Source organism: Argentina anserina, chromosome 5 (assembly GCF_933775445.1).
Source record: "Argentina anserina chromosome 5, drPotAnse1.1, whole genome shotgun sequence".
Taxonomy (NCBI): Eukaryota; Viridiplantae; Streptophyta; class Magnoliopsida; order Rosales; family Rosaceae; genus Argentina; species Argentina anserina.
The window spans coordinates 11,593,857-11,734,438 of NC_065876.1; the positions used below are offsets into that span (position 1 = coordinate 11,593,857).

At 38.0% G+C, this 140,582-nt stretch overlaps 15 protein-coding genes and 1 non-coding gene across 21 annotated transcripts; 7 read left to right on the forward strand and 9 right to left on the reverse strand.

Moving 5' to 3' along the window:
* Positions 1 to 529: 529 nt before the first annotated feature.
* On the reverse strand, positions 530 to 5,275 carry LOC126793918 (NAD-capped RNA hydrolase DXO1). Its single transcript, XM_050520550.1, has 13 exons — positions 4,819 to 5,275; positions 4,398 to 4,651; positions 3,987 to 4,052; positions 3,797 to 3,875; positions 3,527 to 3,606; positions 3,414 to 3,437; positions 2,879 to 3,003; positions 2,136 to 2,352; positions 1,981 to 2,034; positions 1,676 to 1,722; positions 1,465 to 1,549; positions 1,206 to 1,269; positions 530 to 939 (listed from the first exon to the last, which is right to left on the reverse strand). Exons 1-13 carry the CDS (start codon positions 5,159 to 5,161, stop codon positions 836 to 838), a joined length of 1,542 nt encoding a protein of 513 aa, XP_050376507.1. The 5' UTR covers positions 5,162 to 5,275; the 3' UTR covers positions 530 to 835.
* A 5,444-nt stretch (positions 5,276 to 10,719) lies between these two features.
* Positions 10,720 to 12,171, forward strand: LOC126795516 (uncharacterized). The gene is given in 4 exon segments (XM_050522344.1): positions 10,720 to 10,750; positions 10,810 to 10,823; positions 10,825 to 11,322; positions 11,875 to 12,171. Coding segments are annotated over 4 exon segments (840 nt in total).
* Positions 12,172 to 13,149: 978 nt separating this feature from the next.
* On the forward strand, positions 13,150 to 17,364 carry LOC126796462 (putative casein kinase II subunit beta-4). Of its 2 annotated transcripts, none has more exons than XM_050523288.1 (5): positions 13,150 to 13,684; positions 14,952 to 15,170; positions 15,618 to 15,727; positions 15,808 to 15,973; positions 16,796 to 17,364. In XM_050523288.1, the coding sequence occupies exons 1-5, from the start codon at positions 13,504 to 13,506 to the stop codon at positions 16,924 to 16,926; spliced, it is 807 nt and encodes a 268-aa protein (XP_050379245.1). In that variant the 5' UTR covers positions 13,150 to 13,503; the 3' UTR covers positions 16,927 to 17,364. The 2 variants fall into 2 exon arrangements, with proteins under 2 accessions (XP_050379245.1, XP_050379246.1); XM_050523289.1 differs by having other exon boundaries at positions 13,159 to 13,684; positions 15,808 to 15,970.
* Positions 17,365 to 20,832: 3,468 nt separating this feature from the next.
* Positions 20,833 to 24,811, forward strand: LOC126796461 (uncharacterized). The gene is made up of 3 exons (XM_050523287.1): positions 20,833 to 22,119; positions 23,223 to 23,478; positions 24,146 to 24,811. The coding sequence occupies exons 1-3, from the start codon at positions 21,230 to 21,232 to the stop codon at positions 24,323 to 24,325; spliced, it is 1,326 nt and encodes a 441-aa protein (XP_050379244.1). The 5' UTR covers positions 20,833 to 21,229; the 3' UTR covers positions 24,326 to 24,811.
* Positions 24,812 to 25,496: 685 nt separating this feature from the next.
* On the reverse strand, positions 25,497 to 26,900 carry LOC126796463 (60S ribosomal protein L37a). The gene is made up of 5 exons (XM_050523290.1): positions 26,789 to 26,900; positions 26,553 to 26,592; positions 26,044 to 26,132; positions 25,878 to 25,960; positions 25,497 to 25,783 (listed from the first exon to the last, which is right to left on the reverse strand). The coding sequence occupies exons 1-5, from the start codon at positions 26,789 to 26,791 to the stop codon at positions 25,720 to 25,722; spliced, it is 279 nt and encodes a 92-aa protein (XP_050379247.1). The 5' UTR covers positions 26,792 to 26,900; the 3' UTR covers positions 25,497 to 25,719.
* Positions 26,901 to 27,665: 765 nt separating this feature from the next.
* On the forward strand, positions 27,666 to 27,738 carry TRNAE-CUC (transfer RNA glutamic acid (anticodon CUC)). The gene has a single exon. It is a non-coding gene; the product is annotated as a tRNA-Glu (tRNA).
* Positions 27,739 to 37,374: 9,636 nt separating this feature from the next.
* Positions 37,375 to 42,414, reverse strand: LOC126794617 (SNF2 domain-containing protein CLASSY 3-like). The gene is made up of 4 exons (XM_050521374.1): positions 42,300 to 42,414; positions 40,819 to 42,038; positions 40,259 to 40,414; positions 37,375 to 39,452 (listed from the first exon to the last, which is right to left on the reverse strand). Exons 2-4 carry the CDS (start codon positions 42,016 to 42,018, stop codon positions 37,644 to 37,646), a joined length of 3,165 nt encoding a protein of 1,054 aa, XP_050377331.1. The 5' UTR covers positions 42,019 to 42,038; positions 42,300 to 42,414; the 3' UTR covers positions 37,375 to 37,643.
* A 1,442-nt stretch (positions 42,415 to 43,856) lies between these two features.
* LOC126794623 (novel plant SNARE 11) lies at positions 43,857 to 48,989 on the forward strand. The gene is made up of 10 exons (XM_050521383.1): positions 43,857 to 44,072; positions 44,171 to 44,263; positions 45,553 to 45,646; positions 45,768 to 45,805; positions 46,302 to 46,390; positions 47,296 to 47,375; positions 47,492 to 47,548; positions 47,675 to 47,767; positions 47,872 to 47,946; positions 48,502 to 48,989. Exons 1-10 carry the CDS (start codon positions 43,996 to 43,998, stop codon positions 48,589 to 48,591), a joined length of 786 nt encoding a protein of 261 aa, XP_050377340.1. The 5' UTR covers positions 43,857 to 43,995; the 3' UTR covers positions 48,592 to 48,989.
* A 2,289-nt stretch (positions 48,990 to 51,278) lies between these two features.
* On the forward strand, positions 51,279 to 55,792 carry LOC126794622 (probable serine/threonine-protein kinase PBL19). 2 transcript variants are annotated; one of them, XM_050521382.1, is made up of 5 exons: positions 51,279 to 52,222; positions 53,558 to 53,818; positions 54,591 to 54,713; positions 54,927 to 55,091; positions 55,174 to 55,349. In XM_050521382.1, exons 1-5 carry the CDS (start codon positions 51,884 to 51,886, stop codon positions 55,207 to 55,209), a joined length of 924 nt encoding a protein of 307 aa, XP_050377339.1. In that variant the 5' UTR covers positions 51,279 to 51,883; the 3' UTR covers positions 55,210 to 55,349. The 2 variants fall into 2 exon arrangements, with proteins under 2 accessions (XP_050377339.1, XP_050377338.1); XM_050521381.1 differs by having other exon boundaries at positions 51,284 to 52,222; positions 54,927 to 55,792.
* An 802-nt stretch (positions 55,793 to 56,594) lies between these two features.
* LOC126794618 (receptor-like protein EIX2) lies at positions 56,595 to 64,826 on the reverse strand. 3 transcript variants are annotated; one of them, XM_050521376.1, is made up of 3 exons: positions 64,507 to 64,826; positions 57,040 to 59,471; positions 56,595 to 56,865 (listed from the first exon to the last, which is right to left on the reverse strand). In XM_050521376.1, the coding sequence occupies exons 1-2, from the start codon at positions 64,820 to 64,822 to the stop codon at positions 57,043 to 57,045; spliced, it is 2,745 nt and encodes a 914-aa protein (XP_050377333.1). In that variant the 5' UTR covers positions 64,823 to 64,826; the 3' UTR covers positions 56,595 to 56,865; positions 57,040 to 57,042. The 3 variants fall into 3 exon arrangements, with proteins under 3 accessions (XP_050377333.1, XP_050377332.1, XP_050377334.1); XM_050521377.1 differs by lacking the exons at positions 56,595 to 56,865; positions 57,040 to 59,471 and adding exons at positions 61,173 to 61,666; positions 61,810 to 63,240 and having other exon boundaries at positions 64,585 to 64,826; XM_050521375.1 differs by lacking the exons at positions 56,595 to 56,865; positions 57,040 to 59,471 and adding an exon at positions 61,172 to 61,666 and having other exon boundaries at positions 61,810 to 64,826.
* Positions 64,827 to 70,311: 5,485 nt separating this feature from the next.
* LOC126794624 (uncharacterized) lies at positions 70,312 to 71,599 on the forward strand. The gene is made up of 3 exons (XM_050521385.1): positions 70,312 to 70,379; positions 70,465 to 70,587; positions 71,173 to 71,599. Exons 1-2 carry the CDS (start codon positions 70,312 to 70,314, stop codon positions 70,574 to 70,576), a joined length of 180 nt encoding a protein of 59 aa, XP_050377342.1. The 3' UTR covers positions 70,577 to 70,587; positions 71,173 to 71,599.
* Positions 71,600 to 72,078: 479 nt separating this feature from the next.
* LOC126794620 (beta-amylase 3, chloroplastic) lies at positions 72,079 to 74,588 on the reverse strand. The gene is made up of 4 exons (XM_050521380.1): positions 73,949 to 74,588; positions 73,615 to 73,825; positions 73,326 to 73,436; positions 72,079 to 73,233 (listed from the first exon to the last, which is right to left on the reverse strand). The coding sequence occupies exons 1-4, from the start codon at positions 74,491 to 74,493 to the stop codon at positions 72,442 to 72,444; spliced, it is 1,659 nt and encodes a 552-aa protein (XP_050377337.1). The 5' UTR covers positions 74,494 to 74,588; the 3' UTR covers positions 72,079 to 72,441.
* A 6,026-nt stretch (positions 74,589 to 80,614) lies between these two features.
* On the reverse strand, positions 80,615 to 83,224 carry LOC126795517 (uncharacterized). Its single transcript, XM_050522345.1, has 4 exons — positions 83,156 to 83,224; positions 82,976 to 83,050; positions 82,831 to 82,872; positions 80,615 to 81,534 (listed from the first exon to the last, which is right to left on the reverse strand). Exons 1-4 carry the CDS (start codon positions 83,222 to 83,224, stop codon positions 80,860 to 80,862), a joined length of 861 nt encoding a protein of 286 aa, XP_050378302.1. The 3' UTR covers positions 80,615 to 80,859.
* Positions 83,225 to 87,420: 4,196 nt separating this feature from the next.
* Positions 87,421 to 90,625, reverse strand: LOC126794619 (pentatricopeptide repeat-containing protein At5g39710). Of its 2 annotated transcripts, none has more exons than XM_050521378.1 (3): positions 90,517 to 90,625; positions 89,318 to 90,417; positions 87,421 to 88,789 (listed from the first exon to the last, which is right to left on the reverse strand). In XM_050521378.1, exons 2-3 carry the CDS (start codon positions 90,389 to 90,391, stop codon positions 87,743 to 87,745), a joined length of 2,121 nt encoding a protein of 706 aa, XP_050377335.1. In that variant the 5' UTR covers positions 90,392 to 90,417; positions 90,517 to 90,625; the 3' UTR covers positions 87,421 to 87,742. The 2 variants fall into 2 exon arrangements, with proteins under 2 accessions (XP_050377335.1, XP_050377336.1); XM_050521379.1 differs by having other exon boundaries at positions 90,500 to 90,619.
* A 4,176-nt stretch (positions 90,626 to 94,801) lies between these two features.
* On the reverse strand, positions 94,802 to 128,533 carry LOC126794616 (uncharacterized). Its single transcript, XM_050521373.1, has 63 exons — positions 128,328 to 128,533; positions 126,556 to 126,659; positions 125,671 to 125,805; positions 125,542 to 125,592; positions 124,945 to 125,039; positions 124,748 to 124,865; positions 124,246 to 124,347; positions 123,877 to 124,065; positions 123,571 to 123,731; positions 123,131 to 123,301; positions 121,847 to 121,936; positions 121,417 to 121,741; positions 121,201 to 121,305; positions 120,973 to 121,065; positions 119,548 to 119,615; positions 118,492 to 118,612; positions 118,202 to 118,408; positions 117,907 to 118,110; positions 117,658 to 117,767; positions 116,723 to 116,819; positions 116,546 to 116,644; positions 115,764 to 115,928; positions 115,615 to 115,689; positions 115,119 to 115,535; positions 114,657 to 115,001; positions 114,332 to 114,463; positions 113,659 to 113,772; positions 113,367 to 113,551; positions 113,105 to 113,213; positions 112,731 to 112,874; positions 112,339 to 112,623; positions 111,365 to 112,015; positions 111,079 to 111,270; positions 110,883 to 110,986; positions 110,093 to 110,382; positions 109,908 to 109,992; positions 109,444 to 109,779; positions 107,998 to 108,844; positions 107,335 to 107,498; positions 106,830 to 106,992; positions 106,463 to 106,732; positions 106,106 to 106,300; positions 105,416 to 105,458; positions 104,719 to 104,843; positions 104,086 to 104,583; positions 103,078 to 103,845; positions 102,906 to 102,979; positions 102,468 to 102,816; positions 102,293 to 102,391; positions 102,058 to 102,213; positions 101,311 to 101,492; positions 100,699 to 101,217; positions 100,017 to 100,194; positions 99,775 to 99,911; positions 99,065 to 99,191; positions 98,548 to 98,769; positions 98,108 to 98,467; positions 97,611 to 97,769; positions 97,214 to 97,498; positions 96,925 to 97,140; positions 96,740 to 96,792; positions 96,069 to 96,177; positions 94,802 to 95,465 (listed from the first exon to the last, which is right to left on the reverse strand). The coding sequence occupies exons 1-63, from the start codon at positions 128,422 to 128,424 to the stop codon at positions 95,118 to 95,120; spliced, it is 13,017 nt and encodes a 4,338-aa protein (XP_050377330.1). The 5' UTR covers positions 128,425 to 128,533; the 3' UTR covers positions 94,802 to 95,117.
* An 8,803-nt stretch (positions 128,534 to 137,336) lies between these two features.
* On the reverse strand, positions 137,337 to 140,402 carry LOC126795909 (cation/H(+) antiporter 2-like). Its single transcript, XM_050522635.1, has 4 exons — positions 140,250 to 140,402; positions 139,107 to 140,099; positions 138,081 to 139,015; positions 137,337 to 137,619 (listed from the first exon to the last, which is right to left on the reverse strand). The coding sequence occupies exons 1-4, from the start codon at positions 140,400 to 140,402 to the stop codon at positions 137,337 to 137,339; spliced, it is 2,364 nt and encodes a 787-aa protein (XP_050378592.1).
* Between the last annotated feature and the right edge of the window lie 180 nt (positions 140,403 to 140,582).

Genomic DNA, 140,582 nt, shown 5'->3' on the forward strand with positions numbered 1-140,582 from the left:
TATCAATCAATCTAATATGTGTCAGAAATAAGGGGGAGAGATATCAGGAAAATCTAGATGAGAGAGATATAGAGAGAAGACAGAGAGTTGTGCATGGAGAGATATGAAAAAAAATCTATATGAGAAAGAGAGACAGAGAGAAGACGAACCTTTTTTTTATATTAATTTCATCTAAGTGATGTATCTTTGACTTGCACGTGCTCAACACCTTCACACTATGTTGTACATTATTTTGTTTGAATTTTGAAATGAAGTTTTAATAATGCTATAATTAAATATAATCATGGGTTAGAAAATAAGTCATTAATAGTTATCCAGTTATTTTAATACTAAATAAAATAATTAAAAATAAAATATAAAAATATTATATAATATATATATATTATTCTGACGCTTCCAAAACGCACCCGCTTCCTTAATTTTTGGAAAAAAAACGCTTCCGTGTTTCCAAACGCTTCGCTTTCACGTACCCGCACCCGATTCCATGCAGCCTAGCTCATAACCAGCTTGAAATGATGGTAGCGCATTGGAATGTCATTACACATGCATAATAAATACCGCTCACTTGGTGAAAAACAAGATACAAAAGTACTATGTAAATTTTCTATCAATTGGTAACCTTGGCCTCATTACAATCGACTAACTATTAAGGAAAAAAGGGTTATCAATGTAACAGGCATCTGCAGTTGCTGTTCATAACGATGGATGTTAGTTTTGTGCCTCAAAAGTTACAACTAGTATGAAGAAGCAGAAACGACAGAGAGGAAAGGAGAAACAATCAAATTCCTGTCTGTGCTTCACCCCACTGCGGTCAGTGCTTCGCCATTGCTAAATTCTACAACTGCTCAACGTGGTTAGTGATTGCCTCTGGGCAAGAATGCGCTTGTAGGAGCTCTAGACGGTGGAAAGGAGGAGCAAACTGCAATATGTAATCTTCGTCTGATGCCGCACATGCAAAAAAAGCACATTGAATATCTATCAGAATGCATAAACTCATTGCTGAGGAAACGTTGATACAAGAGATATCTAAATCTTATTACTTCCATGACCAAAAAATATAAGTACTCCTTTGGTGTACCATGTACAACTAAAGAATATTGCAAGAGTTAAAAAAAGTGCTACCGAAGATGCAATTACCATACAATAATACTGTATGTAATCTTAAATCCACTGCTCAACCACAAAAAGGTAAATTGGAAACTTACTCTCTTTAACAGTTCCATACAGCCAGCATAGTACCTCATCAGCAAATGCCAAGCAAACTCCACCCTGCCAATTAGGTTCATAAGACATGTGGGCCAATTTCTTTAAGAGTGAGATACAAAGGATAATACCATAACCACAAGCAATAAACTTTACAACACTTCGTCCTTAAACAGGTAATTTTCATGTTAACCACATGATGTGTAGGAAGCTTGATAACCAAAACCATAACAAACATATAAATTGCAGAAGAAAATTCACCTGCCAGTAGTTTTTCGCTTTTACTCTGTGTGTTATATCTTTAGTTCTTAGTCTCTCTGTTCGAACAAGTCTTCCTGAATCATCCCTGCAGGAGAAATGATTACTTAGACTGACCTATTTTCACTGAGCAGAAATTCAAAATGACCTATTTTCTTTGATGTACAATTAATTAACCATCCAAGTAAAACGAAAAGGGGTCAAATGGGTTTACCTAAATCCAATTACAATATAGGGAACGCCTGCTAGAAATGATTGAATCTGCAGAAAATTCAACAGAGATATTAAGTATTCCAGAAGTAACAGACTGCTTGAACCATAAGGCAATAGCGATAATGACAAAAGCCCAGTTCCATCACACAAAACAGTAAGATAAAGCACAAAATGTTTTGTAAACATTGCATATCCGTCTCTAGCACAGGCTCATGTAGATTCATGTATTTCTAAAAGAGGAAATAGTAGCCAGTAAATAGGGTACAGACTGAAGAAAAACATTATATGTAGTAATAAGAACCGTACCCAAAACTTGAGGAGCTTCTCTCTCTCAAATCTTTCCTCGGTATGATACTCCAACTGTGGAATTTAAAGAGGAAAATTTAAAGGTAGTGAGGTGACAGATATAATAGGATAAAAGACTGCATGATACACAATGGGTAAGAAACAAATATGCCAACCTCACGACTTGTCTTTAACTCCACATAAAATCTCCTTCCATCATCAGTCGAATCGCAGCAATCCATTTCAGCGCCCATCAGAATGCGATGAGCCCCTAATTTGGTTTTAATCACTGAACAGTATTCAATATTGGCATCCACGTGATGTATCAACTCTCCATCACCTCTTCCTGGATCTTCTGTGGCAAGACTCTCAAAACAGTATCCCCAGTAACACCTAATTTGCAAAGACGCGATTGAATATAACACATCCTAAACAGAGAACCATGGAAAGACATATCCACACTTATCTATGATTATTGAAGCATTTCCAAGTCCAGGCACACTGCTAAGGTATTCATAAAAAATAGAAAATTTAACAATTCCCTCAGTGAATTTATGATTTGATTCCAGAGAGAAGTGTTTATATCCCAAGGTCATAGACCTTATGAGATCACTCTGGACCAACTCTCAGTTTCATCCCTGATCTACATAATTTCCAACAAGTAATGTAAAGCTAGTAGACTTCATTACTACGTACTTCCCCTTCTTTCACTGGAAAACTAATTACAGTTGGCTAAGTACCATCTTTCAGACACTAATTGGGTAAAGGTTTCAAAACAACTAATATATATTATCACTTTCTTTCTTGCACCATAGAACCCGACAGCTAAACCATGAAGCTACCAGTTACTTCAAGACACAATCATCATGATGCTAGAAAGGCAGAATACACTTAAGAAAGATGAATAAAATTCCAGTACCTTCGACGATCCATCTCATTTTGTGGCCTTTCAGGAAGTTTATGTACATCAAGATAGACAACCCCATTCCTTTTATGCACACCCATCTCCCAAGGCTCATTCCGAATATAAGCAGTTGCCAATATCTAAAGTAAATAGAAAATCATTTAAAAATGGAACAAAGGGCTCTTTATCACATTGACAAAGATGATAATATCCAATAATAACTAGTGTGTGTCAGTGTTCTACATTATCCAGTGTTTAGTATGGTTTTTTTTAATGATGGATGCCCCATTCTTCATTTAGTACTAATCTGATTCTTATCCAACGTGAGTATGCTTATGGCCAAAAATATTTTGTAGGTAACTTGAAGGTCTCTCGAAAAAGCAATCAGCAATCTGTTCATGAACTGCTTTTTCTGACATGGCAATGATGAGTAATGACACTATCTGATACAAGATTACCACACGTGTACATCTTAAATCATAATCCATCCTAACAAACAAAAGCAATTATAATGAGAAAAAGACAATGCTCAAAGGGGACTAGCTGATACCTTATTGAGATTGTTGCGAAAAGTCTGTAAAAAGAGAAGTGGAAGAAACTTTTAGTTAGTAACCAACATGAGAACAACAAAGATAGGAAACTTTTAGAGTAATTCGTTCTCACCACAAAATGAATATTTTGAAGTGGAATATTCTTGTCTCTAATGCAGGCAAGAAGGTCACCAAAACCATGAGAGCCTAAGTCTGTAACAGAGAGGAAAAGGACAAAGAAAAAGATAAGAATCATAAAGCAGCCTAAAGATCATCCTTGATATGCAATTATGCATAAACCCTAAAGTCTGGAAATATGTAACTCCACGCCGAAATCCCCATATAAATAGCCAATCATTAACTAGATACTAGATAAATGAACTAAATGAAACAAAAAACGCACCTTTCTTTGCTGTGAATGTGTCAAAGCCTTGATTAAGATCAGCACCAATGTCTTCAGTTATAAGGCGCTTGAAAAGCCTCTGAAAATGTGAAACAAATAACACTACGATAATTATAATAATCAGTGCGCACTACAAATTCACACTGACTATAGATATACTCATCTAGAGAGCAAGGCCCAAAAAGCTTACCAGGCTGCTCTCATCAAAGCTGACATCTCCACCTTCTACCCGACTATAGCAAGCAAGTTCAGATGGCTATTGGAGAAGATTACCAAATCAGTAAAGCAACAGAAAAAAAAATTTATGACATGAACCAACATTTCCACAAGATAACAACTTGTTGGTTGAATGGCTGCTCAATCAAAGTAATGGCCACATCAACATATTCACACCATTCTGATACAAAACTATCCACTTTTCCCTACTTCCATCACTAAAGCAATTCCCCAACGCACAACTTAAATAAATTGTTTAATACAGAATAATACTTACAAGTCTGAAGTTTACAACGTCCAGATTTTGCCATTTAAATTGTGCTTCAAAAGTACTTAACTGACGGAAAACAGCGAAAAACATCACAGAAATGATGACTTGACTTACTTCCTGAATCTGAATAACCTTCCTCGACAGCGTCTCTTCACTCTTTGACAGTCTCAGTTCAGATACAAACCGTTCGTCATGACGACCATTCGAGAACTTCCCATAACCTGAATTATGCCCCCTCTGCGGATAAGGCCCCGGTCGGGGAAGGATACCGGCACCCCTGTCATTCTGATGACCAGGTTGCCACCGACCACCACGCCCGAATCCCCCTCTCCCCTGATTATGACTATTATTGCGCACCACCGGCAATACTGCAACAACAATTTGACAATGATCATATCAGAAATGCAAAATGTGCAATCAAAGAATACATATCCTCACTTTGTGGACTCATCAAACAAAACAAAATAAGCAACAATACCACAGTAAACGCAACAAAGCACAGTAAAAGTAAAAAAGGGGGCAATTTTTTTTTTACCAGGAATGAGGAAAGGGCTGGTAGCAGGGGTTCTAGTATAGTCTTCATTATCAGACCCGAACAGATCCTTATCATCGTCACCGAAATCAGCTCTATCGCGATACTCAGAATTAGTAGTGGCCTCTTCGCCGTGCTCGTCCTCCTCCTCACCGGCGCCGCTCCGGGTGTTGTTGGCGCTGCTGGACTCGGCTTTGTCGCTGGCGGAGGAGGAAGCGGCGGAGGATGAGGAAGAAGAGGAGGAGGCGGAGGATGAGGAGGAGGAGGGGGAGGAGGAATGGGAATGGTTGGGTTCGTCGTCTTCGTCCTCGCCGAAGATGTCGGCGTGCTGCTTTGCGAAATCCATTGGGGGAAATCTGGGTGGGGGGGTTTTGGGTTGGATTGATTTGTGGGTGTGTGAGCTGAAATGGAATTTGCGGGAGACTGGAGTCGGTAGAAGAATAAGATTGCAGAGAGTGAAGTTGGGGCACGATGGTCGATGGGTATGTGTTTTTTTAGCTTGATGTTTCGGTGAATAGTTAAATAGTTACTATGGGCCGAGTAAATTCTCACGTTCTTAGCTTGATGTTGGAATTGTTGGTGAATTTTATATGAAATATCCAATATGGATCAAAATGTAATTCAAATAACAAAATTTAAATTGAAGTATAGAACTTGTAGAGAATTGGGGAGTCTAACTTTGTGAGTTTAAGAGAGAGACACAATGCTACATTTTTTACGTTTGAAAGTTATGATCAACAGTCATTATCAACTTTAATATAGAACTTTTGAAGTTTCATATAAAGTTAATCTGATGCTTTGTGTAATTAATCGTGAATAAAATAAAAAATTGTTTCTATTTCTTGATGAGATTGTCCGGATTATAGATTTTGAAATTTGAATCATGGTATAAGTGTGATAATTTGATATTCAAATTGTATTTTATCTTCAAGTTGGTATGATTGTGTCTTATATAGTACTATAACGTAACGTTCTGTACATAAATATGTAAATCAGTTTATGATGTTTCCCAATTGTGATAATGAACAAATTAAAGTATATTTTTAATTTTTTGAGATATTGAAGAAAGCTAAAAAGTTAGCTATAGTGTATGATATTGCCTGGACATTAATTGCATCTATTGAAAAGCAGGTTTGTACTTATTTTTTGACTATAGGCTGGACAATTCAACAGTTTGCACTGTGATCAATGAAAACAAAGGGTACTTGACATCATTTGTGGAAAATAGTGTTGTTGACTTTATAAAGAAAGTTAATCCCATAAGAAAATAAAGTAACTTTATAATACAAAGAGTATATGGTTTTAAGGTAAAGTGATTTGTTTGTCACTGTTAAAATTCTTACCACAATGACACTCTTCATGAAGCTCGTAATCTTAGGTGTTTAATTCTATGTTATAAGATCTTTTTGTTCATACAAATGAATGCTTTCAAGATGTCTACTCCTTCCCGAACGAAGTTTTGAGAATAATAAATATAAACAACATACTGACTTTAGATTAAAAACGGACGAAATTTTTACAGGTTCCCTAAATATATATACTGATCACATCTGCTGGTGTCGATCGACCATATCTCGAACTTGAGTTATCGATCGCCGAAGTATCCACTAATGTATCATAACCTTTATATTAGGTTTATTATAAAATTATCGCATTATGAAGGGAACTTTTTAGGATCGATTGACACTAGCCGATGTGATCGGTATATATATTTAGTGACCTTGTGAAAATTTCATCCAATTCGGATCTCGTTTGACTGTCGGAATTTCCGGTAAATCGAAAACATCACAAATGTGCCCTAAGAGATGACTCATTACAAAGATGCGAACGCCGAAAGCTATTTGCATATCTGAAATCACCTAATTTTTATTACCTATCATACACGGTCGCACTGAGGAAACTCATTTAGCAAAGCCCCGTCAATGAGGTTTCAATATGTCAAAACGCCTCTTTTTTAGTTGACCATTGGTACGAACGGTCAAACCGTGTCCAAAACGAACGAAAATTTTACGGGTTCCCTAAATATATATACCGATCACATCTGTTGGTGTCGATTGACCATATTTCGAACTGGAGTTGTCGATCGTTGAAGTGTCCACTAATATATCATAACCTTTATATTAAATTTATAATAAAACTATCGCATTATGAAACGACTATATGAATGAAACTTCTCAGAATCGATCGACACCATCCGATGTGATCGGTATATATATTTAGTGACCATTTTAAAATTTCATCAAATTCGGACCTCGTTTAACCGTCGGAATTTCCGGTAAACAAAAAGCAACACTAATATACCCTAAGGGTGACCCATTACCAAGATACGAATGCGGAAAGTTGTTTACATATTTGAAATCACCCAATTTTTGTCACCGATCGTGTGTGGTCGTAACGAAGAAACTCATTTGGTAAAGCCCCGGTCAATGAGGTTTTATTATGTCAAAACGCCTCTTTTTTGGTAAACCGTAGGTATAGACGGTCAAACCATGTTCAAAACGGATGAAAATTTTACAGGGTCTCTAAATAAGTAAATATATATATCGATCACATCTACTAGTGTTAATCGACAATATTTCGAAACTAGAATTTATTTGTAACTTTTTTTTATAATGCTTTCTAATAATTTTTTTTATTGTTTCAAACCCTTAAATTAGAGTATTATGTTTGTTTTTTTCCTAATACAAGCCCGCAAAGCCCGCTTTAGGTGGGCGGGCTTAGATTTTCATATTTGTGAAAATACTTGGCCCGACACGTCACTTATATAAATATACTAAGGCCCGTTGACGAGCCCTTTATAAAACTTAAAAACGTAGTTATAGGTCAAAGAATAATTAGTGTATTAAGGCCTCTCTAACCATTAATTTTGCTTAGGATATTGTGTGAATCTAGACCCGAACTTGAAATTGGATCCGGATCCGACACACTCCGTGTGTGTTATATTTAGTTTTTTTTCTTCTTTATTTTCTTCTATTTTTATTTTTTTACTTTAATATTTTCCAAATTACAACCATATATTTCAAATCATAGTCATATAGATTTTGAAGTTTAATAAACTATGGACAATTTAGATAGTTCAAAAATTTAACTAGTAAACATGTTAACCATTCTTCTTGCTTTATCTTTTTTCCGGTAAGGGCTGGTGCGGCTGCCCTTAATACTTCATTAATAAAATGGCTGAATACAATAATACAATAGGGTGACATAAAGCCTAAACCTCCAAAATTAGTAACAAGAGAACAACATGACTAACATGAGCTTCCTCTAATCCTATATACTCAAACATGCACGAACTACCAAAGGCTAACATACCAGACATCTGAGCAACTCCATTTGTTTTACAATAGTGACATTGGAAAGTTATATCTCATAGTGTTTGCACAAGCAACCAAACACATAAAGAGCATTAAAACAAATAATATCACTCTCTCAATATGCTGGTAACAAGACAACCATCTATCGACACTCTGTTTCATCATGCCATAGGAGGCTATGACCATTTGACCATGTCAGGAACTCGCCACCATCCTAAGCCAGACCGAGCACACAAGGTGCATAAACCAGATCAACCTCACATTGACCTACTAACTTAGAGTAGGAAATTATTGACCACCACACATTGGACATGCGGTCCACCATTGCCAGTCCAACAACAATGTTGGGAAGGCGTGCCGCCAGACCAAGCACATGTTCTCAGATGCCGCCACTATTAGGGTTTGGGAGGAGAAGTCGAGAGAACAAAAAAAGGAGACCGACTCAATGGGAGAGCTAGGGTGTGTTCTTTTTCTTGCTTTATTAATATTAGCGTTCCTACGCGTGCTATGTACTTGCGAGATGCCGCGCTCGCGCGTGCGAATTCATGTTTTTATCATTTAACGATATGATTTTCTAATTTATACTTGATTTAGTGTATTATACAATCTTGTTTAATTGAATGAGTTTGGCTTACAATTTACTCCCTCTCCTTTTTTTTCTTTCCTTCTCTTCCCCTGTGATCTCTCTCCCTCGGCCTTTTCTCTTTATTTTGTTCTTTTCGCTCCCTCTTCCTCTCCCTATTTCTTCTACCATCCCCAAAAAGTCCTACATCCTTATTTACTTCTATATGGGACCCTTCTATAGATTCGATTGCAGATTTGAATACTTAAAATTAAAAACACAACAACAATATACAAACAAAAACAACAATTTTGATCTTAATACTCCAAAAGAATTACTTTCCCTGAAATATTGAAAGAAAACCAATACATTTGGGAAAAACTAAATACGAACCCTAAATATTTGATCACAGTTCGACATCCTCACCTTCGTCAAGACTGCTTTTGAATTTGGTTGATCCTTAATTGGGTCTCTCATTTTAAAGGAACACATGTCTATCTTCATAACCTCCAACATTGTGCCTAGTCTCCGTTGATGTAGCCTCTCCCCTTGTATTGAGATCGTGTCTGATAGTTTTTTCTTTTGCAACCCTCACCCGCTCTCTTGAACTTCAGCAATTTGGGACGTGTAGAAGAGTTTTGATCGGTGAGAAGACGTGAGGGAGGGGGGAGTTTGTTTTTTGTGTGAAACTTCTATCTGATATCTTTTACCGTTCTATCCTTTTTATATTTAGTTTTACTTAGGTTAGTATTTATAAGAGAGGCAGAAAAATGAAAAAGGTGCTTGGCAGTTCCATTAGGTTAGTATTATGTTTGAATATTTTAGTGGGAAATTTGGTCTTCACATACATGGAAAAGGCTGTTACTGCGGGGAATATCTCGGTGAAAGTTGTTTTTCCTCACATACTAATGCCCTCACCTTTTCAGTAATTTTTTCTTTCAAATTTTCAGTTAATCAGCCTACTTTTGACTTATAGTGCACGTTTGGTACCCCGTACAATTGTGGAGCTCCTTAAATCTGGTACTAGTCCACCCTTCCCTTGAGTGACTTTAACAAGTACTAATATGAGCTATGTTTGGTGAGACTGGACTAGGGTGGGTATGACTGAATCAAAGAACAAAACAAACCCAATCCAGAAGAAAAAACTCACAAAATTATTAATCCTAATCATACCCAGATTTTATGCAGAAGCTATTAACTTCATGATCCTAGCTACCCAGATTTTTGAGGACTCCACTATAACGAAGAAAAAGAAGACCAAGAACAAATCAATTACATCCTACCATCTTACCCAGATATCCAAATCTTTCCATATCGTAAAATCTCATCAATTTAAATTAGTTTTGCAGTACCCAAATTCCCAATTACCTGAAATTGAATGAGAGAAAGATAGAAGATAACAAGGAAAATAATGAAAATTCCTAATTACTTCTTACCAATTTGAACTACTGTATGAAAAGGATGAGGGAGAAAGAATAGCACAGAGCCACCATGATAAGAACTTGAGTACTACGGGAGAAAGATGAGACTAGAGAAAATGAGTAAGAGAGAAAGAAAAACTCATTGAGAATGATGAATTAGAGAGAAATGAGAGGATGATGGAGGGAGTCTTAGTTAAGGGTCGACTTTTGCTGAACTCTTGTTAACGAGAGTTTAGGAGGTGAGTGAGAGATTTCGGTGTTAGGTTGTGTTATTTAAGTTAGCACCGCCCCCCACCAAACGCCGGACAATTTCCTTATCAGCTCTTATTTAAGGTAGTGGAAGTCAGTCCGGGGAAACAAACGTGCACATAGTATACTAGCATCTTAGGTATAAACCCTAAACCTTCAATTAGATCCCCTACTCCAAAACCCTAACTCCCTCTTCAATGTGGCCGAATCAGGCTTTTTAGTTTGATAGGTTAGGAGCTTAGGATAGCTAGTCTCAAATCATTAATACAAATTCTTCATAATCCACATTGAGATGCAGGCTTAGATAAATTCATTGAAGTTATTGACGACTTATGCTATATTTTTATGAAGAATTGCAATGACGAATTTTGTATTGTTACAGTATATTAGTAATTTTGATCTTGAACTAATTCAATGCGACTACTGCTCTTGTTGTGGTGATGAGCAGAACGTTATGGATCGAAAATTAACGTCTGATGAGTTGCTGGAGTTTGATGCGCTGACAGATGACTATGAGGTCAGCTGGCATGTGAGGCATCTGAGAAGTTCATTGACTCCAACGTCAAATGAACTGAAGTCGAGGGCAGTTCAAGTGAAGAACCGGAGGCGAGCGTATTTGAATAAGTTGATATTTGATGGGCAGTATTTCTCGGAGGATTCGATGAGGGAGAGAGAGCCGTACTTGCATCACGAGTATGTGTGGAAGTTTCAAGACCTGAGTGATAGGAGCATGGCAAGACCTGGGGAGCGGTGGTCGGATACTTTGTTGAGGAGGGCGGAGGAGGCGATTTTGGTTGCAAAGGTTAGAGGGGAGCAGCAGAGGTTGGGTGTTGCTGAGAGTGATTGGGTTGGCGGTGAGGGAATTCAGCAGGTAGAGGAACATGAGGAGGAAGAGGAAGAGGATGAGGAAGAGGAAGAAGAAGAATCTAACAAGGTTAATGGGGGCACACAATCATCAGAGGTAACTTCGTCAAACCCATTCTTGGAAAATTGAAAACCATTTTAGCATGTCTATATTTCCTTTATCAGTATTTGAGCTAACTGCCACACTTTAGGATAAAAATTATAAAAGATGAAAACTGTATGGTTATTGTCTGTGCTTTACTTGAATTAGAGAGTTATTGCTTTACTGCTTCCCACTGTGAGATAAGTGTACTAGCGAATGGAAAGTAGGTTCATGATCACAGTTATGTTAGGCAAAGAAAAGTGTATGGTAGGAAAATCTATGGCTAATGTTCTCCAGTTTTAAGTTCCTTTACTGTGATTTCTTCTGTTCACCCGTCTTGGCAAACTATATTCATTAGTCGTGATTGACTCATGATATTGATGGAACTTATGCTTGAAATGACCACCATTTGTCCTCCGGTTTGCATGTCCTTTGAATAAAACTAAGTTGAATGGGCTTATGTTGTGTTCGTTGTTTCTTGAATGCTTAAATACTGTTATGAAGTTAGTGATTGAGATAAATTGCCTGTTGTTTCTGACATTTGTGATTTTTCCTTTCTGTCAATAGAAGCAGGTGGATCCTCCTTATGTGGCCAATGGTCCTGATACCGCAGACCATCCCGATGCGCCCAATGTTGCACAAGCAACCACAGCAGTGCAGGGTGAGCAAGCAAATGTATCTGCAGAAGAGTTGCAAGATCTGATGGACCAGTTCACCTTCATCATGCATGAGAAATTTTTGTTGGGAGAAGATCTCGAGTACTTAGATTACTCAAAAATTGACAACGACGAGACATTGGATGATCACTGGCAGAGGGAAGCCAACGATGACGCTGAAGAGAAGTACTTTGTGTTCATAATCTAGTGTTCCAGCTTTAACTGTATCCTACTCTGTACATTGTATGTAACCACCAGTTTGTGTTAGTTGTTTGCTGTGTTTTCCAACTTGATCGTCCCTTGAGTATTCCATTCTATTATTCGTCTAGACAATTTATTCCAAGTGACTAGTCTAAATGGAAGATACTTTAAAGCTAAAACATCTTGTCCATTGTTCTCATACAAACAGTGTTCCATCTCTGAGAGCAGAGAAGTGGACTAGAGGTTGCCAACAGAATTAGAATAAGTAGAATTCTGCCCTAGTGGATAGAAAACTAAACTCCGTGAGATTCTACAATGGCTTGCTGGTATAGTGATATATGCGATATTATTGTGATTCCATTTGCAACTCAAAGATGGATTTCGACTATGTTTATCGGGGTTTAGGCTCTTCATCCCTCTGATATGTTTCTCGGGGTTTAGGCTCTTTGTCCCTCCGATATATTCCTGTTCATCTGCGTCTAAATCCCAAGTCGCCTTCTTTATAGCTCACATGTTTGGTACTGCGCGTGCCTCAATTGAGATCTGCTGTCTCCCACCAGCTTCCCAAAGTTGTTTAGTGACTTGGTTCCCAAAACGCACAGCACCATTTGCTTTCATTACCTCTCTTTTTCAGCACGTGACAAAAATGCATCCTCACATTCCCTCCGCGGGGTCAGAAAAGAGAGGGAGAGAGAGGGAGAGAGAGGGAGAGGGGAATGTCAACTCAATTTCTTCTCAGAGCAGCTATTCCAATTCCGGTGGTCCATCGCATTCCTTTTCCCCTACAGTTTACACCAAGTTAATGAACTTCAGAGTTGGTTTTTTTTTCGTTAACTAGTTAACGTTTAATCAATTTCGGATTAGAAGTTTAGAACCATAAACAGCGAAAATATCTCTGGCGACACCTCACCCTCCCCTCGTCGTCCGCCACGTGTCCCTCCCCACAGAATCTCCACCACAGGCGGCTAGATCTCTCCACCCCCCGTCGTAACAAACCAGACTCATTGTCGTTCGCGGCAACCGCACCCCAAAATTACCATCCTGCCCCCTCGTATATAAAACCCACCCTGTTATTCTCTAATTCTCAACCCCACCCTCTCCGATCCGGCACTGTTATTCTCTCTCCGAGCTATACACCAGCTGAAACCAACCCCCCTCAATAACACCGACGAAGAAAGAGGAAGAAGAACCGCCGATATGAGCTAGGCGATCCAGAAGCTCAAGGAAGCCCTAGCCTGACGTCATCATATTCCCCCCCCCCTTGGGCTCTTTGTTTATTCCCGATTTCGATTATTTATGTGCGGCTGAGAATATTTGGAAGCCATCGGAGAAGGGAGAGATGTATAGGGAGAGAGGTTTGGGTGGGTCGAAGATGACGGAGGTGGGGGCGGTTGATCGGAAGCGGATCAACGAGGCGTTGGATAAGCAGCTGGAGCGATCGTCGCCGTCCACTTCTAGGGCTGCAATCAACGGCAAGGATGGCAGTAGTAACAACAACAAGGCGGCTCTTGTCATGGGAGGTGAGCTCAATCTGATCGTCTAGACTCGCTCTGCTTCCGATTGCTCTCATGATTTGCCTTTTATTTATTTATTATTCATTCTAGTTTCTTTTCAATTTAGGCATTTTCATAGGTCTTTTGATTTTTAAAGTTTTCCAATTTCCTAGCTTGATCGAATTTCAGATGGTTTGATTTTATCTGATCTATAACAATGCATGGATTGTGAAGCTCATTCTATCTATGTCAACGTAAAATGTTGGTGGTGTTCATAACCTTCAACAGACTGTTTGTGTTTAATTTTTCGAGTTTATCGGATTTTTAGGGGTCATTGAAACATGCAGTGTTAGTCATAGGGATGAACTTAAATTTCGGTATATAGTTCGTTGTTTTTAACTTTATAGCCTTTTCTCAGCAGAAGTTTTCATTATATAGCTCAGTTGTGTTCTTTGTTCTGTATGCAGCTGCATCCTTTCTTTCGCATGTGTCTATTGGTCACTGAACAACTTGATCTAGAATTCTGAGGTTACTGAGTGTTTTTTCAGTGCGAGTAGAATTCACTAAGAAACATTTAAAAACCTTTTTTTTTCTTTCATTCTTTTACGATTCTGAGGATTCGAAAGCATTTCTATTTCAAATTTATACATTTCGCAAGAGTTGTTGATACAGCTTTGATTGCGAGTAATATTATACAGCTTAGTGTTAGTAACATATCATAAACTGCTATGATTTGGATCCGGTGTATAGATCCCCTCTAGGGGAAGAAAGCATTGTTCTTGAAGTTTCAAGCATGTTTCCTTTAATCAAGAGCAGTATCCATCATAATAGAGTAACTCACTGAATTTCATTCTCTGACAAGTCGATTTGGCAAACCGTTGTGTCAGCCTACATATACTTAAAATCTTATAGATTAATCTGTGTTGACTTTGTATCTACTTACTTTTTTATTCCATGTGGAAATAATATGTATTTACTGTTCATTTCTCTAATAAAGTAAGAATAGGCAATCATATGTTTCTACTATTTCATACCGAGGAGGAGAACAAGTTTTTGCTTTTCTTTTTCCCTTTGAGCAATCATGTACTCAGCTCCATATGGATGAAGCAAGCAACTCCTTTCTCCTACATTGAAAAAAAAAAACCATATACGTGCCTTTTATTTCCTCTAATGTTTTTGTTGTTCTGATATTTCTTTTGCTGGTTTTATTTACACTGTCTTGGGTTCTTGGCTATTGGTAGCTATAGATTTCTAGTTCCAAAATGAACTGATGGTTTATTGATATTGATTGTAGAGGAATCTGAAACAGATAGTGAGGAGTCAGAGGTTAGTGGTTCAGATGGTGATGACACATCGTGGATATCATGGTTTTGCAATTTGAGAGGAAATGAGTTTTTCTGTGAAGTTGATGATGATTATATACAAGATGATTTCAACCTTTGTGGGCTAAGCAGCCAAGTTCCCTATTATGATTATGCACTGGATCTGATCTTGGATGTTGAGTCTTCTCATGGTAAGCTTATGTTCGGTGTATTCAGTATTTCGCATCTTCAATTTTTAATCCTTATTGTGATTTGTAGCTATATTAATTTATGTTCGACCTGTAGGCCTCTAGAACCCGTAGAACTAGGGAGATAGGCACCTCTTACATTACTTGCCTATACCCATAGATGACCTTAATTATTGGATGGAGGAGTATATATAGATTAAAGACCATCAAGCTCTCTAGAAAGCTTCTTTAGCTTTTCAGCTTAAGTTGAATAATGCAACGCTATTAGTTGGAGCTGAGTCATTGGTTTTAGCTATAGCAATCTGAAATTGTATTTGAATCCTAGTATTTATCTTGGGTGGGACTTGGTATCATAACATACTTTTAAGTCCAAGAAGGATGTCAAATTGTTAATCTCTCTCATTTGGTTTGCCATTCTGATGGATACTTTGGATTGTTTGATATGTGCAGGTGATATGTTTACGGAAGAACAAAATGAATTAATTGAATCAGCAGCAGAGATGCTCTATGGTTTGATTCATGTACGGTATATTTTGACAAGCAAAGGCATGGCTGCCATGGTGAGTTTCTTTTCTTCATTGTCTATTTTCTCAACCGTTACATATGGGCAGTTCTATAACTGTGCTATTGGATTGTACAGCTAGACAAATACAAAAACTATGACTTTGGCAGATGCCCAAGGGTATACTGCTGCGGTCAACCCTGCCTCCCAGTTGGCCAATCGGACATCCCACGGTCAAGCACCGTGAAAATATACTGCCCCAAGTGTGAAGATATCTACTACCCTCGATCGAAGTATCAAGGTAGTATCCTTTGTATTTATAATTCTGCCTTTGAATCTGCTGGCTGCATATAAGCAGCTGGTACGGCAAGCTTCTGCTGACTAAATACTGTTAATACTGCTCTGTTTTGTGTTCTGGTCACCATCCATATTTCTGTTAGGATAGGCTATGAGGTTTTTTTTTTCCAATGGAATTTGTTTTAACTTGGACTTGTGTGCATTTATGTTTTCACTTGCACTAGTAGCTGACGCTAAGTTGCCGAAAATTGTTTGAAAGATTGCACTAAGTTGCCCCCTCATTTGATAATTGATGAATAATGGCACCCACCACTGGATCTGACGCACCATCATACTGTGTTATACGTAGGTTTTGTTGTTAAATAGATGTAGATTGAGCCTGGTCCATCATTTAATTTATTTGTATATTTATCTTTTTTAAATGGTAAATAATAAAACTTACACTTTTCATTACGTTCATTCCATCAGTGCATGGATAATCTGATGACTTAAAAAAGACCTGATACTTTTCTGGCTGATATAAAAGCTTGGTTTCATTCTATTGGCAAGTTTCATCAGTTTTTTTCTTTCTTTGATAAAATTTTCTTTCTAAGACTTATGTAATTATTAATTTTTTAAGACGATATATTTTTATTTTTATATGCATTTGATTTTATGATTTTGTTAAGAGCATGAAACTTGATGCATATTTTGGTAGTACCATGCCTTGCCTATACCATGACATGTGCTTTATGATCATAACATCATTGGCTTTGACTCGTTTTTAGGGTCCAACACAATGCTCACTAGTTATACTTGCATTAATTCCTGTACTACTTAACTCTATTAGACATTGATGGAGCCTATTTCGGAAGTACATTTCCTCACCTGTTCCTGATGTCATACGGGCACCTGAAGCCACAGAAGCCATCACAGAGCTATGTTCCAAGAGTGTTCGGCTTTAAGCTTCATAAGCCATGATGCTAAAATTTCAAGCTTCAGCTGGTTTCACACAAGACTTCCTTCCCTCTGTCAGCAGTGCTCTAGAGAATTCAGGGCAGGGTAACTCGGACATAAAGTTTTTCCTTTCATGTGAGAACTATCAATTTGCAGCCATACCGAGCTTCATTTTCCATTTTAGCTGCCTCTTGGTGAGCACTTTTATAAAACTTATCCGGTTGGTTTTAGTATTAATAATTACTTTTCAGTGGTTGTCTGCCGACTCTTTGCTTCATTTCCGTGTTAGCTCAGCTGGGGATTATTGGCACTTTAAGGGCCACCTCATCCTTATCTTATAAATTCAGATTGTATCCTGTAGTCCTTTGATATTCCTGTCCAAATTATTCTAGTTTCATCTGTTAAGTCAGCTGTAGGTTGTATGCACTTATTTATTGGAAATATATATCATCCTTTACACCATCTATGGTTCTACCTGCAGAAATTTTCAATATCTTTTGTATCACCTTTCACAGTTCAGTATATTTCTTACGGTGAAATAGAGTTGTTTTAAAAATTCTTGACTTGAAATATATTCAATCTTAGAAATACCAAGGTTGAACTGTCAAGATGGTAAATTTCTGCCTGGATCTGCATGCCGTTCCACCGAGGACATGGGACGAGTCCAAACCAAAAGCCGCCTACATGTCCAAATGTTATGAGCTTGTAATCTGAATCAGCTTAGAGTTTACATGCTCAGAGGTAGGCAAGTTCGCCGTTGATTTTTGTGATGTGTATAAACCAAGAAGTTTTTGTTTTCCAAATTTTGGGTCCAGGATATTGAGATCAATGTAAGACTTCACCAATGGCGGTGTAGGATGACCTTTTGGCTTTCTAATCACGAGCACAATGCCCAGGGTAGCACCAGCACAACCTTTCAATTCCTCTCGACCGCTGGAGCACGAGGCCGGTTCTTCATTTAGAGTTTGCAAATGGAAGCAATATGACTTCGATAGATGACCTTCGTACACTCAGAAATGAATGAACGACGCTATACGGAGAATCTCCTTAAACAACCAGGTCTATGAAAATCAAAGTCGAAAATAAAATAGAAACGAAGACTGAGTCTGTGATTCCACCTTCATTGAGAAATTAAAATGCAAATGGACTGGAATTCCTACCCTTTCTAGGAAGACGCGCCACGTGTCAAAATTAGTGCGCTCTTAATTTTCCGGTTCCCGGTTCAGAGTTCGATATAAAAGGATCGAGTCTGTTATTAGAGTGCGCTCTTAATTTCCCCCTCCCGAGTCCTCCCCGGACTACAACCTCTGGCACCGCTATGACGATGCTGAGTTTATTGAGTATGCTCTGAGGGGGTTGCCGGAAGAGTATGGGGCGTTTCGGAACTCGATTAGGGCCATAGATGGTCCGCTGTATCTTCATCAGTTCAAGGGTCTGTCGGTGGCCGAGGAGGCCTCTATTTGGGCTCGGAATCAGCACTGACCATATGGTAAAGGAGATTCATGTTTCAATTGTTTTCGTGTTTGATACTTTGGTTAGGTGGTGGTACAATGTAGGTTTGTTTTGTTGATGATCAGTGAAGATTGAACTGCTTATATATAGTTTTAATGAATGAGTTTGATGTTTAAATGTTTGCTATTTGTGCCGATTAATTAGCCATTGATCACTTTAGTCCTGAGTCGATGATCAACCTGATGTATTTAAAGTCGAACTGATACTGTGGGGCAGTATAATTTTACATTTACAGTATAATTATGAGATGAAATGAGGAGAGTGAGTTCCTTTGGGTTTAGTTAGCATTATGCAATATGCAGCTCTTAGGAAGTTGACAATGAGCTCTAATTTGAAAAAGTGAGAGGCAAAACTTGTAGTATAGTGAAGTGAACATGATGAGTTTTAGCCTGATACAGCAGGGTACATTTGCTTTTCGATCTTATTCGTCAACTTGGCTTTTCAAAGTCCATTTTTTGCTAAATGCTATTCTTGCGTAGAACTAAAGTATTTGGTCATTTTCTGTGTTATGCAATCTCACTTCAGCTGCCTTTTTCCCATAGGCCTTTTTCATACTCTGGTTTTGAGCATTTGCTTTGTGATACACCACCATCAATGTTGTCACTTCTGTGCTTTATTTTTATATTTTGGTCTTGTTATGCCAATATGGTGGTCGTGAATTGTGTATCAATTTCATTTTAATTCTTATATGGATTTATGTCATTCTGAAACAAGAGAACTGTTTTTTGCTGACCAAGGTGGGTGATATCATGTTGCTGCGGAATTTTTTTTTATAGAAGGTAAATATTGATACACATGAGCCTGAGGCTTTCTGCTATTGTTAAACCCTTCCCAATTGCCTTTGGTGTATAAAACATATTCCCACAATTGAAGGATGGTAAATGTTGCAGTGGTAAAACTCTCTCCTAGCTATATTAAGGTTACTTCAGAGGTTGCCGCCATTGTAAACTTTCTCCTGACTACTTCCAAGGGTCAGTATCTTACAGTGACTAAAGCTTGGTAAGTACTCCAAAGTCAGTGGAAGCTGTTAGAGGCACTCTACACTCCATAGTTAGCAAAACTAAACAGTTACTTTCCATAAACAAATGATTACCAGCTAATGCACGATGAAACTCATAATTTATCATTATTCAACTACTGTATCAGCAAGTAGCTATGTTGAAGACACTTTACATTTGCCTTCCTCTTACGATATTTTACAACCCACAAAACCTGCACCAGCTCCTCTATGGTGCATGCGCGCTTTAGCTTCTATCTATCAGATTGTTTGGTCTGTACCGGCAAGAACAATTGGTCTGGCTCGTTGAGTCGTTGAGATAAATCTTCTTTCTTGTCATTTTGGTGGATGTAAACCAATATTGTGAAAGATGTTAAAGGTTAAAATCCAGTAGTTAAGATGAAAGGCAATTCGAGAAGTTGCTTCGTTGGGCGGTATTTTCCAATTCCGTCCGTCCCATTCCATTGCTTGCTTGAGTTGTTCACAGTAACTGATAAGAATTAGTGTAAAAGCTGTGGTGCCGATACAAGTGTTTAAGCCCTTATTGGAAGTCAGAATCATAAGATTGCTGGTTCTTTGATGATACCATAGCGCAATCATCTTGAGGAATTTCCTATCTCCACCAATGTAGCAAAGACATTGACGTGAAGGTTGTTTACATTAGAAGTCACATATGCCTGCACAATTGATCAACCTTGATGTTAACGCTTATCCTCTTTCGGCATTGCCGAATATGGTTTGATAACGACAAACCAGCCATAACAGCAAGTGATTTAGACAAATGCAGCACTTACCAATTGATATTTCTACAATAATTGGAGATAACTTATCAAATATTTATCTCGGAATGATCCAAATCATTCGGAGGATCCAAATCAATTCTTTCTTAGAAGGCGACTCTACCACCAATCATTTTGAAATGTCACCATTTTGGGTTTGCAAGGTTAGGGCCTTAGGGTCTTTCAAAAAAAAAAAAGGTTAGGGCCTTAGGGGGCATGAACTCGTCATTAATTAGAAGATCACACCTATCCTAAACACCATATAAAAGACCAAAAACCTATAAGTATATTCCTAAAACATCATAATCACCATATGTTGATTATGTAAAACAATGAATCTCAGAGCTCAATCAATGTTACAATTGTCAGAACCAACATGCGTCATTAGCATTATCCTCCTCCCTCTGTTTTTATAGTAAACTCTACCTAAATATTCAGCACTATCTTTCTTCTCCACACAATCAGCATTTTATCCAATCAGATAAAGTCACGTCCCTTCTTCTTCCTCTCGATCTTTCACCAGTGGCTCTTAAGCAAATACCATAAATTCCAGGGGCTCATATCCAAATAAAGATTAAAATAAATAAATCTGTTTAGATTTTAGTCTCTGCTAAAAACCAGAGCAGTAGGAAGAAACTAGCAACAGAAACAGATATTGATGTGTCTCTCTGATTCTGATCAGACCCAAAAGCCAGTTTTCATCACAGAGCCCATAGATATTTCACATGACCCAAACAGAGTGATAAAGAAAGCAACTTTGTATGTATCTCCATCGGAAGCAATCGTATTTCACAGACTCAGATCGGAGAAGAAGACCGGAAAGCTCAAAAAGATTGGATTTTGATTCCAAATTCGGAAACCCAGTTTCTCCAACACGTCACCTTCACCACCCGCTTTGATTCTTCTCAAAGCTAAGATCACTTTCATCATCACCAAACCCCAAAAATCCAAACTTTCTGCTTCCTATGAGGAACCCTTTTTCAGGACTCCTTTTTAATCCAAGACCTTGTTGTTCTCAGCTCACCATTGAAGTCCTACAATGACCCACTTACCTTCTTCCCTATCCCACTCTGCTACTTTGTCTTCTCTCCACAATCACTTTCACCACAACAACCATAGTCATTTGAATTCAGGCCCTTCTTCTTCTTCTTCTTCTTCTTCATCATCGCCTTCCACTTCACTTCTCTGCTCTGCTTCTCTGGCAATTATTCCCTTTGCCACAAGGTCACTCCTTCTTAAGCTTTTTCGCCATTTCCGGTGTGCCCATTTGCTCAGAGTCCACTGTCGTTTGATTGTTCTGCTTTTAGTGCCGTCTATCTACTTCATCACAAGTCCTCGCCGCTCTTTCGTTCTTGATTACATCTCAGTGATTGCTTTCTCTGCTGCCATTCTCATTTCTATAAACATTGCACTTCCTCGTTTGGTCTCAATTAGGTTGTTTCTTGCCCGGTCCCTGCCGCTTTGTTCATCGTGTTACACATCCAAGCTCAGCAAGCCTCCTCCTCCCCCCGTTCTTTGGTCAATTGGGTCCAAGCCGAGATCGGAGAAGAGGCCAAACTCTGGTTCCTGGGTGCAGGTTTATAGCAATGGGGATGTTTATGAGGGTGAGTTTGATAAGGGGAAGTGTTCAGGTAGCGGGGTTTATTATTATAATATGAGTGGGAGGTATGAGGGTGATTGGGTGGATGAAAAGTATGATGGCCATGGTGTGGAGACTTGGGCAAGAGGGAGCCGGTATCGCGGGCAGTATAGGCAGGGCTTGAGGCATGGTATTGGGGTGTATAGGTTCTTCACTGGCGATGTTTATGCCGGAGAGTGGTCTAATGGGCAGTGTCATGGTTGTGGAATACATACATGTGAGGATGGGAGCCGGTATGTTGGGGAATTCAAGTGGGGTGTCAAGCATGGACTTGGTCATTATCATTTCAGGTAAATTATACTAGTGTCACATATGTTTTACGCATTTCCTTACTATTGTGTATGATATGATATGTACATTTGGAGTGAACTCAATCAGTGGTGGTCATCTTGTTTTATGCATATACAGTTTACTTAAATTAGATTAATGATACATTAGCAATTTCCAGTAGGTTTTTAGGGCCCATTTGATAAACCTGAAAGAGATGTGGAACAGTCGTGGGATTTGAACTGATTGCATACCCTCTCTGAGTTGCTAGGGTGTTAAGAGATTGAGTATTTGAAGTTTTGAACTGGTTGCATACCCTTTTTGAGTTCGTCGACAACTCAGACATCAATATTCTGCTGTGTGGTAAAACCTGGGAACAGATTATTTGGATATAATTCAATACATAAAATAGTAGTGTTATGAGAATATAGTCATATAGATTATAAGTTAGAGATTTCACCTCATGATGATCTAACTTTTCAATTCTGTTATTAGTGCATTCAATACAAGGTCCCTTAAATATCCTGTTTTATGAATGATGAACTGCGTTAAGTTCTATCTGGTTGATTATGCTGCTGATGTTTTTCACTTACTGAATAGACAACTGGTTTGGTAGTTTCTGTGTGTGAGTGAATCCATGTTATACACTCAATAGGTATCTTAGTGCATCCTATACAGGGTCCCTTGAATCTCTTATTTTATAGATTTTAAATGAACTTAATGCAGTTGTATCTGGTTGAGTATGCTGCTGATGTGTTTTCACTTGTTGAATGGACAACTGGTTTTGTAGTTCTGTGTGTGTGTGTGTGAACCCATGTTATACACTCAATAGATAAATCAGTATGTACTTCAACTTTAATCATCATGTACCAATTAATTATATGTGAAAGGATTGTGTGTGATGATCCTTGTGTTAATTAAATCCATGCATACAAGTGAAATTTAATCCACAAGGCCTCTCTTATCAGTGATCATAATAATAATAATAATAATAAGCAGATTTAACATCGATATTTTACATACTTTCATGGTACTGATAGTTTCATTAATGGACATGTAGACAATTTTATTTCTTAATTTTTTTCAATGAGTATATATTAACAGAAGTTGCTGATTGATAATGTAGGAATGGAGACACATATGCTGGTGAATATTTTGCTGACAAGATGCATGGTTTTGGAGTTTATCTGTTTGCAAATGGACATCGTTATGAAGGAGCCTGGCATGAAGGAAGAAAGCAAGGGCTTGGTACATACACCTTCAGAAATGGTGAAACACAATCTGGTCACTGGCAAAATGGGGTTATTGATCCCAACATGCAAAATAGCCATCCTGGATCTCCATATGCTCTCAACCATGCCAGAGTTTTAAATGCAGTTCAGGTAATTCTATGTTATGAGCTCGTGGTAATATATATATATATATATTTTTTTTTTTTCTGAAGAAGTTTGACCTGATATGCGATTAGTTAACTACCCAAAATACATATTCTGTCAAGGTGCTGAGGGTCTGGTGCTCTTGTGGTTGTTGTTTTTGAGTTTGTAATAAGGTGCTGACTACATTTCAGAGTTTACACACCATCATGATTCAAATTGGCATATCTTCTTATTGGGTTTCAGTGGCACACATCATACAAGTCATTTCTTATTATGTGAACATCCATCAGTTGGATCTTTTTGTTGTTTATGCAATATAAGCATTATGTGACAAATCGGCATTGCTTATGATTATCTTTCTCAGTTCACGATAAACTGTTTCTTACTCAGTGAGGTGCATCTTCAATTGGTTTAGATCAGTTTGTCTTGTGGTGGTTCTTCTGCTATTGTAGTGGATGTATTCTTTTGGTTTATGTGGAGCTTTCATGATAGCTTTGTTGTCAGTCTGTTGGAAGTTTGTGGATGGATGGGTTGATCAACTTCCACTACTCATCGTTGATTACTAGAGATTGGCTATTGGCTTTTAACCTTAAGCTCCCTTGGCATATCCTCTGAACGAGGGTTTACTACTTTTGGATTGTTTTCACTGAATCATCTTGTGAATTTTGAACAGGAAGCACGGAGAGCCGCTGAGCGAGCATATGAAGTGGCAAAGGTGGATGAAAGAGTGAAGAGAACTATAGCGACAGCTAATAAAGCAGCAAATGCTGCAAGAGTTGTGGCCGTAAAGGCTGTGCAAAAACAAATACACCAGTATAACAATGACGGCACCTCTCCCTCACGACTCGTCTAATCTTTAACAGATCAACCTAGAACCATTGTCCTGCATTCCCATTAGCCATGAGATATCATCATACTCAGAGGTGCTCGTAATACAGTTGAGTGTCTGGAGTCTGGACAATGAGAAGCAGGCAGCATCAAACTTCTGCAGCGGAATTCTTACAGCACGTTTTACTATTACTGTGAGACAAAGCATGGAAGCACATGGAGATGCATCCACATAATTGGTTCTTCTGTTTTGTTCTCTTTATTTTTGTTCTTTTGCCCGCGAATATTACTATGGGCGCCTCCTGGAACCACATACGGTCATTCATATATATATGGTTGTTTGAGGAGCAGGAGGTTTCCCATTATCTTGGCCTTGAAAGTATGTACATAGGATTGCGAGTAAGAAAGAGTAGCAGTTCTGAACAGAGGTTGGCACTAAAGTGCCAGAATCTTTAGCCCAGATTGCTTTCACATTTTCACTTCCCTGTTATGTAAAATTAACTGGTTATGAAGTTTATGTTGTGTAATTACTCTCGGATGAAGTCTTACCTATGTTATGTGCATGTCTCCCTACAAGAATACTGAGAAAGAAAGTTACTTGACGCCAACATCAGATTAAGCAACTATGCTCTGTTTAGTGAAGTTCCAAACCAAATCGAACTTTTTAGTCGGTATGATCTTGAAACACATTGGCTTAAAGCTATTGGCAGCTGGTTTGAAATTCTTCTATGAACTAAAGAGAATACCTTCTGCTTAATCAAATACGGTCACGGTGACAAAGGGTTCTCATACAAACGCAACTAATGTTACTAAACGTGCGATATGATCTTGTATGTCATGTTGCAAGACACGTTACGAAGCCGGGTATATGTGATCGATCACTTGAAAACATAAAAGCTACCCACCATCGCACAATGTTTGCATTAAATTCCGAGTACAAAAATAAAAAATGCAGGCTGAAATCAGTACACATGGATTAAATTTTTTTTGGCTGTTATCTAATCTCCATAACAAACTCAGCCAAGACCTCTACAGTCGCCTATGAAAGTGCAAACAGAGACTAAACCAGAAGGCCTTGTATTGACAAAATAAGCTGTGGCAGTTTATATCAGCTTTTTGGCAAGTTAGTATCATTGAGCACGAGGGATCAAATAAAAGGGCATGAAGTAATCAAATTAAAGCCACACAAACGGAAATTGAGTCGTTGATTAATAATTTCATTGCACTAGAAATCAAATATCTTCCAAGACAGCAAAATAATAATAATATCTGATTAACATTACTACCACACATAACCAACAACATCCATAGTTCCTGAAAGAAACAGAAGTAAAATAGGAGAAACTATTCTCAAAACTGAAAGCCTCTAAACAATTTGATTGCCTACAAATAGTTGAAACAGATGAATAGACCAACAGCTTAACTCTCAGTTTGCTCTCTCAACCTTCTGATGGTGCTCCTAACTGTGACAGCAGCGGCGGTGCTGGGGAAGAACAACATACATAAAACACAGTTAGTTGACTACTTATAACAGAAAAACAAAAAAGATTGGACGAAAGTAAAGAGAAGAATATTACTTCAAAGTGTAGGCGCCACCAGCCTTCACTTTGCCACAGTCCTTGCATCCCCAGATGCCAACAGCCTTCCTCTTCACAGCATACTGAAACAAAGACAAAAAGCATTACACACCTCCACTTCGGGAGTAAAACAGCAAGGGGTTTCACAAATAGAAAACAGTATTACCTTTCCGCAGAACTCACAGAAGTACTTGCTGTGCTGGCTCACTTCCATCTTCTTGATCTGCTTACGCAGACTGGCACCGTAACGGGTACCTGATAAGGATAAAACATTGTAAGCACTCACACCCGCAAAAAAAACTAAACTAGACAGTCGAAAGCAAAATCACAAACTACAGCATAGAACAAACTTTCTCCAACTAAACATCAATAGAAAATGTGCAAAGACCGATCAGTATTCGTAACCTGGTGTCTCCAATATGTACTCTAGTTTTATTTAAAGCAATTACTTCTCAAGACCTAAGCTTTCTTATTGCTTAAACCTCATCAATTTACACACCAAACCAGATATTTTCAATTACAAACACAACACAACACAGCACACATATTGACCAATAAGAGAAAGTCAAAGCCAACACATTCCACAGAAACAATCACAGAGATTTGAAATAACACAAAAGCCATCAAAACAGAGCAAAAAGCATTTAGATCTCTCTAGAATTCGATAGAACTCACCATACTTCCCGACGATTCCGGCCTTCTTCGTTCTCTTAGTCTGCAACGAAGACACAATCACACCATTTCTTAGAATCAAGCAACTTTTCCAGATATCAAAACAAATTGAGCTAATTTCATCAACACAACCATGTATTTACTAATCGAATCGAATCCTAGCTTCAGCTAACTTAAAGCCGCAGATACTTGCCAAGACTTGAAGAACAATCGCGAGAGAGAGAGAGAGAGAGAGTTACCATGGTTGAGGATTGGAGAAGGGTCGCTGGCTCTGGAAGTGAAGAAGCGGCTGGTACTGAGCAATAGGAGAGAACCCTAATTGGCTTGCTTCGTTTTTATAGAGCACTTAAATAACCGATTGGGTCGACTTTTGGACGACTCAGTTTGTTTCGCGTTCTTTTTATTCAGCCCAGGCCCACTTCTTATGAAGAATTTCATTTTTTTTCTATATATTTTTTGGTTTTGTTAAAACTGAGGAAGAAATGCTACAAATGGACACATGACCCTCTAAAATTAAGATTGATTTAAAAACAAAACAAAGGAGAATCGGACTGTTCTCAAATTGAATCTCGAGCCTTTTGAGGAAATGTATTCACTAGATATCTTATTTCACTATGATACCACATACGTCTCTTTAAAGAGTTGTGAAAGGTGACAAGATAAATCACAAGTATTGTTTATGCAATTATAACTAAATTAAAGCCTAACTAGTTTAAGCTTGCTCTGTAAGGGGGCGGATTGCTCGCAAGAATTCTCGTACTTGAAGATAGATTTGATCCAACAACAAAATGACAACATCATATGAAATAGAGAAGAGAACTCTTGATATTTGATGAAGAAACTAGTTCAAACGTACTATAGTTTAGTTGATATATGTGTTTCAACGTCTCAATGTGATAACGTGAAGCACTAAGTGTTTTTGAAAATCGAACGCAATTCAAACACATAATTCAAATAAAATCAGCTAGTATAGTCACCGCGTTGTGGTCTGATCATAGCCATCATACACGAATTTTGTATTTATCGACTATTTGGAAGGAAAGACCATGGTACTCTACAGTACGCTACAATCGAATACGACGAATAGTACAGTAGAGAAGGGAGTAACGTGCAAGATCCGTTGTAGTCTAGTTGGTCAGGATATTCGGCTCTCACCCGAAAGACCCGGGTTCAAGTCCCGGCAACGGAATTTGTTTTTCTTTATTTCATTTTTTTTTCTCCCTCATTTGCAAGTACACAGTTGACAGTCCTTTGAATTACCAATCTTGAATCTGATAACATCTGTTGGAGTTCAGTCACAGACTCCATGAAAAACTCAATGTTTCTATTCAGCTAGCTAGTTCGTGTTTAGAACTTTAGATACTGTGTACTGGATCTATCTGTAAGTGTTTCCTTGCTACTAATGTTGACAGGAAAGAAAGGATAATAAAACCAATAATCACTTTTGAGCTATAGAATCATCCACAGTTACCATAACATTGTCAAATTTATCTTACAATTGCCAGAATGTGGTCCGAATAGTTCCATAAAACCTAAATGATGGATACGCTAGGTTGCTAGAACATGAAGAAGAGTACAATTAATTAAGACGAGTCAAGCGTAAGTAGCCGAGAGTTTGATCTATATGGGGATGCTGTGATCTTCAACACTGCCTAAAGCCAACTAAGAAATAACACAAGGATGAAGCTGGAAGATAGACACTGATGCTCCTCTTTATGCCTTGCTTCTTTGAACCAGTATCCGATGTGTAGAGGAGGAAACAATTAGAATCTCAGCAAGTTATATGGCCACACAAAAAATAACAATATGACAGTTGCACAACGAATAGTTCTGCATGTGTGGATTAACAGTTTTAGAGGGCTTACTCCGAAAATTGCCGAAGTTTATTTCTTTCTATTTGTGTTGAGGATTGAGTGAATTTTACATTCCATTTGTCATAATACTTGAGGTATAAACTGGTTATGTATTATTTAAGTCGACTGAGTCTACTACGAACTCAGTTTTGATACACTGTTACTATAAGATGATTTCAATATATTTGAGATTGTTTTAGAGTTTCATGGCTTCGATTTCGAGTTTTTATTATTCAATCAGAATTGTGACAACTTAACACCTCTTCATGGCTCCTAAGTCCTGGTCTTGCCGGTGGGTTTGTTGAGGGTAAAATTGGTACTTAACGAGTGGGAAATTATTGCCATATTTTGTAAGTTGCAGCCTCTTGGTTTTCCTCCAAAAACAAGGGCAAAGAGGCATAGGAAATAGGAAATAGGAAACAGGAATCCAAAGAGCGCACACTATCATCATTGCTGTGCTTTCAAATTCAACTCAGTTCCATACCTTCAATTTGATTGGACCTCCTCTTGGGCTTGATGGATTTTTGTTGGCATTTATTGCTTTTAGGTAAGAGAGTTGTTAAATTACTAAGATTAGCAAGTACGTACTTATGAATTCCATTAATCTAAGAGAGTGTATTCAGTGCTTCAGCAATGTGCGGGCACTAGCAGTACGTGACTCAGCACGTGACTCTTTAAATAACAGAGGTTTGTCTCCGTTTATTCAAAAACCCCAAACTGCCCCGAACCCGAACCCTGCACTTCAAATTTAGTGTCGCCGCCCAATTCTGGCGTTTCTAATTGCAGACCGCCACATCGGGCTGCGCCTCCATCTTTCCATTCTTACCATCACTCCAATATTCCCGCGTCTCCTTTAGTCCATTCCCCCGACTGCATCTGATCTAAAGTAAATAACCAAATTGGATCTTGTTATCCAACCATGGAACAGAGAACAATTGTCCTATTTTAAAGCCTGGGTTTTGTTTATTCCCTAACTTCTTCCTTGCTTTCTTTGCTTGGCTGGAGTTTACCTCGGCCTTACCATGGGATTTGTGAAATGGAGGTGGATCCGGCAAAACCACCACGAAGTGCCCGAGAGCCACCACCACACCTCCTATAATTTGACTGGGTTTACAATCCATCCGACACAACAGTGCCGACCCCTCTTCTAAGTTTTATCTCTTTTTTCAGTCAACAGTTGTTGACCGTTAAGGGCTTCTAAAAACAAAACAAATCTGATGGCTGAGAATTTTCTCCACAAATTAAAGGATGAGATTATCTCGATATAACTAAACTATTTGACGGTGGTTGCACACCTTGGTGCATACAATCCGTTTCCTTAATCTAAACTCTTAAAGCCCCTTTTACTCACAATGACATTTATTGAACCAAACTACCCAAGTGAGAGAGTTTAGTCAAGAAGTATCAGTAAACAGATATGAATCGCTGAGTTGAGAGATTTATATGTGCTTGGTCAATAATGCGAAACTCTGGAAGTAAAAGGATGTGGGGATTAGGAAGAAGAAATTCTGACCATATGCTAGCTGAAGAAATTAACATCTTGATTACCAAAGATTTGAGCCATGGTCATAATATAGGTTTAATTACTGAGCCAATCACATCTATAGGGTCACTTTAATATAGAATTTATGATACTATTAATTATTTGGACGGATCGAGTTACTGATATTGCGAAAAAGCTATTTAGATTTTACGAACTTAATAGTTTTACGAGTAGAATTTGACTGAGATAAGATGTCATTCTTGGTTTGCTCTCACTAAGCATTGTCCTTGAACCCCCATAAAAGCTAGTACGACGTAGTCGCGGTCTATAATAGGTGGATATGATAGTACAGCATAAGGGATTCAGAGTTTGTTTACTAAACTATTTGTTACTGTTTAGAGAACCAAGCAATTTTATGTACATCATGAAGTAAATCCTTCGTGTTAGATACTATATACTCTTTTCAACTCATGATCAATGAGCTTATTTGATTAGAAGTAATCTTTGATGGATCAATATTGATTAACTATATCTAGCGTTGCATCATTTTCATTTATCAGCTATGATGCACCAGTACGGATACGGGATACGAATACGGGTACAGCATGATACGCGGATACGTTTTTTCTAGCATGTAGCGTTTTGGATACGTTTTGTAAAATAATATTTAATATATATATATATATAATAATTTCTAAAATTTGATTAAAAACAAGCAATTAAAAAAATTTATAACACTTAAATCCCATCAATTCTACAATAAACATAACTACATAAGTTCATGAATTAACTACTTAATAAGTTCAAGTAAAATAAAAAATAAGAAGTACTAAATATGATATATAAAATGTGATGTCTTCCTCTCTTCAATCAATCCCATTACTGATGCTTTTAACGTGGTCCTTAAATATGGAAAAACCGACATCAGAACTCGAATATTACGTATGGGATAGTGAACAAGTTCGTAGTATTACCCTCAGAATTATAAGAGGCAGCGAAGTCTGTTTGGTGTTGTCGCCGTAAACGTAGTCTTCAATCATTTGCTCAACACATGCTATTACCCTCATAAATGATAAATGCATGTAGGCTTATCCGTGATTAATCACAAAAAACCACGTACATACCTCTAATATGTATAATCATGAACCATGCACCATCACACACGGTTTCATGAAAAGCAATAACCTATATATGCTTCATTAGACGAAATAGAGACTAACGACTGTCTTGTAAACCTCTAAAATACTGCAGTAGTACGTTCTCATGATAAGACTGGGACCTCTACTCTGAGATCGATTGCTCAATATAATGGTCAGAGACATATCTTACAACAACAAAAACCCAACCAACACAACACAAGGCCGGTGTTCGTTTGTATGGGCAGTATGAACATTAAGCACAGTTTGTGCTGTGAGATACTAAATTAAAAATTGTCCATTAAAACTTTTAATGAAGATGCAGTGTTGCAATGCCTGCCTTCAATCTTCAATCAAATCTCTTTTGACTTTATTAGTAGATCTAGAATTGAGATATAAAACCATTCTACTTTTCTCTGTGTTATCTACATCTGAGTTTCCGGAAACTTAAAGAAACTGGAGGCAATAAGAACGGGAAGTGCGGAAGTCCAAGAAGGTAGAGAGAGAGAGAGAGAGGCTGAAGGAAGTAGAAAGAATAGGTTTTATCAACCTTTAAATGACAATTTTAACCTTGAATGTATCCAAATCGTATCCGGACCGTATCCGATGAGTTGACTGTGCTCTACATAGTTAGGATACGTTTTTTCATCCATGGATACGTGTATATGGCGTATCCAGACCGTACCTGTATCCAGTACGGGTACGATACGGACATACCTATATTTTGCCGTATCCATGCTTTATAGTTTATCAGTAGCAGAACTAATTGATGATATGCAATTACTATCGCTGCTGCAATTTTTCAGCATGCAGATCCAAACACATTAACCTCGGTTGTCTTATGTATGCAGATAATCTAAGTTCCCTATTAGCCAAGGACTAAAGAAATGATACCTCAACTTATTGCAAGCCTTTACTTACCATTATAAGAGACCTTAGACTTGCACCAATTTTCCGATACCTGCTTGCTCCCTGTACCCTGTGCTGGGAAACCAGCTGCATGCACATTAAACTTTACTAAAAATTCTTACACCAAAATAGCTGAGCACTCCAAGGTCATATTTTTATCAAAGACTGTAATCACTTATTATAGCTTGCATTAATATCTTTCCATAACTTTTCTGCTATATCATCAGTAAATTTAGAAGGCCATAAGTACCCATTTCATTTTAGCTCATATATTTTGATCTGTTCTATTCATTTATTACCTATTTCACATGAAAGTAGATAAAAAGCCCAAGAACTAGAATTTCACAGCAGCTCAAGAAAGCTATAAAGCTCGAGGGCCTGTTTTTGTAGTCGGAGGGGAGCATGTGCTTTTGTAAAAGTGCATTTATATGGTGTTTTGCTTTCATCTTTATCTGGTTGTGTTTCTGTATCTTATTGTTTGCTTAAATAGCAAAAGAGGATGTGACTACCACAGAGGCAACTATTAGTCTGGTGAAAATGAAAGCACCATACATGGTGCTGCACTACTATGAGAACACCATACATGGTGCTGCACTACTACTATTTGAGCCTCTTCCAATACTGGAAGTCCCTAAAACAAATGCAGCATGATAGTTATCTTCCCCATGATCCAATAATTCATAAAATGTTATCATAAAAAATTCACCGAGCTACATATTGGTAGTCATATGTCAGAACCCTAGGGCTTAGTGCACAATTTAGCAGATAGAATTTTAAAACTGAGAGAGCCGAGTGATTGAGTACAACTCTTTTCAGCTCTATAATTTTCACGTCCAACTCTTAAATATGTACATCTGCGAACGATTCAAATTTCTTTAACAGCTAATGATTTAAAAAGTTGTAGCTAAGAGACTTCATACCAGCAACTCTAGAGCTGCTGTTTAAGCATGCTATTCCTCATTCTGGAACAAATTTTGCTGCACCATATGAGGAATTTCAAGCTTCCTCCTCGTTTAAAGACTTTTAGTCGGATTCACTGGATTATGTGTTCTTTACCAATGCCCTTTATATGCCCTCATATTTTCTTTTTACTGCTCTAGGATATTATTTTACACCATCCATCCAAATCTTTTCAATCGTACCTGTGGTCAATTAATGAATGAAATATCTGATCCTCACATCGTATAAACTATTACTAAAGAACAGTATATTAACAAAAGAAATTATGCTACTATTGTTTAGATGCATGTTGATCGTGATTCAAAAATTGAGTTTAAATCATGACCGTCAGTTAGGATTCTAATGCTTTCTACCTAGCAAACCAGAGCATATAGTGTCTACTATAACTGGGGGTTTCACTTTCATATGGTCATTTCAGTGCAGACTGATCATAGTACTGGTTATACAAAATGTCTAGATGTAGACAGTTCAGAAAGACTACAAAACTTTAGTGTCCAAATATATTTTTTATATTGTAGTATGAGCTTCAAAGATGTGATGTTGAACATATGAGTCATTCAACCCTTGAGGCACAAAATGGAAGTGAAGCTTCAATTAAAGTAGACAACAGACAAGTACATGCCGAGAGGCACACAACTGAAACCTTGAAAGATATTCAAACAGCCGATGCCATCTAATACACTAAGGGCACAAACTAACAATTGAACTAGTGTAAAGAGTATTTTACTGCTCTGGAATAGTATTTTACTGACCTCAGTGAGATATCACACCAACATACAACCAGAGCTCCCTGCTGGTAGGATTTCAGATCCTCAAAACACCCCCTCCTCTGAGGTTATACTCATCTCAGAGAGGAAATACTACTTGTAAACCGATAACTGCAAAAGAAATTGAAACTCAATAAAGCAAGTTATAAACTGGAAATTTAAAGAAAGGCATGCCAACAAATAAAAATTCAAAGATGAGCGCCTTTGAATCCAGTAAACTTTCAAATCCACTTCAGATCACTGTCCTTTTTTTTTTGGTATAATTTTTTAGGGTAAACTGCCCCTAATTTATTGAAATCAAACTAACAAAAGATGGAGACAAAATAACCTGACCTCCTATGTCTGATAAACTCCAACAAAGAGGATAAACAAAAGCTTAATCTGGCATGTGTACACCCACCCATACAAAATCATAGATATAAAAAACCCCTAGCAAATAGCAAATTCTCAGCCAAGAAACCCTTAATTAAAGGACGGAATGAAGCTGATAGCATTGACATATAGTTGTGAGATACCAAGAATAGAGAAAATAGACATATCGTGATGCTTCTTGTAAGGATGAAAAAAATGCAGAACATACTCTCTGAACAATTCTAAAAGATGACGTTGGGCTTCCAACACATTAAAAATCTTACATTCGAAACGCACCAGATTCCTAGTGATCCAAATAAATCAAATTTGATTACAAGAGACTAGAAACCAAAGTCAACGTTTAGGTTTTGAGAACACTGAAACACCAACATCATTAAACACTTCATCAAGGGTACCCCAAGACGAGAATGAATGAGAAAATAGAATGCAAATTCATTTCCATAAAGCCACAAATTCAGAACAATGCAAAAGAAGATTTGTACATGTCACAGTCCCGAAATTCGAATGATAAAAATTTGAATTTGAAGCCATGAAACTCTAAAACAATCTCAAATATATTGAAGTTATCTTATCATAACAGTGTATCGAAACTGGTCTACAACATGACTCAGACGACTTAAATAATACATAACTAGATTATACCTCAGTATTATAACCAATGGAAATGTAAAATTCACTCAATCCTCACCACAAACAGAAGAAAGAAATCTTCAGAATAAACCTTATGAATCTAATAATGCCCACCTGCAAAACTATCCCCTACACCATCGAATTAGTGCACTGGGATTATAAACACAAACCCGGTAAGCTTTTCAGCCTGTAGAGTAAACCAACAGTAAACATACATCGCATACAAAGGAAATATGTCAAATAACATTTAAAGACAAACGTACTCATGTGACACTGGGCAACCCATATGTTACCCAAAATCATTTAAAAACATGGGTACTCATGAGACTTAGGCAACCCATCTGTTCCCCTCATGCAGTACACCGACAGGCACTGGGCAACCCATATGGTTACCTAAAATCATGTAAAACATGAGTACTCATGAGACCCAAGTACTTATTTGTTATCCCTCATGCAGTACACCGACAGACACTGGGTAGCCCATCTGTACCCAATGTCACTAAAAAATATGGGTACTCGTGAGACCTATGCAACTCATCAGTTACCCCTCATGCAGTACACTGGCAGACAGACTAGAGCTCTAATTGAATCGTAAACGACACCCGGCCAGGCTCGGTTCCGACAACACGTCTGAAGACAAAAAAAACACGTCCGAAAACAGAAAAAACACGTATGAAAAACAGAAAATGTTTTAACAAGACTCAATGTTAAAACCACGTACAATAACAATCCACCCATGTTATTGTACTACAACAAAACGACTCTTTCTCAAATAAAATAAATATAGTCGCTACAGTATAATTCATTTGAAAATAAGAACGTGACAATATATAATATAGCAACCCATATATATGTATCATATTTACCATTTTATACACATACACAACCCACTATATCATATACATATCCTAGTTCGATCTTTTAACAAAAAAAAAAAAGTAAGTATGAGTCACCCCCAAGGGTAGACCCGTCATAGTGAGATTTACTCACATTCACCATAGTCCATAATCATTAAAACCTTTTCAAAATTATTTATTAAAATAGTGTTTCACTTACCCATGAACCGTAGACGATCAAGTTCACGAATTTAAACAAAAACATATATTTTTTTAATTTTTTTATAATTAGTGATGCAACGACTATGGTAAGAACTCAAACTAAATTCAATAATTATAACACTACTTCGATCATGATGATCATTGTTAGGTTTACTCACCTTATTTCCCGCGTGCAATTTCCACGACACCGAAAGCGATTCTGTCACTCATTTTGTCGGTCACCTAATAGCATGAAAAAATGTTTAGAAAACGATACGTAAAATATCAGGTGACGATTTCCGTACAGCTAAATGTTGTTCATAAAAGCATTGTTCATGTTTTATAGTTTACTAAACATTGTTCGGGTTTATTGTTTTTACAGAACACCGTTCACAATTACTGTTCACAGCAAAATGTTAATGAACACTGTTCACATTACTGTTCATGTAGCGACACTGTTTCCCAACCACCACCAATGACCACTAAAATTCACTATCACAATCTAAATGACATTCTTAACAATTTTCTAGTTCACCACAAAGTCTAATTTTGAGCCTAAACACTTTAATTTAACAAAAACTGAAAAGCCCAAATTTAGAACCTAGGATTTCTTTTCTTCGATTCTCATAACACACAACGATTTGGATTAAATATTTTGGAAGGTTTGTAGTATGGAATGAGACCTTCAAAATGAGATAAGAATCTCACCGATTGGTTGCCGGAAAAGGGAGATCCGACGAGTTGAAGTTCGGCGAAATATGCATTTCTACGAAAAATTCTGGGCTTCACCGCTTCCAAATGGTGGCGAGATGGCGGGTGGCGCTGCCACCAATCGACAAGGGACGCAAAAACCTTTCAAATGTGACTGGTGCGCCGCTCTATGGTGGCCGGACGATGGAGATCCGGTGGCCCAAAGTCGGCCACTCGGGGAGAGAATTTCTGGATTTGTTTTCGGGGTGAACAATACCCAAGAACAGTACATATCCGAATTTTCTGATTTTTCTCCCCATTTTTCTCTTTAATTTCCCTATTTATACTATTTTCCAAAAATTTCCAAATACATTTTGATTCGTAACTTCTTCATACGAACTCTGATTTAGGTGTGTCGCATGTCCACGAATTCGTATTGATAAACTCTACGACTTTCATGAATGACGTTTTCTGAGATTCCTAACAGATTAAAAGTCAACTCTTAACCCCTCACTGTGACGTTTCTGAGTATAAAACGCTCGAACACTTTCTTTTTCTCCATGGTACTATATAATCGGATCACCACCAATTTAAGTATCTTTGAACAATAATTAGAAAATAATTAAAATTCCGGGATATTACAATACCCGATTCCGCATGACTTCCACAAAAAGGAGCAACGAGATGGAAGTGAAAAACCTCGCCGTTGTAAAACATCATCAGTTAGTAAACGCCCATGAAGAGCCTTCCAAACAACAAGAGTTTTGTGTGGTTGAATTGCTTTACTCCATATCACTTTACCCAAGTCTTTATGCTCACTATGATTTGAGAAGAAAACAAAAGCTTCTTTTGGTGTCAGAATTCTTGAGGAAGAGTGCGGTTATAAAAGAGAGTTAGATGTGTCTGCATCAGGCAGAGCAATGCGCTTAATTTTTTCTGCTGCTTGAGGGAATGAATAAATAAAATATGTTAGGAGAACCTAATGAGAATCAACAATAACATCATTCACCTTAGCATAAAGTGGAATAACATCATTCACCTTAGATCACTGTCCTCATATTGCTTCATTACATCTTCTATCTAAGTTTCATTGCTTCATGACCGAAATTTGTGTACATTGCTTCTTTCATCAAGAAGAGACATTCCAAAACAAAATTATCAAGGTATTAACAATAGCTACACAATATCTCCGTAAGAAATAAACTGGCAAAATTGTACAGTTTCAATGTGTCAAATTCAGCTTCATAGAATTGTATTTTAGTCAAACCATGAGGCTTCATCCAGTAAGGTTATCTTTTCAAACATATGTTTGAGTTTCTCATGGTTCACCATCTCTTCCAAAATTGTATCCTCGGCAACCACAGCTGGGATTTTCTTGGCAGCTTCCTTATCAGAAGAAGAAAATACCAATTCCGACAACCGATGCTTATCAATTTGCCTACTGTGTTTGTCCTCTTCTCTTTGCCCAGCCAAGAGGAGGTGGTAGATGAACACAATTTTCTTTTGTCCCAGTCGGTACGCTCGAGATATAGCTTGCCTCTCAACCGATGGGTTCCATGTAACATCTAGAAGTACAACTCTTGAAGCTCCAACCAAATTTATTCCTTCGTTACAACCTTTGGTAGAAGCTAATAATACCTTGGCTCTGCTTAGTGGATCATTAAAAGCCTTCATTGATGATTGGCGCTGCTTTGATTTTTCTGCTCCACTCATAAACAGAATCTCGTTCTCTTCATTCCACTGAAACTGAGATTTCAAAAGCTCCTTTAAAATGGTCAAGGCATTAATATACTGACTGAACACCAGAACTCTTTCCTTCATTGCATCACTCAGCCGTATGAGCTCAATCACAAACTTTGCCTTCATCCCAGATTCAGGATTTGATCTTTTTTCCTTTAGTTTCTTCAAGTCAACATGATTAAGAAAGGATACCCTCGTGTCCTTCTCCAGGTTGAGCAAAGCCGAAGGATGAACAGATATTAAAGTCTCATAATGTTCAACTTTAAAGAATGGAAGATCTTTCTTCTCTTGAATTTTCATTGAAATTTCTTTCTGCAACTTGTTTGGCTGTAAAACAACAATTGAGTTCCTCAATCCGGGAAGTGCATCTCGTAGTATGGAACCTCTGTAAACATGCACAATCGGGGCAATTTCAGCTCTTATTTTCTTGGCTTGCTTTGCTTTATCTCTGGCACTGCATGTATGCCCGATCCAGTCTGGCCTTGCCAAGCGAATTGTATTGTACAGCTCATCAAAATTGTTTTGGAAAGGAGTTCCTGAGAGAATTATACGTCTATGTGTTTTGATATTTGATGAAGCCTTCCACATATGACTTTTATCATTTCGAGGTGTATGCCCTTCATCGAAGACTACAATACCAGGAAAATCTAGCAGAATGTTCCTCATTTTCTCAGCTAGGCCAGCTTTCTTGTCTCCAGGATTATGCTCCGTATAAAGTTTCTCAAAAACTCTGTAACTAATACCAAGGATGCTTCTTTCCTTGTTCCAGGAATATAACTTCAACCAACGACTACTTTCCATTTTTTTCACACGGCGCTGGCCTATATTTTGAACCAAAATCTCAAGGGCTGCTTTATTCTCCTTTCCTGATAAACTCTGATTGTTAAGATTGTGAAAGGGTATTTCAAAGCCCCATTTTTTAAACTCCTCTTCCCAGGTGTGAAGCATGGTACGAGGAGCAATTATCAGTGGCCTGCATTTGGGGTTAAATTTCATGTATGCCTGAAGAAAGACAATGGTTAGACGTGTCTTCCCTGTTCCAGGGGCATGTGATATTATGCAACCACCCCCACCATCAGCACTAGTGTTTTGCAACTGTTCAAGATGAATTCCACCAGCTATTTGACTCCAAATAAACTCAAAACCTTCACGCTGGTGAGGATACACACTACTTTTAACACCAGGGATTAAGTCCCACACTGTGCCATCGACATGAGCATTGGAAGTAAGGCCAGACCCAGATTCATGACATTGTACCTCATCAGGAATAGACCAGTTGTCTTCTTCATAGGATCTCTTGCCAGATCGTCCATAAGGGTTTGGAGCCTGGAGTGATCATAACCAACGGCAAAAATCAGATATCTGATAATTTGAATAGAAGTAGCAACTAGCAAGTTGAAAAGCAATGCAGTAGCCCTGTTCAAACTAACAAGTAAGCTCATCCAAGTACAAAGCACCTCTGCTTATTATTAGTGAACTATTATCAAGTAGCAAATGCAATTCAGACATGCTTTTCAGGTTTCTATTTATCTATATCATGAAGCTTTATGAAATAGTGTCTTCAATTATTCTTTTAGAATTCTTAAGAGCATTTAAGCTCCTTTGACAGACTACAACATCAATATATAAAATACTATTATATACATATATGTATGTATATATGTATATTTAGTGTGATGCTTGTACTTAATTTATATCCCTTTCAAAAATATCACAGATACATGCTAGATCATCACCGATACAAAAATAATAATTATATGTATATACAATAGAAAGAATAATTATAATAATTTAAGGTAACAAAACAAGGGTTTAGACTTTCTGGTTGAAACTTAAACTGACAGATTGTTGTCAAATTCCGAGAAATTTAGGCATTTAAAAGGAAAAAGGTATAGAAATACAGCTCTGATGATTCTGAAGAATCCCAGCTACATGACGCAAGCCTTTCCGGCCTATCTGGATTAACACAACGATGCATACTAAGTAGTAAGGCACATACTAACAGAACATAAAACACTATATTCAGTATAATCGCAATAGCAGTCATTTTAGCTCAAAGAGCAACTGACTGCTAGGATGACCAATCTCAATCAAAAGAAACATGAATGAAAATAAATAATTGCAGGACTTACAAAGTCTGGTACCATATACTTGATCTCCCGATGCACATGAAGGCAATATTTGCAAATCAACCCAATTTCTTCATCAAGTATAAGATGATGTTCCCCTCGACTACAAAGCATATGCTGAGTAACTTCCTTAACTGGAGGAACGTCATTAATTTCAACCTGCCAACCAAACTTTCAGTTAATAGCAATTCCATGCAACAAAAAAAAACAGACCGTTGACAACATAATCAGTATCTTAGATACTTATGACACCATACTGTCAGTATTTTACTATCCATTCTCAATTCTCTTCGTTGTGTGATGAATGAAGATATAGCTTTTGTTGAAATCCATGCTGAATACTGATGTGTCACGCTACTTTCTTTTACATGGGACATAATATGTTACCGTATTTCAAAAACTCAGCTGAATATGCAGAAATAAAATGACTGCCGCAACTACGCCATAATCATATTAGCTGGCTAAGTAAACTGTAGAGTGCATACTTAAGTTGCTAATACTGTAACAAAGAGCTAGAATTATAAAGAAGGGTTGAAAGAGCAATATGTTTATGCAAAACCTACCTCATTACAGTCAGTAGAGCCAATTTGAGCAGATCTAATAGCAAATTCCATTTCTTCATAAAGCTTATCTTGTTCTTTCTCGGAATCTGACTTCTCTTCTGGAACAATGCTTGGCGGCTTACCAAATGAGAACTTCAATGGAAGAGTTACATTTTTAACGACTTTATCCCCAAAGGAAGCTGATGCTTCTGGCGGTACTTCTACATCTTCACAAATCGAATCTGCAAGAATGTTGTACGCATTAGCATCTCTTTTTCCCCTGGTGTACTTTTTTTTAGAGAGCTTCCTTGACCCTTTGCTCTTTTCAGATGCTTTCTGCACATTATTCCATTCATTACGTTCATAGTTCAGGCTACAAGGATCCGTCTCACTTCTTCTATTGTTGCACTGTGAATCCATTTTAGGATGCTTGTTTCTCTGACTACCACATTGATTTTCATAAACAGTATCCCTCTGATCATCATGGCTAGAGGAATGATTTCCTGACCATGAACGAGTACGGTGTGCTACACAATTGAACTTTTGACCATCGCCGTCCCCTCCAAAGTTTCTCTTTCTTTTTTGACATATACCAACCTTTTCCCCCTCTGCCTCACTTCTCTTTGCATCCTCAATTTCACGATCTGAATTTAAAGGTCCCTCATCATGTGTATAATTACTTGCATAATCATCTGATGAATTTTTATATTCACTCGCAGAATCATCTGAAGGAATACTTTCAATATCATCTTCATTATCACCATCATCAGCTGAGAACTCATGAAGTTCCTCGTCTGAATGTACACTTCTCATATCACTATCCTTAACCCTGTCAGAGTCCCCTCCAGCTCCACCTCCCTCTTTACTTATTGACACTGCATCATCATCACTATCACTAACCAAACTAATGACTTTCACACCAGAATCAGCTGACAACCCCGACCTTGTACTTCCCTCAACACCCCCAGCCTTCACGCTCCGCCCTTTCCCCACCTCCTCACTTCCCTCTGCAACACTCTCTACTGAATCAGAATCCCCTGAGCTATCGTCCTCCACGCTACTATCCGAAAGAACTATGAATTCAGATTTCTCCAAACCAGTGGACGCTGCTGAGCCACCCACTTCCTTCTGCTGCTTCTTCTTGTTCTCATTGAACTCCTTGTAAGCTATGTCCTGCCGCTTCCTTGTTCTAGTAGCTATAGGCAAGCTATAGTCAAACATCTCACTCTCAAAGATTCAACCTTTCCTACCAAAAACACAAAATCAAGCACCTTTACATCAAAATCTTACACGATCATGCAGCCCACAACCACAACATATCAAACTTCTCTTACCAAGAAATAATATTTTCACACTTTTACACCAAAATTGAGCAATCATGAAACGAATAACCATTGTACTATAAACATTACGAATTTACATAAATCAAAACAAGAAACGTGTAAAAGATTACAGAACCCATGCAAATACGAAAAGAGGCTGAAGAGCTGATGGTGATTTACCTAAAGCAACGGCGAAGATAAGTAAAAACTAGGAAGGCAAAAACGGCGGGAAGCTAGAAAGCTTCGGAGATGGCCAACGTTTCTGTCTCATTCTTCAGTTCTCTCTGTACTTTCTCTGTTCTTACTCATAATAAGAGTTGAAAAGCTGAGTAGTCCTTTTTGTCTTGTTTTGACGGAATTGCCCTTTGGCGGCTTTGGGAGTCGTGAATGGAAGAGTGTTGGAATGGGATTTGGTATGACTGCAGGAGGACGACCAAAGGAAGCAACCTTGTGACCAATTGGTGCTGGCCGCGATTGTGTTCAATTGGGATTACTGTGATGCGATTAGGATAAAAGTTAAGAAGCTTAATTTTTTTAACTTTTATTTATTTATTTTAACTTTTCTTATGTAGGGTTTCATAGGTTGAGAGTTTATTATTTTCTTTTTTCACATCTCAGAATCTCAGATTATGAGCCGATTGTAGTACCAATATAACAAAACGTTGATTTCTAAAGGAAAACTAGTGTATTTATAGAGAAAATGTCACACTTCTGACTTTTATGTAGTAGTTTATATATGTGAAACCTTGTTGATAGGTGAGTGCTGTCAACATATACCGTAACATAAAAAACATGTTCTAATTGGTAACAATTTATAACTAACTAAACAACACTAGTAACTTATGTCCAAACGATCAAGGAGACATAGAAACGATTGTTTAGTGTGGACTTTGGAGCAATTAGTCGTATACAACATCTAGTATCTTCTAATTTTAAATGTATCATTCACTAAAGATAAACCACGATTGAATTATGACAACAAAATGGTTAATCGCCCGTTTAAACAACAAGCTCTATAAAAGGTTGAAAGGCAAAGTCAACCACTTGTATCATGAATGCCACATCCACCAATAATCTAAACAAAACGTAAATTTAGGTAATGCGCATCTCGCCGAAATCAATATCATAAGTTTATAACAACAAAATTTAGTTTCTTTCACAACCAACTTTAAAACATAACCGCCGTTACCATAACTTTCGTAACAAATCCTAGAAGAGAGATTTGAATCACTTGCAAGTTGCAACCAAGCCATGGATGCAGCTTTGGGGCGGTTTCCTAGTGGAACTCTGAATGAATATCATATATTAAAACTAAGAAATCGATCATTTGATATCTTCCACTTGTTGCGAAAGATTCACATTGTTACAGGAAACATAAAAGAACCACCGGTGTGCTGGTTACAGCCCACACAACAATGAAAACATTAGTACTCTCCGATAAAACGTTACAAAACCGCGTTCTACCCGGTGGGTCCCCTCTCCCCGGGTCCCACACTCAGTCACTCAATAAGCGGCTTAAACGGCCGAAATCTTGGGAACAAAATTTTTAAACGCCCCCGCCCAACCCAACCACCTCAAAACGAAACTAATCCAAAAACAAACAAAAAAATCTGTAAATCACGAGGGAACCTCCTCCCTCTCTATTATTATCATTTCATTATTATTATACAAAAACCAAAGATCCCTTCTCCGATTTCCATCCTCTATTTTAACGCCTTTCGATTCTGTTCTCCTCCGCCGCAACCTACATTGCTTCATTTTCTCCGATCCGGTACCCGTTCGGAGCTGCTCGGATTGGATCGGGGAGTCTTGTGATGATCTGAAGGATTGTTTATTCGGTAGATTTGATCGGTGTTTTTGTTTGTGAAGAAAAGCAATGGATCCGTTATCGGCAATCAGCGAGGAGCTGGCGGAGATCGACGGCCAAATCGCCGACGTCTTCCGCGCTTTATCGTAAGCGTTTTTTATTTATTTTGAGAGTCTATGGATTTGGTTTATGGCTTTGGATTGTGTTGAATTGAAGGTTTAATTTCATGAATTTGTGTGAGCAGGAATGGGTTTCAGAAGCTGGAGAAGATTAAGGACTCGAATAGGCAGAGCCGGCAGCTGGAGGATCTTACTGAGAAGATGCGTGACTGTAAGAGGTGATTTTTGCTCTTACATTTTGATGCTTTTGATAGTTTTTGGTGGATTTTTGTGAGTATAGGAAGATGGAATTGTGAAATTGACAGTAGAATGCTATTCGTTTTCGAGTGTTGGTATTGGTTGGTGCAGACATGTATGAGTTTCTGTACGTTTAGGTTTGATTGGGATGTCGAAATCTTTGTTCTCATTATGTAGGCACGGTTCTGTGTCGAACATTTTGTTGTGTGTAAGTTTGTATTTACGAGTTTCGGGAATAATGTTGGAAAGCTCCATAGTTGGCCTTACTTCCTAGCCCCCTGGAAAGTTTATATGTTTACTCCATATACTGTTGATGGCCAGCTGTGAGATTAGATTAGATAGACTTGGCAATGGTGATAATGTGATTCTTAATTTCGTTCTCGTTTCATTTACATTTCTCTTCATTTTATGGTATAATTAGCTTCCTTTTTTGGTTTTTTGTTTTTGCTAAGTGGGATATTAGTGAGCTCTTAGAAGTGGGCGTGTCGGAAGTTTATGACATTGGAATTGAGTCTGAGGTGGAAAGCTATGTGCCTTCCTATTACACAGTATGGGAAATTTGGAATAGTTATAAGTAGAGTTTAAATTAAGGTGACATTTTGGTAATCCTTCTCCATTATTTGTGTAAGGAGTAAGAAATTTTGCATCTGTTGGAAGCTATCGAACTCATCGGTAGGATTTAAGTGGACAGGTATTAGCCTCCCTTTATACTGGATTTGGAATAACTACACAATTTTTTGGGAGGTTAAACTAGTTTAACTAGGATAACAGTGGTACCTTGTGGCATTTGGGATGGGAAAGTTTTATCTGCTGTTGTGCTTGAGATGGTTGACCGGTGGGGGTTGGTAGGCCATTGAATGCCTCTCCATATACTGGAATTAGAATGTTTCTACCGTCCCTATTGTTATAGTGAAGTTGAACCCTGCATTTGGTGTCTAAATCACTAATTATGCTCCATTGTTCGTGATGGGTTAGATATCTTTTCCATAATTGTCATAGTGGCCTATGTTGATGCCATCTGTTTCTTGTTACTTACCTTTTAGCTTTCTTCCCAGAACCTCAATGTTCTTACATGTATCAGGATAGTGGTGAGGAAAGTTGGCATATTTGTATCTGTAATTAATGACAAAATTCATATTCGTGATATTCATTGTTTTTTAATCGTGAATATGAATAACCTTGTACCACATCTATCTCTCTGGTTATTTTCCTCTGCCGAATTGTAGCTACTGTAGTTCTGCTAACAAGGTTATGATTTTGTTGTTTTCAGACTTATTAAAGAGTTTGACAAGGAAGTCAAAAATATGGAGAGAAGAATTGATCCAGACTCGAGTAGAATGCTCAGTGAGAAAAAACAATCAATGGTGGGTCAACCAGTTCTTTCTGAACTGTTATTCAGTTAAATTTAATTTATTTAAACTGCTTGTTATGTGTTTCCATTTTCATTCCAACGTTTTAAAGTTACACTTTGGTATTTCAACGCAGATCAAAGAGTTGAACTCATACGTGGCTTTGAAAAAACAGTAAGTTAACATCAGTAAGAAATTTCATTACTTTTTTCATGAATGAGAAAGATTTGTGTCTGCCCTTTTTTGGGTGCCTGTACATTGTATTAGTGTAAATTGACCATTTATTAACGCAGGCTTGGATACCTGCAATACATAATTTTTTTCGTTTGTCTTTATTTGATTAGGAAACATAATTATTTATGTTTGACATGTGCACTCGGGCAACTTAGTTCAGCTACTATTTTCTGTTAATGCAGTATTTTTCCTGATATTAGACATGTCGCTAGCCTGAACATAGTGTTTTTGTAAAATTACAAAAAGCATGACTTTATGGGAAAATAACATATTAAATTGTTGGTTAAAAACAAAAAGTCTTTAATTCCATTGAAAGAGTCAAGGTACTTGTTGTTTTCTGGTCAAAGTTGTTTGATAGAGTGACTAATGTTTTACCATCATTATTAAATGGTACACATCCTCTTGGTAATGTACACGTGTTGTGATTTTGCTACAGATATGCAACAAATCTTGAAAACAAGAAAGCTGATCTCTTTGATGCTCCAGCAAATGAATATGCTGAACAAAATGTGTTGCTGGCCTCGGGTAAGCAAACATATCCTTCTAACGCATCAACTGTCACAATAATTTCAGAAAAGTTCCAGGATACACAACTCACTATCAATCTATATCTTCTAATCATCAGCTGATTAAGAAAATAAAATGACTCATATCTCTCAGACACTTGCATGTGCACATACATGTAGGTCAGTGCCACAGAAAAAGAACATGAGTTAAATTTGTATAACAGATATATAGATAGGGTAGTTAAAGTCTTTGTAAACCCCTGTAAGATGTAGATGATTCAGTAACATAAACTGAGCCTTTGTCATCAACTTGACAGTTCATCAAATTAATCAGAATAAAATTTGACTTCATCAAAGTACTTATCAGTTTGAGTTACCATACACATTAGATTCTTGTCAGATTAAATAACTATACACTTTGAAATTCTTGGGGACACTAGTTAACTGGACACAGCAGTTTCACTACAGAAAACACTGAGCGGCATTGTTCTCACTCTAGAACGTGCATCTGCAGTCTGGTCTGAATTTTGTATGCCTGATACTGATACAGTTGTGCTTCAATCACAATAATTTATTTCCAGTAAATGTACAATGTTAGCACTTTACCTGTGTGAATCTAGGATCTGGAGCAGTGAGCTTTTGTCACTGTTCACCATATTGATTACATGGTGAATTTATGACTCCTATCTGATCAAGAATTAAAAGGGCAGTTTGAAGTTCAAACTGGTGCCAGGGTTAGAGACCCAAATTTGGAAAAGATAAAAAAAAAAGTTATGTAGATTACGTTTAAAGGCTGTTAATGGTAGTAGTGTAGCAAAGGATTCTTGCTTTGTATCCTCTGTTTGATATAATCATGTGATGTCTACTCCGTGAAATTTAGAAGTACCAAATAACTAGTTCAGAACATCGTCTTCAAATTTGCAGGTATGACAAACGAGCAACTTATTGATAATGGACACCAAATGATGGATGAGACTGATCAAGCCATTGACAGAGCACAAAAGGTTGGCACATCTTAATGTCTGATTTCATCATTAGATAAACATTTCTTCCTGCTCCCAATTGTTGTGATAACTCTTAAGTGATTCAGGTTGGACTTTCTTTGTCTTTCTCATTATAGGTTGTTCATGAGACTATCAACGTTGGAACAGAGACAGCAGCATCTCTCAAGGCTCAAGTATGTATTCAACTTGGAAATGAAGAAAATAAATCATATTGTTCCAATTACACTTAAAAGGTTAGTTAACCAAATTTCAAAGCCATGGTAGCTAAAAAAAAAATATATATTTTTTTAAATTTCCAGACTGAACAAATGAGTAGGATCGTTAATGAGCTGGACTCTATCCACTTCTCAATCAAGAAGGCTACTAAGCTGGTGAAGGAAATTGGTAGGCAGGTCAATTTCTGAATATCAACTTGCTTTTCCATACGTTGGGCAACTTTGCTATTTTATTTCCCGTTGTGATTCTTCTTATCTTTTCCCTGTTCATTTCATATTAGGTTGCAACTGATAGGTGTATTATGGGATTGCTCCTCCTTGTTGTCCTTGGAGTCATAGCCATCATCATTGTGAAGGTATGTACTGCCAAGAATAGATTCTTTGTTTTTCTCTTATTTGATTTCATCTGTGTTAAACTTAAGATTTTGGTTTGTCATCTGCAATTACGTAAGTAGTTCTGGACATTAATAACAAATAGCATCAAATATAGTTGAAAATTGTTATATTTGCCCATCATTTTCTTTTGTTGTTGAAGTCACCCATTGTACTTGCATTCTGGTGGTAATGACCTACGTACAAGCCTCTGGGTCAAGTAAGATTGATGTAGTCCTTGTTTTCTTTGATATTCTGGAAGTATGATAGCTAAATTATTCTTGGTACAAGTTTTTTGAAAGTATCAAGGAACGGACATATTTGTCTTGATTAAAGATTACTACTTCCTTTTTTATGTCCTATAATCCCTTATACATCAGCTTATACAGTCGTGTGTAATATTTTCATACCAAAATGCATCAAGCAATTTGACAATGGTTTGTTGCAGCAGAGAAAAGAAAAAGAAAACTTTCATTTCACTTCTCATTATGTTGTGTCGATATTTAGTTAAACTATCCTAATATTTGAACTATTTTCAGCTTGTTCATCCGAACAACAAAGACATTCGAGATATTCCTGGATTGGCCCCTCCTGTGATGAACCGCAAATTACTGTGGAGTCCTTATTGATGAGAGTTCGGAGGGAGTTGAAAATGAATGATTGATAAGATTGCCAAGATGATGTGCATTCATGGTCAGATGACATCCGTCCTGTTTTATAAAGCAGGTAGTGAATGACTTCCCCATAAGTTGCTGTAGAGACCGGCTCGATTTTCAGAAAGCTAGTCTCATTACTGTTGTTGTGCCTTGTTCGTTGGCTTCCCTGAGATCCTGTTGTAAAATCAATTTTTTCTTCAAACCCGACCGTTAAATTTCTCCCTATACAGTGAGGAAATTATACAATGTGCATTTTAGGTTGTATTGGTTTATACCCTCAATACCTTGTATAAACAAAGTCTGATTTTGTAGTCCCTCAACCTCTTGATGTACCAAAACGTAATATATTTTTGAAGTAAAATGAGTTTGAATCTTTGGTGCAGCCCCGCAAATCCCCGTTTCCTTGTCGACCACTTTTTCGGGTATATGTGAAACTCGAGTTGAGCTTGTATGAACCTAAATTTTGCGTCTGTGGTACTCTGAGTGTGTGCTCTCACACGTGTGATGTGCGCAACTTTTAAAAGAAAAGGGTGTAGCAATTTCAACTGAAAGAAAGAAAGAACGATGATGACCCCAAATGCATATAATTTGATTCGCTTTTCATCTGTGGTGGACGAAAGTTGGGTTTTTCTAATCCTGTGTGTTCATCATCTTTGCATATGTTCTTTCGTGGTACGAACATTTGGCCATGGGATGGGGAAAAGGTTATAAGCTGACCTACCTACATTTCTTGTTTTCTCATGAAAAAGTCTAACATGGTCATTTGAGTCCCACAGTTTAAACTTTAAACCCTCATAGCGGGGATGAAGAGTCAAACGTGTATAGTAGGGAATTATGATCAAGTATTCAAGTCCAACCCATGTAGTAAACGTAACCCAAGTGGGTGGAAACTATGAGCGTACTCTTGCATTTTTGTAATATCGTTATTAATTGTAATTTTGACTAAAAATTACTATACATAAAACTTTACGAATAACACCTTAATCAAGATTACCATTAATTTTTCCAAATGACGATCTAAATCTCATCGAGCAGCTGGCTTAGTTACTCAAAATCGCCAGGTAAATGAGCGCCTGAAGAGTGTAGGTGGGCTTGGTGACTCATTTTCTTTAGTCAAATTTTTAAAAAAGACTTTTCAAATTTAATGTAATAAACTCGTGAGTGTTTTACTATACATTTTCCGTTTTGGCATATATTTCCAATACGCTATAGTTTCTTGTTTCAAGTAAGAACTTATTTATGTGTTTGCATTGGCAACCAGCCGAATGTGGTCATGGTCCATATTTTGATTTTCATACCATACTCTTTCCGGTATCTTGGGAGTTCTAACGACGTTCTATAACTTTAGCTCTTGAAGCAATTGAAAAGATTCCGGTGTCGGGTACAGCCTACATCATCCAGTTGGAAAATTCATTTATGAGTTTGCCATGGCATAATTGATTGAGTGAGAATATTATTTGCGCAATATTAGGGTCAGACCGTGAGTTTCTTACAGGCGACTGCTCTATTTGTTTTCTACAAGTAAAAGGTGCATCCCATTATAAAAAGAATGTTCACAGTTGAAACCGTACGAGGAGGCATCTGAAAAATTCAGGCCAAGTGATCCCAACTCACCTCAATGATACAAGAGAAACATAGCAAGTCAAATGGGTGACAATAACGTAACAACTCCATTTTGAAAGAGATGCCCGTTTTTAATTGGCACCAAACAGCGTCAAGCAAGGTCAATCCAATCTCTCTTTGGCATATACCACTGTGGATAAGTTAGTGCCAATTAGCGGCAAAACCCTAGGGATCTATACAAATAGATTTCCGGTAATCAGATTCGAACACGATCCTTTGGCCATGAAGGAACGCTCTTAACAAATGAAATTGGCGTACAAATCTATACTCTTATAATTAAAAGAGAACTTGCTAGTTAAAACATAATTTTTTTACGGAAATGACCCTCAAATATTAAAATATTTTATAATAATTCTATTAAAATAATTATATTATATAAATAAAAAAGTGGTGGTTATTTAAAAAGTTAACCACTAATTTGTAGTAAATATTTCACATTTATTTTACACATTATCTTAAACGTGTATTTTTTACTCACTAGTCATGCCTGGAAAGCTTTTGAGAGTGGAAAGATTGAAAATTAATCTTAGCACGCTTGAGCATTCGTCCATCTATTTTTCAATGCTTATGTGAAAATGTCGAAAAGTATGAGTATCACATTGCACAGTAAAACCATGATCTAGTAATTAAAAAAAATTCGGTGAATCCTTGTTCAATCATCTTGAAATATTGGCATACCACAGTCCTAGTATTTTTCATGTTTACCTCACTTTCCTCGACGCAAGGGGATCAAAGACGACTCCAATTACTTCATGGATACGTCAGTACGTTCTCAGTCGTATAGTTCTTAAATGAGAACACCTCCCTACTCAGACATGCACACGTCACATACCGAGTCACCGTCGTCTTCATCTATACCCCACTTGGCTGTTTCATATCCACACACAGACCACACGGAGCTCTCTGCATTGGATCATTGTGTTTCTGGTCCCTGTAGTTTTCTCAGCTTCTTCTGGTTTCCCTGGTTTCTGATTGATTGACTACCTAGAAAATCATGTAAAAGGACAACAAACACCATAAAGTCTCTAGCCTCTGTGGAGACCAAACCAAACGCGCCAAGACCAAGACCAAGACTACAAATCCAATCCAACTCCTCCCTCTCTTTCTCTCTAATGTGAACCAAGAAAGACAATTGCTCATACATCGAGCTTTGCAAAGGGTTCATGTTCGCGTAGGTAGAAAGATCCTCTGCCCGTGTTTCAGTTCTGTCTCTTTCACTCTGTTCACTATAACAATTAACAAGAGACTTCGACTATTGTTTTGTTTTGTATATATACTTTTTTTGCATTCTCATTCTCCCTAGATTTTTCCATTTTTCTGTTCTCTGTTGCAGTTTCTATCCATTCTTCACTCCTTTCACCTTCAAATTCGATCTGGGTTTGTCTTTTTGTAGGAGTTTCTATCCAATTTAACAACTGGGTTTTCATTCCTGTGCTTCATTCACTATATAACTCCATCATTTTCTGTAAAGATTTTCACTCTACCCGAGTTTCTGTCATTTCCTCTTGTTTTCTCTGGTTAAGCTTTTTGAGATCTTCTTTTTGCTCTTTTTGTCTTCAAATTAGCATTTTTACAACTTCTATCACATACCCAATTTGAGAACAGAGCCTTTGAGTTCTGTTTTTATAGATTTCATTAAGAAATGAAGTGCTTCTTACCCTTCAAATCCATGAAGCAAAAGGAGTCAACATCAGCTCCGGATTTGAGAAACAATAGCGACTCCTTAGCTCTGGTATTAGACCGTGCCGCGAAATCTCTACCTTCACCAAGAAGCATACCGGAATTGTACAAAGAGAAGGAGAAGAATTTGACAGTTTTCCCACTCCAAGAGCTCAGGGATTCAACCAGTGGCTTCAGCAGGTTGCAAAAGCTTGGTGAAGGAGGCTTTGGGAGTGTGTATAAAGGAATGATGAAGCCCAAAAATGGCAAGGATAGTCCAATGTTGGTTGCCATCAAAAGATTGAATCCACATAGCTTACAGGTTCCAATTCTTAACTAGATTTACTTTAGAAAACTCTAACTGTTTGGTTGATTCTTTTTTTTTTCCATTTTTTCATTCCGTTGATCTTTCACTTTGAATTTCTCCATTACTATTTGGTTGGTTGATTTATAACTTTGGATGCTGAGTGATTGTGATGGGAGCATTGAATGGTATATAATTTGATTTGAAAGACTTAATATATGGGATATTGAATCATTGTAGATTGTTTTTGGGGTAGAAGTATTCCTTAAAAATAATTTTATATGTCTTCATGTTTTGACTATACTCCTTGTAGTAGCCCTGTTCTGCATTTGTTAATAAATATATGATTTTTATTTGATTAGTACACGTGGTTCAATTACTACGTCTCTGTGATTTTATATACCTGGTAATGAGGTTGTCAGTTGAACTAAGATTTTCTTTGGACCTCTTAGAAACAATTTTCAATTCTACCTGTATGCTGCTTCAAAATAATCCCAAAAATACATGGTAGGGTGAAGGGACTAGGCATAGTAGAATTGGGAGGTTAAGGGGCATGGGGTTACCAACTCATCCTGTCACTTCTTATTCTTGGCCAATTGGAGTGTAATGAAATGGAAGTAATTGATCATTATATAATGTGCTAAAGTGAGTAAGGCATGTGAAAGGCTAGATGCGGCATAATATTTATGTTATTGACGTGGAAAGAAATCTGAATGTATTGTATTGATCAAGTCATGAAGTTTCTGTATACATCTAATTAATGACCCTATATGTAGGTACTGTGGTATATGTCAATTGTGGACCTTAAAATTCTTCTGGTGCTTGAACTTTAGGAATGTGGAGTCTGGGGAGAATATCATTTTCTTCTAGTGTTAGCAAGAACCATAAGAAAAGTGAAACACTAAATTTAGCAAATGGATTTCAAGTAGTGGTTCCGAACCATAACTAGAGTGCATGCTAAATAAATTTGTTTCTCTTAGCTGGAAAGAGGAATATAGTGCAGCTACTCTTTGGCTGACAATGCTCTTACCAGTTACTGAAGAAGAGATTTTTAGTTTTAACAAACATAGCCTCCGAGATAAAATTGGTCTGTAAGAGATTTTTCCTTGAAACAAATTGTCAAATTTTGTGGAAATAGCACTAAAATGTTTTTTTTTTTTTGGGATAATTCTACAATGGATAAAAGTAATGATTTATTCTTTTTGATAGTTGAAAAGACTTGCATATTCTCACCGAACTTCAATTTATCCTTTTAAAATTTAAATACACACTTTAGAGCATTGTGTACCTCTCCATCAGTTTGATTTATGTTGTCAAGCTTATCAGCTTATGGTTCTTTATTCTTACATATAGGGTCATAAAGAATGGCTTGCAGAGGTTCAGTTTCTTGGTGTGGTAAGTCACCCAAATCTAGTAAAGCTTCTAGGATATTGCTCTGTAGATGGAGAAAGAGGGATCCAACGGCTATTGGTATATGAATATATGCCAAATGGGAGTTTAGAAGATCATCTTTTCAACAGGGCATTGAAACCTCTTCCTTGGATAACGAGGTTACAAATAATGCTTGGTGCTGCTCAAGGATTGGCTTATCTACATGAGGGACTAGAAGTCCAGGTGAATATAGTTTTCATTTTATTTACCTATGTTTGACCATGTGTTTCCTTTCAGTTTGTTTATTATGTTGAACTTCCAAATCGTGTGAAGATCTGACTCATCTATATTTGACTGATGAAATACCAAGTCAGTGTGATCTGCTTATGTAGCAATTACTAATTATTATATATGACTTTTACTAATTATTTATAGTGGCATCACTTAAATTGTATCTGCTACTTCTATAAGGGCCTTCAGTTACATACAAGGTGGACACCGTCACTTCTGTAACTGTCCATAATCCTGATATAGTCTGTTCTCTAAAAGCTTTAGTTATTGGGACCCTGTGGTTGTGTCGCATGGTATAAAGAGTTCTTGAGTTCAGAACCTTTCAATGCCATTGCACTCTTCTTTGCTGTTTAACACATTGAAATTGGACATTAAAATAGAGTAATATAAAGTAGCATGAACTAAATTATCATTCTGTAATTTCTGCACATCAATAGGTACCCCATGTTTACTGAACACACTTGTCCCTTTTGTTCTTCATTTGCTGTAGCAAGGCAATTAAGGGGCAAATTAAATCATTACAACTTAAACTGCTTTCGACACTTTAATGTCAATGATATAGTACTACATCATGGACTTGGTTCAGCTCAGCATGTGAGCTTGAAACAAAAGACATCTTCTATCTTTGAGACAAGATTGCCGCACATTGCAACTCTATATCCGTTTTAAGACAAGATTTTGTGTACACTTTGTTGAACCTTTTTCTTTTGAATTGTTCAAATAGGTGATATATCGAGATTTCAAATCATCCAATGTGCTCTTGAATGAGAACTTTAAGCCGAAGCTATCAGACTTTGGGCTTGCTAGAGAAGGGCCAAAGGGTGACCGCACCCATGTATCAACAGCGGTATGTAGATAGTAGATGATTTGTTTTACTACTAGCCCAAGTTCTTTAGGGAATCTTTGTCAACTTCATTTTGGTGATAGTCAGTCTTAGTTTCAATTGTAATAATGAGAGGACAATTCATGTTAGTTGTTCTTTTCGCCTTTCTGGTTGTTCACTTCTAATTCACAGTTTCCCTGGAATGGTGCTTCATATTGTATTTGCTTTTGTTACCAGGTGGTAGGGACTTACGGATATGCTGCTCCAGAGTATATGGAAACAGGCCATCTTTCCATCCATAGTGACCTATGGAGTTTTGGTGTGGTGTTGTATGAGATCCTCACTGGGAGGCGTGTCTTAGAAAGAAACCGACCACCAGCGGAGCAGAAGCTTCTTTATTGGGTTAGGCAGTACCCTGCAGATAGTAATAAGTTCAGTATGATAATAGATCCACTCCTGAGAGACCAATATTCTATTGTTGCAGCTCGGAAAGTCGCCAAGTTGGCAGATAGTTGCCTGAACAAGAACGCAAAAGACCGGCCAACAATGAATCAGGTAGTAGAGATATTGAAGCAAGCTATACAAGATTCACAAAAGGGTAGCAACTCTGTAAATAACAGTTTTGGGGCATCTGGGTCTAAATTGGTTAAAACAAACCCCAAGTCGAGGTGAGATATAAAAGAGAAGCCTGTGAGCAAACAAAATATTATTAATTGTGTTACTCCGACTGTTCTATTAGATTTGTTAAAACGGGTTGTATGTTAAGTAGGAAATGAGAATATTTGTAAAAATTCAAAGTTTCAGAATTCAGAAATGTCAGCCTCTGTTTTTACACCATTCATATGAACCTAGGTTAGGGGTTTTGGTCCAACATGAGGGTGTTTTGATCTACTGGGGAGGGTGTGTGTACCACTTGAGGGGGTTCAAGTAAAGATTGGACGGTAATTTTTTATATATTTTTTTATTTCGAAGATTGAAGCCATGAAAGTCTTGAATGAACCTAATTGATACTTCATCTTAATAGAGTCTGGAAATCCTTGGAGATACAAAGCATGTTTGTTTACTCACTAGCGATGCACCAACACTTGAAATAAAATTTTCACGTCTCTTTTTAGTTAATTGCTCTTTTCTCTCATATCACATATCCATGGTCTCTTTACTCATTAGTTAATTTGGTGTGTTTCAATGAGGAAAAAACGAGGGAATTGAATTCAAAGTGAGGATTTCATAATTCCTTAAACCCAAGAGATGCATTTTAGAATTGAAAGAATAAAAGAAAGAACGGGCAAACTGCATCTACAAACTGTAGAAAGAAAAGGCAATTACATGATTAACATCTCAAACCGAAAAGCATATATAACAGTAGAGCTGCAAGTCTGCAACTCTGATTGAATATAACAAAAGAGGCAGATTACAGACTTTATGCAAGAGCGAAACAATAGAATGATGATAAGTTCAAGGCACTGACTAAGAAACTTCAACCTCGAAAATGTTGTTGGATTTCTACCGAAGAACTGGATTCTGGACAAATCAAGAGACCACTATCATCCTCAAGTAGCTTAAGTGATAGGTTTACACAAGCACCCTCCTTATGTTTCGAGGGAATGGTACATGTACATGCATAGCGCATCTTTTTGATGAAAGATTGGATATTCTCTGGGGATTTGCTTCATACAAAGATTCAATTATGCACTAAAATAACTTTCCGATACTAATTATGCACTGAATGGTGTATTTCAGCAAGATAATATTGAAATACTCATCTGGAAAAAGAAGGGTTAATTTGTCTAGTGTTAAAATGTTGGATTATTATAATCTGGACTGGGAGTAAAAAGATATATGATAGAAACATGCCTGATCAGGCTAGATATATGATAGATTCAATTGTCTACAACTGAACAGTAGTAGCACACTAGCAGCTCGGTTCATATGCATTGAGAAATCTATAGGTATATTACAACCTGAAAGAAACAAAAGAGAAGTTTTGCTGCACGGAACCAAAACAGCTTGTATACCAGCTCATAATACACACCAATCATACTGTTCTCAAAATAAACAAGCATAAGCTTTAATCTTCTGAAAAGGATAGCGATAACATATGAAAACACTCCGCAGTAACCCTTGAATTCCTCTGTTTCTGGGGTAATAGGCTCATTTCCCTCAATTCCAGAATTTTCTAACATCATGTCAAAACAAATGCGTGACAATCAAAGCACAGTACTTAAAAAGACGCAACAAATATTTTTTTGTGCTTCCATTTCCATACAATTGGTATACTAAAAGCATATTTAGTGATCAAACAACATGAACACAAGAAACAAATAATTGTAGTTTAGATTAGTGTACGTACCATTTATCTTTGAAGTAGTCTCCTCTGCAGTTTTGCCTTGTACAAAGCCATTTTGACATAAATCCAATCTCTTGAATCATCGAAGAATTTGAAGTAGGCGTATCTCCAAGAACTCTCCAGCAGTAAACTGCCACACACCACCCAAAACCCTGTGATGAATCCCAACACTGCACTGATAAGAAATCCCAGGCTTATGTGGCCATCATTATCATGACGTTCCTTGTTATCATCAGTTGGAGTGGTTCCATTTCCGGAGCAAAGTTGTGTCAGCGGTACCCCACAAAGTCCAGGATTTCCCATATAAACAGAAGCATTGAAACCCTGAAGTTGGGTGCCTACTGGAATTCTTCCTGACAATTGGTTGTGTGATACGTCCAGCACTCCGAGAAAGTTTAATGTCGAAAAACTTGCCGGAATTTCACCAGATAAATTGTTTCTTGACAAATCAAGGGATTCCAACATCTTCATGTTACCAAAGTCTTGAGGAAGCTTTCCCGTCAAACGGTTTCTTGACAAATTGAGGGATTTCAACTCGGTCATACTCGCTATACCCTCCGGAAGTTCGCCAACCAAATAATTGCTAGACATGTCAATGCTTCTCATACCGGCAAGATTTTTCGCAAACTCAATTTGTATTCCTTTCCACACAATTGATGCACCACCGCTTGCTAAAATATCACCATCGCTTGCCAAAAATGATATGATATTAAAACAATGTGGCAAGGCTCCTGAAATATTGTTGTGCGAGAGGTCCAAAACATGAACGAAGGCTAGATTGCATAGGGACAAAGGTATGGTTCCATTGAACTCGTTGGAGCGTAAGCGTAGAATCACCAAGCGTATTAGGCTCTGGCCAATCCATGCTGGTATCTTACCGGACAAGTTATTGTTGCCAAGGTCAACCATCTGTAATCTAGTACAGTTCTCAAAAGAAGGCAATTCTCCTGAAAAGTTGTTTTCATGTAAACGCATTACTTGAATCCCCTCCAAATTTCCTAATGAGCTCGGTAGTTTCCCAGATAATCTATTCCATCCAAGATTCAATGAAATCAATTGTTGAAACTGCATCCAACAGTTAGGAAGCTCCCCTGTCAGTAGGTTGTGAGAAATGTCGAGATTAAGCAATGGACTATGAGCCCCGAAGGAAGGTGCACAAATGGAAGACAAGGGCACAGAAAACATGTTATACGAGAGATCCAACGATCGGAGCGTCGGTGGAAACAATGGCACTGCACCAGAAAACCAATTAGAAGACAAGTCCACACTAGTCAAGCTTGTTGTTGACAGATTCGGCAGTTTCCCGTGGATTTGGTTGGTAGAGAGATCTATATGTTCTAAGCCAACTGGAATTAGATCCCCAAAATCATGAGGTAATGATCCTGATATTCCAGCACTATAGAGATAAAGGGCTTCAATATTTGTCTGCGTCAGAGTCCATTTTGGAAAATCTGGGCCCACGTTGCAATAAGCCATGCTCAACTCGCCAGTAAGTTGAAATGGTGGGTTCCAATCGGAGCTGAGTTTCATGGAAAAATGATTACCATCGTCAAGTCTCAGATGCTGTAAACGAGAGAGGTTTCGAAAATGGGATTCTGTGATGACACCACTCATATAATTATTGTTGAGACGCAGTATTTCCAAGCTAGAGAGTTGCCCGATACTCTCGGGTAGAGACCCACTTAGATGATTCGAAGACAGATCAAACAATCTTAACTTCGAAAAACCTGTCAGTTCTGGAATTGAACCCCAAAACTGGTTATAACTAAAGTACAAGGCCTCAAGTGTGTTCTTAGCACAAGACAAGGCTTTTATAGAGCCCTCAATGTTTCCAGAAATATTATTAAATGATAAAAACAACGACTCTAAGCTGCATAAATTTTGAAACCCTTTTGGTATCCCACTTTCAAGGTTATTGGAAGACAGATCAATTTGGACAAAGTTGGTGCTGACATTGGCTATCCAATAAAATATTGAAGTTGAATTAAGAGAGTTAAACGAGAGGTCAAGGAATTGAAGAGAGGTGGATGAATTGATCAAGGAAATTGATCTTGGATTCACATCAGGAAGGTTGCACGTAGATAATTGAAGCTCTCTTAGAGAAGTTAGTTTGCTCAAAGATTGCGGCCAATTCAAAAACTTTGAAAAATCTAGCTTCGACATGCCTAGGTATCTCAGGGAAGAAAGATAAGTTAACCACTCAATATTTTCCAAACTAGCAAATCTGTTCCAGGATAGATCCAGAATGTGCAAATTAGTGAGGTTTCCAAGCTGGGGAGGAAGAGGCCCACTAAAATTACATTCTCTGAGTCTTAATTTTTTCAACCGACTCAAAGAGCCAAGGAATTTGGGAATCACAATTCCTTGAAAATCAACAAAACTGAAGTCCAAGTAATTTAGGTAAGGCAAGTCGAGTAGTGAAGGACTAATTTCACCTCTTAAAGGGAATTCAGTAGGGGATGCATCAATACTAAAGGAGATATTAAGACCGGTGACATGACCTGTTTGGTTGTTGCATCCTATTCCTCTCCACTTGCAGCAGTCTTTCTCACTTTTCCAAGAAGCAAGAGCATCGGACTCATCCACAAGGCCTTGTTTGAAGTGGAGAAGAGCATCCCTTTCACCCTCGGAGCACATGATGATATTGTCGGAGCTTCCAACACTGGAGCAAGATATAGCAGAGGCAATGGCCAGGCACACAAGGCCAACCAACACAGAATGCATAGAAGACACACCACTCATTACAGTGAATAACATGATTATCAAGATGAATTGAAAACAACAAGATAAGTGGAGCATGTACTATTATAGTAGAAGCAAAACACTTTCAGAGACTGCATACGTAGAATCGTCGAAATAGCAGGGGACCTTCTTCTGTCCATTCCAAACACAGTGCTTGTAAATTAATTAACTTGATCGTCAAAATTTGGAAATTGGTTCTTGACTTCTTTCAACCTTGGACGACCCAATACTGTTTCGTGTACGAATATGGGGTCTTACTGAGGAATTTCATCGAATATGTTGTGGGGGTTCCTTCACCTTTACTCATTGAAAGCACCAAATGGCCCGGCCAGGAACTTTTTATGTGATTACATGACGAAATTGTCCTTAAATTTTGATATATAAAACAAGGAACAAGGAAAAGAGGGAGTCAACGGAATTGGGAAAGACTGGAACACTCATTAGAAAATAGAAAGGGTAGTAAGTGCGTTTTTAACCTAAAAAAAAAACTAGTAACCTCGTGAAAGGTCCTTGCACTAGCTACAATGTGGGCTCACATGTTTACTAAAGGTAGTAATGCATAAAAGCTTGAGGAAATTTCCAGATTTCTGAAAACAGAAGCTCGTCTTAGAAGGCAAAACTGCTATATTTTACCACATTCCCACATCCATTGTTTTAAAGAGCAAATGCAGCTATAAATTGAAGAAAGAGAACGCAATCAACATCTCAAATCGAAAGAGAGACGGAGACCAGAGTAGACTTTATGCAAGTGCAAGACAATAAAACGGTGATAATCAGCTTGCTAGTGTTATTTGATCTGAAATTTCTTTTTAAACCTGTTGACTAAACATAGCAGAATAAGGAAAAAAAATTGACCGCTTGTACCTTGTACATATATATACTGCCTTTTACCAGTTACATACTGTTTGCCTGTTTGGTGTTACTTCACTTGTTACATAAGATTTATGTTTGTATCATTCAAGAAATTGAAATAGGCGTATTTTTATATATACTGAGCAGTAGTCCTCTCATTTTCAGTGCCACTAGACACTCCAGGATCTCTGAGTAGTCCCATCTCTGAGGGAGTTTAGGTTTAGATCTAGATGTAGCTGTGCTGCAACTATTTTACATACATGTAAGGGTCTGAAACTATGAAGCTCGAATTCTTCATGATAAGTTCCTCTACGATAAGATTAAGGGCACTAAGAAACTTCAAGCTCGAAATAGTTTCTATCAAATAACTGGATTCCGGACAAATCAAGAGAATTTATCGTCTTCAAGTGACCAAAACTTTTTAGGTGAATTTACCAATTATATATCTTTGAAGACTCTACATTTTTGCTTTGTAGACAACAGTTTTGACATAAATTTAATCTTTTAAACTAAAATAAGTATGTCTCCAAGAACTCTTAAGCAATAAATTGTCACAGACTATCCAAAACGTCCCAGTAATGAATCTCAATTCTGAGCTTATAATGAATCCCCAGCTTGTGTAACCATCACCATCAAGTGTTCCTTGTTACGACCATCTTCAGTTGTTTGATCTCCAGGGCAATTCGGTGACAACGGTTTCCTTTACACACGAGTTCTATAACAGTATAACCACTGGAGAGCTTAGAATTACCAAGTTTGATAGAGTTTGTCCAAATCATGTTGGTATCTTGCCAGAGAGCTTATTGTTACAGAGGTCAACAAACAATAACTTGGTACAATGGTCTAAAGAAGCACAAAATCAAAAGAGCTTATATATACAAAGCCCAAAATATATCAATTTTACATAGTTATCAAAATAATTAAGCGTAAGACTTATTTCTTGCTGAAAAGAAGCTATACGAAAGCATTCCACATCAAGCCTTGAATTCCTTTACTTCTGGGGTTATTAGGCTCATTCCCTCAGTGCTAGAAATTCCTAATGCATGAGAGTCAAAAGCAGCAGTTCAAAAATATGAAACAAATATGTTCTGCTTCCTTACAATATATTATTTAATTAAGTATATTTAGGCAGAAAACCACAACATAAGCAACAAATAAGTGCAGTTTAGATTAGTGTACCATCTATCTTTGAAGTCTCCTGTGCAGTTTTGCCTGGTATGCACACAGCCATTTTGGCATTTATCCAATCACTTGAATCATCCAAGAATTTGAAATAGGCGTATCTCCAAGAGCTTTTAAGCAGCAAGCTACCACATACCATCCAAAATCCAGAGATAAATCCCAACACTGCACTGATAAGAAATCCCAGGTTCAGTAGACCACCATCACCGTCTTCCTTGTTAATTGTTGCATTGTCTGGCATGATTCCATCATTATCAGTTGTTCCGTCTCCTGAGCAAAGTTGTGTCAGCGGTACCCCACAAAGTCCAGGATTTCCCATATAAGCAGCAGCACTGAAACTCTGAAGTTGAGTGCCTAGAGGAATTCTTCCTGACAAGTCGTTATGTGATATGTCTAGCACTCCGAGAAAGTGTAATCTCGAAAAACTTGCAGGAATGTCACCAGATAAATGATTTCTTGACAAATCAAGAGATTCTAACATCTTCATGTTACCAAAGTCTTCAGGAAGCTTTCCCGTCAAATGGTTTCTTGACAAGTTGAGGGATTTCAACTCGGTCATACTCGCTATACCCTCCGGAATTTCACCACCCAAATAATTGCTAGACATGTCAATGCTTCTCATACCGGCAAGATTTTTCCAAAACTCAATTTCTATTCCTTTCCATATAAGTTCTACATTAAGAGAATCACTGAATAAATAAGGTGCGATACCTCCAGTATCATCAGCCAAAGCTGTTACGTTACTGAAGCAATGTGGTAACGCTCCTGAAATATTGTTGTGAGACAAGTCCAAAACATGAATGGTGGCTAGATTGCACAGGGACAAAGGTATGAATCCATTGAACTTGTTGGAGCGTAAGCGTAGAATCACCAAGCGTGGTAGGCTTTCGCCAATCCATGTCGGTATCTTTCCCGACAGATTATTGTTGCCTAGGTCAACCAACTGTAATCCAGTACAGTTCTCTAAAGAAGGCAATTCTCCTGAAAAGTTGTTTTCATGTAAACGCAATATCCTATTCATCTTTAAATTTCCTAACCAGCTTGGTATTTCCCCTGAAAATTTATTCTTTCCCATATTCAATGAATTCAAATTTTGAAATTGCATCCAACAGTAAGGAAGCTCCCCTGACAATTGATTCTCAGAAAGGTCAAGAAAACTCAAATATTCGGAATAAGTTTGACGGATACCCGAGCTTGGAATTGCGCATAAGGAAGATAACGTCCCAGAAAACATGTTATTCCACAGATCCAACTCCCTGAGCTTCGAAGGAAATGATGGCACTTCACCAGAAAAGAGATTAGAAGACAAGTTCAGACGCCGCACTGTTGTCGTTGATAGATTCGGTAGATTCCCATGGATTTGGTTCATAGAGAGATCCAGTCGTATTAAGCGGGGAAATAGATCCCAAAACTTGTCGGGTAATGATCCTGATAGTCCAGTATTAGAAAGAAAAAGACGAGTCAGATTTCTCTGCGTTTGAATCCACTTAGGAAGAGCTGGGCCGAGATGGTAAGAAGACATGTCTAACTGATCAGTAAGTTGAAATGGTGGATTCCAATCGGAGCTGAAATTGCAAGAGAAACAATTACCAGGAAGAACTAAAGACTGTAGACGAGAGAGGTTCCGAAAGTGGGATTCTGTTATGACACCACTCATAGAATTCCCGCCGAGATACAGTTCTTCGAGGCTAGAGAGTTGCCCGATACTCTCGGGTAGAGACCCAGTTAGATTATTGGAAGAGAAATCCAAAGATCTCAACTTTGAAAATCTTGTCAGTTCTGGAATTGAACCCCAAAATTGGTTATGCATCAAGTCCAAGGTCTCCAGTGTGTTCCTAGAACAATATAAGGCATGTATAGAGTCCTCAATGTTTCCAGACAACTTGTTTGATGATAAGTCCAACGACTCTAAGCTGCATAACTTATGAAAGCCTTTTGGTATCCCACCTTGAAGGTTATTCCAGGACAGATCTAGTTTTACTAGAGAAAGCTTGCTTGTCAAGAAATCTGGAATGGGACCGTCAAGTTGGTTACCATAGAGATCAATTTGGACAAAGCTAGTGCTGGCATTGGCTATCCAATAGAATATTGAAGAATTAAGACCATTATAAGAGAGGTGGAGGAATTGAAGAGAATTGGAAGAATTGATCAAGGAAAGTGATCTTGGATTCACATCGGGAAGGTTGCACATAGATAACTGAAGCTCTCTTAGAGAAGTTAGTTTGCTTAAAGATTGTGGCCAATTCAAAAACTTTGAAAAATCTAGTCTCCACATGCGCAGGTATCTCAGGGAAGAAAGATGAGTTAACCACTCGAGATTTTCTAAACTAACATTTCTGTTCCCGGATAGATCTAGAATGTGCAAATTTGAGAGGTTTCTAAGTTGAGGAGGAATATGTCCTCCAAAATAAGCTTGCTCGAGTACTAGTTCCTCTAGTTGACTTAAAGAACCAATGAACTTGGGAATCTTATTTCCTTCAAAATCATTCCGGGAAAGATCAAGAGTGTGCAAATTAGTGAGGTTTCCAAGCTGGGGAGGAAGAGGCCCACTAAAATTACATTCTCTGAGTCTTAATTTTTTCAACCGACTCAAAGAGCCAATGAATTTGGGAATCAAAATTCCTTGAAAATCAACAAAACTGAAGTCCAAGTAATTTAGGTAAGGCAAGTCGAGTAGTGAAGGACTAATTTTACCTCTTAAAGGGACTTCAGAAGGGGAAAAAAAGTAGTATGATTCAATACTATAGGAGATATTAAGACTGGTGACATGACCTGTTTGGGTGTTGCATCCTATTCCTCTCCAGTCGCAGCAATCTTTCTCCCCTTTCCAAGAAGCAAGAGAATCGGACTCGTCCACAAGGCCTTGTTTGATCTGCAAAAGAGCATGCCTTTCACCCTCGGAGAACATGATGATATTATCGGAGCTTCCAACACTAGAGAAACAAACAGCAGAGGCAATGGTCAGGCACACAAGCCCAATCAAAATAGAATGCACAGACCTACCACTCATTATTGTGAACACCATGATGATTATGAAGATGATATGCCAACAGCCAAGTGATCTAAAGTATATATTTAGTTGAAGCATGATCGTCAAAATATCAATTGACCTGGTTTTGGTCTTTGAAAATTGGTTCTTTCTTCATTAACTATCTCATAGTAGGACGCCAATATGGAAACTAATTTGTGTGAAAGAAATTTTTTAAAGCAATGGGTTCACAACTACCTGACTTCAATTATGCCAGGTTGACTTTTGACCACATTCGCTCTCAACTAGCGACGTGTTTTAGCCTTCTCAGTTTTTACACCGGTTCGGTCCAACATGAGGATGTTTTGATCTATTGGTGAAGGTGCCTGTACTACTCGAGGGGGTTCGGGTACATTTGGATGGTAATTTAATTCTAACTTGGGTTTTCTGAGACTGAAGCTGTGAAGTCTTCAATGAACCTAAAGTATACTTCATTTTTAATAGGGTTTGGCAATCCGTGGAGATACAATGTGAGCTTGTTTGCTTACTCATTAGCGATGTACCAAAACTTGAGAAAAATTTCCACGTCTGTTTCAAGTTGCTTGTTTAATCATTTAGTTCTCTCATTTCAAGTGCCACTATAGATTCCAAAATTTGGAGTAGTTTCATGACTTTCATCTATGAGAAAGTTTAGATTTAGCAGGCCTGTAAAGTCCTCAATCCCCCCAGTATGCATGGGAATTTAACAAATGACCACTTGATAGTTCTGTGTCTTCTCAACCTAGGCAAACCGTATTGAATGAAGCTTACAAAAAAGAGTTAAGAAAAGAAGTTTGTCGGATGGTTGAGCATTTTATGTTTTCTAGGGTGCTTCCCTTTAATACGGTTAATAATCCATTTTGATTAGCTATGGTAGAGGGAATTTCCAAGTATGATGTAGGGTTCAAGCCTCTTTCTATGCATGAATTATGGACTTGGATTCTTAGGGAAGAAGTTGAAGACATTGATAAGTATTTATTAGAGCATAAGAAAGCTTGGGAGAAGTATGGGTGTTATATCATGTCAGACGGTTGGACCGATGGAAAGGGTAGAGTACTTTTTAATTTTCTTGTGAATAGTCCGGCGGGTACTTTCTTTTTGAAGTCCATTGATGCATCCGATAGTGTAAAGAATGGTAGTTTAATGCTAAAGTATTTAGGTGAAGTGGTTAGAGAAGTTGGGAAAGAGAATGTAGTTCAAATAATCACCGATAATGCATCAAATTATAAAAATGCGGGTCTTAGACTTATGCAAAGGAGGATGAAGTTGTGGTGGACTCCATGTACGACACATTGTATTGATCTTATGCTTGAAGATATTAGCAAGCTAATCATCTTTGAGAAGACTATTGCAAGTGCTAAGAAAATGGTGAAGTTTCTCTATGGTCACACATGAGTCTTTTCTCTCATGAGGGAATTCACAAACAACAATGAGATCATTCGTCCGGCGGTAACTCGCTTTGCAACTTCCTTTCTCACCCTTTAAAGTATCTATAACCAAAAACAACCTCTTCAAATGACGTTTAACAGCATGAAGTGGATTGATGGTCCTTTTGTAAAAAGTCATAAAGCCATATGGGCTCGTGCAATTGTTCTATTTGAAAAGAACTTTTGGAGTGATGTTGCATTTTGTGTGAAAGGTGTGATGTCATTAGTGTGTGTTTTGAGGGAGGTTGATTCAGATGTAAGACCTGCTATGGGCTACATATATGAATTGATGGATTCCGCCAAGGAGAAGATTGCATTTGGATTGAAAAAGAACCCTAGACATTATCAACCAATTTGGAACAAAATAGATGCAAGGTGGACTCTTCAACTACATCAACCTTTGCATGCTGTCGGATATTTTCTAAACCCTCAAACATGACATGTTTTATGCCTTTAATGATCATCTTCCATTTAATTGTTGCATGACTTGGCTCTATCTTTTTTTCTTTAATTATCTCTTCAATCCAATCTGAAAATAAGAAAATAAAATCATAAGTAAGAGATAATTAATTTCAAAACCTAACAAACTAGGAATATAAACCAATTATGCGTTTTTAACTCATGTAAGCACAAAAATGCATCCAATACCGCTCAAGACTCTTACTACAACTCAATGACTCAATAATACAACAATAAGGGTTAAATAAAGTACAAACTGAGATAAAAACATGTTAAGAACGTTGCACAAAGTGCTCCTATCAATTTCAATCCAAGTAGTGAAAGACTAATTTCACCACTTACAAAAGTATAAGAGATATCTTGAGTGATGACATCACCTGTTTGGTTGTTGCACGCTATTCCTCTCTAGTTGCAGCAATCTTTCTCATTTTTCCAAGAAGCAAGAGCATTAGACTGATCCACAAGGCCCTGTTTCAACTGGAGAATAGCATCATTTTCACTCTCCAAGCACACAATGATATTGTTGGAGCTTTCAACACTAGAGTAACAAATAACATAAGCAATGGCTAGGCACACGATCCCAACCAAAATAGAATGCATAGACCTACCACTCATTCTAATGAGCAACATGATTATGAAGATGATGCGCAAACAACAAAATGGGGAGTAAACATTTATAGTTGAATTGTAGAAAAAAGATTTTATGGACTGAACCAGTGTTTTCAAAGGCGACGCCGAGGCGCGCCTTTGGGCAGAGCGACGATGAAAAGCCCCGCAATTTCAAACCCAGGCGAGGCGACAGAAAGGCTACTACCGGAGTGGCGGAGCGAAGGGAAAAGTGGAGGCGGCCGCATCTGCGCGAAGAAGAAGACGATATTTTTTTTCATTTTTTTTGGTGTCAAAATGACGTCATTTTGCCCTTTTAATTCAACTACTAGTTATTCACAATGATAGATATGGGATCGGTTTCATCGAATGGATGACCAGCAAGGGCAAAAGTATCGGCAACCTCATTCACCTTATCAAGGTAATCAGAGATGGAACGATTCCCAAAAGTGGTTCGGAGGAGTCGGCTATGCAATTGGAGGATGTAATTGTGATTTTGAAATGCTGGTGAAGAGCGAGGGATTTAAGGTCAGGGCGGCGCTGATGGTGCTTATCAGGAACATTGTTGGCCCCGGCGACGCATCGAGTAGAGGTGCGTTGGATTCGCTGGTGCCATGTGTGGTGGAGTTTTTGAGCAGCGATGACTGGGCAGTGAGAAAGGGCGCGGCTGAGATGCTTGGAAAAGTACCCACGACAGAGTCAGATTTGGCGCCACTTTATAAAGCTTGTTGTTTAAGTGCCTTGGAAAGCTGAAGATTTGATAAGGTATTAAGGCTTTGTTTTGTTGCCAAGAAAAAATGTGTTCTGGATGATTTGAGTAGTATTAGTAGCACTGTTGTGCATTTTCCCTTGATTTTGCTAATTGATATTTCAACAGGTGAAGGTAGTGAGGGAGACTATGAATAATGCACTGGAGATGTGGAAAATTTTCGCAGGCTACCGAGGAGGTAGGGCTCGTCAACGGGTCGGGCCGGACCAGGCCATAATAAATTTAAATAAGTGGCGAGCCGGGCCGAGTCGGGTATTTTCACAAATACGAAGATCCAAGCCCACCACCTAAAGCGGGCCTTGCAGACTTTTATTAGAAAAAATATAATATAGATTCTCCCTTAGAGCATATTAGTGGTCTTTTCGATTTACCGAAAATTCTGACGGTCAAACGAGGTCCGAATCGGATGAAATTTTAAAATAATCACTAAATATATATAATGATCACATCGGATGGGGTTGATCGATTCCAAGAAGTTTCCTTCATATAGTCGCTTCATAATATGATAGTTTTATTATAAACCTAATATAAAAGTTATGATACATTAGTGGACGCTTCGGCAACTAATAAGTCCAGTTCGAAATATGGTCGATCGAGACCAGTATATATATTTAGGGAACCCGTAAAAATTTCGCCCGTTTTGGATATTGTTTGACCGTTCGTACCTATGGTCAACAAAAAAAATGTGTTTTGATATATTAAAATCCTCATTGACGGGGGGTTTGCCAAATGGGTTTCCTTGGTGAGACCGCACACAATCGGTGATAAAAATTAGGTGATTTCAGATATGTAAACGACTTTCGGTGTTCGCATTTTGGTAATGGGTATTCCCTTATGACATATTAGTGTTGTTTTCGGTTTACCGGAAATTCCGACGGTCAAACGAGGTCCGAATTGGATGAAATTTTTACAGGGACACTAAATATATATACCGATCATATCGAATGGTGTTGATCGATCCCGAGAAGTTTCCTTCATATAGTTGCTTCATAATGCGATAGTTTTATTCTAAACCTAATAAAATATGTATGTATAATATTTTATTATTTTGCGAGCTTTTAAGGGCCGGGCCTTGCGGGTTTTTGGCTGGCCGTGTTTCACACATCTAATTTAAGCCCGGCTCTCTACCCACGGAAGCTGGTTTTGGCGGGCTTGCTCGCGGGCCTCAGCGGGCTTTTCCGATCCACAGACTAAATGATGAGGCCTACAAGGAGGTTTCAACTCCAATGCAATCCAGATCTTCAACTGGTGAGCTTCTACTTCGATTATTCTGTTTAAGCATTTCTTGCTTTAGAGACTTCAAGTATATAACAATACTTGAATGCATTGAAGTTGGTTATTTTATCAATGATTTGATCAAATAGTAAATACAATGAGCACGAAACCTTCTGAGTTTTGGTTTGTTTCCTCATTTTGCAATAAGCTGTTGCAATATATGGTGATGTTGTGTTCAATAATGTTCTGGTGTGTTGGTATGATTCAATCGGATTGTGAGGAAGTTGGAGATGGTAGTGTTCGTGGTGGTGTGAGTGGCTGGTGGGGGTGGAGGGTTAATAGTGGTAGAACTGACTGGTGATTGAGGGGGGATGAGCGTCAACCATTTGGGAAGGGAGAGGAGGGATTGATGAGCAAAGTTTCGTTTAGACTATGGCTACTGATAAATCTTCCATGGTCAGAATGGAGAGGTAAACTTATTCTATGTCTCTGCCTCTTTTCATATTATTTGAAAATGTATTATATTAAATTAATGTTTGTTAGAAACGCAATTGCCTTAAATCTCCTTAGCGCGTCGATATTCTCGCCTTATGAGGCTTGATCATGTCGCCTTTGCTTTTGCATCTGAAAATATTTGACTGAACATGTAAACCTCTTCGAAACAGAAATGGAGTAGCTTTTATTGACCAGATCGATTGGACAAAAATTTGGAAACTAGTTCTTTCTTCATTGATTATCTAGAAAATGACCCAGCACGTATGACTGGGGACAATCTTACTCTGTTTCTCTCGTTCATTATGACAATAGTATGTATAATAGTATAATACAATGCAACAGAAACACTTTGATCATCAAAGGCAGAGGAAGATGATAGAATTTTCCGCTGTTCAGTGCTCACAAATATAGTTTGCGGGCCTGGGCCTGTCACTGTCGTCTCCCAGCCCAAAAACTCTTTCTGCTCTTAATACTCGTGTTGGAAATTTGTAAAAGCCATCTCTACTTGGACACTGATGAAAATGGAGAAAGCTTTCACTCTGGTTCAGACAGTTGCGGTGGCAACTGTCTTCTCTGCCGTCTCCGGCTGGTACTTACTCATTTCTCCCCCACTCTCCCTTATTCCATTCCTTTCAAACCACAGTAGATATTTGGTTTGAACTTCTGTGAATCAGGTACGGCTTCATGTTTGGTAGAGAATCTGCACGCAAAGAGCTCGGAAGCTTGATCGAAGACCTTCGCCGCAAGAATCCCGATTCCGATCATCCACCGCCACCTCATTCCTGACATCAATTCGGGTACTTTGCTTCGAACCCAGTTGGTTATTTTGTTAGTAGAGACTTCTGATTGGGTGTGTGCATTGTTGGGTTTATTTTGTGCTCTTGTTGCAACGGGTTTCACGATTAAGCCGAAAGCAGAGAACTTGGGTGAAAATCACAGGAATTTAGTAAAAACCCAATACTGTAACTCTCAGTTAAAGTTTACTCATCAAGATGGTGTTTTGCTGTAAACCTGAGGATATTGCTCCTTCTTTTTCCTTCATTGTTCAAGTGTTGATGTCACATTACAGGATCAACATGTCGTACGTATAGGCGGTATACTGGCAAAGATTAGTTTGAACTATTTTTCGGTGGAGTGATGTTGTGATTGAGCCTAGAGAGTAGATGGTTTTTATCGCTCCATTTGGGTGCATTTTAAGTAGCCTGTTATTTGCTTTTATATACCTGGCACTCATCTCCCCGTGCTTGAAACTAAATGTGAATTATATTAGCTGTATGAAATGTCATTCATAATGTGAATTCTTGTCTAAGTTTGAATTTTGATTCATGTATCAAGTTGGGATACCTGTATAGATTGTGACATACTCTGGTGTTTGGGTGCAGGTTGATGGCATCAGGCGGCTATGAAGACTCAGAAGACATCTCTTCATTTGAAGAAGCTTGGGAAAACATTTTCTTCAGGTCTCACCGGAAAAACTCCCTGAGCCTTCTTCGGCTGTTTTCAGGTCATCTTACCTTTCCTTGACTACGGAGTATGCGTTTCCTGTGGAGTTTAGATGTAATTTTATAACCTTTGTATACTTACTTGAATTTGAAGATACGGCTTTCTGCTGTGGCATAATTCTTAATTCGAGATCAATGAATTAAGTAATGTAGTTGGTGTTGATCATACTCTTTTTAGTCATTCAAATTGATGAAGAGCATTCTGAAAGGCTAATGTTATGTTACTGCTCTGGCTTCTGACCCCCTCTCTTGTACTCTCTTGTACATAAATATGTAAACTTAGTGGATAAGTGCTTTATGTTTTGTATCTGCCTGTGTTCTATTGGCATTTAGTTGTTTGGTTATCGGTAGTCATGAACTTATATGCTGCAACACTGAAAAGATATTAGTTAAGCTATGTCTATAAATGCATAAAACATTTTTTTTCTTCTTCTTCTTGGTAAAGATGGTAATATTGGTTGGATCAATTAGTATGACCTAGTTTATCGTTCATCAGCAAAAACAAGAAGTATTTGAAATTCTTGGAATTTCGGGGGACGGGGTGTTTAAGCTCTTAAAGAAAGGGATCAGCTTTCGGCTGTTGACAACCAAATTCAACTAAGATACAAGTGAAGTCAAGAGTTTGATGTAGATCTGTAGTAGGCTTTTGTGCGTCTTTAGCAAGATAGTTATGCATTTCTAAACTCCATCTGCCTGCACCTACTCTCTCTAAACATAAAGTATAACAGAAATGGTTTAGTATGAACTTCATTTAGGCACTGTAGTTTTATTGAAACACTAAGCAAAATATAGAAATTCTCAAATTAGTGATGATAAATTTGGAAGTTGTAGATGCTTCACTAAGAAGCATAAATGCATACTACTTGACACACTGGTCTAGAATGAAAGCTATTATCAAGAGTCATCTTAACATCCCCTAAAGTAGCTAAAAATCTGGTTTGAATGAACATCAACTGACCATTCAGGTAATGGAGGCATATACAAGGAATTGTTTAATCATCTTAAGGCCTCAGTATCTAATGCCAAGAATGGCTTGCTTAAAAATAATTAATCCCTCTCTCCCTATTTCCTTTCTTCTCTCACTATATCACAGTATAACTATATACTCAAATAATCTGTTTGTACATAAAGATGCACTTCAACAATATTCTACACAAGAACAGTTTCCTTGTCTTCCTGGATGTTCTTCTCCTTAATAAAACGGACATAAAGGTCGGTTCCAGTGGAGTCGCACTCTGACAGTCTTTCATTCCGGCCACCTTCAGCCATGCCTTTCACAAATTCCACCATGTTCCGCCAGTTGTCCCCTTCGAACAATCTCTTATTCAATCTTAGATATGTGAAAGCACTCAAGGCATTGCCGGAATCTGATCTGCTTGTGGCCAAAACTTGTCCATATGCGCCAGAATCATACCTCTCGAGTGCATTTTCTCCTGCAAGATCAATTCCAGCACTCTTGGTTGCCATCTTTACTTGCCGGACTAACCCCTCCGGCGAGCAATTTGCATAATCCGGCTGTTCTCTATCTTTCATCTCCATGCAGGTGAAGTTTAGTACGACCCCATGTTTACTGAACATTTTTGCTGTTGGAATATAACCATCTCTAAGTCTAGTATTATAATAGCCAGCAGTCAATTCAGCAGCATGTGATCTTGTGTTGTAGTGCCAATGAATCCCAGCTACCTTTCCAGATAGTTTAGCTCCAGTTCCTTGAAACACTCCTTTTGCAGCTGCCAGGAGTCTATCTCCGTGCCTTAGTAGCTTCTCTGAGTACCATTCGAGGAAGAACCGTCCATACTCGGTATTCCAGGTTCCCTCTCTTTTGAAAAATCCAGTGTCTTCAGGAAACTGATTGTACTGGCCGGAATCATGGGGACCGGTCGTTCCCCAATCTCTCTTTTCTTGTGCCTCTGCCGATGCTTCAAGGGAAGCTTTCATGTACTGTAACAAAAAAAAATTGTTTAGCAATAACATATGGGCATTTTGTTGGTAATATAAAAGGAGGAAAAATCCTTTTGATTCACAGTGGTTACCTTGTCATAGCATTGGAATTCTCCAATTCCAGGAAACTTCCATGTTCCGTTACTCTCTGGATAAGCTGGATATCTGAGTTCACCACAAGGACCCATACCGACTTGAATTTCCTGGAGAGAAATAGTTGAAAACTTGGAATTGAGTCTAACCTTTTACTAACAAGTTCCTTATAAACTCAACTATATATTAAGAGGAACAAACTATTTAATATTGATTGATTTTCACCCTAATTAGTTTACTCTGTTTAATGGTTTATTCTGTGTTAACATGTTTATTGCAGATACTTACCACAATAACGTCTCCCAAGCAATCTCTGAATCTGTCATGGAAGCTCTTCATGTAGTCAGTGTAAACCTGGATGGGCGTTCTTCCTCTGAGAACAGGCAGTGAATCACAGCCCAATGATATGTATTCAGGATTCCTCCGGCCAGATTTGTCTGTGTACACAAGGTCAGGGTTCTTGCTTATCTCTTCAAGCACCCATGGAGGTAGTGGAATACTGAAAATTCGCGAAGGTATTGCTTAGTAAATTAATGAATAACTCGTAAGAATACACATTTCTTTCCAGTACTTATATCTATATGTCAATCCCAAACTAAGATTAAGTTTAAACATGTCATACCTGCATGAGTCTCCGACATTTCCTCCGCACTGATGGAAAGACATGACAACTTGAATCTTTAAACCGTGCCTTTGAACCAGGTTTACAAGCTCTGCATACCCTTCCCAGTTGTATTTCGAAGGTCCTTCTTTCTCCACCAATCCCCACCAAGCGTCCACCATAACTCCTTCCACTCCTGCATTCTTCAAAGCCATCAAACTCGCATTCATTGCTCTCGGCTTGTTCAAATGCCCTCCGTGTGTCACTGTGTCTAGTGGAAGCATCACGTACACAGGCACCTTCTTCGAGTCATTGTTATTGCTGCTATGAGCAATGCTCGGGAGTGCATGAAGCAACTCCCTCGGCAGATCATCAGTGGTAGAGCTCACCCTGATTCTTTCCTGGAACAGCTGTGCTTCTTGCACGGAACTCTGTGCGCGGATGCGGCATGATGGCTTTGTTCGCGCAAAGCAAACTCCGCCGGAGGAGGACTCATCGGACTTCAGGCTCTTGGAGTAGTCTTTAAGATTAATGAAAGACGTTGAAGAACGAAGCATTAACGTCATTTGATTTTCTGCTGAGTTTAGAAGGGAAGAAAAGAGAAAATATGATGAGAATGGTGAAGGGACTCCCTTTTTAAGTTTGATTTTATGTGAATTTGGAAGGTAAGAGAGAAAAAGTGATAAGAATGGTGAAGGGTTGTGTAAGCTATTTATAAAAATAGATTCCCTCTTTGATTTCTTAAAGCTGTGTTTGAAGGAGACGATGTTGGTGGGCTCTGGTTTAAAATTGAAAAAGTGCAAAATATCAAATTAGTCAGCTTCACTTTTCTTGGTCATTTTCAGTTCATACGTGGTCACTCTTCTTCCTTTCTTATCAATAAATATTCTGCATCAGCTTAACATTTGAATCTTCCTTGCGGGAAAAAAAAAATTCAAATTCGAACTCTTAAGGAATGTACAGGGTTAGAAAATTTAGTCTAACAAATCTCTAAACCAATTTTTGTATAGAATAGAGAAGTTGGATACAGTAGAAAGTTCAACGGCTGAAACTGTAACACAGTAACAGGCAGGCATGCAACTTTTAGATATACAGATGCTTGATGAAATATTTTGAGCTGATGAATCATAAGCTTTCTGATATTTTCAACACAACACCTGTTATTTGCATCTTTCATATTCCACGTTTTGCTTTAAGCCTAGTCATGCATCCTTAAAACCTTGTCGAACAGTTGAATAAAAGAACCGACGTACTCCTGCTTGTTCTGATTTTACCGGTAACACATTTTGAACATAAACAGGGTTTTCGTGCTCTATAGCTATGCATTTGTTTTTTTACCTTTGTTCTCAGAATTTCGCAGAAGCTTGCATGGTATTGTGCATTCTAGATAGCTGGGTTTATCATGCTTTGCAAACGAGGTTCTTCTTTTTGGAATGTTTAATTAATTACTAGCTGAAACACAAGCAACGTTACTTATCGAGCCATATCAATTCTATCCTGATCCAGCATTTTTGGGCACATTTTTGGTAGGGGAACTTAAAACAAAGACCAAGAAAACATACTACTTATCGCTTGGGGTGATAAGTATTGATTGGTTTTGTTTGTCACAATTTAGCAAACCCCACAACTTAGCCAGGGTATCTTTGATCTAACTCTCTCTCCTACACACTGCCAATATTTATGTGGATCACAAAATATCGCAGGACTTCATAATTTTCTTGGTTTGAGTTGGTTTAGGATAAGAAAGAAGGGAGAGGAGGCTCTTCTCCTTCAAGCGGAATAGTATGTGGTTGTACCAAAGTCCTGCTTTCGTTTTTCATTCTCTTGGAGTCTCTCTCTAAACAGCCCCGTTCAAACTTAACCTCTTCAATGATATGGCATTTCTTCCATTTTTGTTTTATATCTCTCTAATTGACTAATGCCCTCTAGATTGCTTTATTTAGGAAAATCTTCAGTCGTCGACGCCTCCCTCTCGCAATCGGACCGCCAGGGAGCACGTGATGTGTAATGCCAGCGAGGGAGGGAGGCATATACGACTTCCCATCCCAATCACATTGTCATCAATTCAGCAAACGGGTGATGCTAGGTGTGAAATTGAGTTTATATACGTATACGTATGACTGTTTCATCTCCAAGCCAGATTTTTTGGTATTTTGGACCAGTTCGGTATTGTATACGATCATAAGCTGAACTATTCTCTATCCGTAGTTTCCTTATTCACACTGCATAATGTGATAGTTTTATTATAAACCTAATATAAAAATTATAATACATTAGTGGACACTTCGGCGATCGACAACTCCAGTTCGAAATATGGTCAATCGATACCAGTAGATGTGATCGGTATATATATTTAGGGAACCCGTAAAAATTTCGTTCGTTTTGAACATGGTTTGACCGTTCGTACCAACGGTCAACTAAAAAGAGACGTTTTGGCATATTGAAACCCCATTAACCGGCCAAATAGATTTCTTAAGTGTGACCGCGCACGATAGGTAACAAAATTTACGTGATTTCAGATATGCAAACGGCTTTCGGTGTTTGCATTTTGGTAATGGGTTTTCCTTTATGACATATTAATGTTATTTTCGGTTTACCGGAAATTCCGACGGTTAAACGAGGTCCGAATTGGATAAAATTTTTACAGGGTCATTAAATATATATACCTATCATATCAACTGGTCTCGATCGATCTCGAGAAGTTTCCTTCATATAGTTGCTTCATAATGCGATAGTTTTATTTTAAACTTAATAAAATATGTATGTATAATATTTTATTATCCGGCAGAATTTTACAGGCCGGGCCTTACGGGCTTTTGGCGGGCTGGGCATGGTTTCACACCTCTAATCTAAGCCCGGCCCTCTACCCACGGAAGCAGGCTTTCTCGCGGGCCGGGCCGAGTAAAAGCTCATCAGGCTTGCAAGTCTCCGCAGGCTTTTTGAATCCGCGGGATAAATGATGAGGCCTAGTGTAGACATGAAATTTAATGAAGTAAATCATCTTCATTAAATGATTAAATCAACCAAAAACCCGACAAATTTGCACACGTGGCCCAAAAACCAACAAAGTTAGTGCGGATCCGAATAAAACTCGCGTCAGAGGCACATAAATGGATGATCGTAATCGAAACTACGTAATTCAGACTTAAATCGGAAATTGAATGTCATTAACGATTCGAAATGGTAATCTGACATTTGATTAAATCAATAAATTTCTTAACGGTTATAATTAAATCAATTATTTGAATCTGTTTAATTTAGTTATGAGAATAACTAATTTTAAATTAATCAAAAAATACATATTGATTTAATTATTTCATTACAGAAATATTATTATTTTAATGTCATGAAAATATTCTATAAAATAGAAGCCTTGACACTATAAATACCCATTCCAACATGAAGATAAGGGGACTTGAGAAGATGAGAGAAAATTACTTGAGCAATAGAAGAGGTACTAAAGCTCAAGAGAAGGACCCCTACTTCGACTTCAACACAAGAGAGAGCAAGATCACTCTCGAGAAATCTCGAAGTCTCCAAAATCCACGAAGAATCATCAAGATACCAAATCGCATATTCTTCATTAAATCCAAATACAAACTCAAGTCCACAAAGAATCATCAAGCTACCAAATCGCTCGTTCTTCATCAAATCCAAATTCAAACTCAAGTCCACGAAGACTCATCAAGCTATCAAATCGCTCGTTCTTCATCAAATCCAAATCCAAACTCAAGTCCACGAAGAATCATCGAGTTATCAAATCGCTTGTTCTTCATCAAATCCGAATCCAAACTCAAATTCTCAAGATCAAGTGCCCGTCACTTTTGAGTTACATAGCACGGAAACTTGCCTTGACGACCGATTCCCACTTTAGAAACGGAAGCGGGAGCGGAAGCGCGACAGAAGCTTTTGTTTTCACACTATATTGGACATTCTTTTGTTTGAATTTTGAAAGGAAGTTTTAATATTGCTATAACCAAGGATAATCATGGTTTAGAAAATAAGTTATTAATAGTTATCAAGTTATTTTAAAACTGGATAAAATAATTAAAAAATAAAAGATAAAAATAGTATATAATATATACTTATTATTCTGACGCTTCCAAAACGCACCCGCTTATTTAATTTTTGAAAAAAATCGCTTCCGCATTTCCAAACGCTTCGCTTCCACATACCCGCACCCGATTCCATGCATCCTAGCTCTTGAGCCAAGTTACACACGGAGATAGAATCATAAGAGTTCACAAAGATTGTAACCTCACGCTTGATTATTAATAAATTACATTTTATTTGTACATGTGTCTGCATTGTTATTTGTTTTCAGATTCTCGTTCTACACCTAGATGTATCAGTAGTAATTACCTTTGTAAATATATGAGATTAAACAATAAGGATAGTGAAATGCATTGTTAAGGACAGTTTTAAGCATGCACGAGTTTCTGAAGTCGGTCTGTTGGTCCATGTTAGGTCGATTCTTGTTAGCTAAGGAAGAAAGAGATTAACTCGAATCTCCCGGGATCTTGATGCGGATAGTTTGGTCATTATTCAAGTGATTTTATTGAGCTTAGCTGTGGCCATGTTCTCTTTAGGTCTACCGTTGCTACTTTTGTGGAGGTTATGAAACCTTATCCTTGCAACGTTTTCACTCTTTCCTCATATGTCTCAATTCATGACGAGACTAATTAAGAAGAAACCCTAGAGAAATTACAAGGCAAAAAGGCCAAAAAGAAAGAGAAATGGGACACTTGTTAACAACTATATATGTTTGAAAATTGAGAGGGGGCTGATTGAAAATTTGAAATAAAACTTGTTAACACATTCTGAATTTGAATTCTAAGACATGACGATGATCATGTGGCAAGTGGGTTACATGTCTTTAATTTTAGTTTTTATCATTTCATTTCTTGGTCTGTAAGGAAAAATGTGTTTTACATTCATGCCGGAACAAAGGTTTTGCTAACTTAGAAGATAGAGACTAATGGAGTACAAAATAAAACAAACTGAGGGAAAAGATTCGAATCTAGCATTTGAGTAATTAAACAAATGCCTGATATGAGTAATTTCCTTGAAAAATATTCTCCTCCATTTTCAATGAAATCAGGTCGTGTTACGCGTGTAGGTAATTTGGACAAAATAAGTAGATGGAATAAAGACCCCATTGGCTTGGTGTGTATCTATGATTGTCTTCATCGATGGTGCCTAACACTGCAGATGTGTACTTGGCCCCCCTGAGTTTGATGCCTCAAAAGCTTTGAAGTTTCTGATGTTTGCGTTTTCCCGCAACCTGGCTCTTTGCTTTGCTTAATTTTTGTGGCACCAAAGCAATTCTGATTATCAATTGTCTATTATTGACTTGTAACCGATGTGGCAAACCAATTGTTAGCTTTCCTTCACTCATTACTCATTGACCCAACAAAGCATATAATTGAGATGCCAAGGAATTGAGATTCGAGGATCTTCTCAAGTCAGTCAAGTGGGAATTGTTGATGCTTCAAAGAGAGATCAACATTGGGAGATTGTCACTCTATCTTTCTAACTTCCATTCCCCGCAAATCCCTGGACGTTTATGAGAATCCTTCATTTCCATCTACTAGAAGGAATATAGGAATTGCATTCCGACAGAATTTAGTGTAAGTTTCTGGGTGTGCGTACATAGATTGCCTTAAAATGATGAATTGCTTAGGTAATGACTCTAATCGACAACCTTAGAGGTCGATGTTGAGTTGGTAAACATAAAGATCTCAGTATGGCTCTGCATTATTCTATTAATCCTTTTCTTAGAGTTTTAGATATGAAACTTAGGGACATCTTAATGACATTGCATTCACATATCAAGGAGGGTTCTTATAGTTATGATACAAGTCAATCAGCAGAGGACAGTCCACCAACAGAGGAAGACAAAGAAGCTCCGTTTTGAGTAAGGAGATACAAAGATCTAAGCCTCCGTAATATCAAGTACTGCTATCACTGCATTAATACAAAAGATCTTAGTACTAGATATTTGTTCTGAAAATATCTTCTTAGTAGACTAAAGATATTTCTTCATTGTTTTGATGATCTGTTTTTAAGGTATAGATTTCAATGATGGAGAGCTACCATACATTGTGGATGGAACAAGAAGCTTCGGCCTAGCCCTGGTTCCCAACCACGCATTAGTGTATTATACCTGTGTCCCAGTTTATGTTGTGCAATGTCGGTGATATCACCCAAATTGTAGAAAGGGATATGAAACCAAGACTCTTTGTGGCTAAGACAGTAAAACAAAGCGACCGATGTCAAATGAGAAGTGCAGAGTTATAACCAAGGTAGGCTATGGAACTCGAGGGCTCGAGGTAACATATATACTCTGCGTCAAGCTTTCTAGTCAAATTGAGCTTCTCTTTTACGTTAGGAGGTTAAAAAAAATGAAGTTTTGATTCATACTTGGCTTTTGGACCTCTATTTTTTCAAGCTATAATTGATTTTGTCAAATGGGGATGATATCTTTCATGCAGCTCCTTACCGCTTTGCACTATGAATCCACAATGTAAGCATGATAAATTATATTTTAAAAATTCAAGAAATTTAACACATTTCACTGAATAGAGTTAAATTCTTGATTGTGACCCACTCCAGAACTCGTTATTCCGACCGTCCTGTCCTTTAATATCTTCAGAGTTAAAAATATGATTTCAGACACTTAATGTACTCTTATAACCAGATAACTTGTTTAGTCCTAAGACCTGAACTCATTACTCTCCCATTGGAAACACAGACCCAATTCTATCTCCAAAGCGATAGCATTTGATGTTAACTGGGTATGGACCCAGCTGAATGTGGTTGTCCTCTCCACCCATGTAGAAACACAGGGTATACAATGCAACTTCAAATTCTGGGCTCACTCCAACTAAGAGATATGAACTAACAACATCAGATGCACAAATCACACTAAATTATCTGGACATAATGATATATTGATACACAAGTACTATAGGCAAAGTATCAGTTCTATAGCACAACCTGAATCCAATTGTGGAAGCCAGAAACCTCTTCTCACCACGCTGCTTTATTTCTCCCACAAAAACATGTTCAAAAGCAGAGGAACAACCAGAAGTGCCACCACGGCCATAAAGATTAAACCAAAGAGCAGTCAATGTTCTTTTGAACTCTTGGTAGTTCTCAGATACAATGCCCTTGCGTGAGAGGTATCTGTGGAGATATTTGATCGGAGCAGTTCTGCTGATTTCTTCGATGAATGCAGCTTGCTCTTGTTTCTCCTCAGATGTGATAACCTCTTTGCACCCTTCATTTGGGTTGTAATTATCTAAAAGAGAACAGAAACGAGCATAAGTAGGACTTGTGAGCACATCTTCACTCAGCCAGGAAAACAAGTTTCCTTCTGCTAAATCTCCCTTGTGGTAAACCTTCTTCCCTTCACCACAGTAAATTTCATAGTCCTTTCCAGGGACTAAACGGTTTAAATCAAGTTCCCAGATTTTATTGCAAGCTTGGGACAGATCAGCAAGCTCATCTTCTGAGGGGTTTAAGTTAGCACCCACTTCAACCTCATCAGAGTATTGTTGCTCACTGGCAGGACATTTAAATCCCTGCCACTGGTCCTTCTGAACCTGTGGATTTGGGCATTACATAGTGAGAATAGAAACTTATTTCTTCTTTCTTAAAAGAACGGAGTTGTATGATATTGCACACTCAAAAGGTGACAAGCGAATATTGTGAAAGCATCTACAATCAGTATCAGTACTACGTAATTTATCAATTCAAGCTTAGAATCTGATAAAAACTGACTGAATAAAAGTGCAGGTAATAGTAGTAAACTTTTTCTGACCCAGGTTTATTAGTCAACCTTGTTTTTGAAGTCTAATTTCTGTAATCAGATCTCAATTTAGTAGCAAAGAAACTCTCATACACAATCTAAAGGCTTTAAAAAACACAAGCTTTTTGACCGTTTACAGTTGATGCTGTGCATCAATGACATTAGCAGAAATCTAATCTTTAAGTGCTTTTGCTTATGATAGAAAACAAAGCTTGTGTGATTGCCTCGGAGGCTTCTTTCCGACAATTTCCCAACCATCATCATTTCCCTCTTCGCCTTTCTCCTTCAATATGTACAGAAACCAAAATAGTTTTAAATGGATTTCACCACATTATGACTAATCATAAATCAAACAAGACAAAACCTTTCTGCTGGAGTAATTTTGGTTATAACCAATAGGCCAACCACCTTCATTGTTCTCATATCTCTCATACGCACTCTGCATTAGCGATTCCGATAATAATATGTAGTATCAACATATCAAGAGTTAAAGAGGGAGAATAGAAAAGAACCAAAACATAACCAATACTGCTCAAGTTTGAACGTATCAAATCCAAATCATTAACAAAACATTGGCAGTGCAGCATTAAATTCATAAACGAACTATAGTACTTCCACCACAAAGAATTCCTTACATCATCCGCACAACTACCAACAAATTTGTTTTTCCTTAGTTTGTGAAAGTTCTGTAGTTAGTCTTTCCATCAGTGACAATGTAAAACACTTGGATCAGAATATGATATACTCTAGAGAAGATTTTATAGTCAGACAATGCAGTTAACATTTAACAAGAATCACTGTTAAAAAAATCACTTTCTTGGCAAAGTAATAGTTCAATAATCAATGATTGGTATACCCACTATTGTGCATAATCATACTCCAAATTTACATACTTCCACTCTGAAACCCAAGTCATAACACTAATGCATCTTCTCCTTTAAAAAAAAACACTGTACTTTGCAGAAAATGGAGTTTCCAGTTCCCAAAATGGGTCCTCAAATAAACCAAATCTACCATGAAACAACACCAACAAACCTAAAATTCCACACAAATACGTAGAAATTTTTACAGTTACACAAAAAAATTGAACCTTATGAGGTCGCCTTGGAGAATCGAAATGGGTACTCTCTTCCTGCAAATTCCCAACCCACCATTGTCACACTTCAATAATAAAAAGTAAAACAAAAAAACCCACGGAAAGAAAACAAACAGAAGTAAATCCAATGACCCAAAACCTGTCTATTCCAGTGGTTCTGGTTGTTATACCCATGTGGGCGATCACTGTCATTCTCCGGCTCTCCAGACACGACCTGCACATTTCAGCAACTCTATCAGACACAAACAAAAAACAACTCTATAAGAATTCCCAATCAAAGCTTTTGTGATCTGGAGCGCTCATCCCGGTTGCGGGCAGCCGAGTCTTCGCCCTTGTCGCCGCCGTGGCCGAGTGCCACGTCGAGCAGACCCTTAATCAGACCCTCCATTGGAATTGAGTTCTATACTTGTTGTGAGAGAGAGTGAGGGAAGTGTGTGATCGCGACGATAATGAAAGATTGAAGGAGGAAGTAAAGGCGGGTAATGGCAACCTAGGAAGCACGGAAACGTGCATACACCCAGGTTTCCCACTTTCCCGCTTCCTAAGCGGAACCACTCCGAAAACGCGACATAAACGTCCGAAAATGCGTTGAAAACGCTCGGAAACATGCCGGAAACGTCCGAAAACGTATTTCTAAAAAAATTGTATTTTAAAAACACAAGTTTCCAAAAAATAAAAGTTTTTTATATTTATTTTTATTTTTTAAATAAAGAGCTAAAACTACCTTGATCGAGTCAAATGACTTATTTCGACATATTTTTGACCTCTCGCCGAGTCACCAACCCTCCTCTCTTGTTGATAAAAAACAATTTTATTATCAATCTCAGGTAAAGGATCCGACTTGCAATCCGTTTATACGGGCAAATGCAAACAACGTAAGTACCATAAACTCGGAAAACCTGGGATGTTAATGTGATGCTACACTAGTAGGGCTGGCATTTTGGGCCGAGCGGGCCGAACCAACCGACATTCGAACCGGGCCGAACCGGTTTGAACCGAAATCTCGGTATACCGACAATTCGGTCGGCTCAACCGTACCGATACGTCGTATTCGGCTCGGCTACGGTATGTGAAACCTCATACCGTCGGCATACCGTACCGACCGATAATATAGTATATACTCAAAAACATGACAGAGATAGAGTTCGAACACGTAACCTCCAACTTGCATGTATCACTTCCCACCGCTGGAGCAACCAATGCACTTGTAATGTAAAGCACAGATTTTATAATTATAGTTGCTATAATGACAAATTCAGATAAAACACAAGTACGAAACCAAAGACTAGGGTTTCATACTTTCATTTCATTCTCTCATTTTCATCGCAGCCTCTCTCTCTCTCTCTCACTCTCTCACACCCTCAGTCTCAACCTCCTCCCATCAAACTGCCATGAAACACCTCGCCACTCCGCCACCGCCACTCTTCAAACTGCCTTGTCTCTGACGTTGCTCTCGGATTCTCATCGACCCTGATCCTTTCAAGGTTTGTGCTTCTTCTTGCTAAAGATTAAACCTTTATCTTCGGTTTCTGAATTGTTTTGGTCTTAATCTGTGCACCCATTTGGATTTGAAGTTGTGGTGTTTAATTAAGCAATTGTGCTCAGATTATATGCCCTTTTATGTTGATTATACTGTCAGATAGGGCATCATTATGTTGTTTTGCTGTTGGATACCTGGTTATTGGATGCTGCTCTCTTACTTCAAGCTTGTGCTTAATTAATGATATGATATGATGCTGCTCTCTTTGGTTTTTGTTGATTTGTTTCTTTTTTCATTTTTTTATAGATGGCATCTTTTTCTAGCTCTAGCTCACAGAGCCTCCCATCAATATCCAGTAATCTCACACAGCCTCCGAACCCAAACACACATCCTAATTCAAACCCTACTCTAAATATAATCCCAGAATCAGTCCCAGTTGAAACCCCAAGCGTTTCAACTCAGGAGGGGCTGGGCAATCTTTCAAAAAGAAAGAAAGCTGGAAAAGGGCCTGTTAAGAGGGTGGTAAGAAGTAAAACATGGGACTGTTTCACTAGGCCTAAGTTGAGTGATGGGAGTGAGGATCCAGATGTTGCAGAGTGCAATTTTTGTAAAACAATTGTACCTGCGTCCACCTATGGGAATGGGACTTCTTCGTTGTGGAGTCATGGTAAGAAGTGTAAACTTAGCCCCCTTTACGAAAAACCAGCAGATGGTAAGAGTCAAACCACCCTTAATAGGGACAATGTGAGTGGGGGGGTTAGTTATCATAAATTCAACCAAAACAGATGTGATGCTGCGTGTGTTAGGATGATCATAATGGATGAACTTCCTTTTAGGCATGTAGAGGGGAAGGGTTTTGAGCAGTTTGTCCATGAGCTGCAACCTCAATGGAAAAAGATGAATAGAAAACAGGTTGCTAAAGGAGTATGGGAGTTGTATCAATCTGAGAAAGCTAAGCTGATGAGCGAGTTTGCTACTCACCAAACTAGAGTGAGTATAACCACTGATACTTGGACAAGTATTCAAAATATAAACTATATGGTGGTTACTGCCCACTTTCTAGATAGTGATTGGAACCTTCACAAGAGGATAATCAACTTCTGTTCAATTACTAGCCATAAAGGGGATGATATAGGAAGGGTTCTAGAGCAGTGTCTAGTAAGTTGGGGAATTACTAATGTCTTTACGATAACAGTGGACAATGCTTCTGCAAATGATACCGCTGTTCATTATATGAGGAGAAGGCTTAGGAATTTAAACTTTGCTGGTGACTTTTTACACCTTCGGTGTGCTTGTCACATCATAAATCTGATTGTGAAGGATGGAATTGCTGAGATTGAGAATGCAATAGAGGCTATTTGGCATTGTGTTAAGTTTATTAGGTCTTCTTCTAGTAGACTTGATAAGTTTAGAGAATTTTCAGTGCTTGAGCAATTGAGCAAGAATGCAAATGTTCCCCTAGATATTATAACAAGGTGGAACAGCACATACTTAATGCTGGATGCAGCATTGAAGTATGAAAAAGTGTTTGAAAGGATGGCTCTTTATGATGACGCTTTTATAAAGTATTTTGAGAAAGATGCCAATGGGAAGGGAAGAGTTGGTCCTCCTGAAAAACAAGATTGGAGGAATGCACAAGCTTTTGTGCATTTTCTTGGGAAGTTTCACGAGGCAACTGTCAAGTTGAGTGCTTGGAAGAAGGTGACGGCACATTTGTTGTTCACTGAGATGATAGGGCTAAAAACTGAGATAGTTAAGAAGATAAAGGATCCATCGGACCCCGTTTTGCAGAGGGTGGCTCAGGGGATGAAGGTGAAGTTTGACAAGTATTGGGGTTCATTTGAACAAATGAACAAAATCATTGTCATAGCCAATGTGTTAGACCCTCGGTGGAAGCTGCAGTACCAGAAAAAGGCGTTCGCCAGAATAGGTTGTTCGGCTGCAATTGTTTCTGTAATTACCAATGAGTTGAAGACTATATTGGTGCGCATGTACGATGAATATAGAGTTCCTGAAGCAGCCTCTTCACACAACAACACATCTGAGGGAGATATGTCAATGGAAGGGGTTGAGTTTGATGGACTTGATGGTGGACAAGATGAGATATTGGCAGATTTGATGCGCGAAAGAATGGATGAACAAAATGAAATGATATGCAATGAGGTCGACAAATACTTAAGTGATAGATATGTACATCCATTAACACAAGGTTTTGACATTGCACAATGGTGGAAGGTGAATGTTGGTGTTTACCCCATTCTGTCCAAACTTGCAAAAGATATATTTGCCATCCCTTGTAGCACTGTTGCAAGTGAAAATGCCTTTAGTTTGGGTAAAAGGGTTGTGGATCCTTATAGGAGCTGCTTAACACCAAAAATGGTGGAGTGTTTGGTCTGCTCAACCGATTGGTTGAATGCCACACAACCTAACTTTTATAAAGACCCAACTGTGGAAGAGATGGAGATATATCAAGAGCTTGAAGCATTGGAGAAAGGTACCATTACCATTTACTGATTTACTCTTTTTTGCTATTTATTATTTTATTTGCTTTGCTGAAATCTGCTCACTTGTATATTTTGTCCCATTTTTTGTTTTGTAGAAACTGCTGGATTGACAATAGATAACTCAAGCGCTTCTACGACCTCTGCAGCAACATCGATGTGATCTAATTTATTGTGGTATTTTCCTATATATTTGTGTATCTAATGACTAATATTGTGTTTGTACTGTCTGAGATTCCTAAATGCATTCTAGTTAGCTGGGCATCTATTTTGATGGTTTGTTTATGTTGTTTAATGTTTATGCAGGGTTGGCCAATTGCATCAGATCTAAAGTGTTGGCAAGGTCTATTCTAATGGTTTGTTTATGTTGTTTGTTACAACATATTCTGGTCTGTAATAATTAGTCACTTCTTTGCTATGGGACTTTTGGACTTGAATATATTTTGGTCTGTATAATACTATAATTAGTGACTTCTTTGTTGTTGGACTTTTGAACTTGGGAGTTGATTCATGTGAAAATGTCATAAGTAGAACCCAGAAATGGGCTGAAAATAATGCTGCCTAAGCCCAAAATTTGAAAATTGAGTGGAAAATGTAATCAGGCCTTTAAAAATCTGAAAAAGTTATATGGGCCAAATACTTCGGTAGAAGCCCATTACCGAATCAAACCAGCCGAATTGTTCGGTATACCGAAATCTCGGTATGGGCCTGTCATGGTTCGGCATCGGCATAAAAATTCCATTACCGACCCAATTCGGTACGGTATCGGCTGGGCCTGTTTGGGCTCGGTTGGCTGCCGAATCCAGCCCTATACACTAGCTCCATTTATCGATTACATATCACCGACAACAAAGTACAATTCCTGAAACTGCAAACGCAAATCGTTGGTCTCACAGTCGGCAAGCATTGGTAGATGGCAATCTAATTATCTCATTGACGGTCTCTTGGGGATAAATCTTTGCCCCATTAGGAGCATTTTAAGTTGATCCGACGAAAAACCCTGAGCCTCCATCAATCCCCGTATCCTCTCAGCATCCTTAAAGAATCCACCAGCTGTAAGCCCCCTGATGATTCTGTCAAACTCATCTGCACTCAGCTGCTCCTTCTTAGCCTCCAATACTCCCAAAGCTTGTAGTGCTTTTTTCTCAACTCCAGCCCTGGCATACATATCGCAAATGCTTACATGAAGTTGAAATGGAGGAGCCTCACCCAGCCGAGCAATTTTGTCCAATAGCTGTTCAGCCTCCTTAACCAGCTGCAATTTTCCCAGCCAATCTACAAGAACCGTGTAAGTAGCAACTCCAGGCTCAAAGCCATCCTTTTCAAGCTGCAACAACAACTCCAGTGCCTTATCGAGTAGATTCTTCTTTGCATAAGCTGCAATCATGCTTCCAGTGGACTTGTCATCAGGCTTGTGCCCAAGTTTTATTATGGAATCAAAGTTGTACCTTGCCTGATCAGGGTCACCGGCTTTCGCATATGCCTCAACAAGCACTGAAGAAGATTCTAAAGTTGGCTGAACACCTGCCAACAACATAGCCTGGACAATTCGCCCCGCTCCTCCCACATCACCACGTTGGGCAAATGATCGAAGCACTGCCATGCACATTTCTTTTGTGGGTTGGATGTTTCTTTGTTGCATCTCTGTTATCAATGCCTCCCCCGATTTCGGATCGTTAGCATTTGCATATGCCTTAATCATGGAATCGTAGACCTTGATATCAGGTCGGAAGCCCTGGCTCCTCAATGTCTCAAGTGCTTGCTGAGCACCTTCAAGATTACCTGCCTTGCTGTGCATGTGTACCAAAATAGTGGCTATAACATAATCTGGTTCAACCCCATTTTTAGTCATCTTCTTCAAAATTCTCTCAACATCTTCCAAGTGATTTTCCTTGGCATAAGCATCAAGAAGCTTGGAGTAGTCATGGATGCTCGTCTGGAAAGATTTCTCATCCAATACAAGTTCTGCCACCTACAAAAGAAAATTTCAGCAAGCATGCATCCACTACAATTAGATGTTCAATGTAAAATAACCAAGACTCATCATTTTTTTTATAATTATTATTGATATTAAAATTTTTGAACAAGAGATAGATCATCACTTAAAGATTAGGACTAGAAATCAGATCCTAAATGAAAAAATTAATCTCAATTTACGTAATTCTTTTTTCTGCGGCAACAGGCATGCATGCATGCATGAAACCTCTCAACCACATTCTTAGCAGAATCTTGTCCAAGATTAAATGACCTCTAATGAACTTTGTACAGAACTCATATATAAGCAGCAGATATTAAAAAAACTGTATCTTCAATCAGATCTCCAGGACTATAAGCAGTAGATTTAATTCTTTAATCAAATCTACAGGACTCAGTTTATGCCACAGGCATGCATCAAACCTCTCAACCACAATCTTAGCATTATGTAATCCAAGTATAATTGAATCAGATCTAACAAACCAGGAAAACAGTTTTGAATAGAAGGATTATTAGTGCAGCGTACCTTCATGTATAACCCGGGGTTCTGCTTCTTCAACTTATCAAGCAAATCAACCCAATCGGCCCTACTAGGTTGGAGCAACTCTGCCCATTCAGCCAAAAGTGGACACAGGTCATCTGCCTCATTTGATTGAAGAATTTTCTCAGTAACCAATTTGCATTTCCCAGAGATTGGTTTTGGTTCCTCGGGCGATAGGATCTCACTCGCCTCATATATTTTATCAGCAACTTCAACCCACTTTGGATCAGACAGATCAAGACCATAAATGTTGTACCTTATCTTCCCTCGCCTCTTGGGAAGAGAATCAACCTTAGCTTTCACCTCAGTTCCACCAGCCTCCTCCTCATCTTCCACATCCTCCTCCTCCTTGGCTTTCACATTCCCTCTAAACCCCTCCAACCCCTCATAAAACTCAGTCTCCTCCAGCTTCTCCCTAGCCCACTTAAACCTCAGCTCCCTAAGCATATCCCCCCGAATCCCAACCTCACCAGCAAACCTACACATCTCCTTAACTTCCTTCTCGTGTAGAAACCCCTTCAACCTCTCCTTCCTAGCTTCCTTCCTCATCTCATCCACAACTCTCTCACTCACCTCCCACACTGTTCTCCACAAATCCTCACTAAAATCCTCCGACGCCGCCACGGCCTGCATCTCCCCTTCCCCCTCCTCCTCGAACCCGCCGCCCTCCATCTTCTCCACAACCTTCTGCACAATCACCAGCAGCATCCCATTCACAGTCTCCTTGTCGCAACCGGGGTACGCCTCATTGAGCTTCTGCCGCATTATCCACACGAATCGAGACAAGAACTCATTAACACCCTCATCTACATCCCCCTCCTCCTCGGCCTCTGAATCCACCGAATCAACCACCTGGGCGGAGTGGATCCCTCTGTTTAATAACACCATGGGAATTGGGTTTCTAGGGTTTAAGAGAGGTTTGGAGGCAACATGAGTCGTTGGAGGAATCGAAATGGGTAATGTGTCTGTGAGGGTTGTGAAGCCGTACAAAGTGGAGTAGTGGGAACTAAGCCTGGGAGTGAATTTGGATTGCCTAGAAACTAAGTACCTTAAACTCATCTTTGTCTCTCTCTCAGATTACAAAACTGAAAACCAAAACCAAGCAGAAACCAAACCAAATGAACAACCAAGAGTAAAAACTAATCCGAGGAGATTTGATAGACTTACAAATGATGAGGGGGGACCTGTGGGTGAGGGGAGAATCAGAGGTGGAGTGAAGGAAGGGATCGCTGGCGCATATCTGGAGTGGGAGAGGGTGACGTCAGCGGCGATGGGTTTTGAAGGGCGTCGCCGGCGGAGAGGGAGAGAAGATTTCTTTGGGGTTTAAGAGAGAGAGAGAGAGAGAGAGAGAGAGATAAGGGTCGGGTCGGGTCGGATCCATCTAAAAGAGTCGATCCATGACCTGGTATTTTTTTTTTTTGTACAAATGAGGCCATTAGGCCAAACAAAAGAAAGCAAAGAAGAAACTAGCTAGAGCTACAAGTCATAAACTCCACAGCTCTAGAAAGACCAACAATGTCATCCAGCAAAACACAAAAAACCATCTACGTTGGTCTTGTAAGATACATATACCTCTAAAGAATCATTAGATGTAAAATTTGGTTGATGGTGCAGCCCTCGCCAAGGATATCAGCTACCATATTCATCTCTCTACAGACATGCTTCACATCAATAAAGTCAAAGACACACATCAAGTTTCTGCAGTTCATTATCAAGGTCCCAAAAGGATGCAAATCAATATTATCATGTTGAAGAAGATTAATAAGCACTAAAGAATCAGACTCAACTTCCAGTCCCAATGTTCACCATAAACTCATCCTGCCAACAGCCAACCTCATCTCTAAGCACACCCCTTGCTCCAATATTTCCATTATTCATCATGGAGCCATCAATATTCAATTTAAAATTTCCAACTGTAGGTTTAATCCAATATAGCATCTCACATGTTTAGGCAAAGTTTGTACCAAGCTTAGTATTAGCTTTAGCCCATTCATCAGCATAACTAAAAACAACTCCAGAATTATTAAAAGGATACTTGAAGGATCTGTCAAAAATGGATTTGCACCTCCATTTCCATATGAACCAACAACAATAGATGAAGAAGATATTACAACTGATATTATTCATATAGTACAATTTCTAAAGCAAATTAGCATAAATCCAATTTTCCCAACTTAAAACAAAAGTAGCAAGGATATTCGAGTGAATCTTAAAATTTTGTCAAACCTGTTTAGACTTAGGACAGTCCCTGAAAATGTGAATCATTGTTTCTGGGGTATTAGTACATAATTTGTAGTGAGGATTGGAGGCAAGCTTCCTTCGAAACCTTTGCTCATTAGTTAACAATTTACTTGAAACAAAGGTCCATAAGAATATTTTAATCTTTGGAGGTATATGAAGAGACCAAATCTTCATCCAACAATACTTTTGGAAGCCATGTTCATCACATAGCACATTGTAAGCAGATTTTACGGAGAAAATTCCAGAAGAAGTCTGCCCCCCATATAACTTGATCAGGAATATCACATTCAGCAATAGGAACAGATAACACTTGAACAATTATTTCTTGAGGAAGATTTTCACCAAGCATGATCATATTCCAGCTACTATCAATCCAAAATTCATTCACAACAGAGTTAGTATTGACAATATCATGATTAATAGCATGGTTGAGAAGGATCCAGAAGGAGCCCAATTATCAATCCAAATTTTAGTCTGAAAACCACTGCCAACTCTCTAGGTAAGCCATTTTCGCAGTAAATTAGCCCCATACACAATACCAGACCAAGTACTTGAGCACTGAACAAGTTTTTTTATAAGAATTCTGCAGGAGAGAACCAGAATGAAGATACTTCCTCATATAAATCTTGCTCCAAAGCCCTTGGTCTTTTTGAACAACTCTCCAACTAGATTTAGCAAGCATGGCCATGTTCATATTAGCTGACTTTTTAATCCCCAAGCCACCATAGCATTTAGGCATGCAGACTGTATCCTAATTAGTAAGATGGACTTTCTTTTTCTGCTCAATATCGCCCCATAGAAAACTCATATTGAGTTTATCCAGCTTGTCACAAATTGACATAGGAAACTTAATCTTCCTGCCATATTAAGAGTCTTACTTTTCCAACTAGCCAACCTGGCTTGAACCTTGTCAAAAATACTAGCATAGGTGTTCTTATTAACTCTTTTATGAAGCAGAGGCATACCAAGGTAAGTTCCTAGATCATCAGTTAGCGGAGAACCACAGATCTTTGCTTATTTCCTCAGCAATCCTAACTGAGACATTAGATTTCTCAAAGTTCACAGTTTGTCCCGAGAGCTCAGCAAAGAGAATTAAATCATCTGCAAAGAATGATTGGGAGACAAAAGGCCCATTTGTAGAGGATTGAATTGGGAGCTAATGTTTGGAAACAACCACAGTTCTTATAAAGATGAGATAAATGTTCCATGCAAAGGACAAAGAGATAAGGAGAGAGAGGGTCCCCCTGCCTAATTCCTTTGCCCCATTTAAAAGGCTCCGATAATTCACCATTTACGATAATTTGATAGCTAGCAGAAGTAATACAACTCATAATCAACTTAATAATATTGCACGGAAGTTTGACCTCATAAAGAACCTGCTCGATGAAACTCTTTGTCATAAGCTTTCGAAAGAACAATTTCCAAGCCATGAAGCCTTTAGCACCCTTAGAGTTCCTGCATTTATATAAGATTTCTTGAGCAATCATAATGTTGTCAGAGATATGCCTTCCTGGAATAAAGCTAACCTGATTAGGGCTAATCCATTTTCCCAACTTAGGTCTAATTCTATCAACAATGATATCTTATTTCTTCTCCTCCGAACCACAATGGTTAGGTGAAAAAAAATTAGTATTTCTATCACCATCTTTTAACCATTTGTCCCTTGATTTCTGCTTCCAAAACAGAGGTTCAGCATCTCTAATTTTTTCATACTTGGCAATTAACCCCTTCTCAAGAACGTGAAGAAAAGTATTATTACCTCTAGCTAAACACTTCTGGATCCCACAAATTCTAGCTAAAAGAGTTCTTTTCTGCTTAAAAATATTACCAAAGTCATCAACATCTGCAGGGCAAGGAATATGAACCACAGAGGGGCATTTATCCTTGGCATGCCCATAACAACCGCACTCAAAGCAAATTAGGGAAATACCTTGATAAATGACATTGTAGCTCGAGCCCATAGAGGAAGGGGGAGGATTGGGTACAGATGAATCAAGCTCTTTCACCCGCAGAGCCTCCATATCAGAAGCAATATCCCACCACATTTATAATGTTTTCGCTGCAAATTAATAGAGGCCATACCTCCGCCACTTCCACTAGAAAGGGCGGAGAAAGTGAAGATTGAGAGACACAGTAAAGCAGAATGCATCAACTCGATGTTGTGTTATCAACTCGATTCAGGGAGGCTTCCAGTTGACTCAAGGCTTGTATTCAAACTAGCAGCTTCCCCAACGAATTGATGGCAAGAAACTCTCTGCTAGCTTCACCTTAATTAAGGAACCTTGCAACTCAGCAACAACCAACAGATTAACTGAAAGATTTGCTCCACGTAAAGAGGACGGAATCCCAAGCCAAGAGAAGCCAAACCAGTTCAGCAGTCCCAACGTCGAAGAACACAAACCCATAAATTGAAGTTCGTCAAAACTTCACCAAATCGATAAACTAAGGACACAAACATGTAAAGCACGGAGTGATGAGAATCGATACCAGGAACAACCGAATCGGTGGCCATAGGAGTCGGAAAATGCTACGAACTCACCGGAATGCGACTGCTTCTCCTTCTCGTTTCTCTCTTATCCCTTGGAGATAGAACAAGCCGTTGCAGCAGGGAGGACGATGACAAGGAGGCGAACACGGCGGGACTGGTGCACTAGCCGGAGATGGCCTGGCGACGGCGGAGTTGCGACATAAAGATGGAATATAGTTTTTGTGAGAGATGAAAACTGTACATCTTTACATTATGTAATTATTGTAATACAATTTCGGTAACTGAGCTAGTTTAAACTCAAGATGAATATACAACTGCTATAATGTAATTTCATTTATTAAAGTTATTTTATAGTTGTTAGCGGATTTAACATTTAAGGTCGTTACAAATCTATTGCATAATCGAATGCCAGTATCCCTGTTTGTTGCATTCTTGGTGTTGGTAATCCTGAATCCTGTTATTAAGATTTCCATTAGGCTTGACAGTGCATTGCAATTCTTTTTCAGGCCAACCGCACGAGCTATCAATGGCTTTATGCAGCCGTGCCCGCTTTACAAGGAGCAGTAACATGACTAACATGACCATCATCATTGGTCTCAATCGAAATGAAAGGCTAAAGGCACAGCTGCGTTGCAATGCGATGAAAATACACCGGGGAAAGACGCAGACTAAGTATATACGAAACATTATATAAACTATCAAACAGAGAGGAAGAGATGAAAAAAAAAAAGCACAAGGAAAACGCCACACAAGCATTTCCTGGGATCCTTTCCCACTTTCATCCCATATACAAATATAGCAGTGACATTCATTCTTTCTAAATGTGCATGAACACTTTGGAAGATTGAAACAAACAGCCAAAACTAGAACTTTAATTTGAGACTACTTACAAGTATCATATACTTTAATTTGAGACTACTTACAAGTATCATATACAAGTTCCTATGTGTTATGCCCTGTGTATCTAATTGCAAACTGCACCCAAAACTGTGATGAGAGACATCCTACACACTACTATGGAAAAGAAATGGAGAAAGGTCTTTATAACCCATTATGTTAGTGCTCTTTCAATGACTGCAATAGGGCCTGAGGATCATCAAGAATTCTCAAAGGTTTCCAATCAGATTCTTCCTTGCTTTGTCTTAATGCCACAAAGTGAAGAGCTTCACTGTGGACTTGATAAATGTGACACGCCCATGGATAAGAATCTGGAGCTGACCAAACCTTTTGCTCTTCAAATTCAGTCTGCTCAGCAAGTGATAAAGCCACACAGTGAACCAAATTGGGTTCTGGCTCAGCAAAACCAGCCACAGCTATGCATCCAGGAGATACAAATCCTTCTGGAGCTCTAGGGTGCCAAATAGATACTGATGTCGCATAGTCATCCAAGCAATTTCTCCATACCTACACATTCAGATCAACCATTATCAGAAATCTTTTTAGCCAAATACGAGTTTCATACATAATCATGAAAGCTATCACTCACTGGAGTAAAGTATCAATGATGCAGATGACGGGTTCATGATTATAAGGTTTGTATGGAGTTCAAATATGAGTAAACTTCTTACATGTAACATTTACAATATCCCCTAATTGCATAAATATTGTTGTTCTAAGAAATAAAGTGGTATCTTAAATAAAATAATAATAAATAAAGTGGTGTTAAAAACATTCCACAGATGACTAAACATATGAACCAAAAAACAATACAACCTGCTAAATATGTTAATACTCAAGACACCAATTTATATGAGGATATATATATATAGTATTGATCATAAATTGCTACAGTTTACAACACAGCACAACAACCACTTAAATACACGCATTGATTATTGAATTGATTTGCTCTCACCTTGTAGTATAATATGAGAGATGCCATATTACAGTTATTAATAATTGATGCAGAAGACTTCAATGTCCAAAAAAAAAACAGATGTAGAGACTTCAAAGTTCTAAACCAACCTAATGAGTTAATAATCTAGTCAATAATTATAAGTTACTTACCAGGTCGTATCCAACGGGATGTGCAAACAACCTGTCAATTTTACGGTAAACTGCCGCAACGTTTGGAGGATGGCTGCCAATGTGAGCAATATCTCCAATGGAGACATACCTGAAGGAAAACACACCAGTATTATTTTCCACCTGAACTGCATAACTCCCCTGACAAACTTAAATTAGCATACAGATTAGATAAGGTTCTACTTTCTTGCTTGGCAGAGTATTTCTTAATTTTTTTCCTTATTTGTAATGCAATACAGAAAAGGAAGAAAGAAAATAATAACAAGAGAGCAGCAAATGCCATTGTTATCTTTTAATTATTTTGTAGTATTTTGTCCTTTAAGTTGGATGCCATGGGGTGGCTGCGGAGATAGATTAAACCTTGATCTTAAGGTATTGTGCTATAAAGTATAAACAATCCTTAGCAAAGTACCCAGAGTCAAAATTAAAAGAGGCGAGCCTTGCAAAAACCAACTTTGAATATAGCAATAAAAAATAAATACATAAATATGGAAAATACACTTGGAACTTGATGCTCTGGCCACAACAAATTCACAAGAACGTAAGTAAAACAATTTCAATACATGGCAAAAAGCAATAACAGAACAAAATGCAAGACTATCTAGGAAATAGTAATGATAAGTGGTATGTGGGTGAGATAAGCTCATAATTACCCGTCGGGGCAAATGGGTCTCCAAATGCTGCATAATCCAGCATCTTCCAAAACCTAACAATATGAAATATTGTTTCATCTTTAAAGTGAGATAAAAAATAACAGAAAATCAAATTGTCCAATCTTCCAGATAACAGTAGAGATTTCAAGGACGGAGCAACTAAAGCACATAAATACTAAGAGCACCTGCTTTTTGCACAATGTGCATCGACCTCTGGATTCTTGTTCACTGCTCCAAATTTTTGAAAAGTTGATGCTGTGTTTAACAAATCTTCTACCTTCTGATGAAGAACTGTATGATGGGAGCTCTCTCAGCCTAGTCACTGCTTTGTTCAGTGTACGTTTTTCTCTCCCATCAGCTTCAGACCAAGCAAAATACACATGTCGCTGACTTGATGGAACCTACAATTTAAGTCATTGTTAGGGTTTTATGTACGCTCTCTTGATGGAAATAATGTTTCTGCACAGTATTGACCTTCAACATTAGGCTTTTCATGGCAGACTGGTATGCTTTCCACATCTTACATACGGTAGAACAGATCCTAACAGCTTGGGGTTCCCTCCCCTCTAGTTCTTCTTCAACACTGCACTTTATGACCTGAACAAAATTCTCTGATCTCCTAAAATTTTTGAGGTGAAGGATCAAGTGAGATGGCTGATTTTGACCTGCCCTAGCCAACTCCACTGACATAAGCTCTTCCCAAGGAACATCCCACATGATCTTGCACGGTTTCCTGTCCATTTTGTCTGGAGCCAAACACTAGGGAGCAAATAAAAATAATTGAGTTTCATGCAGAAAGACAATTTACAAACTATAACTCCAATATAAACAATGATAAACTATATGCTACAGACAACAATGCTCTGTTAACCTGAAGCAACATCACTCGCTTATTGGTCACTACAACAATTCGCTGGTAGGGCACAATATAGTGCTCTTCATAGTAATCAGACCGAGCAAACTTCGAGGGCTCCTTAAATAGTTCAGTACAACCGAAGTGCCGCTGTGCTTCTGCAAGGTATAAAATCATCTACGACAAATGGAAAAGGAAATCGACATTAATATTGTATTCCATAAATGTGTAATAAAAAAGGTAAAAAGGTACAAAGTAACGGACTTATTATACATGCATACGAAGTAACAGACTTATCAGATTTTAATAATATACATGCATTTGAAACATGTCAACAATGTTAAGCTTACAACTAACAAAGACAACAAATTCTAGGATTATAAAGAGAAACTAAATCCTACTTTATAGCCATAAAAATTTACAGGTCCCTGTAGTTTCAAAACTTGGTTTTCTATGTATTATTTATGTTGAAAAAGTTTCCAATTTTCCAGCCTTGCGAAAGTCATAGAAATTACCTGCCCAACTGCTTCTCTCTCAGAATATTCTCTAAGTATACCATTGGCACGGATTGCCCGTGGGTTTCTAATTCTCTGAAATGTGGTCTTGCTATTGAAGGCCTCAAGGCATTTCGAACAACTTGCTCCAATACCATCGACAGTCAATGAGAAAAAATCCAATGCCCCACTCACTGGTTGCACAATAACTCCCAGGAATGCACGTCCAAGCCCGTGAACAAGTCCTGAAAGACCATTCTGCCTTGCACTCTCAACTGGCTTTTTCACTACTCCAGATACCCCAAAAGCAACACCTTGCACAAATGCTTCTGTGCCTTGAATGATTCCATCACCCACCCCCGTAATTCTCCTCGAAAATACCTGACAAAGGTTAAATTCAGTCTTCAAGAAAACACTATTGCAGTTCTGTTTTTTCTATTCAGTTGCTATGAAATCTTTACCTGTTTTGACCGGAGGTTCGTGAACTGCCCATCAGTTGAGAGCTCAGCAAACCCTTTACTAAGAGACGCCAATGTTGAACTTGTCATACCAAGAACATCAACCGAAAATAACAGATGTAAAGGGTTATGGATCATGTCTCTCCAAACACGGTTACCAATGGCAGAGACAATGGAACTCCTCCGCATGAATCTGTCTTTGTGCATTACCCTTCTCAGATGCACCTAATGAGATATCAGTTACAGATGAGAAGGAGCTCAACAAAAAAAAAATGCTATCAACATAAAGTTACATTCTCGTGATGATCTGAATATGTACGTGCTGATGTTCAATATCACCTTGGCCCTAAATATTGATGCAGATATACAGATCCTAATGGAACTTCTGTGAAGAATATCCTCGAAGAGTTCAAATCAGTAGACTCATAACAGTAGGATGTCTAGTAACCCATAACAACTCCAATATGAAAAATAATATTGGGCTCTTGAATAAATATATAAGAATATTTAGACAGCTGACCTGAATCTTGAATGCATTTCCAATTGCTGATAGTATTGGGCTCCATACCCCTAGAACACCATGAGGTCTCTGAGCTGGTGCTGTTTCCAGTGCCACCTTTAGCCTAATTTCTGAAATGTCTACTAGGCTGAAAAATCAGACAGGAAGGAAAGATAGAAAAGGTTATGATTTGGGAATGAAGCCGAAAAATTTTCTCATAGAAGAAAACAACAATATCATTAGTTCACTACCACCTCCATACACTATTTAGTAGATTTGAGAAACCCAGTAGCTGGTGAGCAGATAGCACAAAGAATTAGGAACATGATGATCGTATAAAGTCTGGGTTTCATATGGGTCATGTTAGAAAGTGTAAAGAAGAAGCAAACATTGCATGTCCCCCCGAAACCGGGACAAGTTAATTGAAAAGGAAAATAAAGAACTTGTATATTCACCTGCATCAGTGTTCACCAACTTGCAAGCAAACAATAAATATATGTATATACATGATTTTACACACCAATTACATATGAAGAGATATATATTTATCAGTAAAGGGTCATGTGCTATACAACTATTCAGTATCTTCTAGATAAACTACAAACCTACCTCAACAAATTAACAATTTGCATTTCTAGCAATTAACCGAAGGAAAATGAGTCACATAAAATCTATGCAGGCACACTGAAAGAATGCAAGTTTTCTGTAAACAAGCGGAAATTGGGACTTACTCAATGCGTATTTCTGGATCAACTCCTGCAACACTAGAACTTTTAGGCATACGATCTAATTGTAGTTTATTGTACAGATCCACCAAAGCCCAAATTATTGGTTCATGAATATTAAGCCTCCAACACTTATCAGTTACCTATCATGGGACCAAGAACTTTGGTAAGAGCTAAGAAAATCACTTCTGTGCTTACAATGAAACAAAGTATGTTCATTGTTCGGTCATAGTGTTGAGAAGCATTACCCGGATATAAATATAAGGGTAGACCTGGATGCCATCAGTATTTTCATTACGCATTGTTATAGTCATCTTGAAAACTGGATGATGCATATCAGAATCCAGTTCAGGAGCCAACAACACTGGCATCAGTGCTAGAGGGAGCTGGTTGTCCAGCTGCATGTGGCCCAGTATGAGCTTAAACCTGAAAGGATGACAAATGTTCTTATCTCACAAACATGTTACATCGGTATTACAAAAGAGGAGAAAATGATTTCATCATATTGAAATTCAGTAGATGAGAATATGCTGTTACCTTAAGAATATTCAACAAATGTGTCTCAATTCATAAATATGTTGTACTATTATCTCTTTATTAGTTTTAATAAGATGATAATACTTGATCAATTCAGTGGTAAGCTGGTGGTATACTTTTCTCAAAAAAAAAAAAATCAACATGCAACGCTCAATCATCCTTCTACACTGAAATTAATTAGAATGCTGTGATGATGGTTAAAATGGCCAATTGTCCAACAATTATGCTAACTTGATCTAACTAATCATTCATGAAAAATTAGGTTGAAATGGCCTATAACAACGTACATGGACAATTATGACAAAAAAACGTCTATGGACAGTATGTTATCATAACAATGGGATTTTAAGACATGAGAAAAATGGCGCTAATATCAGAAGGTGCTGGTCTTACCTGCTCGTCATTCCACCATCGTAGCCCGTTGAATATGAAAGAAATACCCTCTCAAAATAGAAGTAGGAGACCTCCTTTGGCCTATGGTCTATAATTGAAAGCCCTACAACTCCAAGCTCAATTATAAGCTCAAGAGGTGAGGCACCCTTATTCTGATTCATACTCTGCAGGTTAGAATGTCCCCAATCCCCAGTAAGCTGCAGAGATCCAACATGTTCAGGCAAACTTGCATCTATAGTTCTGGTGTCACTGAACCTTCCTATCCTGATATCACCAATTTCTACAACATGAAACTGCAATCCTAATTCTTCAGAAGAAAATATCTCCGTTCTATCCAAATCAAGTTCCCAAACTCCAGTGGAGAGGTCATTCTCGACCTTAGCCTCTATAAATCTTTGGCCATATGGGTCTTCCCAAGCAAAATTTGTTGTTGAGAAAGGGTTTAGAGGAACCCATGCGTCTTCACCAAATCTAGATTGGCGTATGTTAATTGTTTTGCTGACAGTTCGGTTCTCGATTCTGCTCAGGAAATCAAATGATGGGCTGGTAAATTTACGTATATATTCATTCACATATGCAAGCAAAGCATAAAAGGTATGAATAACTAACTACCTGATAGGACCATTAGATGATCCAAGGCGGAATACAATGATGAAACGTGAGCCTTCTTCATATCCCCGAATTTCTGTTCTCAAAAATGTTCGAGTACCATCATGCCTCCTTAAAACTAGAGAGATTGTGTCCTCTTTCATAATTTGAATAGGAAATGACCAGTTGGTGTCTTTTAATCGAACCTAAAGCCGGAACAGAAAAAAAAATACTATCAAAGTTGGTCCCAGTATTAGGAGAAAAAAAGAAGATTACAGCAATGTTTTAAATTTTTTTAATGCAAAAAAAAAAGAGAAGAAAAGAAAAGAAAACAAAGATATACGACTGACAGAATGGGAGTCTTACAGTAGGAAGGAATCACAACTATACTTGTTAGTGTAGTATGTAAAGTAGATTTAGTACGATCCATAACCACTTATCCTATGTAATCTAAAAGCCCTAACATTGCAAACAATGTTAACCACACACATATTAGAAACGAAACAATAAATACTTGTCTATTTGATACACAAGGGCTTGCGAACTTGAAGGGAAATTGCATATTTTAGTTGGATTTGAAGTAAACCTATTAATCCTGGCTATAAAGTAAACCAATATAATTCCTTACTGTTGTAAAGTTGCTTGACCTTAAAACACCAAGTTAAGGAAACATTCAAGACTACAAGCCCAGTAAATACTAATATGTTTTGTTTTAAGTACTCATTTAAAAATGCATAAATTGAAAAATAGTTATACAACAACATACACTACCTGAAGTTTATTTGTTCCATCTGACACGCGGTATACAAATGATATTCTTGAATCACATGGACGAAGGACTTTTGGTTCATCCTCGCTGCATAACTTAATATATACATCACAACCAAGTCTGTTGGTGAAGGTCATATATGGCCGGACAGATATAACCTGAAAAGAGTGAAAACTAAAAAGGTAAACATGCGATTCAACATTTAAGATAATCCATCCTGTACTCATAAATATATACCTTTGTAGGAACAGATTGATACAAGCATGGTTTTGTGGTAACAAAAAGCTGCATGCAATTGCCTTCGCCATCATAACCTAGGACATCCAATGATCCATCCTAAAACAGGGAAATAGAGAATTTCAAGACTCATCCCAATGCAATTATGTTCAATGAATTTCATACTGAGATATACCATATCACCAAGGGGAGAAAGATCTTTAACAGGTCCGAACTGCTTGTTGCCAGATTCTTCAATCGACACAGAAAGGCCCAGCATTTTAAAATTCAAAGCTGAAGCAATTGTATGGCCTTCATATATTTCCTCTTCACTTACTTCCTCAAGAAGAATTTCATTATTCTCTTTAGACTGAAATAAACCACCTCTCTTCCAGGTTTGTTTCTTCCCTTCTATATCTATAAGCCTGAATGTGAGAGGAGGACACCGAGCAATTGAAAACCAATAAGGAGCATAGAGTCTAATGATCTTAGCATGCAGTGGGTGCTCTTCAACGGAATTCTTCTCAAGAATAATTTGAACAATCCTGCATTCACAAAATAAAGAAACTATGGAGCGGGTATTCCATATACAAATGAAAAGGCCACAGACCGAGTAGGCATAGTAGGGCTTTACCTTCCAGATATCGAACTTCTTAAGTTTATGGTTTTTGATGGAACATCATGAGGATGGGACAAAAGTACAGCTTCCTACAAAGACAACAGAAGGATCAGACTAGCTAACGTTATATGCGAAGAAACACAAGTACAGGAGTAAAATGACAAGGATAGTGGCAACTAGAACTCACATGTATGGGCAACCATCCTCTTTGTGGAAGCAGTGAAAAGTATAAAGGTTTTCTTATGTTGGCACTAAAGACATTCACAGTCTTTCCTGGAGAAAACACTCCTCTGGAGCGGGCAACAAATCCACCATTTTCTTGCATCTCAAGAACAGAAAACTCAGCTGCAAGGGGAAGAAAATTGGAGATAGATAAAGGGGATTTAACCACAAGATTCCAATCCTGGATAGAATCAGAATGAATGTCTTTCGCAATTTCTGTTGCTTGTATACTCATGCAAAACCACAATTTGTGGGGAACACTTGAAGAAGTACTAGTTATCTGCGAACAATATAATAGTTTCTCTGACTCAGTGAGCGCCGATACACTAATCTCAGGACATACTTTTGACGAACCAGATTCTTCTGCTTGTTCAGATTCATCCACCACTGAACTCCAAGAATACTCATCATGAACGCCAAGATTAGAAGGCTTTAAACGCAAGACATACAATCCAGATTGGGTTATGCCATATAGAGGAAGGGGTGTGGTATCTCCAGGTTTCAAAGTTCCAACAAAAAATTCCTGATTTGTAGTACTTTGTTTCCTATTCCTAATCCATCTCCTCTGTCTTGCATAGTTCACAAATCGTAAGGGATCAAAGCTCTCGGGCCATTTTAGACTTGCAACATCTGGGGCATAGACCCAACCATCAGCAGTGTCGATAGATGCTGTATCCAAATGCCAATCATCGACCCATTCCCAGCCTGGTGGTAGCTCAATTGTTGAAAATTCCTATATTATTGACAGTAGTCAGAAAGAGTTTAACAGCTCAAAATTATCATAGTGAAAAAGAAATTATCAGAAAAGAAAATGGTGTTTGAACATATTAGAAAAGAAATTATCATAAAAAGTTCAAAAGTTTCCTAAACAAATGTATATAAAGCTGATGTGACCTATTGAATAATGTTAAATAAAAACACCCTTATAATCACTGCCAATACATATCAAGATCAACTTGTACTAGAATAATACCTGATGGGATCCTCCACTTTCAATTATATCTTGGCTTGGTTCCATGGAGCCAACCCAGCCAGTGGACGGGCTGTATCTTTCAGTTTCAAGGAACTCATCTGTCTGAAAACTGTTGCTATGGGTCTGTAAACCCTCGGGAGTACTTGCATTTTCTGTTAAACTCGCATTCTCGATAGAAACTCTCGGTACAAGACACAAATCCAGCACGAAATCGGTACTGTTACGTACTGAAACAAGAGACCTAATATTCACATATCTATTGCCATCCTTTACACGTACTTCACTTGCAACAACATCATTGCCTAACCGCCAACAAGCAGCTGAGGCAGCATAGTTTAGCCGTACAGTGGTCCAAGGTCCTTCCCTTCTAGGACTGATTTGAATAAATCCAGATTTGGTGTTACTGTTATCATATTGATCACTTATCTCTCCTTCAGATTTTGGTGACAGCAATACAGCACATCTGACTTTCCCACCTAACTTCTTATAGTTATCATCCTGAAACACATTTGACACATAAAAGGTGGCAAATCAACTTGACAGTAAAAACTACAGTTTGACCATACCAAATAGATTTTCAGAGAGAGAGAGAGAGAGAGAGAGAGGAGGAGGAGAAGGGGGGGGTGTGTTTACCATAGACTCTGCTGAGGACAATTCAATAGTTGTCCACTTCTTCACATGATCATATGGATATGAATCATCATTTAAATTCCCCAAAATCTGCTTTAGAGGGGCTGAATAAAATCCTAAAGGGAGCCCTGATAATAATAAACATGAAAAGCAAATGAATGTTACCCAAAAGAGAGTTTGATATAACGAAGAGAAAGAATGCACACCTGTACTCATAAGTCCCTTTGCCATCAGAGGATTTTTTAAGAACAAATAAATACATAACAATAACCACATGTGATGCATATACATTCTTTATAGATTTCCAGTCACGAATAACAACAGGAAGTTTAACACGGTAAAGGAGTCTATTGTTAAATCACGGTTATACAATCATTTTTCATTGTACTGAACAGACTTGCATCATGCACTTGTGACGCACATACTTCAATGAGGGTATTGTAGACAGTACCAATTTGATGGAGTATTAGATACAAAGAAAGAATGCAGGGTGAGTGAAACTAGTTAGTTCAGATATGAGTATGTTAATTAGTAACCCTTAAAAAAGGACACGGTTGACTTGTTTTATGACCTCTAGCAAAGACATTTTTGAAATATTTATGCTCTGCATGCGATAATTACTTTGAGAGATGGTTTATTATCGTATGTGGACTTGAAAGGTTGCATATAAAAAAAAAAACAACATACATATTATAAATACCTTTCCCCATGTCTGTCACAATGATCTCAACGGAATAGTAGTCCTGCGCAAACAAGCATAGAATATCTTCAGGTGGTCACAAAGTGGTACCACAGAAAATGATGGTAATATATTTCACTGGAAGTAAGCACTAAACAATAAAAATGTAATATAATTAACAGGTGAACTCATCTTGTGGGTGAAAAAAAAAACAATCAAAATAAACGAAACCATAACCTGAAGTCATGAGTAAATTAGTACACAATACAGTATAATTATTACTACTACATAAACAATACTTCAGATTACTATTCAAAATCTGAACATATATATTAACGTGAACTTCAGTACGTGAAGTTTAGATCACAGCCTGCATAACCAAGTGACAAGAACGAAACTTGGTTTGCAAAATGCAACGCTTCATAAATTTGTTTGCCTAAAATCACAAGGTGCAGTCGTCATTGATTATCTCTGAATGAAATCAGATTATGAGTGAACAGATGTCAGGCATGAGAAATTTAGCACTGATCGATTAGAAAGGTACTAAAGAACTGCTAAACGAGGCACAGATCTTGTACACAAAGTCACCAAGAAACTCAAAATCCATCAATTATCTCTACATTAGATTACTATTTTTTGCGAAAAAAGCAGGTATGAAAACAGAGAACTGATCTAATTGAAAAAGATGCTTCCGAAAAGTAGGATACATACTGGAGAGTCAACTTTGAAGAAAAATAATTCATTCCATTTGACAAACTCAAGCTCTGCAGATACGTGACTTGAGCTGCTTCCACATGTGCGTGCGCTTTGTTGGTGAATCAGTGTTTCGCCAAGGAGACTCCGGTCAGGAATGAGACGGATTGCTAAGGTATAATGGGGAGATGTCAACCCTCTAACCCGTGGGAACTGCAGGGCAAATAGAGTTTACATGGGCAGGATCAGGGAGAACATTTTCTCAGTATTAACACAGCCAAATAATCTCCAGAAATTTATTTTTGACATATAAAATAAAAGGCAAGGTGTTCAGAATCAAAAGGCAGTTTACTTGACCAAAGTAAAAGTACGTACCTGCCCATCCACTATGATGAAAGTCACCATTGTTCTAATTTTGTGGAAAAGTTTCCCTTTCAAATGAGAGTCCAACATATTCTTGGAAACAGGAACTTTTACAGGCCTCACATCTCCAGATGACATCTTGATTATGTTTGTAAGTCCTCTCAACTCAGTAGCTCGAATAAAGATATCCTGACCTAGCTTGTTTTGTGGTATTATATCATAGTTCCTCCTGTGATGGATGTCAATAACAAGTCCTTCCCCGTCTGTTGCAGAGAATGCTTCCTGTTTAATTTAGAGAAAAACAGTAGCAAAGAAAACATATAGACATAAGCTATGGCCATAAATGCACAAGAATCAATATGAAAACTGAAAAATTTACCCTTTTTTTATGATGCTGGGGGACATGAACAAGACTGTTCCAGCTTGCATAAGCTTGAATTATCATATTAGCGTTGGACACAGAAATGTTCAAGTTCAGATCCCTAGTCGATGTAAGGCGTAACTGAGATGGTGCACTTGGTGCAGTCAGATCATATTGGTATCTGTAAGTATCAATAAATTAGGTCATAAACTAGACGTGATTAATAAAATATAAAATACAATAAGGCATGGCATTAAAAAGTGAGAAAGATAAAAGCATCAGACTGACAAAACAAGTGTCCAAAGACCAAAGTTTAATCAATTTTTGCAAACATTACTGAAGGCCGACTTTTATTTGATCTAAGCTACAGTTGGTTGACTCTTATTGATGCAGTGTTTTGGTTTAGAAATTTGATACTACACATTACTAGGAAAGAGATACATAGAGCCCAACTACTGATCAAACCACTAAATATCGGTCCCACTTATAAATCCCTGTGATTTGACAAAGAGTACAACATTACCTTAGGAAACCATCCACCGGCTCAATAAGAGGCTCCCAAACCTCATACTTATCATTATAAGATCTAGCAGCCAAAGAGAAGCTCACAGTCGAATTCAAGTTGTCTGTCCTTCCATGCATACTGAACCTGATTCCACTTAAAGACAAATTACACAAAGGAACCATCTGCAATAGCATATCAGGAATAATCATGAGAGTTAACCAAAATCAAGTCCCATAATTAGTGTAACAGAATTCTTCTGAAGATTAAGCTTATGCACATATATATTGTGTTATTTTCAAAAGTATACTCTATAGAACACACAATCTGATAGAGATTGCAAACTTTTCTATTTTTTTTCTTTTTACGAATACATGCAATGCTTGAACAAGACAAACTCAATTCTAGCAACAGTATATGTATAACGCCTGGATAAGAAATCCACCACATATGGACAAGAAATCAATGATATCTCTTGGTATTACAGGACATATAAATCATTAGAAAAAAAAAGTAATAATAATTAGTTTTCGAAAGCAGAGTAATTGCAGAATATTCCCTCTAAATGCAAAGTCCTCACAGAGAATAACAACAGAACAAACCAATTTAGACTGCACATTAAAAAGTTGGTGGAACTCTTTGCTAATGATTCTATATAATACTGTTAGGAGTAGAAACTTTTACCAAGCCACCATAGTCATCAAAAAGTGCTGCAGAAAACGTTCTAATTTCCGCATCAATTACAGTATCATCTGAACTGGTGGGTACATTTGAATCGGCCAGCCTTAAAGCAAACCTTTTTGGAGGCTTTTTCAAACCACCACGAACTAGAAAGGTACTCAACTCATTGCCAACTGCCCATATACTGAATGAATCTTTTGTAAGCTTGGCATCAGATGTATCCCATATACTCTCCTCTGAAAATTCATCTCCAGTTACCAAATCACTACGAATGCATCGGAAAGAGCTGAAATCAGACTGTTTAGGTGTCCCCTTACATGCGATACAACCAAGGGCAACAAAGCCTGGAGGAGCTTGAGGAAGCCAAAAGGACACACTCTCCATTCCTCTCTGTTTTCTAATTTGCCTTACAATTTGGTAATCAAGAGGGGATTTGAAAAGCTCTTCATCTTCAGTATCATGAAGAACAATGCAGGTATTTGGAGGCTCATACCCTTTCACTGCAATGTCACCAAAGTATACCATTCCCGGGGGAACAACTGGACGCCATATAGATAGCCTTTTTGTTGAATTTGAGCCTTGATTCCACCATATCAAATGAAAAGTAGCAACAGCTTCACATCGGTGACCAGAGCTTACTATTTCTGATCTTTCCGACTGCACATTGTGGCTTTCAGCAGAATTCTGAGCATTTAAACTATTGGATGATTTTGCCGAGGCTTCAGGAAATCCAAATATGACGTGACGCAAATCATATGCTCCACCGGTGATGCTAGAAGTATTAAGATCTGCTGGCAAAAAGGTCCCAACAGAGTTATCTACACGCCAGAATGCTAAACTTGACTGATGTCTGCAATGTAAAATGAAATCGAACTCAAATTTCCGACATCTCTAGTCAAGGTAAAGGTGTGGAAAAGAAGCAAGCACCCAGTATATCATCCATACAATAAAATGAAAACATCTCCTAGCATTATTGGCTCCATGGAACCTAAAATATAAATTTTATAGCACGTTCACAACAGTTAAATATTTCCAGATCTTGACAGCTTCACCGATATATCAAGCCTAGAACATATAGTCCAGTAGCCCAACATATAACTAAATTCAACTTTTTTGGGTGGAAAAGAAAGAGCTTTTTACTGACTATATAAAGCGTATGATACAAAGAAGTCGGCAACAAGTCACATAAGAAAGAGAGACAGTTTGGCCAACAGAACAAGACATTCAACGTACACTTAAACATAGTGGACCGAATAACTGAATCCTATTTGATAGCTATAAAATGATTCTGACATTTGATGGATAAACATAGTCCACCAACCCTAATTAAAATCCAGTCAAATTTAGTATTTATTTGAATTTGTATGTAGGTATGGTCCATTAAAAGGAAATAAAAAATCAGGACTTTAAGAAAGTAACTAGTTTCAAAAAAAAAAAAAAAAGACATACTGATCATTGGTGTTAATTGCAATGCAATCCCTTAGGGAACAAGGAGAAACCAATGAAGCCGAGATACAAAAAGCAGAAGATAATGGCGGTTGTGCTCTTCCGGGACAAACCACACAGCCCAACGCAACATATCCAGCAGGCGCTTCAGGAAACCAAATGGAGCAGCTACTTTCATCAGAAAGGATACCATTTGGTGTTGTATCTAAATCATTTACACCACGAGAAGACGACTCAGTGGAAGGTAAAGGTGGCCAAATTAATTTGAAAGATAGGGGCTTCTTGACTCTGGAGAAACTGGTATTTACAGCAAGAACTGTCTTTGTAGGAGGCTTGTCCCTGAAATAAGATCCAAGGTATATCAAATATTTCCAGAAAAGAAACACTCTTCTTATAGTAAATATTAGATCACCATGAGGCACAACTCGGATAGAAAAATCAGAGTTTCAAAAGAAATTTCAACTTACAATGGTGTCAGATAATCCCCAAGAACTGCAAAGCCAGGAGGTGCATGAGGTCTCCAAAAGGCATATATTTGATCACTGGAGGGATCTGAAAAGGTGAAGGAACGGGGCAAGAATGCGTCAGCATGTCACTTTACATAGGCATGCTAATATTCTAGCAATCACATAGTCAAGAACAAACCATCTACCTTTTATTGTTCCAATCTTGTCAAACTGCGAGCAGACTACCGTTATTTTCTTTGACGTCGTGCTTAAAAAGTCCATAATATCCTCTTCAACTGCTAAAAACAGCCTAAGGATGCTGAATGAAAAATTCATAAATATATCCGAAACTGACAGATGTATATTGGTCCTTCCAGAAGCATTTGAATATTTTACAGAAGTATCAAAAGGCTCCAATATCCTTATTCCATTACTCTCCATTGTGAAGCCAAGCACATTTGCATTCATCTCGATCGTATCACCTTTCAAAACGAGCCTGCAAGTAGCAAGACCATATAGAATGTCAATTTTTATATCCATAGATCTCTGAAACTTGATACAATCAGAGCCTAAAAATAAATCATATATGAGACAGATCATAGATCATAATTGTTTATTTGAACTTCTGGAAACCTATGTAGCACTAGCAATGCAGGAGATATCTAATTTGTCAGCTTTATGACTTTAATTGAGTATAAATTAATTAAGGTGTCTATGCGGACTAAACATACAATTTGTAATACAAGCACACCTCGTAATTGTGGGAGGACTCATGTGGATCCTCTTTCGGATTAGAGAACAAACATATTGAATGCTATATGTCATTTAGTCAACCGATATAACAGCCATAAGATGGAAGAATCTAAAATATAAAAGAAAGGGTGGAAACACAAACAAAAACAAAAACATTGGGATAGCTAACCCTATCTTAATAAAAATAAAAACAAGACCTTCATAATTTGTATTAGGAACAACAGAAAATATATAGGAGGTGACCTGCAGAATCCATCCAATTGAGCATGTAAAAGTTGGTTAGAGAGCATCAGTGATTCCCCAATTTTTTCTGAAGTATTATAAAACGTCAGCTCTGGGCCAACCACCTGCAAAGAAGCATTTGACTTGGTAAAGAAGACACTTAGCAATGTCAAATAATGAGCACAAGGGGAAGAAATAAGTGAAGCATATATAAAACCTCCAACTCGATGATAATCTCCGATGATTTGTTGACTGCAGCGTTTTCAGATGGCAAATTTTTGGGACTTTCTCTTGAGGAAGTCGAATTCGGAACTTCATCCTCTCCTGCAATGTGAACTTTATCTTCCTCTAAAGCTGAATAGCTACTGTTGCTTCCCATGGATATACACGAATCTAAGTACAGCCCATTCTACAACAGAGCATGCATTAGTACTTAAACTGCTATAAAAGTGCATGGTAAATCCTGGAATCAAGATTAGCAAGAAGATAGAGAGAAGAGAAACCTTGATAACGACATTTTTGAATTGCAATCTTTTCCCATCTCCTATGTATATAATAGGCTCTGAACTTGAACCGGCGACATAGAACCCCTGCCTATCTTTCAAATGCAATATTCCACCATTACCATCATAAACAAAATGATCACATCTTTCATCATCAACTACCAATGGTCTTAATGGAGTGAGAGAGAATTCAATGGAGGGTTGCTTGTAAGTAGGCTGGTTCAAAATTATTGCATCAATTCCATAAACAGAGTTCTTTACTTCTTCAGTTGATAGTGCATCGCTGACTTTAGGAATAAAAAACTCAGCAACAGCCAGCAGAAAGTCAAGGGCAACAAGAAGTTGTGGCCTTTGGATACATAACGAGACTGATGTTAGAGCCTGGCAAAATTTGGCATCAACAATAAGCATTGTAGGAACTAAATCGACATCATTCAAGTTCTTGATATTTCCATCAGTGGTGTGCTGAGTGTCATCATATGCTGCAGAGTCTACAGGACAAGCACCAATATTCTCAGGCTTTCCTATTGCCAACCTAAACTCTTCTTTAGTACCCTCACGATCATCAAGCACACTGAAACCCTTGATTGTTGCCGACAGGAAACCATCCCCCAGTGTATTTGTCTTGTAGAGTAGCCATGCACCGGTAATCTGGATGATAAAATGGTTAAAACAAAACCATTAATCAAGATATGCACATATATGCTAGTGAAAAAGATAGAGGAGTTTATTGTTAATGAAATTTTGTATAAACCTATAAGGATAAAGAAGAGTAAAAAAAACAAAAAAAAGAGTAATCAGTTCATTAAATAGTATTGAAGTTGGCTCGATAATTATTTTCTCCAACTTGTATATTAATTACTAACCAATATTGCAATGTCAAAGTCGATCTGTTTATCTATTCATCAGCATGTTCAAAGAGATAGTGTTCTTATAAGTTCCCGACAAGTGGAAAAAAAAAAAGGGGGGGCTACCTGCACAGTGGCAAGAGATGCATCACTCCCTATACCAGAATGTAAGCACAATTCAACCAAATCAATGACAACGCAAACTTTCATCATCACCCGGGCTTCCCCACTTGCAGTTGGCAAAGCAGTACCAGTCGGATCCTGAGTAATGGCTTCACCTTTACTTATAGATGTCACAGGATCAAGGTTCAACGGAGGCACAGTATGTGGAGTTTCAGAAATATTGGACTGTGCACAGTCAGTAATAATTTGGTATTCACTGTTTGACAAAGATGCCTTTAATTTCTCCATCTGAAAAGCAGTCATTTGAATTGAAATTTAAATGTGACTATGCATGAATCTGCAACATGACTGTAGGTCCTTTACTTCACAACATCAGCCAACAAGAGATGCATTACCTTGACTAAAACCTCGACATTTGGTATTTGATGCAACAAGTCTCGAAGTGACCTTTGGAGCACAACAGATACTCCCTTCACATCTTGAATAATGCTTTCCCCCACTTCTCCTCTACAACCAACATTCAAATTGATATCCTCAACCTACACCCCCAACCCATAAATATCAATTAACATGCTTGCAGAGACAGTAGTAATTAAGAAGTGATGCTTAAAAATATAATAGTAAACATTATACGAAAAAAATAAGAAAAGGCAAAATTATCATATTAATCAATATTACTGTGTTATACACCCAACAGCAGAACAACTTCCAAAATTTCTTCTCGTTGGAACCTCCATATAATTTCCAAACAAAAATGCATTTTTCTCACCTGAACTGTTAATACTTCCATATGAACAGCATTAATGTCATTTCTGCTTCCACCAAACCATTGAGAGGTGCTTTTAACAGTAATATGAACTATGTCAAGCTTCAAGTAGCTGAAATAAAGAAATAAAAAATGAGGATATATATATATATATATCTCATATAATGTTCATAATATTGAGATATAAAAAATATTTAAGCAGCCACAGATATGTCCACCATCTAAAACTAAGCAGAGTCAAATATTAAAGAGCAAATAAACCTACTCAAGACTGTCAGTTCTACGAGGCATCAATATAATAGGCTTCCGAAGAGACAGGTCCAACTTTATAGCAGGTGATCCTTCAAAATCACTAGTTGTAAACCACTTCTCTGAATTTGTTACTTGATCTTTTAGTTTCACGACTCCATTTGAGTTTTTGGGAACAAGACCCATGAAATAACTTACCACCTGTATAAAATTTTACAAACACAAGGGTATCGGAGAAAATAAATTTAAAAAATACAATAAAAATATAAATAAAGAGTACATGATAAACAAACTTAAATGTACAGTACCTCCTGGATAAATCGATTCAGATATACGATGCGTACTTCTGAAAGATTCCCATACAGGCTATACTCATAACCTTCATAGTCCTCATCATCAGCACTAAATGAAGTGAAAACCAACTGCAAAACTGAATATTCATAAAACTATCCATAATAGCGGTTAAGATATATGGAACACAGTACCACAGTCATTAACAAGGATATAAAAAGTGGAAAGTGCAGTGAATCGGTTAACAAGTTAGTCAGAGAAATAGAACAAGCACAGCAAACCAAGAGAAACAACCACGAAGAAACAACCACAACTGATTCGCCGATTCTGGCGACGGTAGGCCGCAACGGCGGGGCGGACCACGACAGCCGCACTCCCCACATCCCGGCGATCCCGTCTGTGCTGGCGGGAGCTCCATCGGCAACCCACGGCGGCCGAAATCTGCAAAAATCAAGTTTCTGGGCAGATTCCGGCGATTTCACAATTCCGGCCGCTGTGGGTCGTCGATGGAGCTCCGACCGGCACAGATGGGACCGCCGGGAGGTGGGTAGTGCAGCTGTGCTGGTCCGCCACGCCGTTGCGGCGTGCCGTCGCCAGAATCGGGACGTCCGCACCTGAAGAGCCCTATATATATATATATATATAAAGAGAGAGAGAGAGAGAGAGAGAGAGAGAGAGAGAGAATCTAACCTCAACAAATGAGCTACCTCCGGGGTTCCTCATATCACACGCCCAGAAATACATATGGCTGCTTGGAAGACTCTCATCACTTACTTTAAGATTTCCGAGGGATGCCTTAATACTAAAAGAGGATGGAAATACCTGCAAACCAAAAGTTATAAGAATTGTGAGGCATGATAATTTAATGAAATGATTCAAATTCCCCATTTCTTCTTTTAGAACCTAAATTTTTTTTGTTTTTTCATAAGAATTTCAACGAAAAAAGAAAAGAAATTAGGGAGTATATTTAAAAATGATTTACCAATGTAACGAGGAACAATAAACCTGAGCATACCTTAATATCCGTTAGCAAATTCTCTTGTGACAGAACAGCAAGCTTAGTTTCATCCTCATTCATTAATAAAATCTGTGCACGGGCCATATTTAATATTATATTAAATACAATCCTGGACTTCCCTTTTCCCAGCAACCCTTTAACAGAAGGCTCATTGACTGCCAATAATTGTGAACCATCAACTTCATCATCTCTGGTGTCATGATTTGTAACAGCTGTTGAAGAACTGTTATTGAAAGATTCACAGCTTTCATCCTTGATGGTAATAGAATTTACAAATTCCATTATTGCAAGAATTGTTGGTCGACGACAGAAAAATGAAAGCGTAGCCAGGGTGACTGTGACCTAAACCAACCACACATAAAAGAGAATTAAATTTAAAAAAAAAAAAAAACAGAAACCATAAGTTAACAAAAAACTAGTCTTCAACAATGTACTGAACTAATGCCAAAAATTACTTACCTGCATATCTATATTATGATAAAGAGGAGAGTTCTGGTCATAGATAACGACTTGAGCTTTCACAAAGCTATCCATTGAATCATCGAGTGTGATCTCCTTTGTTGATTGAATTCCATCACTAGGGAGTAGACCAGAAATACGAGTAAAACTAGGGGATTTCAGTAACAAATTTCCAGAGTCAACCAAATTATCTGTTGCTTCATAGAATGTATCATCGCCTTCTGAAGGGATTGAACCAGAACCCTCAAAACTCTGATTCCCTGGGGCACCAGTTATAAGTGTTTCAGTGCTACGGATGAATGACCTGGCCAGATAACGTGGCTGGGACAAGATGTGCCCAGAAACCAGATCTTCAATCTCCAAAGATTTTAAAACAGTTCCAATAAAGATGTCACTCGATCTAACTGATAGCTCCACCTGTGGTCAAAAATAGATGCTTTAGACATGGAAATGCTAAATATTTAGACTAGACTAACAGTATCAGGGAATATATCACCTGGCCACCAATGGCTCGAAGTTCAAATAAACGCCTTTCTTTAGTTAGGAGCACCTTCATGATATTTTGGTCACGCTATCAAAATGCAGCCCTGTCAGATCTGACTTTTGCAAGGAAACTTTCTATTGAATTCCTAAAAAAACGCTTACCTGAAAACTATAGCTGACGCAGACCTTTAGTTCATCAAGTACACCAGTTATGAATATCTTCTCCATCTTCGATAAATCACCCATATCGTGATTGCCATTAAGCTCCATTACTGAATCCTCTGATTCTGATGAAGTATCAGATAGACCAGTTACAGGAGCAGAACCCTGCGAAAAGAAAATTAATAAGAACAAAAAATATAACTCATTACAATAAGAAGCGCAGCCATATCATCCCACTTCTGATGGTCCGGAAGTGTCATCCATCCTAATTTCTTACAATTTGTTGCAAAATGCAAATCCAACCCAACCACAGGTGGGTCAGACATTAAGTGATGACCACGAAGTAGTGCCCATGACCCAGATTCTTTTGAATTTCAAGGCTCTCAAATAGTTTCAGGGATTTGGTATCCAAGAGAACCTAAACCTAATCAAAGGTCCTCTGATGATAAGAACTTCTCCCTAATATCTAGGAGATCGGGTACCAAAACGCTGAAATATCAGAAATCCCAGAAGTACCCTTCAAAGAGAGTTTAGGTTGTGGATACACTACTGAGACATCATCACTTAACATCTTGCCTAACAATGAGTCAGAGAGTTAAATAACATTGAAACAGATATGAAAATTTACGCTGAAATTTTCGAAATTGCAACAGGATGACACCAAAAACCATGTAAATCACAGAGATCAGCAATTATGGTATCCAGTATGTTGCCATTTCTCAAATGAAATGTTGTTAACTTTAAGAATATGAATGGTCACTCGGGAAATAAACAAGGATTACCGATGCACGATAGACAGCCCCCCGCAACCGACTATGCCAACTTTTCTTTGAATCATCAGAATCAAAGAGAAAGATTAGTGAACTTGCGTCCTCCACAACCTATAGATATAACTTGGTTGATTAAAATATTAAGAAATAAGAGGAAAAAGTCTATAACAAATAATACACGTTTTTAACCTTGTTATTCGCTCGTGTAATGTCACAGATAGCCAAAACAAGATCGGCATCACCAACCAACTCTGGGGGAACCTGATATATGTGTTTCCCTTGTAAGCTGAAATAAGTGCGCACTTGTGCAAGTTAATTGCAGTTGATAAAATTCTGGCATACATAATAACCATAATAACATAGTACTTGATGATTGTATCTTCATATGAACTAGAGTACTATAGAAGTTATAGGAAGCTGAGAGATTGATATACAGAATTCAATTACAGCTTAGAAATAGTAAATACATCTACCGTATCGAGAGAAAAAAAAGCTAAGACGAGGAAGCAACAGAAAGAAAAGAGAAAATAAATTTCTTTTAACTACAGACAATCTAAGTGGCCACATCATTGTTCCTCATTCCTACTCTTATATATTATATATAGTATATAACACTTCTCATATCATTGCATTTGGCTGCATATATATAATATATAAGAGCTGAGTGGCTGTATCATTGTTCCTCAGTCTTACTCTTATATATTATATATAATATCTACGATGATTCTAAGTGGCCAATTCATTGCATTTTGTTGCATCAAGTCCTCTAAAATGAATCAGAGCTGAGCTCAGAGTTCCATTGGAAAATATTAATCACAGTACTAGCAAACTGTTAAAGTTATGCACCCTAATAGCCAAAAAAACATCCGTATCATTAAAAACTTCAACTTATTCAAAACAAAACAACAATCATGCTAAATTATCTGAAAAATATTGCAGCCTGTTTCTTAATTATAGTTGTGCAATGTTCGTTGTCAGTTTAGTTACCAAGATTTAGTAGAGTACAAAACCATTCAACTTGGTAGTGCATGCACATCTATATTGTGAAAGTAATTGAAATATACAAACTACGTTGATGCTATCATGCCATCTACATCTCAATGTAGAAAAGTTGGAAGCAGAACCTGATACATTGCTTGTACGATTTGGAACTAGGGGCCTCCAGTACATAAAGGAAAGGACCAACTAAGCATAGGTAGCGTCGCTGCCACACTGCTTCCCTATTTCCCAGACCCTATCATCACATTAAATTAGGGTAGATGATTAAAAAATTGGAAAATCGAAGTTTGAGAGAGAGAGAGAGAGAGAGAGAGAGAGAGGGGGGGGGGGAGAGGGAGGGAGGGAGGGAGGGAGAGAGTGGTCGGTGAACCAACCTTGAAAACAAGAAGAGACGACCACCCCTCAAAGTCAGCTTGGTTCCAAGGGCCAAGGAGATCTGACTTCTCACTATCCTCCTCATCAAAGATCTTAACTACTTGCATCAATCGATGATACCTAGCTGGGGAGAAGTGAAACACCAGAGCTGGCACCCGTACAGCTATTCGTGTTGCAGGATAAGATGGAGTCTCCAATCTAATCTGAATATAATACAAAATCTTAATCCTTACACATGCGACAGGAACACTACGAGAGTGAAAAGTGTTTAACGAAAGAGATCACCACAGATACCTGTTGAAATGTTAGGATTACCCCACACTTATCAATAAAAGGCAACAAACCAACACCATTTGAAGTGGAAGAACCAGCAGAGTTTTTTGAAGGAGATTGGCCCCAAAAGTAGTCGCCATCGACCAGAAATGCAGACACGTCACTTAGAACCAAATTGAATTGCAGATACATATCCATCTCCTCCGATGATCCATGCTCGAAGTCGTCCTGCATCCAAATCACATGTTCAATCAATTTTAACAAGAAATAACCACAGCTTTACATATCTAAATATAAGCTTTGTTTTCAACCTTTGTACGAATAACCAAATTTCCCAAGTCCAGCATCAGCTTTGTCGGATGCACATTGTCGGGACAAAAGTCAGTAGGAATGGTAATCTTAGGAGCTGCGATATCCAAGTCCAACAAAAACCTAACATAAAAGTAATAAAGATCCTTAGATGGAACAAAATTGGAAGACCTAAGTATAACTTTCAAAAAAGAAACTTCAGTTAAAGAACACAGTACTCGGACCAACAAAGGAAATCTATCAAAATCAGACCTATTATAGACCGAAAAAAGAAAAACGTCCCCGTACCCTCCATGATCAAGTCAATAAGACTATCAAGAAGGAAATTTTAAACTACTTCCATGAGAGACTTAAATAGACAGTAAAATTGGCGCTTTTTTTTCTAAATCATACAGTATATAAAGATTACTTATAAGTAGATTGACATCTCTATGTTCTCATGATAGACCCACTGTTCAATTCCAATGAAGCAAGCCGAGCAGAATTTAATTTTACCACACACCAAAGAGTAATTGCCTCTTTTGTTGGCTTCCATCACTAAAAAAATTACGTAAGCAAGGAGAAGAAATTATGAAGCCAAACTCACACCACCACCTACATAAGATTCCATTGCAAAGGAATATCCATAGTAATATTACATATCAGCAGATCCGCCATCCCTTATTTGCGGAATAACAATTGCAAAAACAAAATGAGGAGGATGTCAAAACTACTTCTCATCGCATGGGTCATCAAGCAAGTAAAACACACTTTCTTAAGTACTTAACTCAGAGCATGTCAAAAGTTTTTCAAATTAAATTGCCACTGAGAATGCTAAAACACACTAACAACTAATAAAAACCGGTACATGGAAGCTAACTGCAGAATATTATTCTCTATAAAATCAAGCCTCTCATCGCATCATAAGCAAAAACTTCCCTGTCTACCCATGTCAAACGGCCAATGAGTTACATTAGCCTTTCATGATCAATGTCTTCCTCACAGTGATGTGACCAAAATATTTATACTGAAGTGGCTCACAGTACACAAGGAAAATCAGAAGAATTTAAGATATAAACCTTGAGTGGTCCTTCAATGCCCGGTTCACTTGTTGCTGAGCTGTGCGCTTGACTTCGTCGATTGTCATCTGATGCATAATAATCAGTTTAAACCCCATTTATTGAAATCATGATAATCAAGGCAAACAAGAAGTATCCAGAGTGGGAGTTTGGATAGTGATGCCAACTATGCCACTAATTATACCATCTTTTAGGAATGTAGAGGAACAGGAGATATGCAAAGTGCTTGAGGATATTTAGCATCCTCACAGCACACGCTGCATGTTCTTAATTATCCAACAGGAATATCCTTTAATGCAACAATGAAATGACCAAAAGTCCGTATCAGCAAAAGAAAATGCCAGTGGAGAGATGAATTTCTTTTAAGATTGTAGTGAAAACAGAATTTAGTAAAAACATGAGTTTTGGATTAACCACTGATGATTTGTTGACCCCATCACAATGCATCGATATTTCAAAAGATACATTGTGAAATGCCCACGTCTATTTCCAGAATCAAAAACCCAATTCTAGATCCCATAAAAGCAATGGAAATCTTAACCCTCTTCATTTAACTAAACACGTAGAGGGATTACATTCACATATAAATGTAGAGGGAAACCTTGTGCACCAACGATTATGTATACCCCTGAGACAATTACATGCTAATTAATATTATATGTTATATCTAATACTGTTCTGCTTGTATCAAGTATATATTTCTGCAAATGTAAAGTACAGTTATATTCAATTCAAAATAAACTTGATATGCATTTTTTTTATAAGATTGAAGAGAAAATAATACTGAGATTGCCTGGAAGTATATAAATGTGCAATAAGGAACAGAGCCATAAAACAAACAACAATATAAAAGAAACTAACAACGTTCCTGAATTCAAATAAAAATGTTTTATTCATTTAATAAAACTGCTGATATGAGAAAAAATTAGAAACAGAGTTTTTCCCTTATAAAGCACATAATTGATAATTGATATAGAAATTGTGATCGTATTATGTCTAATGGTGTACTTAGCTTTTAGCTAAATTATCATATTATGGATTAGTTTGAGACTGAAGTGAATAAACTCAAATATGGAAAAACTCAGTTTTTAAAAGAGCAACATGTCACCTGCGTTTTAAATCGAGGTTACTTAAGCTAAATTGTATAAAAAAGCACCCTAAAAGAAACTTATGAAACAGGTAATCAACTCAGAATGATAATTATATGTGATTATTTGGCCCAAAACTCTATACAAAAGTAACCCTATGAGTGCATTATGTAACAAACAGCATTACAGTTTTTTCGGTCACAAAAACCATAATATCCGATAACACATGCACAATGATTGAAAGAAAATTCATAGTTAACTTGCTGAATACCAGCAAACGGGACAGCATTTTAAGGAACTACATATGTTGGAACAGAAAAAGTAAGGTGAAAAGAACCTGCACTGCAGCTGCTGTATCCATAGCTATCTTCTGACTAACTGTATTGCTCCGGAAAAACTTGATAATTTGATCAATTGCATCCTTCAAATACTGCCATACAGATGTAACCAGTATCAGACACACACACATCAGAGAGAGAGAGAGAGAGATGTCGTCATTTTTTTAAATAATGATAATAAAACATTTCTTAAAAAGAAGAAGAAATTCAGAGAACAATAAACATACAGTGACATAACAGGGAGAAGCCTTAGCAACAAAGCTCCAGTCCACCTTGGTCTCAAAAGGCTTGAAACAGAACACGCCAACTAAAGAATCACAAGCACTTGCACTCTGCGTGGATATATACATTTGTCCTCGTCAGTACATGGAATTAGGAGGATAATTGTGATTCTATTTTAGATAACCACCAAATTTTAAGAGAAAAACACAGGACAGCCTTACCTCAGCAAGGAGACCGTTTGGAGTGGATAACTTATATGATCCCAAGTTCAGATCAAAAACTTTTGTTTCCGGATAGAGCTTTATTGAGCAATCAATGCCCTCACATGATAATTCAGCAAGACACTCCTGATACTCATCAATAAGCTTAGTGGCATTACGTTTCATAAAAATGCTCAAGGAAATCTGAAGAGCATCCATCTTTTCATTAACCGTAACCAGCAGTCTATCATCACCTTCCTTATACCCAATGATTTTATTCAACTGCTTCCAGTCTTCATCAGTGAAACTAAATGGTTCATTCTCATCTTTCAGAGACTGACTACCCCTGGACAAGTAGATAGAGTTAGCCAAGCAGGCAATCCCAAGCATAAATTTATAAATTACTAGTGTTGAGAAACCTAGTTTTAAATTTTGAACAATAACTATTTACCATCCAGACCACCAAGATTTCTTTGCTCTTTGTTTCCTCAAGTCAAGTTCCGACTCTAATGACTGCTCTACAAACTTGTGAGCCAACATCCTGCAGGCATACTACGGAATTACCCCAAGAAAGAGTATGAAGAACTAAACTATTGGTCTATATGAATTCGAGAATATTGCTTGGCTAGATTATCAATCACAATATAATATTACAATCGACAATGGAAGGAAGCATTTGATCATACGTATGTTGATAAATAGAAACACAAACAAAAAGAAGGAAATATTATTTCTTACTGCAAAATTACTTCAAGACAAACTGAGGAACCAGAACAGTAATCCATTGAGAGAGGAAGTAGGGACTATTGCTCAAGTATGTTACTATGTTATTTCTCATGGGGACTTGCAACATTACCAAAAAAGATCCATAAACTTGAATGCAAATTAGTGGACCAGGAATCGACACCCAAATGATGTAAACAAGTAAAAATAAGACCACACTACCAGGGTTTGCTGAAAATATCTGAAGAAAAAAAGGGAGATCCATTTCAAATCTGGAGCTACCTGAAGACCAGAAAGCTGAACAAATTTTAACGTGATCCTAAAGGGAGATCCACTTCATGTCTGCAGCCACCTAAAGTTTTTCCAGAAAACCTTTGGAATTCTCAATAACGTCCTGTTATACATCGTCAAAATAACCCAGAAAACAGCTAAAACAAAAGAGTTTTAGCTGTTCGCTCTTTTTGCGAAGACAGTACTCAATGACTGAAAGTACCCATACAGTGACCCTACACACATAAACTTCCTTAAACAGGCCCCACCTTCATTATGGAAGCAATCTTAACTTCGTGTTCTGTATTCACAATCTGTATACTTAGCAGGTTCAGTGTTAAAGCCTCTTTTCATTATTGTAAATAGATGCTGCATTGAATACATTCCACAATACTTAAATTAATGATGTATACTTTAGATTTTATAACACTTAATCTTCTAGAAGCATTTTTGTCAATATTTTTTTTATATAAAAAGATGTAGAGATTAGCTATATATAAAAGCACTATTATGATACTAAATTATTCCTAAAATGCATTTAATTATATGGAGATATAAAAGCAAGAAAAAGAGACAGATGAAATAGGACCATCAATTGCAGTCAACAACAAAGAATGAGGAAGTGTAAGCAATAATTGATCACTGTAGCTCACTAGCTCCTTATGCTGTAGTTTGGATTAGAATTCTTTAAAAGTACTGGAGGTAGTAGTTTTACGGCCAAAAGAAGAAAGAAGGACAGTACCTCCACTGGAGGATAAGTTCGATATCAAGTCCACGATCTAGTTCCTCAATGTCTTTGTTATCCTCCACCACTGCCCGACTAGGATCAGATCTAAGCAGCGAAGCATACAGAGAGATATATTTTTTACGTAATCTTGCATACTTCAGAACTTGCTCCCATGACAATTTCCCACTGTCAACAAACATGAGGCTTTAAGCAAAAGAAAAGAAGAATGCTGAACTGTGTTCATAGAAATGTAAAATGGAATAAGGAACAACAGGATATCCAAATTATATTGGTAGCATATCATTTAAATCGCATGTCATGGTCAAAATTTGGAGATATTAAACTCTCAGGATAAATGAAACATATTGATTACTTGAGACTTTTGAACTCGTGATCCACATAACAGAAAATGTCAAAGGAAAGGAAAATTAAAAGATATTAACTAATCTAAATACCTTGCCTTCTTCACGTGGTCAGAAACAACTCTATAAGCATATTTCCACCAAGACCTAGGATCTGATTTTACTGAGACATGTGGACGATAATGAGCATACTTCAATCGCTGATTGAAAGCGGCAAAGTTATCAGCTAACTTCAGTACATCCCTGTATCCATCCTGCAAAAAAAAAAGTTTAAGACCATGGAAACCAACTTTCCAAGTAGAATTAAATACCAGAGGACACTAAAAAAGATTGATGAAGACAGAGTAAACAATGAACCCTTGGATTTATCGTTTCTACTCAATAAAAAAAACAACGAACCTTTGGCAAACAGATAGTCACATCATCCAGATTAACTGCTGCTTTATGTAAAGGCTGACCGCTATCAGCAAATTCATTTTGTCGTAGCTTTGAATACTTGGCATTTCCAGAAACAGGTTCCAGTACATAAGTGTGCTTCTTGGCCAACTTATTTGCCGGTTTACCATCTTTAGTACCAAATCTAAAAACCTAAAGAAAAGAAAACAAAGTGTTTACAAAATAAATAAAAAAGGTACCCGTGTAGCATGTACATATTGTTGATTATATTGTGTGCATGTGTCCCATGGATCAACAAATAGTGTACATATTGTTAATTATATTGTGTGCATGTGTCCCATGGATCAACAAATAGAGAATACTGGGCATTACCTGAACCCACTCTGATGGAAGCAAATCCTCCCATTGTTTGTCAACATGCCATGGAGCAATATCAGAATCCAGATAAAGTGCAAGCCGATCAAGTTCGACGGACTGAAAACCAAATGGAGAAATATAGCATGAATTTTAAGATAGTAGGTAGGGACCAGAATATTGATGAAGTAAAGATATTTTTGAAGAAAGAAATGCTCTTTTGTTTTAATTTTCTACACAACTACACAGAATTTATAACAAAACCAATTCGACAGAAATGCAAGCAAACAATGAACACTTTTGAGGACCACATAATAAAAGCCTCTCTTTTTTACATACAGCAAAAATAAGAAATTAAAAGTATCACCTAATGCAGGGATTCAGCATAAAAAGTTGAAATAATTTCTACACTTTTACTCTTGAAATTATTATCTATCTTCTTTTTTGAACTAAAAGCATTTGAAAGAATGAAAACATTCCAATTATTGTTTAGCAAGTACATTCTTTTAGACAAGGGAACCTTCTGAATACGGTCTAGTGCACCCCCAGTAACAAATGTCTCTTTTCCAGTATCATCAACTGTCATGGCTGAAAGTCTCTTCAAGGTTATGCCCGCTGCAAACGGATGACCAAAATTGCTACAACACTGAAGACATAAGACATCCATGCAAGATATAGAAAAAAAAAAAAGAGAAGTATAAGGGCAAAAAAAATTACCTCTCAACATCCTCGTAACGGATATGAATATTTGAAATTGAAAGTTTCAGATTTCCAACTACTGTGCTGATGAGGGATCCCAACCATGATTTATTCTATATGGAAGAAGAAAGAATATGTATAGTTAAAAACAGCATTGATAAAGAACATAGGAGTTCCAGCAGAACAAATCTCCAAAATAGAAATACATCAACATTTAGCATCTTATCAAGAGTCTGATGTAGCTTGAGCCTTGAGATGCACAATTGCATATGCTATTCTCATCTATGCTCAAGACTCGCCTTAAGATTCCCAAAGTAAGTTAAAGCAGAAGAAATACCACCAAAACCATATTCAAATGACTTCAACCATATGCCAGATTCATCCCACAAGTGAAGACACTTAGAAGCGCTAGACACATTTATCACACCTATGAAAGCTCTTTCATTACAAAAACCAAAATATAATGCATTAAAAAAATTGTTCAGGAATTAAAAAAACAATTTAGATTGAAACATGGAATTCAGAGACTCACAATACATCATACATATGTACACACAAACATACACTGGTACACATTATATTTCCAGTTGCCACTTCGATCTTGTTATATCTTACCACATCTGACTTCAGTTGTTGTGCCTTGTCCAACAACCTCATTTCCATTTCCTATTAAGAAGGGATTGAGTCAGACTGTCACAAAATATGCATTGACAAACAACACAAATTTAAATTAACATGTCTTACCTGCACTCGGGTTTTCTTAGATTCCTGTACAGCATCCTCACTACTTCCCTCAACTTGTGTTTCAGGCTCAGCTAAAAGAAAAATGCGATCCAAAGAAACTAACACTGGATCCTGGCCAAGCCTGCTCCATGGAACCTGATTTCAAAGAATCAAAAACAGTTCATTGGTTAAATGCAGTAAATACCATAAACAAATCCACACCAGTAATCAGTAAATAAAAACAATGGATAAATGGGGACTAAAACAGCCCAACAACACATCCCAAAAAAAAAAACCTAGCCAATGGAAACTATTGTCCTATATCAAGGACTTTCACACAAGTCATCCAACAACATGGAAAAGACTTGTAGAGGAGGTTGCTCCATAACAAGCACTCCAATCTCAGAATCCACTGCAGATTTAGATAGCACAACCCGATGAATCTCACGATGAAAGCGAATAAATCTCACAATGAAGAAACAGGTTTAGAACTTGACAGAAGTAAATGAAAATGCCTCGCTCTATGATGCACCATGCATTGCCCTGATTTAAGCTTTAGAAATATTCCATGAAACCAGACAAACATCAGCATTATTCTCTTGTATCAAAAATACTGCATAAATCAATTTAGTTTTATTACGTGAGCAACACAAAGCTTAGGAGACACTCAACTAAGAGATAATGACATAGTACTTGTATAAATTGATTCAGAAGATTGTTATTTTCTATTAAAAATGTCAAAAAAGAAAAAACACTAGCTAGATATTGCCTATAGGATGATGATAATAAAAATCAAATTTCTTGTTAGTGTCACTATGAATAAGTCAAATTTGTCAGCATATCATCTGTAACTAAGCTGAAAGAAGTTCAACAGAAGAATAATTCAAGAAAGTAAGGTGCCCTCACCTTAAGTTTCACGGATCCAAGAAAACCTGCCTTGACCTTCACAGGCAATTTTAATGCATTCAGTGCCTCGGGCTTCAACTGCATATTTGTTAGCTCCACATCACCTGATTATAATCAGACAAATAAATAATAAGAACTAAGGTGACCATGCACGCACAAAGCCACTAACAACTTTAAACAAAAAGACACTGACCAAATATAGGGAAGAGCCTTTTCTCTTCTCTTTTTCTCTTTTTGTTTGTGTTTGGTTTCTGATTTTGGAAGTGGCAGAATTACAACAACAAAGAAACAAAAAAAAAATAAGCTAAATCTGCATATTCCTCAACTTACTAAATTACCTGTGGAGCCAGAAAATGAATAATGAATTTTACCCAAGTTGATATTATTCTATCTGAGAACCCTTTGAAGGAGATAAACAAGAGAATGAAGATGGCTTATTTTACCAATGGACTATCTAGAACCCTAAAGGGGTAGTCAAAAAGAAAAGGCCACTGTTATAGTGCAAAAAAGAATACCCACAGTCTAATAAAAATTTCAATTTGGTCACTGGTGTTCAATTAAATAGTTACCAAAGTTGATCTCCTGCTTCTGGTTGCATTGAATGTTGTTTGATTGCAAAACATAATCCCACATTCAAATACTACTTTTTGTCCTCATTAAAGTGATAACCTATTTTGACGACCTATTTTTTTATTACTACAGCAGGGCTTGTTCCAAAATGCAGCCCCCTAATACCAATTTCTGAGATCTATTTCAGAGATCATCACCAAAAGAATAAACAAGCCAGAATATCATTTAATCAACTAACACTGGTCAATCAAATAACCCACAGTGTGTCTAATTAAAGCAAAGCAAGGTTTCCTTGAACACTGCTTCTGATTTTAAGGTAAAGTTGCTTGCGGTTTTCTGTTTTTGCAAGGTCTGCTTTTTTCTCAAAACAACATTATAGACTGAAACTATCATCACCACATATAATTATATAAATGGCAAAATTATTTCTGAATCAGCTGGATTCCTGTAAGAAAAACTTGGTAGTATTAAAGAATGAGATCCGCAAACTTGTTAATCAAGTGAATTCTCAGCTTCCATTTCAAAGAAGAAAACGTGAATCGTCAGCTTAGGTCCTCCTTTTTTGTGTGGATGTGTTGGTGCAATGCTGACAGATCCCACTCAGGAACTCAAATGCTTTCGAGCCTAGCATTTCTAACCCCTGAGCTATACTCATAAGCTCTAAACTGTTTCTACATCCTGGAGCTATCCACCTGTCAACATAAATGAGCTAAAAACAATGCTACCGCAAGCACTACGATCCACCAGTTTAAGGTCAGTTTCAAATTCGAGAGTAACTGACAATGTGATGTATAAGCTACTCAAAGGCTCAAACCTCAAAATCTGAGTACCGACAACTGTGATTACTGATAAAGCTGAAGACGATAGTACAAGCTACTAAAACCTCGGAATAGCTTATGATCAAGGTTTCAAGCAATACGGCTCAATGGAGCAGAAATGTTCAGCTAAACTCGTACATCTCTCAACATTACTAGTCTCATTCAATTCAATTCCTTAACTAACAGAGTTCATTACTAGTCTCCATTAACTTCACATTGTTCATTGGCATCAAATTAACCTAAAGCCCTATCAAAACCACATTTCCACATCACTCAAAATCACAACTGAACCAATTAACCACACAATCACAATTCAAAAACCTCCAATAAACCACTAGCGAAGTCAAACAAAGAAGACGAAGAAGGAGAAGAAAGAGTTCGAACCTTGCCAAACACTGATCTTGAGGGCCTCTTTGTTGAGCCCCTTCACATAGTTCCCCAGGTACCTCTGCAAGAGGTTCGCCACCTGATCCTCCAACATCTTCGCCGGCCGGAATTCGCTATCTCATCACCGCCGGAAAATGCAGAATCGCCGTTCGCCGAAATCAGAACAACTCTGTTTTACTTTCCAGAGAATTGAAATTGAAGAATCAAGAATGGCGTTTCTAGTCACGCTTTCCTCTAATGACAGGAAGGCGCCGTCTGGAGGTCTATTATCGTGTGTGTCACTTTCTTTGGGCTCAACACACGTTAATGAATGAGAAGTCGACGCGTGGTGATGGGGACTTAATATGTAAAGGGGCGTACGTGGGGCGAAAGGGAATGAAAGGCGTAGGACTATCGGGTGGGAGGTGGACTGTGGGGTGGGAGGGAAGTAGGAGATCGAGGCTTTGGAGTTTGGAATGATAGCCGACGAGGAGGTCGAAGTGACGTCGTTTGGGTAAGATCGCAAAGGGTGATTAGTCACGAACATTATGCCATGTGGGGGCGTTTAAGCGTGACCATGTGCTCATTTATAGTCCAAGTGTTGAGCAGTTTATACGCCACGTCAGTCTCTCACGTGAAGTGCTATGAAAATGCCAAGACTAACCATTTACAACTTTTATGACAAAATATTTGTTACGAGAATAATAATAATGTAATTAAACATAACTTAATTTTTTATTAATTAATAATTTGACATATATATAAGCATTACGTATAGAGTATCGCGAAAAATCAGTGATTCATATCTATTACATTAAGACATAATCTACTCTAATAAAAAAACTCTTTAAATTTTATCCCTAAAAAAACAATTTTGTCATCCACCTTTCAAATTAAATTGGTTAGTCCATAATCTCTCATTTTTCAACATTTTAATCCATTTCCCTGAAGTAATAAATTCTAACACATTAAAATGACTAAAACACCCTCGTTTAAAACTCATCTCTTTTATTTTCTTTTTTCTCTTCTTCCATCTCTTTCATATACACTCTCAAACGAGCAACGAGTCTTAAGAAACATGTAGATACCTCTTTGTCTTCTTTCATAGATTTGATTTTACATTCTCTCATCTCTCGCTCTCCCAATCTCTCTTGTTTCCCCATTCATCTAAAATGTCATAAATGTGCGGATTTTTCAGGAGAGTCAAATGATATCAAAAATTGAGTTTCATTTAGAGTGGCGAATGCGTGGTGAATCTAGTGGGATACTTGTATATGCATATTCGTTTAAGATTACTCTCGGATTAAGAAGAACAAAGAGAATAAGAAGGGGGGAAATAAAAGAGAAAAAGGAAATTAATTTTAACTAGGGCATTTTAGTTATTTTATTAATTTAATTGACCATTTTAGGATGAAATTGACTAAATTGTTGATAAATGAGAATTAGGGACTAACCAATTTAATTTGAAACCTGGAGGACAAAATTGTTTTTAAATATATAGTTTAAAGAGTAACAAGTATTCCATTGCTATATTTAATGAAATTTTAATTTCTAACAATTTATTTAATGTTCATAACATTTAACTAATAAACAGATGACGAGAGCCTTTCTCTCTCTAGTGTGGTTGCAAACCCTAGTTTTGAGGTTTTGCTCAACGCGATTGCAGGCCACTGATTTCGCTCGTCGTGCCTACATGTCAGCCTCATTGCGGTCATTCACCCCTTATGTTCATTCATAAGGCTTTTGCTACAAGTTTCTCTTTGACTCTTAGTATGGCTTGTGGTGGGAAGCTTGGGTTCTGGCAAAGGTTATCCCCGTTTTCTTTTGCGTGTTTGGTTCAGCGGATCTGGGATCCTGGATCCTTCTCTTCAAAAGTTCGGATAATGATGATGGCAATGGTGGAAATCGGGTAGTGATCCCTTCTAATTAGCGTAGTTGTGCTGATTAGATGTGTTATCGGTGACCGGATTTGTCATAGAACTTGGCTATGATGTGTGGGTCCCAAGGTGTAAGTAGCTTGCCGTCTTTCATAGGTGATTGGATCATTTGGGTGTTATGGTGATAACGAATGTTGTTTTAGTCTGCCAGTATGGGTTGACGCAAGGAGGACGATGGTGGTCAACGGCAGTCTCTCCCTGGTTGGCCAGAGCAAATGTGGACTTCTCCATACGGGCTTGGGCCACTATGGGCCTATTTTGGAGGAGTTGTGTGAGACCCAGAAATTTTATTTAGTTACTTTTTGCTGCTTGTGGCATTTGCGTCTGGAAATTCTTTTCAAAATCGGGTAATTGAGTTGTGAATTCCTACTCAACATTTCTTTACTAAGCCTTAATATGAACTATTAGTCTATTTTGGGAAATTAAAGGAGGTAATTCCACATATGGGTAGTGTGGAATAAAGATATTAGTTTCTGATCTGACATTAAGTGTTTAGTCGTTATTCTACCACCATTTCACTGAAGCACCAACCTCACTTTCTTTTTTGTTTCAAGCTGATCACTTCAATCACCACGATTTAATTCCCTCGAGCTCACAAGAAACACTACAGCGAGAACCTCACTAAGATAGGAAGAACCCATCAACGTTCTCTTTTGTTTTCTATATTGAGGCAAGACACCGAGTTAGAATTTGGATTGGAACCAAGTTGTTCTCAAGTAAACCCAGCCCCGTTATTGGTATTCATATTTCAATTTCACTTTGGTTGTTGGGTTAATGATACCTTCTATTAATTTAAGGTCTGTTAGTGGGAGTTATCAAAGGAGTGGACCTAGAATTCGATTAGAAATCAGTGGCCAGGTATTGATCAAATTCTGATTCTTTTTCATGGTGCTTGTGATTCGTAGTTGGGTTTATTTGATTTGAGCATAATGAAAGTTGTGGGTGGAGTTGTTATGACGTTGGGTTTATGTTCTAGGTTAAATTCAATTGTTTTAAAGAAAGGTTGTATATCAATGAAGAGTGAGGATGAATTATTTCCTTGGAGATTATAAGCTTGTTGTCAAGAATATAATTGAATTGGTCTCTCTTAGTGTACAAATGATTACTCCATTAGTTTAGTTTGAATTAAGGCTCAGTAGCCATGAGTTCATATTTTTAAGTTTATGGATTGAGCTTAAGATTGAACTATGGTGGTGGTATTCTAATGATTGATTATAGCAATTTTTTAAGCCACAACAACTCATACACTCCATGAGCCATACACATATACTCTGCTTCAGCACTAGATCGAGTTACCACCTTTTGTTTCTTACTCTTCCATATAACAAAATTATCCGTACAAAGGTAAAATACCCTGATGTGGACCTCCGATCTGTAATATTTCTAGCCCAATCTGCATCTGTGAAGCCACAAACCTCAAGATTATTGTTGTGACTTGAAAACATTATTCCTCTCCCTATAGCTGACTTCAAGTACCTCAAAATTCTCACAACAGCATTCATGTGATTCACACTTGGATTATGCATGAACTGGCTCACGACACTCACTGCATACGCAACATCTGGTCTGGTATGTAACAAATAAATCAGACGTCCAACTAGCCTCTGATAAGGAGTATTGTCAGTAGGAACCTGATCTGGATACTCTGCTAATCGATGATTCTACACAATAGGAGTATCAATTGGAGTACAATCCAACATACATGTTTATGCTAGTAACTTAAGGATGTACTTCCTCTGACATATATAGATACCCTCACTCTCCCTGGCTACCTCAATGCCCGAGAAGTACTTGAGTGTACCTAGATCCTTCATATCAAACTATGTGGCTAGCTGCTTCTGTAATCTATCCATCTCAATAGTATCATTACCAGTAACAACTATATCATCAACATTAGGGATGTTACCTTCCCTCATTTGTGTCTGAGAAACAATGTGTTTGAATTACTCTGTTTGTAACCAACTTTCCAAACGAAGCACGAGGATATTGTTTAAGGTCATACAAAGATTTTCTCAATCTGCATACAAAGTTACCTGGAGAAGCAGCTATATATCCAGGTGGGAGATTCATATACACTTCCTCTGTAAGTTCCTCATGAAGGAATGCATTCTTGACATCAAACTGTCTAAGTTGCCAGTTTAACCTAGCAACAAAAGAAAGTAACACCGAATAGTGTTCATCTTTGCAACAAGTGTAAATGTCTTATCATAATCTATGTCATATGTCTGGGTGAATCCCTTTACTACTAGACGTGCTTTATACCGGCTCACTGCCCCATCTGGATTATGCTTCATTGTAAACATCCATCGACATCTCACTGCCTTCTTACCATGTGGTGGAGATACAAGCTCCCAATTATTGTTCTTCTGTAATGCTTCAATCTCTTCCTCTATTGGTTTCCTTCATTTGGGATCTTCCAATGCATCATGCACTTTGTTAGGTACTGATACATCAGATATTTGATTCACAAATGATTCATATGACTTAGACAATCTTTTGGTGGATATAAAATTTGCCACATGATACTTAGCTTTAGCCCAAATGATAGGTTCATACTTTTTTGTTTGCTGACCTCGAGTAGACCTATTTGGCAACACATATTGTCTATTATTACCATCACTAGTATTAACCCCAATAGAATGACTAACCTTATATAAGTGATCTTATGTACCAGGGAGACATGAGTCAGGGGTATAAATAACAGTATGAAAGGCAGGAGGGGCAGTGGTGCTGGCAGCTTCTGGTACTCGAATCTCTGGAGTAACTACACCAAACCCATCTAGTGGTGCATGTGTAGCTGATGTATCGGTGATCTCAACTGAACTTGTCACCATATCTCCTATCTGACCCATCGTTGGTACCTGAATCTCTGGAGTAACTACACCAAACCCATATGGTGATGCATGTGTAGCTGATGGATCAGTGATCTCAACTGAACTTGTCACCATATCGCCGATATGACATGTCTCCTCCTCTCCATGATACAACTCTTCAAAATATGAATGATCCCCCTGAAGAGCACTATTTGAAGAGATATAATAGCTCATGTTCTCAAAGAAAGTAATATCCATAGTGACATAGTACTTCATGGTAGGAGGATGATAGCACATGTACCCTTTCTGATGTCCTCCATAACCAACAAACACACATTTAAGTGCTCGGGCATCCAACTTTGACCTCTAATGTTTTGGATGATGGACAAAAGCAACACAACCAAAAACACGAGCATTGAGATTATGAAAGGAGGGTAAAGAGACATAAGATGCAAGCATCTCATATGGAATTTTTTCCTGAAGGACACTAGAGGGAAGACGATTAATGAGGTGAGCAGAAGGTATGACAACATCACCCCAAAGATTTTTAGGCATATGGGCACTAAAGAGAATACACCAAGACATATCAAGTAAATGACGATTTTCCATTCACAAACCTCATTCTGCTCAGGTGTGTAAGGACACGTTGTTTGATGAAAAATTCCATATGTTTGAAAGAACTCCTGAAAGACTCGGTTCACAAATTATCCCCCCCCCCATTATCAGAACGAAGAACTTTGATTGTGGCATTGTATTGTGTTTGGACATTAGTATAGAAGGCTTGAAAAGTTGGAAAAACTTCATCTCTGGTTTTAAGAAGAACAATCCATGTGCAATTATCAAGAAACAACACATAGTACCTCATACCCAACACAGTAGGCTCATTCGAAGGTCCCCAAACATTAGAATGAATTAATGCAAAAGGAACGACACTTTTATTAGAAATACTAGGGGAATAAGTAGTGTCATGACTCTTGCCCAAAACACATATCTCACAACGTAAAACTGACTCATTCACACCAATAAACAAAGTAGGCATGTAATTTTTCATAACACTAAAAGATTGATGTCCTAACTGACGATGCCATAACCAAATTTCACTTAGTTTGTTGAAGTGGATATTAAAGCAGTCCGAGACTGTGCTTTTGGTTTCTCCCATGCGTATGTGTGATCCAGATGAAATAACCTGCCCCTCAGATACCCCCGACCAATCAACTCCATGGTGAGAAGATCCTGAAATATCACATACATGAGAAAAAAGGTCACAGAGCATTTGGCCTCAACATTGAACTGTGGGACAGATATTCAAATGATGAGATAAAGCAGGTACATATACCATATTTTGAAGCTCTATTGTGGGCATTAGTAATATGAATTGACAATTTTCCTAACACAGGGAAGGCCTCACCATTGGCCTTAGTAACATAGGGTACTGGTGAGAGAACAATATAGTAAAGTAAGATTTGTTATAAGTCATATGATCTGAAACACCAGAATCAATAATCCATGTATCAGAACCAGCAAAGTTAGAAATATTTAAACCATACCAATCTTACCACGACCAGCTACTGATGTTGTGGGTGTTGCCCCTCCTGTTGTATAATGATCATGACCGACCACACCATAGATATTCGGTTCCTAGACCAACTGAATAGTTATTTTTGCCTTAGGACGATAATTAGGCCTCATTGGCCTAAGATGTGGATACAACTTCCAACAAGTCTCACGAGCATGGCCAGTGTCATTGCAATAAGAGCAATGAGGACGGCTAATTCCCAAAGCCTGGTGGTGGTCATTGCTTATGAAGTGGGACTGAATTTGATTGCTGAAGGAGTGGTGCTAGAGACCTGGCCTGAACAGTAAGGTTAGAAACTTCAACTTGTGCTTGATTGAGACTTTCATGCTGAGACTCATCCTTATGGATATATGTGAAAGTCGTGGTCAGGCTAGGGGCTCGGTCATTCTGAGAAGCTTTCATTTCGCACTGTTATGCTTTGCATCAAGACCTTGTAGGAAATGGTGAACTCGCTCAAGCTCTTTTTCCTTTCGGTACCAGACTATATCCTCCAGATTCTTAATCTTGTAAGGACGTTTCATATCAATTTCAGCCCAAATATTCTTCAGCTTAGTGAAATATTGCACCATTGGTTGCCCACTCGGCTACATTGCTGAAACGGTGCACATTAACTCATGAACTTGTATGAAATCAGACTCATTAGTGTATAGGTCTTCCAACGTCTTCTAGATTGCATGCGCAGTATCACATTGCTCCACCAAGTCGACTATATCCTCATTCATAGTTGTATACAATACAGACATCACCAAACCATCATCATCTTCCCATTTAGCGTAGGCATCAATATCATCCTCAATGGGGACCTTAATTGCCCCAGTTACATGCCTCATATTGTGCATTCCTCGGAGATGAGCTGTCATAATCTTCTTCCATTTACAAAAATTGGTTCCATTGAGTTTAGCTGCCCCGAAGGATCTACTTTCAGAATTCTTGACAGATACTTCAAGCTTCTGAACATCAGTGACCTGAGAACTTTCTTCTTCTTTTCCAAAACTCATTGTAAAACAATCAACAAATCAGTAGTTATGCAACGGAAACAAAAACTGAAATGAACTTGCCTCGAGTGCACTTGCACTATCGGTGAACGTGCATTGCCGAACCAAAATACCAGAGAACCAAGTCAGGCTGATTTCTCAGAGAACCGGGTCGAGCAAATGGGATCGCCGGAGAGAGACGCGCATATTTGCGAAGAGGACGACGCGACCAGTCGAAGAGTGACGTCGAACTAGACGAACGTCGACGATCTGGAAACTCAGTCGGAAAGACGACGCCGATGGTCTGGGAACTCAGCCGGGAGAGAAATCGCTGGTCAGAACCGGACGGGAGAGACGGGCGGTGGTCACGTCTGACAAGGCACAACGCCAGACGAAGGAGAAAAAGACAACGGTGGAGCAAGCCTAACAATGGGGTCTTGCAATTCCACTTCCCAAGAGCAAACCTGATATGAAACAAACGGCATAAAAAAACAAAAACAAAGTCACTTGGATCTTTGCTCTGCTCTGATGCCAAATTGAATATGATAGAATGAATTTCTGATATATTATTCTTCTCCCACTGGAGGCTACATATAAAAGACTACAAGAGTACAATTGACCTATGTCCCTACTCTAAATTGGTAAGTACTAAATTACAATATTCACATTCCTAATACAGTAATACTATACCATGACTCACGCTAATAAAGGTAGATCAGAGGAGAGAAAGGTGCCCAGAGGAAATTTCTGAGTGCCCAAGAACAAAACTATTTCTGATTTTTTTTCTTTTCTACGATTTTTATTTTCAGCAGAAGGATTTCTCATAATTTTTTTTTTCATCATCTTATGTCGAATTGTTTTCATGGAAGAAGAAATTTTTTTTTGGTTTTCTTATGTCGAATTATTTTCATGACTGAAAGAATTTTTTCATAAAATAGGGTTCTAGACTTAAGAACTCAAGGTTATAACTACGTGCTGATAACGTGTTATTGAATAATGTAATACGCATCTGAATATGGAGAAATATAATCTTTATTAATTGATAATAGAGCATTTATATAGGCATTACATTGAGTATTCCGTAGAATTATAGATTATATATCATTTATTATCTAGATTGACATATACTAATTAGGACAAGATACAACGGAAGATTATGAAGATAATTCTAGTATATAAAAATTAGCAATAGTGTTGTAGATGCTCTAAATTGGATATAAACAGGTCGGTAAAAATTTGAATCGTATTGGAGGAAAATTTCTTCAATCCATAAAATAAAAGCCATTGGGTTGGCGCGCACCGAGTTCACCCACCACGGTGTCTGGCTACAAAAGCCATTTGGAAGCGGGGGCTTGATTTAGGGTTTACATGAATCAAGGTTTTGTGGTTATGGTTGTTGTGGAGTAAGGTTTTGTGGGAAATAGGGAATGTTACCATTGTGATATATTATGCATCAAGGTGGCAAGTCATTCTCTTTCCCTCATTTATATCTATCATCTCTGTCTCCTACATTTTATTTTTGTGCTTTATAAGCTCAAGGTGGCAACTGGCAAGCCCCATTTTAAGTTGCTCGGTAAGAAAAGCAATGTTTGCATTCGCCGTTTTAGTACGAGGAAAGCTGATGATCGTAAGTTCACAGGGTATTCAGATCAGAAACTACATTCATTATGTACTTCACAAAGAACCAAGTATATTACATTGTGAGCTCGAATATTCTTATCCTCAAGCTAATCATCTATAATGTCTTTCTTCGTGTGCCTATGTTGTTGAACTACCAATATGGAACCATTGATGTTGAAATCTGAAGAAGCCAATAGATCTCCAACCGTTCCCAGCTCAGGACATTCTTCCCAATCGCTCATTTGGGTGGTTAATGGTGAGTGACCTCGTCCACCCCGCCCTACTATAAACAGTGTATACAAGTCCCCAATGTCTCGTAGAGCTGCCACTGTTTCTGTCCCATTGTTTGCATACTTCTCAACGTATCCAACTTTCCCAGATGCAACATACCTAGCCCAACAAGACACAACTTTACCGGGTGCATGATTAACTGAAAAAAAATACAAAGAATCGTAGGTTTTTTCTCTTTTGATAAAAAATCTTTGGCTCTTAGCAACAGACGACTGTTGATAATTATTTCTTTGAATTACTTGATATGTTTCTTACCAACTCCCATTCAAATAGCCAAACAATACTCTAGTTTTTTTTTATCTCTGTAACCTAATTTCAAGTCACTTACATGTAGTTGCATTGCTAACAAAGCACGTACAATTCTAAAATCTCAGTAGTCACCACAGCCCCAAGTACCATATTAGTGATCATTTTTATACGCTTCACATTGATGAGACCTACTTACACAAGTAGCTAATGTCGAGTTTGTTGAGATTGGGAAGACCGTATAGTAATTATTTCTAACAAAGCTAAGAGAGATTTCGTAGCCAACTAAAGCAAACATAAACAAACGTACGTACCCGTTATAGAAGTCATTGAGAAAGGAATTGTCAATGTCATTGCCCATTTCCAAACTTGACAACGCCATGAAGACTTCAATGTCATCCCTTCCCTTCTCCGAGTCTACCTTCATATTCCTCGGGTTAGATGATTCAGTAGGGAGGAATCTAATTACCGTCAAATTAATCTTTGTATGATTTGCTATCCGAGTACTCCATGCAATAGCTTCACGATCATCAGGCCCTCCAAAAAATAGTGTCGCAACATGCTGAACGGTGTCCACCCTATTCAGCTGCGAGAACCCTAAAGCCCCAGCTAGCCCTTTCTCCACAATGATCCCAACAGTACTCGGTGCATGCCGGAGAATCTTCTGGTTCGTCGTCCGTACAGCCTCTTTCCCAGTCTCCATCTTCCCATCAATGCGCTGATGCTTGTGGAACGGCAGCAAAATGATGGTCGTGCGCAAGTCCTCAGCAGCGGTGCACACATCCTCGTACAGGCCAGACAAAGTAGACACAGCTTTGATCATGTTGATCAGAATGTTGGTTTCTACAGTGAAGGCGTCAACTGTTCTGTGGATTTCCACCACGTCATTGCCGCCGTACTCGTCCTCATCGCTCATTTCATTATCTTCGAGCTCATGATACGACACATTGGTTCTGCGCTTCGATTGTAGCTCGATTAGGTGAGCCAAGTAGGGCATTATGGGTGCGGTTTGAGGCCCTCTCAGTGTTGATATGACCGAGAGTATAGGGTTTACATGACGAGGTCCATACACGCATCCCAGTACTCGGAGCTCATTCTCAGGGTTTTCCAGTTCAGTACTCAGGGTTGTGCGTGTGTGAGCGAACACTTGATAATCTTTATTCATTAAGATAGCCACCATTGGCCCTGATATTACAGTGCTAATAACGATAGTCATTACTAACAAATTGTAAGCCCTAGGGGTCCATTCCTGAAACAATTAGGGCTATAAATTAACCCAATTGATTTAGTTGAACTTGTAAATGAAAATATGGTTCAAAGATGTGGTTTAGAAATCTTACAAATAGTTGTTTGGCCGCGCTGCCTATGAATAAGAGATCAGCATGGCCTTTCAAGTTTAATACAAAAGCAAGGAAGAACCCTTCACTGAGGGGAATCTTCAAATAGTGGCAAACTGCAACAACGCCACCAATCTTGCTGCTGATGCACAAAAGAACCAGAACGAGAACAATCAATATGTTTGTTAGGTTACTCAAATAAGTCCCGTCAAATTGGAAGCCGATGTACCCAAAATAAATAGGAAGTACAAAGTTGTGAACGGAGTAAGTGAGTTTATGTAGCAATGTTCTCGCCGTTTTCCCTTCTTTGGGGAATGCCACGCCTGCGAGAAAGCAAGCTATAATGCTGTTGAAGTTGGCCAGTTCAATCAGCATAGAAGTCCCTATTAGAACCGATAGTATGAGGAACACCTCAGGGTTTCTAAGGTACTTGTGGTTATTGCTGCGTTTGTTCAACCATGTAGCCATGTATCTGAAAGCAACAAGCACAAGTACCAACCCTACTAGGATTAAGAAGGCATTTCCTACCATTTTCCCTGACGTGCACAAGATCATGAAATTGAATATCAATAAGCAAGAGAGCTCTGTGACCAGTGCAGCAGACACAGCCAAACGTCCAATGTCTGAGGTTGCAAATTTCAGCTCTGCCGCTAGACGGTTCACGACCGGGGTGGCGGAGTAGGCTATAAACAACATCATTGAGAAAACATAATTTGCCTTACCAGATGTCTTTTCCAGAAAGTTATCACTCAAAAAGAAGGAGGAGACCAACCCAAAAATGGCTCCTATTGAGGCACCACCGCATGCGATTACGCACACAACGCGCAGGTTTCGCCTAATGTAAGCAATGTCCACCTCCAAACCAAACAGGAACATGAAGAGGATGCGGCAGAAGAACCCGAACATCTCGTAGTATTGTGCAGCTGAAGCCGGTAAGAAGTAATTCCTTACTTCGTCTATGTTACACAATCCCGTAGGACCTAACACCAAACCAGCCTGGTATATAAATGTACTTGTCAATTTTAAATATGCTAAGTTATCAGACTATCAATATCCAAAGAATCTTGTATCCAAAAAAAAAATTTCCAAAGAATCACCTGATTTGGAATAAACGTACTGTTCATGAGAACATTAGGAGATACTCACCAGGATCTGAGCAATGGGACCTGGTTGACCCAAGGCCTTGAGCAGAATGTGAAAGAAGTGTGAGATGACGAGAATGCAAGAGACTTGGATGGCCATGGATTCCAGTGGGTTAACCAAATTTTCTTGGCATACGAATTTGTGAGTTGCATCCATGCGTTTTCGATCGATACGTAAACCGAGTACGACAGTAAGAATTTTAATCTGGAGATGAGTGATTTTATCAGCAGCTGATTCTCAGTTGTGCAACAAAGAGCTTAGAGTTGTAGCCAAAGAGGTTAATACATGTAAGAGGAAGAGACTGAAGCTACCTCATTTTGTGTTTAGATCCTTTTT

Excerpts from the sequence above, each read along its gene's own strand:
- LOC126794622 (XM_050521381.1), top strand. The coding sequence starts at position 51,884 with ATGAAGTGCTTCTTACCCTTCAAATCCATGAAGCAAAAGGAGTCAACA. Across the intron at positions 52,223-53,557 it reads TGAATCCACATAGCTTACAG|GGTCATAAAGAATGGCTTGC; the intron begins GTTCCAATTCTT and ends TCTTACATATAG. Across the intron at positions 54,714-54,926 it reads GCACCCATGTATCAACAGCG|GTGGTAGGGACTTACGGATA; the intron begins GTATGTAGATAG and ends TTTTGTTACCAG.
- LOC126795517 (XM_050522345.1), bottom strand. The coding sequence starts at position 83,224 with ATGGAGGGTCTGATTAAGGGTCTGCTCGACGTGGCACTCGGCCACGGC. Across the intron at positions 83,051-83,155 it reads GCGACAAGGGCGAAGACTCG|GTCGTGTCTGGAGAGCCGGA; the intron begins GCTGCCCGCAAC and ends TGAAATGTGCAG. Across the intron at positions 81,535-82,830 it reads CTCCAAGGCGACCTCATAAG|GTTCAGAAGGACCAGTGGCA; the intron begins GTTCAATTTTTT and ends CCAAATCCACAG.
- LOC126794624 (XM_050521385.1), top strand. The coding sequence starts at position 70,312 with ATGGAGAAAGCTTTCACTCTGGTTCAGACAGTTGCGGTGGCAACTGTC. Across the intron at positions 70,380-70,464 it reads TTCTCTGCCGTCTCCGGCTG|GTACGGCTTCATGTTTGGTA; the intron begins GTACTTACTCAT and ends TCTGTGAATCAG.
- LOC126794619 (XM_050521378.1), bottom strand. The coding sequence starts at position 90,391 with ATGAGTTTAAGGTACTTAGTTTCTAGGCAATCCAAATTCACTCCCAGG. Across the intron at positions 88,790-89,317 it reads ACCCCGGGTTATACATGAAG|GTGGCAGAACTTGTATTGGA; the intron begins GTACGCTGCACT and ends TTTCTTTTGTAG.
- LOC126794618 (XM_050521375.1), bottom strand. The coding sequence starts at position 64,822 with ATGAGTGGTAGGTCTGTGCATTCTATTTTGATTGGGCTTGTGTGCCTG. Across the intron at positions 61,667-61,809 it reads GGAGACTTCAAAGATAGATG|GAATTTCTAGCACTGAGGGA; the intron begins GTACACTAATCT and ends CTCATGCATTAG.
- LOC126794620 (XM_050521380.1), bottom strand. The coding sequence starts at position 74,493 with ATGACGTTAATGCTTCGTTCTTCAACGTCTTTCATTAATCTTAAAGAC. Across the intron at positions 73,826-73,948 it reads AATGTCGGAGACTCATGCAG|TATTCCACTACCTCCATGGG; the intron begins GTATGACATGTT and ends GCGAATTTTCAG. Across the intron at positions 73,234-73,325 it reads AATTCCAATGCTATGACAAG|TACATGAAAGCTTCCCTTGA; the intron begins GTAACCACTGTG and ends TTTTTGTTACAG.
- LOC126794623 (XM_050521383.1), top strand. The coding sequence starts at position 43,996 with ATGGATCCGTTATCGGCAATCAGCGAGGAGCTGGCGGAGATCGACGGC. Across the intron at positions 45,647-45,767 it reads GTGAGAAAAAACAATCAATG|ATCAAAGAGTTGAACTCATA; the intron begins GTGGGTCAACCA and ends ATTTCAACGCAG. Across the intron at positions 47,376-47,491 it reads CCATTGACAGAGCACAAAAG|GTTGTTCATGAGACTATCAA; the intron begins GTTGGCACATCT and ends TTCTCATTATAG.
- LOC126796462 (XM_050523288.1), top strand. The coding sequence starts at position 13,504 with ATGTATAGGGAGAGAGGTTTGGGTGGGTCGAAGATGACGGAGGTGGGG. Across the intron at positions 15,171-15,617 it reads GGATGTTGAGTCTTCTCATG|GTGATATGTTTACGGAAGAA; the intron begins GTAAGCTTATGT and ends TGATATGTGCAG. Across the intron at positions 15,728-15,807 it reads GCAAAGGCATGGCTGCCATG|CTAGACAAATACAAAAACTA; the intron begins GTGAGTTTCTTT and ends TGGATTGTACAG.
- LOC126796463 (XM_050523290.1), bottom strand. Across the intron at positions 26,133-26,552 it reads CGGAATCGTCGGGAAGTATG|GTACCCGTTACGGTGCCAGT; the intron begins GTGAGTTCTATC and ends TATCCTTATCAG. Across the intron at positions 25,784-25,877 it reads GGTGGCGCCTACACTTTGAA|CACCGCCGCTGCTGTCACAG; the intron begins GTAATATTCTTC and ends GTTCTTCCCCAG.
- LOC126793918 (XM_050520550.1), bottom strand. The coding sequence starts at position 5,161 with ATGGATTTCGCAAAGCAGCACGCCGACATCTTCGGCGAGGACGAAGAC. Across the intron at positions 4,053-4,397 it reads AGGTTATTCAGATTCAGGAA|CCATCTGAACTTGCTTGCTA; the intron begins GTAAGTCAAGTC and ends CTTCTCCAATAG. Across the intron at positions 3,004-3,413 it reads TTCGCAACAATCTCAATAAG|ATATTGGCAACTGCTTATAT; the intron begins GTATCAGCTAGT and ends TATTTACTTTAG.
- LOC126795909 (XM_050522635.1), bottom strand. The coding sequence starts at position 140,402 with ATGGATGCAACTCACAAATTCGTATGCCAAGAAAATTTGGTTAACCCA. Across the intron at positions 140,100-140,249 it reads GTCCCATTGCTCAGATCCTG|GCTGGTTTGGTGTTAGGTCC; the intron begins GTGAGTATCTCC and ends TTTATATACCAG. Across the intron at positions 137,620-138,080 it reads CTCAATGACTTCTATAACGG|GTATGTTGCATCTGGGAAAG; the intron begins GTACGTACGTTT and ends TTGTTGGGCTAG.
- LOC126794616 (XM_050521373.1), bottom strand. The coding sequence starts at position 128,424 with ATGTTGGAGGATCAGGTGGCGAACCTCTTGCAGAGGTACCTGGGGAAC. Across the intron at positions 118,409-118,491 it reads ATTTGGTTATTCGTACAAAG|GACGACTTCGAGCATGGATC; the intron begins GTTGAAAACAAA and ends ATTTGGATGCAG. Across the intron at positions 106,993-107,334 it reads CCGGTGGATGGTTTCCTAAG|ATACCAATATGATCTGACTG; the intron begins GTAATGTTGTAC and ends TGATACTTACAG.
- LOC126794617 (XM_050521374.1), bottom strand. The coding sequence starts at position 42,018 with ATGTTTGACTATAGCTTGCCTATAGCTACTAGAACAAGGAAGCGGCAG. Across the intron at positions 40,415-40,818 it reads GCTCTACTGACTGTAATGAG|GTTGAAATTAATGACGTTCC; the intron begins GTAGGTTTTGCA and ends TTTGGTTGGCAG. Across the intron at positions 39,453-40,258 it reads AGTATATGGTACCAGACTTT|GCTCCAAACCCTTATGGACG; the intron begins GTAAGTCCTGCA and ends TGATCACTCCAG.
- LOC126796461 (XM_050523287.1), top strand. The coding sequence starts at position 21,230 with ATGACCCACTTACCTTCTTCCCTATCCCACTCTGCTACTTTGTCTTCT. Across the intron at positions 22,120-23,222 it reads CTTGGTCATTATCATTTCAG|GAATGGAGACACATATGCTG; the intron begins GTAAATTATACT and ends TTGATAATGTAG. Across the intron at positions 23,479-24,145 it reads GAGTTTTAAATGCAGTTCAG|GAAGCACGGAGAGCCGCTGA; the intron begins GTAATTCTATGT and ends AATTTTGAACAG.